At 51.7% G+C, this 105,877-nt stretch overlaps 2 protein-coding genes across 2 annotated transcripts; both read left to right on the top strand.

The window, feature by feature from the left end:
• The first annotated feature begins 26,911 nt into the window (after nt 1-26,911).
• LOC122386344 lies at nt 26,912-56,308 on the top strand. Its single transcript, XM_043375458.1, has 13 exons — nt 26,912-27,012; nt 28,611-28,728; nt 31,816-31,915; nt 32,256-32,384; nt 36,011-36,293; nt 36,704-36,845; nt 37,347-37,520; nt 39,247-39,347; nt 43,197-43,262; nt 49,689-49,828; nt 50,271-50,393; nt 53,336-53,477; nt 54,049-56,308. Exons 2-13 carry the CDS (start codon nt 28,626-28,628, stop codon nt 54,403-54,405), a joined length of 1,860 nt encoding a protein of 619 aa, XP_043231393.1. The 5' UTR covers nt 26,912-27,012; nt 28,611-28,625; the 3' UTR covers nt 54,406-56,308.
• A 22,731-nt stretch (nt 56,309-79,039) lies between these two features.
• Nucleotides 79,040-86,441, top strand: LOC122386345 (toll-like receptor 6). The gene is made up of 2 exons (XM_043375459.1): nt 79,040-81,116; nt 83,873-86,441. Exons 1-2 carry the CDS (start codon nt 79,104-79,106, stop codon nt 85,970-85,972), a joined length of 4,113 nt encoding a protein of 1,370 aa, XP_043231394.1. The 5' UTR covers nt 79,040-79,103; the 3' UTR covers nt 85,973-86,441.
• Nucleotides 86,442-105,877: the final 19,436 nt, after the last annotated feature.

A 105,877-nucleotide genomic window follows, 5' to 3' on the forward strand; every position in this document is an offset into this window, starting at 1 on the left:
TCCATGCACTGTCTATAGGCGTAATGTTAAAATTTTGCCGATTGGGAAGGGCAAATGCCCTATTTGTCCTCTCCTGGATCCGCCACTTCACTGAGTGCACGGGCCCGTGCCGGTCGTGCCCCCCCCCCCCCCCCAGGCCACCACCACCATCTCAATGGGCCCCTAATATTTAGATCGCCGAGGACCGTCTAATGAGCTGAAATGATGATTGAAAAAGGCTTAAAATAGCCCTCATCTGGCGTCAAAGGCCCTCGGATGGCCTCAAAGAGTCCTCAGTTGACGTCAAGCGGACCCCAAAAGGCCTTAGGTATAGGGCGTTAAAGAGCCCTGAGCTGACGTCAAGCGGTCCTCCGAAGGTCTCAAGACTCAAAGGGCCCTTAGCTGGCGTCAGAGGGCCCTCAGCTGGTCTCAGAGGGCCCTCAGCTGGCGTCAAACGGCCATCAGGACTCAAAAGGCCTCAGACGGTCCTCAGCTGGCGTCAAATTGCCATCAAAAGACCTCAAAGGGCCCACGGCTGGCGTCAAAGGGCCCTTAGAAGGGGCCCTTGAAGGGCTCTCAACTGACGTTAAACGGTCTCCAGAATGCCAGTGAAAGGGCCCTCAGCTGGTGTCAAAGGGCTCTCACCCGAGGTAAATAAAGGCCCTTAGAGACCTTGCCGGCCCATGGTTATCTGAGGGGCCCCGGTTACTGAGGGGCCCCTGGTTATCTGAGGGTTCCCTAGTTACCTGAGGGATGAGGGGCCCCTGGTTATTAGAGGGTCCCCTGGTTACCTGGTGGGCTCCTGGTCAGTTGAAAGCCCCTGGTCACCTGAGAAGCCCCTGCTTACCTGAAGGGCCCCTGATCACTTCAATTCAGTGGCATAGCCAGGGGCGAGGGCCGAGGGGGTACGTGCCCGTTCAGCTTCCCTCGAACCCGAGGGGCCCTGCGGCGCCAAGGGTTTAAACCGGTTTAAACCAGACCCTGGCTGAAATAGGCCTACCCTGCTCCTAGGCCGAGCCGATGGTGCTGTTCAGCGCACGGAGGCGAGAGCCTTAGATATCAGGAACTCAAGCAACACGTGCGACCAGGCGCGCACACATAATTTTTGGATGAGTCGGCAAGGTCCGAGAGACCTTGCCGGCCTCTGAGGGCCCTTGGCGGCCAATGAGAATCATCTGCACGCCGGCCCCACACCCGTCTGTGATGTTCCTGCACGGCCACGACCCACACGTGTGTTTCGAGGGCCCCACAACGACGCCGGCGAGGCCCCTCGTGGCCACCTCGAAGGGCCCCACACCAGCACCTTTTAAAGTGACCAATGTACATTTTTTCAACTTGACAACAATCGGACACTGTACCAGGTACCTACCTAGGTTTGACGACTTTTTTGTCCAACCAACTTCCCCGGAAATTGGAAAAGCTCCATGGTCTCCACCCATCCGGACTTGTGCCTATGCCTTATCACGAGCATGTTTGCAAGTACAAACAACAAACCTTCCGTTCATTCTGTCATTCTACCTTTTTTTTAAGACCTACCTCGTCGCTCAAAAATAAATTTGTGGCGAGCAAAAACCATTTAAAATATCTCTGATTTTATTTGTAAAATGGATAACACTAAATTCAATTTAATATATGAAATTTAGGCATTATTGATAACACTGCGCTTCTTATCGATTTCGGCTTCGATGCTAGGGTCAGTTAAGTCAGCCTTAAGTCAAGAATAGGTAGATACGTGCGATGGACAAGATGCTGTCATCCTACTTTGATGCATGAAATAAAAGCATTTGTCCGTTCTTCACAGTAGGTAATGCATCCCATTTCGGTGTTCAATCTTTGTATTAGTTGGCTATGGAATATCAAGCTTTCTCATTCATCGATGTGCGACACAGTTATAACTTATAGGCATTATCTCAAAACCATCTGGGTTTCAACTTATAAATAAAACTCATCTGGCGTATTTCACGGTAATAATGATTCATCACCGGTCCCATACCACCGCGCTGTCACACTCTGTGGCGTGAAACATTAATAAATGTTGATCGGTAAATCCAGCCGCAGGGGTCTCCTAAGGGAGGGGACTGCGAGACGTCGTTTTGAGCGGCGCTGCAGTGCGTTGGTTGCGTCTGCCTGTGGCCGCCGCCGGCGTCACCTCCCCCCCCCCCCCCCCCGTGCCGCTTTGTGCCTCGGTCATAGCCGCGAGATGACTCACTGCAGGGGAACGGTTCCAACCGAGAGGGTTAGACAAAGTTCGGGGCGGGACGGAGGCCGTCACTTTAGTCACCACAGCACGCCTTGCCGGGAAGGCTGCGCTGGAGGCACCTCACTCGTGTGAGCCCGGCCAGAGTAATAACGAGCACGGGCCGGTCGACTCGGAGGGACGACGGCGGCGGGTCGGACGGCTCACCACCCGGGCTGGTTAGCGAGGATGGTGGACCGGATGGCGGCGGGGTCGGACGGCTCACCACCCGGGCTGGTTAGCGAGGATTGATGGTGGACCGGCTCAGGTAGCCGGCCAAACGGGAGCAGCAGCAAACAAATACACACATTCCCCAGTGAAATACGACCGGTCAGCGCTGGCCCGTGGTCTGTGCAGTCTGCATTGCAGTCAGTGGCTAACTGACGTGCAGGCTAACTGACTGATGCTGCCGAACTGAGGAGTGCTGATGACCGCGCAGCATGCCATTGACTTGGCTTGAGAATGAATTAAACATTCACTTTGTACGCGACCAACACAGATAAGTTGGCTAAGTTGCGAGGAGACCTGTCTAGCCTGCCTGCGTGGAATGGTCTCATACACCCTGACCCATACATTTGACGCCGTGCGCTTCATACTTCCCAAGAACGCTAGCTGGTTTATTCATGGAAATATCCGAAAATCGTTGTGGTGCTGCAGTGGTCTTAAACGGAACCGTTACGTGTCGAGTTTTATAATATAGCATAATACGATCATAACCGTACACGGGAACACGTATACATGGCGGTCGGCGTATGGCTCCAGTGAATGAAGTGGTGAAATCATACCTACACACCAGCCATCCAGCGTCACTGGTTAATGGCAGCCCCACACTCCCACCTCGAGTGGCAGCCCCCTGTTGTTTCTGCTACTGCTGCCCCATCCCACGCCGCAGACCGGGAGCTAATAGCCAGTTTGCCAGAAACATGATCAATGGTCTTCTGGGCGCCGGCTAACGCCACTTCCATAATCGAGTCCCTGTGCGCGCAAAACCGTAAAATATTCCGGCCGGCGAAACAATTTATCAAATTCGAAATGGTTTTGTCGATTTTCTCTGTTGTCTGGCTGCGCGTTTTAATTGAGAGAATAACCATTTCCCCACGCCACCCGGGATAACCGAGTATTTTCTATTCATGCAAGCGTTCGACCAGATGAGCCGATATCTCGCCACCGATGCGTTGTCTGGGTGATCCCTGCCCTCACGAAGCAGGCTACTCAGAAGCGCCGCCTCCGTCACCGGTTTATCAGATCGGACGGGTGTCGGCGCCGGCGGGTCGGCCTGTCGCCCTCAGAAGCCGATACCATCTCGAGGACAGGAGGGCACGTGTCATAGCTGGTCCCGGAGGACACTTCTGCGAGAGGGAAGTGCCACGTTGGTGCTAGCTTCAGCGAAAACGTGTAAAGAGACATGACTGTTCCGAAGTCCGAACTGCACCAGAGCTCAGAACGGGTTATTCAAGAATGGATGAGTGGGAAATGTGTGCCTTCTGTCAAAAACCGCGGTGCATTATGCTGGTGCCACGATCCCTGGGTCCATTATCTTACCAAATGACGTGCTTGCGCATTCACGGCATTTGGTAACATTCAGAACTACATATTCCACATTCACTTATTCATTCGTTCAGGCAAACTTTCTAATCATTCACGCCATCAAAATCATTAGACAAGATTAGCTGGATGTAAATAAAAAGGATATCTTTGAAATCAGTGCCGTTAACTCCGCCCAGGGCTGCCAAATTCTATTTACGGCATTGGTAAGATTGGGCCCAGGTCTGCTCCCGTTGAGCGGATCGGCTCGGACCGGCCGTCGGTCGGCCAGGTCGGTCGCCCAGGTCGGTCGGCCCACCTTGAACCTGTGAGTAACGATCCGCGGTCGCCAGCCGGCACAGATTTACACACCCCGGCAACAAGTCTCATTTACGCTGAAATACGACCGTTCGCCTCAGCAGCTCCTAAGTGACGTCTTTTTAATTAATATCGAGTCGTATTTCATCATTCGTAGGTGCTTACATTAAAATAACAACTACATCGCCGACCACTGCAGGAAGCACTAAAACTCGTTAAAAGTCAATGCTGTTATTTGTACTTAATGCTAGCATAAATATCATATATTTACTTTTATTTTATTTCAGCATACTGAAATTGCATTATCATAAGTTGCTGTCCCTTTTTTCATTTTTACCAGCTTCACATTTGCGATATAACATTTACGTTGATTTACGTTAATTATATTTACGTTAATTATAGGTAGGTACAGATCATAAGAAGCGTACACGATCGAAAAGTCCTACAATCACAAGAAATGAAGTTGGCGCACAATGGCCGTTTTCACGACGGAATAGCAGGCATCTATTTAATCCCCATTTGATCCTTTGGTTCCTCAGGAATTTTAGTAGTTCTTTTTAGTAGGTTCCCCAGCTTTCGAATGAATGGTGCGTTAGTTTGCTATTTTTCTATTAAATATCACATCGATTTACTTTATCTAAGGATTTATCACTAATATCAACATAAAGCGTAAGCACAATTATAAAATTATGAAATTATTAAATACTAGTACAATAGTTAAAAAAAATATACTGAGTTGCCAGGCTACAAAGAATATATTCATTTATGGCGCACGACAGACATTTAGAAAGCAGCGCCCTGTTTTATTGCACGCTGCTAGCCGCTTCCATTGGGTTTTGCAGGCCGACGTCATTGGTCGTTACACGTATGATATCACGCGACTTGTGGCCTGTCACGGCTCTTTAATGATCTCCACTAAATGAATGCAACAATGGCCTTTTAAGTTGATCTCTGTGGCCATCTGTCTATGGAGCGACCAATATGAAAGTTGGGTGAATTTACCGGGGTTACATGACTATGAGCAAGCAAATGTGTATCAGGAATGGATTTAGGTGGAGAATTGCGCTGGACCATGAGTGCTCGAACGCTCCCAATTCCACGCCGGTTTGGCTTTGGAGCCGAGACAGACGATGCGGGTCAAGGTCACCGCTGGGGTAACGGTGGATTGGCTGCGCCCGAGCACCCGTAACGCGGCACAATTCTCCATCTATGGATTTTCCTATTCGCTCAGCATTGTGATAGGCGTTCGTAATAGCATTTACTCTGCTCATGTACCTATCCCCGGTTATTTAAAAGAAGTTTTTGTGGGGGAATATCACGGCTTTAGGTACTCGGTGGCCCTATTCACGACTTTCAAAGAATGCTCCGATAACTAAACACCGCACAGACCTACTGCATTAGTGAATCTGACAGAAGGTCTGTGGAATTACATCCCCCCTCACCACACCCCTAAAAACTCATCCAGTGTCCAAAACCACTTTTATCGACTCGCCAAAAAAAAAAAAAAAACACACACACACACACACACACACACACACAAAGCATGGGGCATGTCAGCTCTCAGTTCATTTATCATTGTCTTTACCATGGTTCAATTGCATTGCGCGATTTAAAGCACGTGAGTGCCTATATAGTATATATGTAGAAAATAATATCTACAGCAAAACATCCAAAATTACAAAGGCTACAATGCTTAAAAAGTAGGTTCATCAAGGAAGCCCATTTTTACTTGCGTTGTGTTCCCAACCATGCGATTCCAACGCGGGCTATTCGCAACGTCTGTTAAGGCACGTTAACAACTGACAAGCCGCCACCGCTGCCACTTATTCATAGATGGTTGATATCGCAGCTTGGGCGTCAGCAGCGCGGCCCACAACGCGTCGGCGCCAGCGCACGCAGCTGTTGGCACTCGGCAGCCGGTGTTGCGACTTAAAGGAAATAGTTCACTTTCCTGAAATTAGTATTTTGCTATGGATTTGTGTTTTTTTATGCTCAAAATGATCAGAAAATAAAACAAAACGTTTTTGTAAAAAGGATTATTTTCTATATTTTAGTATAAGAAGAACTATATTCTATATAAAATAATGTTTGACGCGGAAGCTTATTACGCGTTGACCAATCATATTGCGTAGGACAAACCCATCGGCTGTAAGCAGCATTCTGATTGGCTGACGATGACGTGACTGCATTCCTCAGCAAGGCACGCATTCCTCTGCAAGGCACTGTTTTCGGAACGAAAAATGGAATATCTTCGTCTAGGAAGATCGTTGGGCCGTAAAAGCTTCTGATTTGTGCTAGTCTCAGCGCAAGCAACAAAACTGCTATTCCAGTTCCAAACCCCATGTTAAAAGTGAACTATTTCCTTTAACGGCCGGCCGGCCCCATGAAGGAGAAGCTCTTGGTGAAGCTTTGTGATCGCCTCATAGCCGCCTTGGATGTCATCTTTCTTGGCAGATCCATCCGTTCAGATGGTACGGTGCAGTCTGGATAAAGGACGAAGTCCAACGCCGCTAACCCCGCGACCGCCACCCCACAACGTGGCCGCAGACCGAACGGGCGTGAGGGCCGTAAGGGCCACCCCGCCATCCGGTAGGTGGCTGAGCAGCCGGGCGCAGCGGCGCCTGGGCGGCGGCCGCGCTGAGATGAAGTCCCAAACCGCCATGTCGCCATCACCGCCATCACCATTGCTGCAGCTGTCCCCAACCGCCTCAATCGCCGCCGTTTTGCCAGCAGTCGCGCCGCGGAATGGCAGAAGCTCCAGAGTAGCCTCCAGCGCCCCTCTCCGCACGTGTGCAGGTGTACTGCGGCCGCCGGGTCCGACGTCCAGGCAGAACATGATATTTCCATGCTGCTCCGACGGTGGGCTGGTCTTGTTTGGGCGTTCCTCCACTGTGACGTCGGTCACGCCTGCCCCGGCCATGGCGCAGAGGCCGACGTGTCACCATCCGGTTGCAGTCCTCAGTCGGGTCGCAACGTGTACCTCTTCCGCAGCGTGGAGCGCGCTCCCGCTGGGCAGCGATACAGCCAAAAGTAGCATAGCATGCGGGCGGCCAGCGCTGCGCCGGACAGCGGACCCATGCCGGGGGTATGCCGGTCTCGGCCATTAGCGGGGTCGTCGGGGCCGAGGCTGTACATACAGCTGGTGACCGCGTGAGCCGCCAATCGAAGCTCACGGCTTATAAGCTCGACGCGGGCATCACACGCCGTCCCGATGGGAGCTCCACGACGCCGCCGCGAACTCCAGCACGGCTCGCAGCGCGAAGACCAGTACGGACGGCCCACTGTAGGCCGGCAGCCCGAAAAAGCGCTAGAAATTCCCCCAAACTGACTGTCCGCAATATGAACAAAATAGGTATCATTTAATCCCAAATTGATCGAAGAATACGATTCCGATGCCAGTTTTTCCCTAAGGTCAAAATTGAGGTCGTCAGTTGTCACCAAACACAAGACAATTTAGGCTCTCTAGTGGCCACCACATTTACCGATTTTCATGATGATCTTTAGTGGTAATTTATTAGCTGACCAATCGTCGTTTTGAACGAAATTTCCTGTCAGACTAGTTCAGGGCACTGTTGTTCACTGTGCCAACATCATTCTTACATATTGCATCGCTTTTCTGCAAGATAAGCTAGCTTTTTGCAAGCAGCTGCAAGACGTAAAAAAAAAATCATATCTAATTTTTTAATTAGACTTTTATAAAAATGTGATTTCGAGCAGCTAAAAATGAACGTTTTATACTAGCCTCTGATTACTCATCTTTCGTTCCATATAGGTGCTTTGCTGCTTTTCCCTGCTACTTTTCGAGATATGCGCCAGTAAACCACGCGATGTAGGGGCAATTGTCACCTCGCCGCTCTACTGAAGGCCCGGCGCTCTTTAAAGCGCTGGAAGTTGTGAAAAACAAACGCGTATAATCTGAATAAAATATATGTCCCTGAGCTCAGAATTGAGCAACGCACAGAATGCTGTCAAAATTTTTGGGCCAAACTAAAAAATTCAGTCATTATTAACCCCCAAACACAAGTCAGTGATAATCAACAACAACTTGCTCTTTAGTTAGACTTCTTGAGAAATGTTATTTCGAGCCGCTAAAAATGACCATGCCATACAAACCACTAATCATCTTTCTGTCATGCCTTACTCGCAATTTTTCCTAATGCCTGCTACTCTTCGAGGTCACGTGACCTCACCATTAAAAGTAAATGGGGAAATAATGAAACTGTTGTTTTTGCACATGGAATGATCTCAAACTATCTCAAGCACACGGAATCGTGATTTCATGCACTCCTTGCAAGATCCGATGCTTTACTTTTGTATTTTTGACCTTCCGTGACGTCATTTATGACGTCACTAAGGTCATAGGAGTTTCTCGTCAATAACTCATGATCAAATTGAGCCAGCGACTCGGGAAAGCCACCAATGGACTCAGAAAGACCTCCCGAATCGAATGATATGCAATACGACTTCCTTCGATTAAGTTCGTGGCCTGATGGGCTCTGAACTGACCTTGACTCGAGGTCAACACCTTAAGTTGACCTCAACCGGACAAAAAGTATACCATTCGACGCGCCTGAGCCAGGCGAACACGATGGTGCCAAAATCGCTGCTCTGCGGCCATTTTTTGCGAAATTATTTACCAAAAACCAAACCCTACCTTGGGCTTTTTGACTTCACCTCAGAGGTAATCGGTTGACCTGGGACCTTAAAATCGGGTATCAATCGTTCCGTCTTGAAACGGCGCACACGCTTGTTTTTTCCGCGAGGCTCTAGCTCCATTAGAGGCGAAACGAAGAAAAGGGGTCGTACCAACCCTCCCCCCTCGGCCGGCCGAGGGGGTGGGGTGGGGGTCCGACAATAGGTCCGGCGAGGGTTAAGCAGTCCCACTTCGTTTTTAGTATGTTTGCTTGTCACTGAGATCAACAACTCAATCACAGATAATTTCTAGCACTTTTCCGGGCCCCCGGCCCAGTGTGCGGCCGGGGCAAACGGCGTGCGGGAGTCGCAGGCGACGTTCTGCGGACAGAAAGGGTTGGGCATAAGCTGGTCGGCAGGACACTCTTGAGCCGAGCCTTTGATGTAATTACAGATGATCCAGAAGCATGCACAAAAATTCATGACACACTATTCTCATTTATGTATTTGCTACATATGATATGATATACCAGCTCATGATCAGTGACGCATTCTGGGCAATATGTTCTAAAGTGAAGTAACTGAAGTTACAGCTTAAAAGCTTAAAAAAACAGCTTAAAAAACACACACACATTCGATAGCTTATGAGAATAACATGCCTTGTGTGCTTAATGCAGGAAAATATTTTTCACTTTTTTAGAAACAGCAAAAGAGTTGTCAACAAGCCATGTCAACTATCTAAACAATTTTTATGGAAACTGCTCTAGCTAGCTTAAAGTTCCACAACGTTTCCGGAGCACCGTACCCAAACTCAGTTCATGTTACAAGAAAAAACAGTAATAATGCCTCCTAATTTTGAATGAAATATAGGTATGAGTAATTTGATTTGGAAAGCAACAAATTTCCGCACATCATTTTAGCAAAATTACTATTTTCTTCAGCAATCAGGTTACACAAAACTATAGTAAACTTTATGATCTAGTTTACACAAAACCAAAGCCCCGATTTTAACAAATGTAGATAAAATTTAAACAATTTTAAAAAATGTATCGTGGAGAAAATGAAAAGTGTAGATTTGTAAAGCCGGGATATTTCAATTTCACGGATTAGGCACTTAAAGAAATATCTTCACCTTTCTTTGAGCCACCAGCCTTCACCCAAGTTTTACACGAATGTAGTGAAGCAGACAATGTGGCAACTCAAAATTGTGATGGTTTGAGATAATTATGACGGTAAAAGAAAAAGCAACACAACAGGGCATATTTTAACATACTGACTGCGTCCCATTTTGGGACGCAGCCCCCTGCCTTTGGGACGTAGCCCTCGCGAAATTTGGACCACTGCGTCCCACACTGAAATGTCACGGTTTCAGCGGAAAAGTGCAAGCAAAAATATTTAGCATGCCTCGGTCTTTTACTATGCAACAGATGTTGCCTTTCCAGGCACGTACCCAGGATTTCGCCCAGGAGGGGGCCACCTGCTTTCGAAGGGGCCCCCCACAGTGTATAGGGCCCCCAGGTTCCCCGGGAGCCCCCGGGAGTCATGAAGAACCTTTCGATGGTGGGGGGGGGGGGCATAGTGGGTCCGGTCTCTCCTGCAGACGTAGGTGAGAAAACGCCACGTGTGTGGGAAAACGCAATTCAGTTCTTTACAACCTAATGTAGCATTTGGTTGTGATTTCTCGCGTTCAACTTCATCAAAGTCAATTAAAACGGTCTCTCTAACGGTCTAAGCCTTGAGAAAATGTGGAAAATTGGAAAGTAAAAATATTTTTGCTTGAGGAGTGTGCATGAAACGCATAGCATTTTATGAGCGAGCGCCTCAATTACTGAACATCCTCCAATTCCGGATATGTAGGTATATAATATAATAGTGGGGAATAAATGTCTCGTTATCGGAATTCCACTATCTGGCAACTAGCCCTATGTAAACGCGGCTATTATATGTTTCACTAGAAATCGAGCGCAATTGTACTTTAAGCCAGAAAATAAATGTTTGTGTATTTCTGGGACACTCTGTATTAATTGGAGGAATAGGACTTAGGAGGAAATGCGATTGCAAATCGACCCACATCCCTGTGTTAGCCAATGACGCCTTTGTGGCCAAGGTTGGGGGCCGGGGGGTATTCAGTTTAGCCTTTTTGTTTTTCTGTGATATCTCCGGCACCGTGAAAGATTTTGGCTCCTTCAGATGAGTGCCTACTCCAGTCACTACTTATATCCAGTAGCCAGTAGCCACTCAGATGATTTGGGATCAAGCAGGTGATAAGCGTACTTTCAGACCACCAGGGGCCCCCAGTTGACCAGGGGTTCCCAGGCGACCAGGTCCTCCAGATGACTAGGGGCCCCACTGCCCCAGGCGACCAGGGCCCTCCAGGCGACCAAGGGCCAATGCGATCAGGTCCCCAAAGCGATCAGGGGCCCCCAGGCGACCAGGGGGCCCCCAGGCGACCAGGGGCCCTCTAGGTGACCAGCGGCCCTCAGGCGATCAGGGACCCCCAGGCGACCAGGGGATCCCAGGCTACCAGGGGCCCAAGGCGACCAGGGTCCCCCAGGCGACTAGGGGCGACCGGGGGCCCCAGGCAACCAGGGGCCCCCATGCGACCAGGCCCCCCGGCTACCAGGGGCCCCCTGGGCGACTAGGTACCCCCAGGCGATCAGGGGCCTCAATATCATGCAACCAGAGGCCCCCCATGCGACTAGGGCCCCCTAGGCCACTAGGGGCCACAGACTATCAGGGGCCCATACGACCAGGCCCCGGGCTATCAGGGCCCCCTAGGCAACTAGGGGCCCCCAGTCGATCAGGGGCCTCATGCGACCAGAGGCCCCCCATGCGACCAGGGCCCCCTAGGCGACTAGGGGCCACAGGCTATCACGGGCCCCCATGAGACCAGGCCCCCGGCTACCAGAGGCCCCCTAGGCGACCAGGGGCCCAGGAAACTGGGGGCCCTTGGATGACTGCAGGGGCCCCTTGGGTACCCAGGGCACATAAATGAAACTTTTTAATATCAATTTTTCTTCCGAGTAAAAGACGTTTTATCCAGTGTTTAAAAAATATCCTGGGGCCTGAGGGGCCCCCTGAGCGCCTTCGGCGCTCAGGGGGGGGGGCCTTGGCCCCCGTGGCCCCCCCATTGGGTACGTCACTGTGCCTTTCTGATTGCTTTGTGCCCTGATTTACTATGCACCTAAGTACATACATGCGCTCTCCAGTCCTTGTGCCCTGCCCTATCCTAGGGTCGTACACCTTGTTATGTCCTGCCCTACTATACCCCTAGGATATGTGACCTGCCCAGTGCCCTGTCCTAAGGTCTTGTACCTTGCCCTGCCCTTCCTTCAGGCCCTGCGCCCTGCTCTGCATTCAGGCCCTGTGACCCTCTCTGCCCTGCCCAGTTCCCTCAAACCCGATACCTTGTTGTCTTCCCGTCTTAAGGACCCGTTCGGTGCTGCTGCCGGTTCGGTGCTGGGCCCGGATTTCGGGAAAATTGTGCATGTCTAGTCCTGTTCCTTGCCCTGCCCTCAGATCCAATAATACTTATATTGATTTAAAAAATCAAATATAAGACTTTAGCTAAAGCTGGAGAAGATTATCCCTGGACCTGGGCGGAACCCAGGGAGGCGAGGCGAGTTATCACAAGCAGCATAAGTGTCACCTTTAATCCCCTACGCTCCCCCTCCCGTGTGGCACCATCCGCCGCCCACCACCCATTCATGATTCACATTCGCGTAGTCGCCGTGCTGGACCTGTCGGAGCCGAGGCGGACATGCGAGCCTGGATAGGCTGACCCGGGCGGAAAATCGGCGCCCGCCCTTCCGGTGATTCCCGGCCATTGAAACCAAGGCCGTATAAGAGAGGTGGAATCATCCTGCGATTTCCAATGGACCGGTCGCTAAGCATTAGCGTGACGTCACTGGTGGAGACCGGGCGGCGCCCGGCTCCAAGCTGTACGTCGGGTACATTTGGCACCGTATAGTTGTTATTACTGAACGACGAACGTAACGACAACTAATGACTCTTAATAACTTTTTTACTCACCTAAAGCCGATTTCCTTGCCGGTACATTGCCGACCCGAGCCCCAGGTTGACAATCATGGGATATGGGTCGGATGGGCGACCTGTTGTTGTTGTCAGTTGTAGTCCCTCCGCTCAGTCGAGCGTAGCCGAGCGGCTCTGGAGGGACCTGGCAGCGGCCGCCAGGGCCGCCACCAAGTCGTCGTCCCACAGGTCCCTCAGATGTGGGTGTATAGTCCCCAGTACGCGCATGCGGGTTCCCATCAGGGCCGGGCAGCGCGCCAGGACATGTCTCGGTGTGTCCGCCTCTTCTTTGCAGATGGGGCATCGCGCCGCCGGGCACCTGTGGCTACTGCATTGTTCGCAGCGCCCGCCAGGGTTTCTTCCAATCCTGTGTAGGTATTGTGCCGACGCCGACCAGTGACCGGCTCGTAACTGGTGGACATCGGCCGCCCTCGTTCGGTTCAGGCCGGCCACCGGCGGAGGGGGGCGCGAACCCATGAGGTCCCGGTACCATCCCTCGGGCCACCTCGCCGTCGCTCGCGCCCGCGCCGATCTTGCCGCTGCTCGGTGGACCGTTTGAACGTCCAGTGGGGCTGACTCCTGCGGCAGCTGTGCCGCCTCCTTAGCCAGGATGTCCGCGCGTTCGTTTCCCTCCAGCCCGCAGTGGGAGGGAACCCACTGCAGATGGGCCCGGCGGCCCCGCTCCGCCACCGTAAGTAGGGCCTGCCATATTGTGGCACCAGCCGTGATTGCTGGGCCGCCGGTCCCGCGCGTAGGGCCGACAAAGCCGACTGGCTGTCAGTGCACAGCATCACCGGGTCGCCCGGGTCCTCCTCTGGGTGGTCCATCAGCCAGCTCAGCGCCGTGGCCAGAGCCACCATCTCGGCCCGGTAGCTGGAACACAGCCGGCCCGCCGGAGCTCGCAGTTCCTGCTCCTCTCCTCCCGGGCGAACCACCAGCGCGCCAGCACCTCCATTGTCCACTCCGCCCTCTGCCGAGCCATCCGTCCAAATCCAGGTCGCGCACTGTGTTAGGCCTCCCAGGCACCTCTCCGCCGCCTGTCTTCTGTCCGCTGCCGACGCGCCCAGCGGCAGTTCGCCGACATCTAGGGCCAGCGAGACACCAGCCGCGCCCATCCACGGCGGGGGGCGGCGGGAGATCATCTGCTCGATGGGGCCCGCAACACCGGCCGCCGTCCAGACTTCCCGGCCCAGAGAGCGCCATCCCCGCCATCCCATATCGCCTGAAGAGTACCGGGGGATCATGATGATGATGATGATGATCCCCCGGTACTCTTCAGGCGATGGGCGACCTCGCAACGGGAGGAGGAACGATTGCAATTGTTGTGTTCCGCACCGCCGATTGCATTCTCTATCTGCACCCGGGGGAGGGGAAGCAGGGGGCACGTGCCCCCATCGGATCACGGGGCCTCTCGGGCCAGAGGGGCCTTGCGACGCCAATTGGCGGCTGAGGGTCCACGCTGGCATCTTTCGACTCAGAAGGGCCCCACAGGGCTCGGCAGAACACCTTATGTGCTCCGAAGAGCCACACTTCTCTCCATAAGAGCCCCACACCGGCTTTTTAACTTAGTTAGTGTCCCTTGTCGGCCTTTGAGGGGCCCTTGCCGGCTTCTCAGGGCCTATTGGTGACCTCTGAGAGCTACTTGCCGGCCTCTGAGGGTCCTTACCGGCCTATCAGGGACCAGCAGCTCTAAGGGTTCCACACACGCCTGCGATGACCCCGGCCTAAACCAATGGTTGAAGGCCCCCACAACGGCGCCTGCGAGGGCCCTCACCGGCGGCTGTGAATGCCCCACACCGGTGCCTAGCTGAGGGCCCAACACTGCCACCTCTGAGTGCAACCGGCACCCCTGAATGAGGTCCCGAAACCAGTGCTTCTTAAGGCCATATATCGGCGGCTCTGGGGGCTCAACGCCGGAGCCGCATCCGACGGCCAGTCACCGGTGACTTTTGAGGGCCCCACTAGAGATGTCAATCGGATACCAACTTTTTGGTATACCGATACCAAACCGATACCAACTCGGTATTTGGTATTTCAATCCTAATGTATTTGGCATTTTGTTGGTATCATGAACCCTCGCTAATGTTTAAGAGGCTAAGAAATCGGTAAAAAGTTGGTATTTTCCTCATGTTCCCAAGTTGGTTTGGTTTCGGTATTTCTCCACGGTTTTGGTTGGTATTTGGTTTGGTATCGGTATTCGGGGTATTCCGATTTTCCGTAATTGACATCACTAGGCCCCACACCGACGACTCTGAGGGCCCCACTGGCGTCTGAGTGTACCTTGCTGGTCTCTAAGGACTCCACAGGGCTCCCGAAGGCACCGCAGACCTCTTAAGAGCCCCTTGTCGGTCTCTGAGAGCCCCTGTCGAGTGTCGACCTGTAAAGGGTTCGAGCCAGCAGCTTTAAGGTTCCCACACCCAACTGTGACAACCCGACAGCGACAGCGAGCTGTCGTACGAAAATCCCGCCGGTACGACAGCGAGCTGTCGTACCGGCGGGATTTTTCAGCCGGAGCTGGCTACAAAGAGATGACGCTGTTAAATTTTTGTGCCGTGGTCCTTAGTGGCCCTCTGTGGGAAGACAGCTCTGATTTTAGCGGAAACGGCCTAGTTATCTATTTTAAGTGCATCATCTGATATGCTCGAATTTGTCTCTTTATTCCTATGGCTGTCACCTACGCAACCACATTTCGCTTGCAATGTGGTATGTGCCCTTTCCGATCGAAGCATGTGCCCTATGCCACCTTTGGGACGCAGTAAAAAATCCTTAAAATATGCCCTGCAACACAAGGTTCCTTACCCTCGTTTTTTTCACATGGGTTCAGATGAGGCTTCAACTGTTGCCGACCTGAGGATCTATAGGGACTTGAGCTTTCCAAAACTCAATTTCTAAGGGCACTGAGCAGTGTTTGGCTTTCACACGAATGCGATAGTAAGTTATATGAAGTTGACAAAGCAAGCAAAACAAAGCATGATGCCCCGCGCGTCCGCCCGCGACCACGCCCCGCGTCCGACTCCCGACCGCCGCGTGACCCGAGGCGCCCGGCGGTCACGTGACCTACCGGCCGGGACTGCAAACGGCCTTCACCACCATTCTTGTATGACGTCATATCCTACTGAGGTGCTGATTGGTCGGAATTAGATACCTGAAGGTAATTATCTGCCGTAGTTATTTTTGTTTCATTGTTTTGCGTGTTTTCTTATATGAAATGTAATTAAAAAAAATTGCCATATTTTAATCACCATTAAAACATAACTGAATAGGTATAAAAGAGAACTCGATATATACTTTCCTTGTTTTTAAGAATTCCGGAATTAGATACCCGAGGGAGCAAAGAGGGAGCAAGTTGCCACGCTGATTTAATACCTCATAGTCGAAAGGTGGGCTACTAGAACCAAAAATTGCTGTGTTTGTAAATAAATAAGTGATTTGAGGGCAAAAAATGCCCGGATTTAAACTTCTAAAATTATTTTGAACATAAAATATTTCAGTTTGAGGGATGTTAAGGCCTCTAAGGGTAGGTACTTTTTAGGTATCAAATAAGTTCCTCTGCGAAAGTTCCGTCGTGAAAACGGCCAATGTGTATCTTTTATGTTTTACAAGTGGAACAGCCAAAACAAATTCAGTAATTGTAATTCGTAGCATTTCCATAAGTCCCGCTTCAAATGGCTCGTGCTCTTCTCTGGACCAAAAGTGTCAGCTATTTGAGCTGCATATCGCTCGCATTTTTAGCGTGCACGTGATGGAATCCGTAACTTGTGACATATAAAGTGTGATCTCATATCCGGGCAACATAATAGACACCATCGGAATCCGTCGTGTGGGGTGGGCGCACGTGGCGAGCCATCCTCCAGATTGATATCACCCGACTGGAGTGGCGTAAACAAAGGGAAGCCGGCACACCCCGGTCTAAATCACACATCAAATCCGGATGCGGCCTCCCAATTTCGCAGCTCGCGATAACGCATCACAAGTAAAGTAATAAGGCCGCTGATCTGGCCCGCTCTCTGGCCCTCACCCTGTCAGATATTGCCCATATATCTCAGACGAGGGGAGGCCGGCAATGATGCCCCTATTTGCATGCCCCGGGGCCTTAAATTTTCAAATGGCACGGCCGGAGAGCGGTCGGGCGGTCCCGGGGAGGGGCTGCGGGAGGCGCGATATGGGGAGCGGCTCCGCCTGCGAACGGCGGCTGGCTTCAGCTCCCCCACAGTCGACTTTAGTCAGGGTAACGGTGGCAGCTCTACATATAGGAGTCAATGGACGGCGGTGTGGAGAGGGAGCGGCGGCCCGGCTAACGAACGGGAGAGACGCGAGCCGCCCGCCTGGCACCCGGGACCTACCGCCGCCGACAGCGGCACTGGACATGTCACCGGGTGTAAGGACACTAAGAAACATGGGTGAACGAACACCGGGCCAGTAGCCAAACTCATTGGGTTGGATGATCCGTATCCCCAAATGTTTCTGATCCGTTAGATGCCTCGCTTAATAAACTTATAAGGGCTTACAAAACATTGAGTGATTTTTTAATACCTAAAATCGTCAAATCAACAAATAAACGTGGAAAGGATATATTTTGATATCAATAAATTCATTGCTACCTATATTACATTATTTCGACGAAGGGCTTGCATCACTCGCATAAACCAGCCGGATAACAGGCGGATAACAGGGAACAGAATACATGCATATCGCTTGGAGCTCCAAGCCAATCAGTGCACACTGCACAATCACCACACCAGCTCAGTGGGTGCAGTCTAGCCCCGTGCATTAGCCCCCTGTTGTCGCCGTAACTGGCCCCGACTGAGCTCGGTTATAAAACGGTAGTGCAAATGGACATAAAAAGCTCCCCATATGATAACCCCGCCCACACATAATAGAATCGCCGCGTGCGCACCAACGTTCGGCAGCCTTTGAAATGGTATTTTAGCTCACGGCGTCGCAAATGCATGTTTTGAAACTCTGCGTACCGGTAAGGCGATGAGACGTGCCGTGAAAACGCCAATTTTAATGTTACAATGACGGGCTATGTAGGAATTAACATGAATATTTCATATGGCACAACGACAGCGACAATGCGCCTTCCTTTCAGAGGAAGTTCTCCCAGCAAGGAGTCGAGATCCGAGTCGCCGGAGGTCGGCCGTACTCATGTACCGAGAGCCTAACAACAGCAGTCAGCACGAGCCGACCCAGCCGTCACCGCACGCCTTGAGCAGCCCGGCAGCGCTGATCACCAGCACAGAAGGCTGATACTAATCTGGGCCCGTATTCACGTCGGAATTTTTCGTAAGATTTATCTTACGATCGCTCTTTGTCGTACGATAATTTGGTATTCACGTTGGCATCGCAAACAGTTAAGATTTATCTTACGATCAAAATTTTGTTCGTAGACATTTGTCGTACGATCGATCGTAAGTGCGATTCACGTCGGGACATCTTACGTCGAATCTTAAGATGATCGTAAGATCTTAATGATGAAGGTATTGGGAAGATACGACTACTCACTGAGCTGTCGTAAGACGTCACCTATGCTTATGAATTGTATATTTAGGTATTGAAATTGTTGTTTATGATTTTTTTGTTCTTGCGAGCGAGCGCGAAAAAGAGTTTTCAATGTAATGGGAAAATATCAGTATGAGCGGTACAGCTCGGAACAGCCTACAACGCTTATATAGCGTACAGCCTATAAGCCTATAAGCGCACAGCCTATAACGCTTTGAGAAGCTTTTATCTCGGCCACCGCTGGGCCGACTGAACCGCGGTCTTTTTTGTTTGGTAGCCCCATCCCTCCTACCTCGTAATTGACTACTCTTGATGCACCTGGGTGATCGCCGTGTCATGTGGCTCTTGCAAAGCCAAGGGTGTCAACTCAGAACCCAAAGTCGTTCTGCTGAATTTACGTTTTTGAGAGGATTATGTCTGAGTAAGCACAGGATCGATTTACTAGGAAATATGTTTGTAGGGTATATTCATCCATTCTGCCAAGGACACGACTTTTCTCGATGCATGTGGGTGACCATGGCTGCACGTGCCACGTGCATAATAAGGAGATGTCATGTTTGTAGCAATTACAATAACTATGTAATTATCGTGCCCATTGCGCTGAAACTTAGCATGTGGGTAGGCACTCATCGGGCAATGCATTTCTATGTGTCACGTTAGGGGTAGGTACTACCTACTGCACGTGCGCACGTGCAGTGGTCGCTCCTAGATCTCGGGAACGGCTGGACCAATTGCGCTCAAAATTGGCACATCGGTAGGGACCGCTTAGTAGCGTGCCGAGCAAAAGTCGTTTGGGACCCCTTTGCACGTGCGCACGTGCAGGAGGCCGCTTCCATATATAGAGAACGGCGAGGCCGATTGCGCCCAAATTTGGTACACCTTTAGGAACCGCTTAAGAGGGTGCCGAGCAAATGACATTTGTGACTCCGGTAACCGGTTGCACGTGCGCGCGCGCAGCAGGCCGCTTCCGGATCTCGAGGACGGCTAGGCCGATTGCGCTTAAATTTGGTACGCCTTTAGGAATCGCTCAGGAGGTTGTCGAGCAAAAGTCAATTGTGACCCTGTTCGCACTTCGCACGTGCGAACGCGCAAGAGGCCGCTTCCGGATCTCGAGAACGGCTGGGCCGATTGCGCTTAAATTTGGTACACCTTTAGGAATCGCTTAGGAGGGTGCCGAGTGAAAATGGTGAAAATAATTCTGAAAAAAATTAGCCGGCTGTGAGAAACAGCACAGATGAAAGGGGGGCCAAAAGATATGTTGGCCCCCTTTCAGAGCCAAAGGGGGGCCATATGGTCCCCCTGGATCCGCCCTTGAATCCAAAGTGCTGCAACTTTGAAATTAAATATCTCTGAGTTAAAACTTTTCTCAATGTTGTGAGTGCCCAGACCGGTAAGTGCAGGCCAGGGACCCCATTTTGGCAATCTCAACTCAAAACTAATGTTAACCCTCGCCCGTATTAAGTTTTGCCAGCCGCGAACGTATAAGAGGGGTCCGTTGGACCACCCCCTTTGCCGTTTCGCCCCTGATCGAGCTAGAGCTTCGCGGAAAAAACGAGCGTGTTGCCCGTGACAAGAGGAAGCCGATGATACCCAATTTTAAGGTCCTAGGTCATTGGTTGACCTTGCAGGTCATGTCAATGACCCAAAAGTCGGGAAAATCGGGACCTGTTAGAACGTCGTAAAGTGTGGCTGCTATGAGGGTTTTCAGGGTGCTGATCACGAATGTCTTGTTAGTTTTGTTCACAGATGATGTCTTTAAGCATTTAGACCAGGTCGGGTCAGGTCAGGTCAACCGGTAGGGGTCGTGACGGGTATTAGTAGTACCTGTCATCCGCCTCTGACAGCTTCGTAACATATTACGAAGGCACCAAAACTACTTCGTATATGTTCACATGGCTGCTAAATTCGAATTCAGCTCCAAAAACTAGCCTAGAGATATGTAAAACTCGAACAAGTGAACCGAGGTCACCAAAGGACAATGACCTGACCTGACCTTCAGGTGACCTTAACACCCACCCTAATGCATGGGAGCAACATCAAATCACATGTTTGAACGTTTGAAACCACGAAAAGCTTGCAAACGCGCGGCTAATGCGAGCCGACATACGCCGAATCGCGGTTCTGGCCAAACATGGTCTCGGAAAAGAAGTCACAGGTCAAAGGTCATTTGGGTCAGGGTCATGAAATTTTCAGGGTAGGTGTAAAATTGATCAATGCGGGGGTACTGAAAGTTTCGTCGCGATCCGCCGCTTTTTACGCGAGTTAACCGCGAAAAACCTTAGGGGGGTTGCATCAACCTCCCCCCTGTGCCGGCGAGGGTTAAAATGCATGTTTTATCGATTTATTCTCCATATGATGATTTGTAATATAATAATATAGTTTCCATAATACCTAATGGTAAAATAATATCCATAATAACTTTGAAGCATACTAAATCTGTGGTACTTTTATAATGTTAAGAATAGCTCACTGTTTGAATCTATTTCGTTTGCTGTATCATTTGACGGAGGATCCATTTTCTATGTCGTCCCGGAATATGCTGCTAAAAATCAAATCTTCGGAACTGCTACGACATCTTAAGTTGGGTCGTAGGATAAATCCTAGGACTTTTGACATGAATACCAAATTATCTTAAGATTGTCAACGTGAATTAAAAGTATCCTAAATATCCAGACTGATCGTACGATAAAAAGGTAAGATGGTCATATACAATACTGAACGAGGCCGGTGTTAATAAATTTTATAATTATTTAACACCGGCCTCAATAATTATTTAACACAATTTTATAATTATTTATAAAATTTAACATTAAATTTTATAAATAATAATAATTATTTATAAAATTTATCACCGGCCGAGTTTGGTATGTATTTTACTGTATGCCAACGATAAAATAATTGTCTAGACCGAAGCTCTTAGCCATTTTTTGAACGAGGCCATCCCAAAATGTTGACTTGGTAATTCGTTTTTGACCGTGGTCACTTTGCTTACACCAGTTATTACCACACCCCTCAGGCTAATGTATTTGAATAGGCCAGGCATACAGTAAACATGAATACCAAATCGATCGTACGATGAAAACTGATCGTAAGATGTCGACGTGAATACGGGCCCTGGCTCAGCAGCTGCCGGGCCAAAACTCGTCAGCACCAAGCCCAATCTGCGATCAACATCTGCATCCTGTAAATTTTGCATCGGGAACTTTGTTTGGCAGTTGTTCATTATTTGTGCGTTATTTGTGCGTTAGAGCATCCTCACGATATTTTGAAATAAACTAACAAACTACGGTTCAGGCGACGCGTTTTCATGGCAGCCAAACACCTAACTCATATCCTACCCCGACCTTAGACCACCCCGTGCAGCTCTCAGCTGGTACCAACTACATGTCCGGATAATAGCTATATGTCCGGACAATAAATACATGTCCGGATAATAGCTATATGTCCGGACAATAAATACATGTCCGGATAATAGCTATATGTCCGGACAATAAATACATGTGCGGACAATAAATACACGCTCGGACACCTCCCTATAGTGCGGCGGTTGGCGGCCGTTCAGCTGTCGATACCCCGCGCCGCCGGGGCTCAGTCCCAAGGTCGGACGATCCGTTGGCCGGTCGGCAGTTTCAGTGACGGGAAGAGTCACCGGCTGGCTGTTGAAGGAGGCGTTTCGGGGCCGTCACTCAGCGCCGCTCGGCCCTGTATAGCCCGCCGAAGGTTGGCGGCGCAGCGCGATAAACATGCCGCCACTTGTGCCATCTCCGGCTCCTACAGAGCGGGCCCCGCCCCCGCCGCGCGCCTGCCGATCGCCGCCATCGGTCGCCGCTAAATGGCCGACATTATGACAGTTAGTGGCCGTTGTGAGGGCCTCTCGACGGGATAAATCCGCCGCCCTGCCTCCCGCCCCGCCGACTGCACGGCCGCGGCGCTGTCCGACGGCCCGGCACCCGGCCAGGCGGTGATAACTGACCGTGAATTATGGGGCAGACCGCTTCCAATCCCCGTCCAGCGGACACATTTAACGCTCTCTCGGTGATCGCCCATGCAATTATTGATATTATTGATACAATGCATGTTTCCTATACGGATATCTTTCGCTACCTAAGAATGGCTTACCCTGCAGCTACGCAAAAAGGAAGCTCTGGAAGTTCGAAGAATAAGGAGAAGGAAAATTAAAGAAGAAGAAGGAAAAGAGAAAGAGAAAGAAAGACAGAGAGAGGGGAAAAGACAGAGAGAGAGGTAGAGAGAGAGGTAGAGAGAGAAAAAAAGAGAAAGAGAAAGAGAAAGAGAAAGAGAAAGAGAAAGAGAGAGACAGAGAGAGAGAGAGAGAGAGAGAGAGAGAGAGAGAGAGAGAGACAGAGAGAGAGAGAGAGAGAGAGAGACAGAGAGAGAGAGAGAGAGAGAGAGAGAGAGAGAGAGAGAGAGAGAGAGAGAGAGAGAGAGAGAGAGAGAGAGAGAGAGAGAGAGACCAGAAGCAATACGCTGTTTGACCATTCATTGCACATACAGATACCTACAAGAGTCCCATCCTTCTACCATTTCGCTGAGTATAGGTACTTACCTATCGCAGCAAGCATCATCCGATATGCCATCAAATTATTATTCAAGGGCACTATCTATAGCCTGAATGGCTCTTATAGCAGAACATATCCTAAATTATACTATATGCCACATGAGACAACTTCGAACCGTGTCATTTCAATCTATGACATCTATCCATAGCAATCAGACGCGAGTTGAACAACAAAATGTGTCTCTAAATGGGCTGTGATGTCTATGTCGTGGATCGTTCTATAGGACATTAAATCAACGGAATTCGCAGCCATTGAATGGTGCGGGCAAACAAACATGATTTACATCCAAAGTTACGAGGGGTTCATGTAATTTGAAAAGCACACTTTGATTAACTTTAATGGCATTTCGAAATGCTACAATGATATATTGTGCCAGAAGACTGGTAAGTGGTATAGTTATTAGTTATGTACGGAATCAATGAGCACGGAAACGCTTTCGAACTAATCACACAAATGTCCAAGCAGAATGATAAAAGCAATGCTAAAAAACTATTTACCCCGAGCGATCTCAAGTCATTTTTCATTATTGCATTCAGATGTGCATTATTCTTCAGTACGACGTTGGATAAATCAAATCAAAAGTGGATTACTTGGTAACACTTTTTTTTTTTGCCTAAACTCGTGAATTCTTCCAAGTTTCCGAGCGCCGAGTGGTAAACCCGGTGATTGTAGGCCCATTCCTGTCTCAGTATGTGTGGCGTGTTTTACACTCGGAATAAGTAGTGACCGGCAGGGGACCTCTGCGGCCACAATTTGCCGCAGTGACGGCGCAAGAGTGGACAGTTTTGACCAAGACGGTCAGTCAAAACGGGCGGGCGGCGGACAGGGGACGGGCAGATAGTGGACGCGCGGACGGGAGAGGGGGAGTGACCTCGCCGCGGGACGGCTCGCTCGGACGGGCCCACCCAGTGTATGTAGTTATGTACAGTCTGTCTCAAAAGTACCGCGCAAAGTGACGGTGGATCCATCAAGCCTGACCGAGAAAGGGCCTGTTTTAATTTGAAAGTCACCGACCAATTGACCTAGGGAATGGACGAGGATGTCAATTGCTTCGGTGACCAAAATTTAGCAGGCCCTTCCTCAGTGAGGCTCGATGGATCCACCGTCACTTTGCGCGGTACTTTTAAGACAGACTGTACATAAATACGGCCACTGCACTCGTGCGGCAGCGCGCATGGCCCACGACCGCTCCGGGAGGCATGCGCTCCCTCCGCGCTGCCGCCGCCGCCGGTGGGTGTGGTGACGTCACACAGATATGAAAAAACGCCACAAGTCGTCCCCAGTGCTAGACGTCGACTACCTCTGCCAGGAGATCAATTGGCTATTGGTCCGCCTGCACGGTGTGAGATTATAGGACGTCGGACGGCAATAACCACCATGTCGGACCGTTTCACCGCAGACATAACTTTTAACACATGATCCCGCCGCCACAGAAACACTGCTGTTTTTCACTGCGGCGGATGGATACTGACGGCCCTCGGCCGACCTCACCTATCAGTTGTTATCACGACCACATTCAGCTCAAGCTGGCGACCTCTGTCCTGTTGTCAGACACCAGCGGAGGCCGGGCGCGCTCGTTCGGTGGTCACACTACTTAGTTGACTATAGTATCGTAGGTAGGTATGTCTAAAAATGTCCGTGGGAGAGTCAAACCAGGGGACATACTTATTAGACATACGGTACGCCGACACGGCTCATCCGTTCGTACTAAGCACAGTCAAATTAACCCTCGCCCTGGCAGGGGGGTCGATGCGACCCCCCTAAGGTTTTTCGACGCCGCCAAATTTGGCACAGCCTATGGGGCAACCTTGTTACATATGACCTGAAAATTTCAGGTCCGGGTGACCTTGGGTCAGGTCATCAGGTCAGAAAAACCAGTACAAGGTCATGGTCAAATTTCAATTTTCTTTTTCCACCTGTCCAACTCACAGTTTTTGACTGATTTCCTTCCAACTTTCAGGGTGTGCTAAGTTCACCGAGTTGTATAACATATAGTTCGTGTTTTTTGATGTCACTGACCTGAGGTCAGTTAGAGCCGAGGTCATTACGTCGTAATGTTAAGCCTACGGGAAAATACTAAATTCGGAAAATACTGGAGATATCCGCTTCGTTCTATCACTTCTGTGCTTTGAAACCACAGTACTTAAGAGCAGGTCACTTGGTGCTTCTTTGTTAGGTGCACTTATCCATGGGTCAGGTCAAATGAGGTCAACCGAGGTCAAATGACGTTTTTGCCAATAGCTTGGCACATAATGAAGCTAAAGCTTAAAAATGGTGTCATTGTGTTCCTTATGATCAGCCGAATCGAATGATATGCAATATGATGCAATTTAGTTAATTTGAACTTAATTAATTAATTAAAGTTTACTTAAAATTTAAGAAAAACTTGAAGTACACATAAGCAAGATAAAAAGTATACCATTCGACGCGCCTTGACGTGCTGAGTTCACTGGTGCTTTACTTTTTGCTCTATCTTTATTAGATCAAAAGTTATAAGCGAGAAACTTCTGACCTGTTTTAAGCGAAATTTTTACATTTATATTTTATAGGTACCCCAAACCAGGGGTGGATAATTGTGCCGAGTTGGGGTAGCACGAGCTTTCCCAATTCCACGCCGGCTTGGCTTTAGAGCCACAACAGATGGTGAAGGTCAAGGTCACCGCTAGTGCGGCGGCGGATTTGCTGCGCCCGTGCTACCCCAACTCAGCACATTTGTCCACCCCTGCCCCAAACCCCCCTAAATATTGACCTAGAGCAACAAAATTTGCACAGGGGCGAGAAATCCAGGGGGCCCACCTACCTACCAAATTTGGTGTTTCTAGGTGCCATAGAAGCCAATCGCGAGGGGGTCGCATTGACCCCCCCCTGCCAGGCCGTGTTATGAAAAATGCCCTGCCAGGGCGAGGGTTAAACGTGACGTTTGTGCACAAATAACGATGACTCGTTAGAGGTAAGAATATTTTAATTCATCATGAGCCATTAAAAAATGATGAAAAGTATAAAGAACTCTGTGGTGTGGCCGAAACCAATCATTGAAATAGGCAAGTTTTTAAACAGGTTTTTGCGCCAAATTAAAAGCAGAATATCGCATGTTTACGGCTATGCTGACTTGCGACAGGATAGCTGCGTGGCTGGCTTCCCAACACCATAGCCGTCCAAATCGGTTTGCGGTTCTAAACTAATTGGCGCTATGTGTCCCTAAAATATACTACTTTTTACCAGTTTTCAAAGCTGATGAACGGATATACCGATGTATCACCCCGCGGATAATGGTCCGGCCCTCCCATACGTATGAGGCGCCCTCCCCTAAATCATGAGGCGTAGCAGAGCAGCAACACGGGTGTTCCCCGGAGAAATTCAACACGAGGCGTACTGGAATCATCGCCAAAAGTTGTTTATTTTTACTGCGGTCAGCCCATGTCCACATGGCTCAGGCCCCGCTGCCCCTGCCGCGGGCAGACAGCCATCAGGGCCGCAGCCATGTGGCAGAAACCCGAGGGATGCATTTGTGACCTCAGTGTATATCTCGAGCCAAGCTGCAGATTTGGACCCATGACCCCATTGGATCCCACATGGAAATCTCACTCCGAGCCTAATGATGTCATTGGGATCTGAAGACAAACCAAGGACGGATCAATAATAGGTACGATGCTTGTCTTTACCTCGTGGCTGGTGAAACGTGTTCGGCGACTACCAAGTAGTTTTATGCAGGTAAGACTTACCACAGCTTATCCACAATCCCAATGAATCTCCGACAAAATGAGAGAGCTGCATGATGAATAGGATATACGACTCCATTGGATTCGAGATCAGGATCATGGAATCAGATCCCCGATCCCTTTTCTCAGATCCATGCACACAATATCTGGCTATGTGTGTGGCGATGAAACCGACAAACACGGCCTGTCGGGCCCGAGGGACGTGCCATGACTAAGCCGAGAGGGGCAGCTCAGCGCTCTGGGGACTACCCCTGCACTCCCGGGGCCATCTGCGCGACAGCCGCGGTCCATCCGGTGGGCGTATCACTGACACCACGTGACCCCGACTATAGGGAAGCTGTGTCTGGGACACGTGACTGCGGTCTCTGCACCCGCTGCTGCCCCAGCTGTGAGGCGTCCCGCCCAGGCCCGGGGCAGTGGTCAAGAGGAGCGGCTCTGCGCCGGTCCAGCCTGCAGGGTCTCGGGATATCCCGCCACACACTGCAGCTACCAGGTCAGTGGATGGTCTTATGAGGTGACTGGAAAAGAGGCAAATAGACGGCCACCTGAAACGGTAAATAGACATTTCAATGCAATGTTCCCTAAATTGGGTTCGACATGGCGACAACACTCAAAATTAGAAAGTGTCCAGTCGCGACACTTATTACCGGCTACCTCGCATTTCTCGAGATGTCAAGGGTTTCTGAATTGGTCCCACCAGAAGGCAGAAAGTGTAGGGGAGAGTGGAGTAAGATGCCAAGGGTGGGAAAGACCCCTCCCCTCTAGCGGCGAAACAAAGAATCGGACCTGGAAATTAATGTTCTTAGCGTAAAGCGGAAGCCTGCCTTGTTAACTGCACAAAAATCTGCGAAGCTCAGCTGGGCAACGGCTGGCTGATGATTGCATGTTTTTTATTTGCTGCTTTCAAAAAATATTTTGGTGTCAAAACATTGTAAATATCAAAGAAGGTAAATAATTGTTGTGTCCCTTGCTATAGTCGTGATACATTAGCATGCGTGTACTGTGTCCCAAACAGTTTGTTTCAGGGTGTAGTTTTATGGCTAACAAATTGTACTGATTTAATGCTACTTCGGTACCTTGGGGTAAGATGCCCCCTGTTCTGATGGGGAAAGACGCCCCCCTAAATCCTTAGGCTGTCCTTCAAACAGCCCGTCAAATCATTTATTACATACTTGTGATGTAGACAAAAGCCGATCTGGGACTATTGAGAGTCCAGTACGGTCGGGTGCTCCCCATGCCGGTCTCTCGGCCCACATAACGACTTTTTGGGCGGCATCTGACTCTGAGAGCCCTCACGACGGCCTATGTGGGCCCCATTATTGGCTCCAGGGCCCTCACGACATCTTTTGAGGGCTCCCACGTTGGCCCCACGGGTCGCGCTGGCATCGGAGGTCCCCACGATGGGCTAGAGGGCCCTCAAGCATCATGAAGACCTATAAGAGCCCCACAGTGGTCTCCGAACGCCACCACGGAGGCTTGTTTGGCCGCGCTGGACTATGATGGCCCTAACGATGACCTCTGAAGCCCTTTACGACTACTTTTGAGGACCCTTATGATGACGTTTGGTGTCTACTGCAGGCTCGAAGGGACTACTTATTCGTTCAGGCGATTCACGTGCCCATTTATGTCACTTATAGTGCAGGGGGCATCTTTCCCAACGTCAGGGGGCGTCTTTCCCACCCTGTGGGGTAAGATGCCCCCTTTCACTTCTTCAGGAAAATGCTTAATAGCAAAAAAAGTTATAATGTTTCGGGCACGAAAGTGTAATATTTTTGGAGAAAAATGATGTCGGCTTCCGTTGAAACTCAAAGTTTTTGCTTTCCCATCGTTATTTTCGAATAATATATGACATAGCAAAACCCTGGGCATCTTTCCCCACTCTCCCCTACCAACTACTAAGTGAAATGTTTCATAAAGACGACACCGGTCATAGGTTACAATGATCGATGGGCTGATTTCACCTTGATTGACTGGGTGGCAGGTGAAAATAACAATCCATTTCGGAAGGTGTTCGGTTCTTATGTTCATTGCGCACTGTCATGACAGGCTCCACTAGGTACTATTGTTTGTGATCATTTGCTGTTCGCCCAGAGTGTGCAGGCAGCAATGAAGTCGCGCGCCGTGCTGCTGCTGCTGGCGACCGCCGCCATCACACTGCCGGGGGCAGCCGACGGCAAAGTAGCCGCCGTCGCCAACGGTCTGAAAACAGGTATGTACGTATATACTACCATAGATCATCCATAGATAACATGAACTACCTGGATTGGACACTCGTTTTTGGCGCGAAAAATAAGAGGCCACTTTGGCCTCTTATTTTTAATGACGAATTTTTAATTAGTATTTTGAGAGGCTGATATCTCAGCAACCGCTGGGCCGATTCACCTGCGGTCTTTTTTGTTGGGTAGCTCCATCCTTTCTGCCCCGCAATTCACTTATCGTGATGCATTCAGGTGACCGTCGTGGCACGTGGCACGTGAAAAGTCGGGGTGTTCAAGTCGTTCTGCTGGAGTAACAATTTCGAGAGGCCTATATCTCAGTAACCACTGGGGCGATTGACTTGCGGTAACTTTTGTAGAGTGGCTGTATCCCTTCTAACAAACATTAGATACTCTTGGTGCACGTGAGTGACCTCCGCTGCACGTGCAAAGTGCAAAAAACAGAAGAGGTGTTAAATTTGTTCCTATTACATTATTTACAGTAACTCAGCAACTACTGGGGCGATTTCGCTGAGACTTGGCAATCATGTAGGCAGTAGGCACCCACCGGGCAATGCATATCCGTATGTCATGGCTGGGGTGCTATTGCACGTGCGCACGTGCAGGCCTGCAGGGTCGCTTCCAGATATCGAGAACGGCTGGACCGAATGCGCTTAAATTTGGTACACGATTAGAGACCGGCGAGAAGGGTGCCGTGCAAAAGTCAGCTGGGACCCATATTGCACGTGCGCACGTGCAGGGTGCCGCTTCCAGATCTCGAGAACGGCTGGGCCGATTGCGCTCAAATTTGGCACCTCGCAAGAGACCAGTAAGTAGAGTGCAGTGCACCGGGGAGGTTGTAGCTCTGCGCGTGCTCACGTGCTCACGTGCACACCCCTCTGTCATATCTCAGGAACGGAGTGACCGATTACAATGAAATTTTGTGTGTGATTGGATGCTGACCGTGTATGAGTTTTTCTAAGTCGATGAGGGTGAGGTAATGCACGTGCGCACGTGCACACCGCACACCCCATATTTACAGCTAAAAGCGGACAAGCCGATCTCAGTAAAAGCTGGTGTGCGATTCGGAAATAACAAAGTGCATTTATTGTGTGCTCCAGCACTGAATATGCATGTGCGCAAGTGCACACCCAACATTAACAGCTAAAAAACTGGAAGGCCGATTTCGATCAAATTTGCCGTGCGATTAAGGGATAAGATATTAAAGTGCATTGACTGTGTGCATCATAATGGGTGTGAGTATGCACATATGAAGGTGCACAACCCATTTTTAGAGCTAAAAAACGGGCAGAGGCTGGTGGTGGTGCATATTCACACTTATTCTGATGCACACAGTCAATGCAATTTGTTGTCTTATCCCCTAATCGCACGGAAAATTTGATCGAAATCGGCCTTCCAGTTTTTAAGCTGATAATGTTGCGTGTGCTCGTGCACGTGCGCACGTGCATTAGCACACCTTCGTCGACTTAAAAAAACTCATACACGGTCAGCATCCAATCACACACAAAATTTCAATGTAATCGGTCCGTCCGTTCCTGAGATATGACAGATGGGTGTGCACGTGCGCACGTGAGCACGCGCAGAGCTACAGGCTCCTCGGTGCACGGCACCCTACCTACTGGTCTCTTGCGATGTGCCAAATATGACTGCAATCGACACAGCCGTTCTTCAGATGTTGGAGCGGCACCTTGCACGTGCGCACGTGCAATATGGGTCCTAACTGACTTTCGCAAGGCACCCTTCTCGACGGTCTCTAATCGTGTGACATATTTGAGCGCAATCGGTCCAGCCGTTCTCGAGATCTAGAGGCGACGCCTGCACGTGCGCACGTGCATTACCTCACCCTCATCGACGTAGAAAAACTCATACACGGTCAGCATCCAATCACACACAAAATTTCATTGTAATCGGTCACTCCGTTCCTGAGATATGACAGAGGGGTGTGCACGTGAGCACGTGAGTACGCGCAGAGCTACAACCTCCCCGGTGCACTGCACTCTACTTACTGGTCTCTTGCGAGGTGCCAAATTTGAGCGTAATCGGCCCAGCCGTTCTCGAGATCTGGAAGCGGCACCCTGCACGTGCGCACGTGCAATATGGGTCCCAGCTGACTTTTGCACGGCACCCTTCTCGCCGGTCTCTAATCGTGTACCAAATTTAAGCGCATTCGGTCCAGCCGTTCTCGATATCTGGAAGCGACCCTGCAGGCCTGCACGTGCGCACGTGCAATAGCACCCCAGCCATGACATACGGATAGGTATGCATTGCCCGGTGGGTGCCTACTGCCTACATGATTGCCAAGTCTCAGCGAAATCGCCCCAGTAGTTGCTGAGTTACTGTAATAGGAACAAATTTAACACCTCTTCTGTTTTTTGCACTTTGCACGTGTAGCGGAGGTCACTCACGTGCACCAAGAGTATCTAATGCTTGTTAGAAGGGATACAGCTACTCTACAAAAGTTACCGCAAGTCAATCGCCCCAGTGGTTACTGAGATATAGGCCTCTCGAAATTGTTACTCCAGCAGAACGACTTGAACACCCCGACTTTTCACGTGCCACGTGCCACGACGGTCACCTGAATGCATCACGATAAGTGAATTGCGGGGCGGAAAGGATGGAGCTACCCAACAAAAAAGACCGCAGGTGAATCGGCCCAGCGGTTGCTGAGATATCAGCCTCTCAAAATACTGATTAAAAATCTGTCATTAAAAATAAGAGGCCAAAGTGGCCTCTTATTTTTCGCGCCAAAAACGAGTGTCCAATCCAGGTAGTTCATGTTATCTATGATACTACCTATATTGGTCGCAGGTGGCGCCGTGGACGGTGCAGCGCCGTCTCCCTGGTGTAAGTAGGACACCACACAAGCTCTCTAACGAGAAATAATACGAGGCTGTTTGTAGTAAACAAGGTAACATATACATGTAGGAATGATCATAGCTGCGGACCATGCCATATCAACCACTGAAGTTCTACTGATCTAACTATGTTTCGATTTGTACGAGACTGGCGCGGCTGCTCGACCTCTTCAGTTTCTTCCTTTCGTTATCTGCTATTAACCCTTTATAACCGCGTGCCGTCAGCGCTAGACATTATCGGAAAACTGGTGGGCATTGGGAGCACGCTATCCAGTCTGACCGACGGCAACAAGCATCAGGAGCTGCTACGACACTTCGACAACATGTGAGCCTACTTGTATTTATGTGGTCGAGTCGCGATAGTGTGGACCGTGATTCATATCAGCACAGTCGTTATGTGACCCGTATGATTGTATTGCATTTAATTGCTTCATATCGTGAGAAGCATATACATTCTACTATACTCGGATGTACGAGTATATGCTATTGAACAGAGTGCCGATGTGCAAGATGTCTGCGTTCGTTCTACTTTATAATGTAGATATTCACGTAAAAAAATGTCGAAAATCACACCAACCGCTTATATGCGAATATAGGTATCTCCTATTGCTCATCGATGATATATTTTCCGTTAAAATAGTCTTTTGTTCCACTGTGGCCATCAGCTCTCGGGACCTCAAGAACGATGTGAATTTGGTGATGACGGCGCTGCGAGACTTGGAGTCGGTCGGTCTCCGGGTCAGCTGGGAGCTCACCGTGGAGACGCTGGAAGAGCTGCTGATGGACGTCAACAGGTGAGGTGTCAGCCTGTCACCGACAGACTAACGTGTCAGCCTCACCGACAGACTAACGTGTCAGGTCACCGACAGACTAATGTGTCAGCCTATCACCGACAGACTAATGTGTCAGCCTATCACCGACAGACTAACGTGTCAGCCTCACCGACAGACTAATGTGTCAGCCTCACCGACAGACTAACGTGTCAGGTCACCGACAGACTAATGTGTCAGCCTCACCGACAGACTAACGTGTCAGGTCACCGACAGACTAACGTGTCAGGTCACCGACAGACTAACGTGTCAGCCTATCACCGACAGACTAACGTGCCAGGTCACCGACAGACTAACGTGTCAGCCTCACCGACAGACTAATGTGTCAGCCTCACCGACAGACTAACGTGTCAGGTCACCGACAGACTAATGTGTCAGCCTCACCGACAGACTAACGTGTCAGGTCACCGACAGACTAACGTGTCAGGTCACCGACAGACTAACGTGTCAGGTCACCGACAGACTAACGTGTCAGCCTCACCGACAGACTAATGTGTCAGCCTCACCGACAGACTAACGTGTCAGGTCACCGACAGACTAACGTGTCAGGTCACCGACAGACTAATGTGTCAGCCTCACCGACAGACTAATGTGTCAGCCTCACCGACAGACTAACGTGTCAGGTCACCGACAGACTAATGTGTCAGCCTCACCGACAGACTAACGTGTCAGGTCACCGACAGACTAACGTGTCAGGTCACCGACAGACTAACGTGTCAGCCTCACCGACAGACTAATGTGTCAGCCTCACCGACAGACTAACGTGTCAGCCTCACCGACAGACTAATGTGTCAGCCTCACCGACAGACTAACGTGTCAGGTCACCGACAGACTAATGTGTCAGCCTCACCGACAGACTAACGTGTCAGGTCACCGACAGACTAACGTGTCAGCCTATCACCGACAGACTAACGTGCCAGGTCACCGACAGACTAACGTGTCAGCCTCACCGACAGACTAACGTGTCAGCCTCACCGACAGACTAACGTGTCAGGTCACCGACAGACTAACGTGTCAGGTCACCGACAGACTAATGTGTCAGCCTATCACCGACAGACTAACGTGTCAGGTCACCGACATACTAACGTGTCAGGTCACCGACATACTAACGTGTCAGGTCACCGACAGGCTAACGTGTCAGGTCACCGACAGGCTAACGTGTCAGGTCACCGACAGACTAACGTGTCAGCCTCACCGACAGACTAACGTGTCAGGTCACCGACAGACTAACGTGTCAGCCTCACCGACAGACTAATGTGTCAGCCTCACCGACAGACTAACGTGTCAGGTCACCGACAGACTAATGTGTCAGCCTATCACCGACAGACTAACGTGCCAGGTCACCGACAGACTAACGTGTCAGCCTCACCGACAGACTAATGTGTCAGCCTCACCGACAGACTAACGTGTCAGGTCACCGACAGACTAACGTGTCAGGTCACCGACAGACTAACGTGTCAGCCTATCACCGACAGACTAACGTGCCAGGTCACCGACAGACTAACGTGTCAGCCTCACCGACAGACTAATGTGTCAGCCTCACCGACAGACTAACGTGTCAGGTCACCGACAGACTAACGTGTCAGGTCACCGACAGACTAACGTGTCAGCCTCACCGACAGACTAACGTGTCAGGTCACCGACAGACTAACGTGTCAGGTCACCGACAGACTAACGTGTCAGCCTATCACCGACAGACTAACGTGCCAGGTCACCGACAGACTAACGTGTCAGCCTCACCGACAGACTAATGTGTCAGCCTCACCGACAGACTAACGTGTCAGGTCACCGACAGACTAATGTGTCAGCCTCACCGACAGACTAACGTGTCAGGTCACCGACAGACTAACGTGTCAGGTCACCGACAGACTAACGTGCCAGGTCACCGACAGACTAACGTGTCAGCCTCACCGACAGACTAATGTGTCAGCCTCACCGACAGACTAACGTGTCAGGTCACCGACAGACTAATGTGTCAGCCTCACCGACAGACTAACGTGTCAGGTCACCGACAGACTAACGTGTCAGGTCACCGACAGACTAACGTGTCAGCCTCACCGACAGACTAACGTGTCAGGTCACCGACAGACTAATGTGTCAGCCTATCACCGACAGACTAATGTGTCAGCCTATCACCGACAGACTAACGTGTCAGCCTCACCGACAGACTAATGTGTCAGCCTCACCGACAGACTAACGTGTCAGGTCACCGACAGACTAATGTGTCAGCCTCACCGACAGACTAACGTGTCAGGTCACCGACAGACTAACGTGTCAGGTCACCGACAGACTAACGTGTCAGCCTATCACCGACAGACTAACGTGCCAGGTCACCGACAGACTAACGTGTCAGCCTCACCGACAGACTAATGTGTCAGCCTCACCGACAGACTAACGTGTCAGGTCACCGACAGACTAATGTGTCAGCCTCACCGACAGACTAACGTGTCAGGTCACCGACAGACTAACGTGTCAGGTCACCGACAGACTAACGTGTCAGGTCACCGACAGACTAACGTGTCAGGTCACCGACAGACTAACGTGTCAGCCTCACCGACAGACTAATGTGTCAGCCTCACCGACAGACTAACGTGTCAGGTCACCGACAGACTAACGTGTCAGGTCACCGACAGACTAATGTGTCAGCCTCACCGACAGACTAATGTGTCAGCCTCACCGACAGACTAACGTGTCAGGTCACCGACAGACTAATGTGTCAGCCTCACCGACAGACTAACGTGTCAGGTCACCGACAGACTAACGTGTCAGGTCACCGACAGACTAACGTGTCAGCCTATCACCGACAGACTAACGTGCCAGGTCACCGACAGACTAACGTGTCAGCCTCACCGACAGACTAATGTGTCAGCCTCACCGACAGACTAACGTGTCAGGTCACCGACAGACTAATGTGTCAGCCTCACCGACAGACTAACGTGTCAGGTCACCGACAGACTAACGTGTCAGGTCACCGACAGACTAACGTGTCAGCCTATCACCGACAGACTAACGTGCCAGGTCACCGACAGACTAACGTGTCAGCCTCACCGACAGACTAATGTGTCAGCCTCACCGACAGACTAACGTGTCAGGTCACCGACAGACTAATGTGTCAGCCTCACCGACAGACTAACGTGTCAGGTCACCGACAGACTAACGTGTCAGGTCACCGACAGACTAACGTGTCAGGTCACCGACAGACTAACGTGTCAGGTCACCGACAGACTAACGTGTCAGGTCACCGACAGACTAACGTGTCAGCCTATCACCGACAGACTAACGTGTCAGGTCATCAACATGATAAATGAAACAGGTCATCTGCATAAGGATGCAGATGCAGGTTTGGAGACAAAAGTACGCACCTATTGATACCGATTGATTCTGGTTTCGAGTCAATGTTTCACTCTCCCTCTCTCCCTCTCTCTCTCTCTCTCTCTCTCTCTCTCTCTCTCTCTCTCTCTCTCTCTCTCTCTCTCTCTCTCTCACTCTCTCCCTCTCTCTTTCTATCTCCCTCTCTCTCTCTTTCTATCTCCCTCTCTCCCTCTCTCTCTCTCTCTCTCTCTCTCTCTCTCCCCTCTCTCTCTCTCTAGCAACTACGACCGATTCCTGTTGTATCAGAGGAACGCCAGCACTGTGGAGAACTCGACGCTGCTGGATTTCGCCACCAACGCGGTGTCCCACGCTCCTCGATCGCTACAGACGACAATGTACAGGCTCCGGGACGTAGTACTGGAGACTCGTACACCCCTGTGGTCTAGCAGGGCAGCACCTTTCGTCACTAAAGGTGGCGGACGGACCACCATTAGAAATGGCCGACAAAGGCGATACACCATCAAGCAGAGCCTCTTCAGGCAATTCCAGTCTGTAGTAGAGGTGAGAGCGAAGGACTACCGGTAGGAAGGTAAGTTCATACTAGATAGGTGCATCGGTGAGCAAATCATAATTGGCTAGATATTCCGTTCTTAGGCCGGGCGGCAAACGAGCGAGTGAAATAGCGCTGGCACACTTGTGCACGTGCCAGATGAGTGCCCCGGCAGATTTGTGCGTGGCGCCCTTCGAACTGTTGGCTCCTAGCTCCGAGCTGTACCCTAGGCACCAGTTTCAGGGGCGATCGGCCCAACTGGTCCCCGAATGAAAACGTGCCCCCCCCCCCCCCGAATGGGAACAAGTGCAAGTGTCACTGATGCACCAATAGGTCATGAGTTGAAGAGCATATGTGGGTGCACGGCTTTTTATGTCTGCCATTGATATGGCTAACGCTTTAATGCCGGCCGCGTTTGCAGGCGTCTCGTGGCACGGTGTGCCGGCTGGGGACGTCCCCTCAGCAGATGGTCTACCACCTCTACCACATGGTGACCACCGTACTCGCCAGAGACTACGTGATGACCCAGTTTGCCTATATGCTGCTTCGACTCTTTGATAAAGGTACACACGGTGACACAAAAATAGTGGTAAGTTATTACGGTAAGGTGACGAAGTTTGTTTTGTTTTGTTTTGTTGGGTTAGGCTCCTTTCGGTCAAATGTGACTGTTGCACAGCCGGGAGGATGATAGAAATTAGGGGAGATATTGGTCTGGGCGGGCACCCTAGAGAGTCACCGGGACTGAGCCCGTCCGAATAAGGTTGGGATAAGGTTGCCCGTCCAGCCCGGATCAGGGGTTGCGGCGTGGAGGAAAAGGATGTGACTGTCCTGAGGTTTGAATCGACGGGACGGATGGTGACGAAGTGAAAATGTGATAAAGGGATGTAAGCACGCGAAACGTTAAGGTAGGAGCACTCGGTGGCTGCTGGCTGTTACATTAAACCTTGAAAAACGGGATTGGTGGCTAAAACTATGCTATCTCGGTAGCCATCCGCTCCGACCATATGTCGACCAACAGAACATAAGGAGCCCGCACTATATTGATAGGTATTGTTCTCTTGCAGGCTCGTTTCTGGTCGAGGCACAGCATTTCACCGACAACTACAAGGCCACCTCTGCCAAACTGGCAGAGGAGGTCAGCCTGGCGCTGCGGCACCTGGACTCGCTGTTCTGGCGCTGCGACCCTGCACCCCACCGGCGCGGCGCCACCTTCGAGGAGGTCACAGCGCTGCTGCAGGGTAGAGGTCTGCACCGGCCGGCTGCAGCCGCGGCTGGCTGCAGCCCCACGGCTGTGGGCCGGGGCGGCTGCAAATATCTCCAAGAACACGGCTACGGCTGTGGCCACGGCTGTGAGATTTCAAGCTCAATCTAAAGTACTCAAATATAAAATTTTAAATCCTTAATCTTACATTCTGATAAGCAGTCTAGCCTGTAAAAATCATGCAAAGGATGCCCAGCAACATTGAAAGTGGTGAAGCCTTTGAAAACCTGTAGTGGTTTTACCATTTGCTGTAGGGGAGTTTGCACTCTGGTACAGAATACTAATTATTGGTACCAATTGTTCCTTCATCATCAAGAGCTTGACAGTTTCAGAAAATGCAACATGTTGCACTGTCACATCCCTCTCAAATCAATCTCACCTGGTCATTAGGAGAGCACCTTACAGCTATTGAAGACGAGCGTTCAATAATTCTTTCAGGTAATAGAAAAAGAAATCACGCCTAGGTAAAGGCAGGTAAAGGCTTCATAAAATAGCTAAAATAACTCTTAGATGTATTTCTGGATTTTCGGCAAGTCCAATTACATAATATATAACTGGCGCTTTATGTTCTAACTGGTCTGTGGGTGACCGCTAACAGAAAATGCTGATCAACGAAGCCAATGGAATTAGATTATAAGTGAGCATGAACCTTACTTACGGTTAATTCACATGATGGTGAAAACCCTGAACACGTAATTCACATGACGGTGAAAACCCTGAACACATTATTTGTTACGCGAGCTGTTGACTTTACTTATAAAATGACGTCTTTTTCTAAAAATGTAAAAATTTGATAATTAATCTTTGTTAAAGAGCAAGTTTTGAACTGTATATCATTATTATTATTTATTAATTATAAATTTTATGGCTGTTTATATTGAAACAAAACAATGTATTGCCACTTCTTTGTTATTGACGTCATTAAAAACTCAAGCAAAATTTTTGATTGAAAGAGGCAATTGTGGCTCGGACGTCCTTGGGGATTTGAGCGAAGATCATTATTTGGAAAAATCAAAATAGATGAATATTTTTCTTTCTTGGATGCTCACTAGTGTAAAGTGTTTTGATGCCTTGCATATCAAATCAGTTTGAGACTTGCTCAGAAGGCTGCTTCAAGCCTGGCATATCACACCCCAGAAAATATGCAAGGTAAGAAAGAAGCAAGAGTTTTGACTAGACAATCACTGTTTGACAGTCCATCAACTTCAGTTTCATTTTCCATACCTAACATTGATAATGAAAAGCATCAGGGTTTGTTGTTCTGTCCCACAACCATGCTTCAGGATTTGGTATTAGATGTCTACACTGCTAGTGCTTCTATTCTGGTTCGTTGTTTATGTTTTCTGTTGATGTAGGTACCTACCTACCCATCTTTCTTAACCCCTTGCAAGGGCTTGTGTAGGCATGCGATGCGCATCAGGCTTCAGGCCTTCGGCCTAAATCCAGATACACAACCACTTAACCTATGATGCTTCATGAGCTTGAGAATCTATAGCCCATTGCAATGTGCTTTTGGCTATATGTTTCAACTAAAAATAACATATTATATACTATTTGGTTGCATTTCATTGAAAGTATCCACGGCCGGCTGACGGCTGGCTGCCCACAGTTTGCCACGGCTGTGGGCGGCTGTGGCTGTGGAGCCACGGCTGCGGGGCGGCTAGGCTGTGGAAAATTGCAGCCGTGCAGAACTCTACTGCAGGGCTACTTGGAGAACGAGTGGTATCTAAAGAGAAAGTCAGACTGGTCGCGGAGTTGGATCTGCAACACAGTGTGCTCCGACTTCGACATCACGAGTTCAAAGGTCAGTTGCGGAGAAACGAGGCACCTCAAACCGGTCAGCAAAGTACCGCCAAATCGTGGTGTGAGGCAGAAACCAGCACCCGTTCCCGAAAAGAAATCTCTCATGATATTTATCGAGCTAAAATGAAAATGTTACCTACCCAAATAATGCCGCTGCGGATCTCGAGAGTGCAAACGTATGCGGGTAACAAGGTGGCAAACGTAAACGAGCAGTTGTGAAAGGCGGTGACGGTCTGGGATTAGCCCTCGCATTTAAAATGGGAATCGAACGTACCCCCTCAGTTTTTCGCAAATACCTCGCGCAAAGAGCAGCCGATTGCGACGAAACTTTCAGTACTCTCAAGCTGGTCAATTTTACATCTGGTCACCTACTTTAAACATTTCATGACCCTGACCCAAATGACCTTTGACCTGTGAGTTGTGACCATCCAGACCGTGTTTGGCCGGAATCGCGACTCGGCGAATATCGGCTCACATTACCAACGTGTTTCCAGTCTAAGCGCTCAAACGTGTGAAATGATGTTGGTCCCATGCATTATGGTGAGTGTTAAGGTCACTTGAAGGTCAGGTCCAGGACATTGACCTTTAATGACCATGGTTCACTTTTTCGAGTTTTACATGTTACTAGGGTAGTTTTTGGAGCTGATTTCGAATTCCCATTTAAACAATTACGGAGAAGTTTTGGCGCCTTCGTAACATATTACGAAGCTGTCAGTGGCGGTTGACACCTCGTGTAGATAGCCGGCAGGACGCCTACTGGTTGACCTGACCTGACCTGACCTGACTTGGCCGAAATGCATGAAATATTATTTGATCAAAACTCAATGAAATTCAAGATCAGAAGCCTGAAAAAACCTTTCGGCCTCACTTTACGAGTTTCTAACAGGTCCAAATTTCTCCAGCTTCTGGGCCATTGACCTGACCTGGAAGGTCAACCAATCATGACCGAGAACCTAACTCGCGCCGTGCTGGAGTGGAGGAGGAGGTCTTTTTTACCCCCCCCCCCCCAGTTTTTTGCAAATATTTATCATAATATTTTCGAAATATGTTGTAAAAAAATCAGAACAGTGTCATTTAACCCGCGCCCCGCTGGGGGGGGGGGGGGGGGAGGGGCAGAATCTGCCCCCTCCCGTTTTTCGCCAATAACTTCTAAGCGGGTTACGCCAGCGACGTCAAACTTTCAGTACCTTATCATACATCAATTTAAGACGTTTTCTGAAAATTTGAGCGAAATCCGTCGGAAATTTTTGAGAAAATTACTTTTTAGTGACGTCATGTTCGCCATTTTCGCCTCAAAAACGGCAAAATTTCAAACGCCGCTTACATCCCCAGTAAACATGACGACGTCGGCCCGACGTCGGGCCGAGGCTCGGCCCGACGTCGGCCCAGCGTCGGTTCAACCTCGGCCCGACATCGGCTGGACGTCGGATATGCCCGCATGTTCCGACGTCCAGCCGAAGTCCAGCCGACGTCGAGCCGACGTCGGGCCGAGATCGTTTGCCGAGGTTGACGAGATCGTTTGTCGTTGGGCCGACGGGGCCGACGTCGGCATGTTAATGGGGACAACGCGCCAAAAATATCAACCGGCGGCGGGATTCGAGCCCCCCAGTCGCCGACGTCGGCATGTTTACTGGGACAACACGTCAAAAGCGTCAGCCGGCGATGGGATTCGAACCCCGTGTCATTCGAACGCGAGGTTAGCGCGCTAACCACTACACCACGCAGCCAGCTAACGAAATCGTTTTGTTTTGTTGCGTTATGCCCTTTCGGTCTGACAAGACCATTTCAGAGCCGGAATGATCATAGGATGGAGACATTGGTCTTCTTGGCGAGCACCCTGGGTCCAGTTCATATAGAGTCCATGGTCCCATTGCTGTTACGTGACACTTTTTGGAAAGGGCGACCCCACAATGGATTCATATAGCCACTCTTACACACCTGCACCAACGTTTCCCAAAGTGTCCCTTTGATAAGTGGCACTTTGGCAAAGTGACACTTGCCGACTGGCCTTTCTATATGAACTGGGCCCGGCCCTGGTGAGTTGCCGGGGCTGAGCCTGACCAAAGGATAGGCCGAGCAGCCCCCAAGCACTCACCGCACCCGGCTACGGGCGAGCTCGGCTTACGGGCAATCCCAAATGGGATAAAGTTTCCCGTCCAGTCCGGATCAGGGGGTTGCGGCGTGGAGGAAGATTTGAGTTTCCTGAGGATATTTTGAATACAGAAGCTCTTTATGAACCATGAAACATGTATTTTATATTATTTTAACGGTCAAAATAGCGGCCGATGTCGGTCCGACGTCGCCCCGACGTCGGCCCGACGTCGGCTGGACCTCAGCAATTTATCTCGGTCCGACGTCGGTCCGACGTCGGCTGGACCTCGGCTGGACGTCGGAACATGCGGGCATATCCGACATCCAGCCGACGTCGTGCCGAGGTTGGACCGACGTCGGGCCGACGTCGGCATGCTGATGCCGAGTTGCCGACGTCACCCCGACGTCGGCCGACGTCGGGCCGACGTCGGCATGTTTACTGGGTCTTCATTTTTAAAGGAATCAAGACGTAACAAAAAGGTTATACGTGATTCTACTTTATCTATCAAATGATTATCTTGGTTTTTTGAAAATTTTGGAAAATACGCCTCTTTTGGACGAATGCCACTATAAGCACTTATATCAAACATCATTTTACAGGTAAACATGACACACTAAATCGGAAAATTGTAACCGTGACCCCTCTTTTGTGCCCCGCAGGTTATCCCAGGTCATGAAAGGTCCCCAGCAGTTTTTTACACTAACTTTTGATAGAGAAATGCTAGAGCGATGAAAACACGTCAGATGTCTTCAGCTCAACGATATGGACCGACTGATATGCATCATGACATTTTTCGGTCAGGTCATGACCTTGACCTAGGGTCAATTTTTAATGACTCTTAACCAGACTTGTGCCAAGGTCCCAAAAAGATCCGAGATCCAGGGTTCGCAGAGTCCAAGGTCTGGGACCTTGATGGATCCTGGACCTTGCATTGTCATTTTTGTCGCGAGACCTTGGAAACCCAGGACCTTAAAACATCCATATGCCGCGAGACCTTGGAATCCCAGGACCTTAAAACATCCATATGCTGCGAGACCTTGGAATCCCAGGACCTCAACATTTGCATATGTCGCGAGACCTTGGAATCCCAGGACCTCAACATTTGCATATGCCGTGAGACCTTGGAATCCCAGGACATCAACATTTCATGTGACATGAGACCTTAGAAACCCAGGACCTCAACATTTCATATGCCGTAAAACCATGGAAACCCAGGGGTTAGGACCTCAAAATTTTGGTATGCTGCAAGACCCTGCAGAATGCAGACCTTCAGTACCAGTTTTATTATTTGTCATGGGATCTTAGGAGAACGGTCTGGACCTACACCACCATTTTGTTGAGGGACCTCAAGAATCCTGGAAGCTGGACCATCATGAGGTTTATGTTGCACTTGGGCCACTAAGGACCCTGCACTAGGTTTTGTCTGTAAGCACTTCAATAAATATCTATGGTTGAGCGACCAGCTGCAAGGGGCTAGATAGCTACACGAAGAGAAAACGAACCAGACTGTGTAGAGTCGTAGACATATATAGAGCAAAATCATTGCCATGGTTGTGAGGCAGAACTGGAACAAGAGACCTGGTAGCTTTTTACATTATCAATGTTATGGATTATGAAACTGTCAAACAGTGGACAGTGGTGGTTTGGAAAGTTCTTTTCTAATCTCACCTCACATATTTTCTGGGTCGCTATGTCATGTCGGCGGCCACGCTGTACAACGCTGACCCCAACACGGGCCGACGGTACAACTGGATCCAGGACTCGTACGGCCGTATCTACGGACGGAAGGACAGCGCACTGGGCAGCTGTATCGGCACCTCCGAGGTGAGCCACTCTGCACCGGAAACAAATTGACTTTTGTCTCGAAGACACACTGATTTTGTGTTTTACGACATGCTATGGCTGTGTTAGCACGCACCGAGCCGGGGGCTGTTCGGGCAACCCTGCGGGCTTCCAAGGATATCTCGAAAACGGCGGCGGCGGTTTTTGATACACCTGTTTATTCATCTTTTCCGTGCATGTTGTCAAAATGCCAGACCCACACTGTAAAAATGTTTACTAATTTCTTCCGGCCACTTTTCACTAGCAAAATGCGAGCAGACTTCACTTTACTAACAAAATGCGAGTAGGCTTCAAGTCAACTCGCATTTTGTTAGTGAAAAGTGGCCGGGTACGGGATAACAAGGAAATTAGTAAACATATTTTTGCAGTGCAGACAGCTCAAGGTGAGGTTATCTGTCTCCGGTCACCTCACCTCTGAAAAGTTAGAATGCTCGTTAGACGTTATAGCTATGTACAGTGGGTCTATTTAAGATCTCCAGTAGAGATGCCCCAAATTTGCAATTTCATTACCCGCCCCGCCCCGCAGCTACCCCTTGCCCAACCACAACTACCCGCAAGCTGATTTTGGCTGAGCCGAACCCGCAAAAAACCCGCAATCTTAAAAACATACTTTTGCAAGAAAAAAAATACAGCTGAGTCAATGCTAGAGCTATATAAACCTTACTTGCTTCATTGCTGTGCAGAAAAAGACAGCCAAACAAATAGTAAGGACTTGAAATTGCTATGCTAAGTCCTCAGGAAGTGCACACTGGATAGTGGAAAATGAATAATGCATCAATACATTTGAAATTCCTTTCTGAAGAGTTCAGTAAAATCTTTCTCTCACCTTACCCTTCAGCATTGGCTGAGGATCAAAATTTCACTCTGGCTCCCTCTCAATGTTAGGCCTCTCACTCTGGAATGATATTGTTATCAAAATGAATGTTGATATAAAAAGATATGCGATTTCCAGTTAAAAATAAATAGTGACACAGTGAATAATGAGTATCCAGTCGATCTACACATAAAACAAATCATGCAAAATCCCAGCAAAAACCAACTATAATAACATACATGGCCTTGCAACTAACCACCAATGAACCACGCATTTCTGGAAACATGCGTCAGAAGCGTCACCAACAGCTGATTGCAAGGAATGTTACAGCGACTAAATTATTGCGGCCGTAGTTAGTCGAACTTGTTGCGAAAACACTGTTGTATAATGCATATTCATGTGCCATTCTGATTAAATTATTTTACACAACAGCTAAAGTTTTACAATTCAGAGGTTAATCACCGGTTTAGAAATAAAGAGACAGTAAATGCTAAATTAAATGTAATGATTTTATAGATGGTCTTGGTAATGCTCTCCGGCTGGTCATCTGTCGGCATACAAATGATAAGGACGTAAACAGACAAAAGAAATAAATGCGACCAGCTACGTGGTTTTGTAACATGTATAACTGCTATTTTGAGGCATTCAAAAACCAAGACAGAAAAACTGATTGAAAATTATTGCGTCATCAATGACAGCTTTCCTTCGCCTCAGAGACCAAAATTGACGCAGTCAAATGCCAATCCTTGTCCGAATGTCGGAAGTGCGCCAGTATTGTATTGCGTTATGTTTGGGCCGGCCAGTCTATGTTTTGATTTTTTGTAAGGGTAATTGGTGTGTTATTTTCGTAATATAGGGTGGAACAGAACATAGAGTAGGATAGGTAATCAATGAATTTGCATCAAATTTTGTTTAGCTGATAGCTCTTTTTTATGCCGACCAGACGCAAATAAAGTAACATGTGGCATTTGCTCTGATTTTCAACATCTCATTTAAGTCTGGGTTCTTCCATAATGTATATCTAGTGCACACTGCACAGTGCACATAGACTTCAGTCCAGCTTCCTATAAGTTTGCTTTCAGGGTCTTTTATGTTTTATGGAATGCTTTCATCAGCATTTATTTATGCTTATTAGTGGTTTATTGCTTGTACCCTGGTTTGGTCATTGCCAGACTGTGGATGCTATTGCTGGTTGTTTTCAGTTTTGCATTTGAAATGTGCTTCCTTGATATATTTTTATATTTGGTTCTGTTTTAAAAGTTGTTTTGATGAATATTGTATTGTTAACCTGAGCAAATGCACTTGGCATTGTGTTTTGCATCTAAAAAAAAATAAAAAAATTATAGGTTCTTAAGTCTGACCGCCAAATACCCGCCACACGACAAGTTTTGCTTCTCGAACCCGCCAAAAACCCTGCGGGTTTTGAAAACCCGCAGAAAGCGGGTTCGCGGGTTCAAAAAGGGCATCTCTACTCCAGAGCCACCACGTGGCGCTACGGTCGGGGTAGGGCGAGTCCAAATCCCGAGGGAAGTGAGGTCACCGGTCATTGTGGGGGAAGGAGGGAGGGGGAGTGACGCGGTATCACGACGCATGGGGTGTGCGTAGCGCCGGGAGTGGCCGCCCAGGGCCGCCCGCCACTGCGCCGAGGCTGAGGGGAGGGGATGATGGTTGCGGGTGCGTTCACTCCGGTATGGTGCAGTATCCTGTTCATGTGGAACCGGCAAGAACGCGACTGAAGGGAATCATTATCTCAAACAAACGGGCAAGCCAGAGGTAGCGTCAGTTCCAGCCAAAATGTTGAACAATGATAATTGAAATCTAGGACGTATTCATAGCATGCAACTTTTCAGTCGATAGTTGCATGATGCTTTTCATGATGCATGATGAGGCTTTTCTAAACTGTTATTTGAGTTCGATATTTTTCATTTGGCACGTTCAGTTTTGGTGGGTTTTATCGGGTCGAAAAGAATCAGAAAAGAAAAAAGAGTTGAAATGGCTCCAGACAAATGACCAAAAATATTTTCCTAAAAATGAAATTTAGCTAAACGTTTATAAGCGATAATTTTGACTTTTGGGGAGGATATTGGGGAAAGATGTCATCGTGCTTAGCTGTGTTGCAGTAGAAGGAAAGGGTTTGGTAGTGTCTAGATAAAACCAGACCCGGGAGTGGGGCTCGAACTCACGACATCGCGTTCAGCTCACAGGTTACCCAACCTCAACGCTACGAGCACCTATCGCCCTGCGCAGCTTGCTCAGTATTTCGGCTAAAGTTCGGCCAAAGTGTCTGACGTCTGTCAATGTCACGAGGCGAAACCCCGAGGTAAATGTCCGTCCCGGTAGCTTGGTCGGTAGAGCGTTAGACTCCATGTGCCATGTGGTGAATGCGCACGTCCCGGTTGCAAAAGTCCGGGTTCGAAACACGACGTGTGCTTGAGTTTTTTTAGCCTCCTGACGGGTATGGTTGTGGTTGGTGGCAGCCCGCTGCCAGGCGAAGTCAGTGAGGGGACCGGCCGTGCGCGGCTATGTGCGCACGTTAAAATTTGGACTCTAAACCATAGACCATTTTGCCATAGACTAAACCTCAAAACCATAGTCTGCAATGGACCAGGAATTGCTTGATCGGAGGGTAGATGGCAGGGTCAACACTTGACAAGCTCAGCTTAGCGGGGACTCTGTCCTTGTGATTCCTTCCATTCAAAAGGTTCGGGCCAAATTTATATAAAAAAAAGAGGGAGCCGAACCAGGTTGGGCCGAGTTGAACCAGGCAGGACTGGGGTCATACATGCAATCATGGTAAGACAAAACAGAAGTTAATTTCGGGTCAAATATTTTTATTAACTGATCTTATTGTTTTTTTAGCTTACACGTATAATAACTTTTAGCTTTTTATAACTCGAGACTTCATGCACAGAATTGTGGCGTTCGTCCACTTTTCCTCATCATCTCTTAGCGACTTTATTTCAGTGGTGGCGGAACGGGGGGGGGGGCATCGGGGCACCGTGCCCCCGCTTGATTTTTGGCATTTTAACATTAGCCCTATGGGCGTTGCATGGAAAGAATGGGACCAAAAGTCGGCAGTGCCCCCACTTCATTAAAGGTGTTCCGCCGCCACTGCTTGATTTGACCCTAAAGGCGTCTTACCAGCAAAAAAAAAAATCACCTGCGTTATACCTAAATATTTGCCCAAGGGCGCTCTACGCAAGAAACGCCAGCCGGTCAAAAAACTGGGGAACGAATACGATCTTTCTAGTGCTTGAATTATATTCAATGAAAATTTCAGGAGACATAGATAATATTAATCCTTATAGCTAGGCGCTCGGAGCATTCGCTAGCATTCCATTGCCAGCTGCATTATCAACGCGACATTTGCATTACTCTGGGTGCATCATAAGTAACAGTAGGTGAACCGGCCACAGCAAAACCATGCCTCATTATCCTTTCCTTCCAAGCTGCCAAGCTAACCGGCCGCCCGGCCCACTACCGCGATATGGAACAACACTGGAGTGGGCCATTTGCCTGCGGCAGTGCCCCACCGCGCCGGGGCTGTTTGACAGGTCACCCGCACAGTGACCTCGCCACCCGCCCCCCCCCCCTCCCCGCCCACCTCCCCAACGGGCCCAGCTCGGTAGTGACCTCTCCTTGAATTTGACATGGACTCGACTAAGGCTCAACGCCATCTAGTTACGTCTGGAGATCCTAATAAGATCCACTGTACACCCAATGAACCATCGCCTTTAAACTTTCTGTGAAAGGTTGTCTTCTCCAAGTCAATCTGTATTCATCGAACGACCTTAGTGCAGTCACATGGCTACGACCCGACTCCCCTCCGTGCCGTCCGACGCGCTGGCATGGCCCCAGAACTGGGACAAACGGCCGCCGGGGACGCTCGTATCCCAGACGTGGGTCTCCGTCCACCCCGGAGAGGACAGGGCAGTCGGCGGCCGGCCGATGCTGCCCGCGGCGCTGATGCGACAGCCTCCCACACTCAATGCTCCCACTACGCTTTCAACAATTGATAAGGGTAACAGTGTGTATGAGATGTATGTTTCGGAAGCTTGATATCGGTGACTTAACCCGCGCCCCGCTGGGCTATTCAGCCATACGCGCCCTGCTGGGGGGCAGATTCTCCCCCCTGTCTAACTTCCGAACCGATGGTCGTAGAAAGACGGGGAAAACGGCAATCGAAAGCTCTCAACAAGGCGGATCTTAAGAGCCCAAATTTTTTTGCTTAAGTAGGTCAGAGGTCAGGTCAAGGTCAGGTCAAGGGTACAAAATGCAAATTTCTACAGTATCGGTCTTGCACCGTAGTTGCCGAAGAATGGACTGAGACTGATTGCCCAAAACGTGTTCTTAGATTACCAAGACAATATCCGTTGCATACAATGTCATTCAAAGGTCAATGTCAAGGTCAGGTCAGGTCAGGTCAGGTCACCAAAAGCAAATTATAGAAAAGGGCATGTGCGACACATGTTTTATGGGTCATTTTACTCATAGAATTCAATAGGCACACTCAATAAGTGATATGGACCACCTCTGGATGAATTTCAGGTCGAGGTCAGGTCAAGGTCAGGTCAAGTAAGGTCAAATTTTGAAGTTGCTTGTTAAGGCCTAAAAAGGTGGCTATCTGATGCAGTTTTTCACGGCGAATCGAATGGTGCTATTTTTGTTTCCGTACGAGGTCTAGAACTTCCAAAAAAAATATTTTTTCAAAAATTTTGTGTGTCGTGACGTCATAAAATTTTGAAAAACTCCCACATTTTTTAACCGATTCTTCTAAAAATTGGTATGTAGGTGCACATAGACCTCTTCTCTGACATATATTCCGGTTTTTTCGATACACTCAAAATTTTGGATTTTATAATTATTTTCCCAAAAACGTCAGTTTTTTGAAAAATTTTGGGCCAAAATCCAAAATTTTCAAAAAACCGAGATAGCCATTTGATAGACAAAGTAGAATCACGTATAACCTTTTTTGTTACGTCTTGATTCCTTTAAAAATGAAGATGTTAGCGGCGTTTGAAATTTTGCCGTTTTTTGAGGCGAAAATGGCGAACATGACGTCACTAAAACGTCAATTTCTCAAAAATTTCCGACGGATTTCGCTCAAATTTTCAGGAAACGTGTCAAATTGATGTATGATAAGCTACCGAAAGTTTGACGTCGCTGGCGTAACGCGTTTAGAAGTTATTGGCGAAAAACGGGAGGGGGGGCAGATTCTGCCCCCCCCCCCCCAGCGGGGCGCGGGTTAAGGTCAGGTCAGTTTTGCGCCCTATTCATTAATAAGTCAAAGCCAATGGGAAAAATTCAAAGGCGCCTGATTTGGACGAACGTCTCCTCAAACATGCCGCTTCGAATTGCGCTTACCACGTGTCGCTACATGGCCCAGGAGCAGATTTGAAGGGGGCGGGAGTGCTCAGATACCCCCCCCCCCCCCAGGCCCGGCCGCCCGGTGCGGTTGGCGTCGAGCACCGACCTGGCGTGGGTTAAATCATTTGTATATTGAGTCATTGACCCGTTGGCAACGGGCAAAAATGTATGATGCAGGTTACGCATTGGGTGCGGAGGTAATAAAGCGACCTACATCCGTACTGCAGGTGTGGGGCTTTCAGCACGAGTTCGTGCACTGTTCAACATGTTTCTGCCTGTGCGATGAAGACACGGACTCGGCTCGCTACTTCAGCCTGCTGCCCGCAACGGCCGACGTCGCCCAGAACAAGATCGTCACAGGGGTCAGGTGAGGTCACGCTGGGGTCAGCTGCGATGCCGCAAGTCACCGGTATGTCAAATAGGGTCACTTAAAACTATCTGATGATAACGACGGTGGCTCGCGCATTCTTTGGCACATGCCATTAACAGCTATTTAACCGTTAACGTATTCCACCATAATAGGTAACACACAAATTAACATATCAACTAATAGCAGCGTATTCGAGCAAGCATGACAGACATACAGACAGAGACATACAGACAGACAACAGACAGAGATTGTTCGGCTTTTTAAAAATACCGGAAATGGTAATTGATGGTATTTTTATATCAGCAGCTCTCTGTTCGCCTGATAACAGAGTATTCATGACATTAGCGGGTTTTGCTGAAATAAGACCATAACCTCCCACACGGTGAGACCGGAGACGAAAGACCCGCCTACAACGAGCGGGTCAATCTGCTTGTTTCAGGCTCGTCAAGCTGGACAACGTGTTCTACATCCAGCTGGAGCAGGCTGAGGCCGCTGCGGATGGGTACGTCAACTCGTCCACCACCCAGTGGCAGCCGATCGAGCGGCGCATCGACACCAACCGGTGAGCGCGCCACTCTCACAACAATCACCTCACCCGACTCGGCTCGACGAGATGGCGACACCTTTTCCTAGCAGTCACGGTTCAACAGACGATTGACATATTTTCCGTCCAGGGCCATCAAATGTCGTTTTTTCCGTCCATCCATCAAATGCCGTTTGAATTTTGACAATCGGCTCAATAGTTTCAGAGATAACTAAATAAGTTGACTGTGTAGATTGTAGAGCCCCCCCCCCCCCCGTCACCTGTATTGTGGAAAACACCCCAGTCATGCGCGGGTTAAAGTAAAGTTTTCCGAATGAAAGATGGCGAGTTTTCATTTTCATGCGAAGAAAACGATTACATCTATCTATATTACTATTTGAGGAAGGCGTAGTTTCTGTCTATTACGAAGGTCGCGACATGGTGCTACGTAGCGCGGGTTACAGGTCACACCGTTGCACCTACCGCGCTGAAATTTGCGCAACTCATAGAACAAGGATGGACAACGTGCCTTTGAGCGGTCTCGGCTCGATCGGATCGATAGCGAGCGCGTGGCGCGTGCCCAAAAAGTGCAAATTCGCGTCATAGACTTTACATGTATAAATCGGCTGGCAAAAACGGGCGAAAATGGCTAAATTTGCCCGACACGGGTCTGGTTCCCGTGCAATATCTCGGTAGCCGTGCGCCCGATCGGCACGGGGAAAACAGCATCGTGTAGAGAATCGAACGGGCAATCGAATAGTGTGCGGTGCAGGGGTGGCACGCGCCACGTGCAAGTGTGAGGGCAATTTCATTTCAAAAAGTGCCATTTCAAACGTATTTTGGATTTTATTTTATTTTTCCCGTGACCATCAGACTGAGAGAGTTGAAACAACGTCAATTGCCAAGAGAAATGTACCGCCTCTCATGGAAAAATTGTGGACAGCTAATTGATCAAAAACAATGTGGAAAAATCGCTGAATTAAAATGGTATTTGTCCAAAATGTGCCACTAAAAAGTTACACGGGATTTGCTGCTTAACCTGATACGCTTGACAATTGAAAATGCTATCATTAGAAAGAGCATTCAATTCTCTCCAAGATCCAATCATCACGTTTGCATGACAAGCAACAGTATTCTTAAAAATATAAATGTTTTAAACCTCTGCAAAGTGATTTTTAGCGAAAAATATCTACGCCTTTGAATAACGACAACTCAAGAAACTCAAAATAAAAATAAATATCGGTTGGTAATCTTGAGTTTCTTGAGTTGTCGTTATTCAACTGTCATGGATACTTTACATCTACGCCTTTCATTTGTCTGAAAACTACGCACCTCAATTATAAAGCACATTTGGCAGATTCTGAAGTGGAAAGCATGCTTATCAGACACGGGCACCTCGATGCGGTGGATATTTTTTCCACAAACCAAAACGTTTAGCCGTCAAAAAGCAATCGACCGAAATGGATAGATAACCCAACCGACACAAGGACAACCGAACACCCGCCGATCGAAAATATCCCTTTTCGCGTTGCGGAGCACGCGGGTCACCCTAGTCTATATTACTATTTGAGGAGGGTGCGTCTGTCCGTTACCGAGGTCCAGACTTGGTGGTGCTTTGCGTGGACTACAGGCCAGACCGTTGCACCTAGCCCGGTGAAATTTGCACAACTTGTAGATCAAAGATGCGCGACGTGCCTTTGAGGGGTCTCAGCTCGATCGGGTCGTTAGTGAGCGCGTGGCGCGTGCCCAAAAAGTGCAAATTCGCGTCATAGACTTTACATGTATAAATCGGCGTGCGAAATCGGGCGAAAACGGCTAATTTTGGCCGACACGGGTCCAGTCCCCGTGCAATATCTTGGTGACCAGGGATCCGACCGGCACGGGGAAAACAGCATCGTGTACAGAATTGAACGGGCTATTGAATGGTGTGCAATGCAGAGGATAGCACGCGCCACGTGCACCGGAGAGGGCACTTTTATTTGAAAAATTGCGGTTTTTGACGGATTTTGGAATTGATTTTATTTTTAGGTGACCGTTAAACGGAGCGAGTTGGAACAACGCCTGTTGGCAAGAGAAATGTACCGCCTCTCATGAGAAAATTGTGAAAAGCTGATTAATCCAAATCAAGGTCGTACAAATCACGGGCGAAAATGATGTTTGTCAATTTTTTGCCACTTTATTAATCACACGGGTTTTGCTCAATGATCTGGTATCTCTGGCAATTAAAAATGGCACCGTTGGAAAGAGCATTCAATTCTGTCCAAGGTTCAGTCTTTATTTTTGCATGATGAGCAACAGTATTCTTAAAAATATAAATGTTGCAAACCATTACATTGTCATTTTAAGCGAAATTCATCGATGGCCCTCAAAAGACTTCACGCCAGTTTTCGAATCATTGTTAAGTAGAACGCATGATAATGCGACACGGGCACCTCGATGCGATGTATCGTTTATGTTTTATTACAAAATGCTCGGCCGTCAAAAAAAAAGCAATCAAACGAAATGGATACCAACCAAATCGACACAGACCAACCCAATACCCACGGGTCAAAAATAACCCTTCTTCGCGTTGCGGAGCACGCGGGTAACCCTAGTTTCTTCTATTTCGTTCCTTGCGGAAGGGTCAAGCTCTAAGTGACCTCCCTGCCTCTGCTTCACCAATTTCTTCATCAAACTACTTTACCACGTATATTTAATGAGCAATCCACAGCATGGCGTGGTCATTGCTGCTCCATGGACGCCTCTCAGGCAATGAATTTCAATAGCTCATGGTTTGGGTGCTACTGCACGTCCACAAGTGCTGGGACTGGTTCTATCATCGCAGCAACGGCTGGGACAATCGCACTAGACTTTGGTGCATCGTTGGGGATCGATTAGAAGGGGAGATCCCGCACCGTACTTTCACACGTGCAGGGCTCTGTCGCGCCCGCTCGTCTGTCGCGCTAAAAGGCGTCTTACCGGTGACTTGTGCCGTCCTACAGGGACGAGGAAGGTCGCGACTACGTGCGGCTCTCCTACTCCCAGCGCAGTGTGCTGCTGCAGGAGCTGCGAGGACAGGAGAACCAGGTGCTTACCGGCGCGGCCTTCCACATGGTCGGCGGCCATCTGACCGTCCGCGCTCAGGTGGGATGTGCCATTGTGTCCGATGGGTCGCCGGGTGATCAGACGAGCGAGATTTGCCACTCTGACTTACTTACTTGCTTACTTTTGTTACCACCACCAATGACAGGTGAAGTCGACCCCAGTGCTGGTCATGGCCCTGTCACTGTAACCCTGTCGCTGTGACCCTGTCGCTGTAACCCTGTCGCTGTGACCCTGTCGCTGTGACCCTGTCGCTGTGACCCTGTCGCTGTGACCCTGTCGCTGTAACCCTGTCGCTGTGACCCCGGCGATGTGACCCTATCGCTGTGACCCTGTCGCTGTGACCCCGGCGATGTGACCCCGGCGATGTGACCCTGTCGCTGTGACCCCGGCGATGTGACCCCGGCGATGTAACCCTGTCGCTGTGACCCCGGCGATGTGACCCTGTCGCTGTGACCCTGTCGCTGTGACCCCGGCGATGTGACCCTGTCGCTGTGACCCTGTCGCTGTGACCCCGGCGATGTGACCCTGTCGCTGAGACCCTGTCGCTGTGACCATGTCGCTGTGACCCCGGCGATGTGACCCTGCTCTGACTCGCCGGCCGCGCCCCCAGGTGACCAACATCTCCGAGACGGGCGCGCTCGTGGCCTCCTCCAGCGGCTGGCTGGAGGGCCGCCGGCCGGCCGCCGGCGTGCCCCGGCTCAAACTGCGCTCAGGACCCGTGCCGTCCACCCACTCGGCGGCGCCCAGCTGGCCCGACAGCCGGCCCGGCATGCACACTGTCCAATTCGAGGCCAGCAACCTGGACGCGGACGCGGCGCAGTCGACGCTGCCGTTCCTGGACACTCAGCCGGTGGCGCCGCGGCCGGCCGGCTGGCTCTCGGGACTCGGACTGTACCACAAGGGCAACACGGCCGGCGGCTACGGCGGCTACCTGGGCCTCAGCGTCCGAGGGCCGACATTCGGGTGATCGGTCCGGGAAGCGAACAACTGGGACTGTGTGACCGGCCGGCAGACTGGGTGCCATCGGCGGGTCCGAATACAGAGATAGGCACAGAGACAGAGACAGAGACATACAGAGTTAGACAGATGGAGACGATGAAGACAGAGACAGATACAGAGTAAGAGACAGAGTTAGAGACAAAAGGAGACAGAGACGAAGACAGAGACAGACAGAGACAGAGACAGAGACAGACAGAGACAGAGACAGAGACAGAGTTAGAGATAGAGACGAAGACAGAGACATAGTTAGAGACGGAGACGGTGACCACTCGCGCTAGTCCCCAAACCCAGTGAATTATAGCCAATATGCATGTATCCGTCGCGAACAATTAGACTTTTCGGGTCTTCTTGGAACCTCCCCAGCCATTTCTCCGGTCTGTCACGTGCGCTACTGAAAGTAACCGCTTTTTCCTGTCGCTCTAATATCCTCAAGACAGCCAAATGCTCTACACCTCACAGCCATTGGTCTGGACGATCACATTCATTCGACGTGGGTAGCTCACCAGGAGCAGGACCACGTGCGATGGGGTAACCGTTAGCGGGGCTGGGTGGCATGTCCAAGTGACAGGCTCAGCCCCAGCGGTGCACCAGGGTGCCCGCCGAGACCAATGTCTCCAATCCCAATTCCTCCTATCATCCTTCCGATACTGGAATGTCTCATTTGACCGAATGTGCCTAGCCCTTCAAAGAAAAATAACAGACGGTTTTAACCCTCTTCAGCCTAGGTTAACCTGCATTTAGCCGATATCAATTGACGTTAACCGATGTTAACCACGATGTTTGCCGATATTAGTCGATATCAATCGATGCTATCCCCATTTTTAAGATGATAGCTGAACCATTGTTAAAACCCTCGCCGGCACAGGCTATTTTGCGTCCATCGACGGCACAAGGGGGATTGGTACGACCCCTCCTCTTGCGTTTGGCCCCTGATCGAGCTAGAGCTTCGCGAAAAAAACGAGCGTGTTGCCCGTGACGAGAGGAAGCCGATGATACCCGATTTTAAGGTCCTAGGTCATCGGTCGACCTTCTAGGTCAGGTCAATGACCCAAAAGTCTGGAAAATCGGGGCCTATTAGAACGTAAAGTGTGGCTGCTACGTGCTTTCTGGGTAATGATCACGAATATCATTTAGTTTTAATTACAGATGATGTCTTTATGCATTTAGGCCAGGTCGGGTCAGGTCAGGTCAGGTCAACCAGTAGGGGTCCTGCCGGCTATACATAGTAGGTGTCAACTACCACTGACGGCGACGTAACATGTTAAGAAGGCACAAAAACTACTTCGTAAATGTTCAAATGGTTGCTAAATTCGAATTCAGCTCCAAAAACTGGCCTAGAAACATGTAAAACTCGAAAAGTGGACCGAGGTCACCAAAGGTCAATGACCTGACCTGACCTTCAGGACTCAGGTGACCTTGACATCCACCCTCATGCATGGGAGCAGCATCAAATCACATATTTGAACGCTTGAAACCACGAAAAGACTGCAAATGCGCGGATGCGAGCCGATATACGCCGAATCGCGATTCCGGCAAAACATGGTCTCGGAAAATAGGTCACAGGTCAAAGGTCATTTGGGTCAGGGTCATGAAATTTTTATGGTTGGTGTAAAATTGATCAACGCGAGGGTGTTAATAGTTTTGTCGCGATCAGTCGCTTTTTACGCGAGTTATTTGCGAAAAACCTTAGGGGATTGCACTAATCCTCCCCCCCCCCCCCCCCTGTGCCGGCGATGTTTACTGACAGCCGATTTGAAGCGATATTTGCCCATGTTAGCCAATATTAACCGATGCTTACCGATGCTTGCTAATATTGAATGGTGGTAACCGATGTTTGAGGAGGTGCATGGAAATATACCTATCATTTTTAACACAGAGTTTTGAACTGGTGTACTAAGTACTAACTACCTACATATTGAATAATGACTGGTATAGGCTATGGCACTGGACAGCACAAGGACATGGGTTGAGCTGATCGGCTTCTCCAGCCCAGTATGTAAGTGTCGTCTTCTTGAGACCCTGAAGTTATCCCGACATAATAACGGCTTGCATAAGTAAATCGGGCATGTAGGCACTCGTGCTGCGACGCACAGTGAGCTTTTCCTCGTCCTTATAAGGATAAGGGAAGCATACCGCCTTTAAACACCACGTCGTCATCGAACTTGTACTACGCCCTGTCGCCTTTGGGATTGATGAAAACGACATATTGTTGCCGCCGCGGCTGTCCCACAGTGCACCAACACAGCGACTCAGTGTAATCAGCCGGTATGTTCTCCGGCGTCCGAAGAAATGGGTTCAGTCGCAGGACGTGTGGAAACAACGTTCAGTTTCAATACAACTCGAAAAAGAATAGGGGAAATCCTCAAATTTGCGTGGCGTATTGCTGGCCGTGAAACACAACAATAGGCATGGCATGGTGATTGGTGATGTTGGTGCCGTACATATATGGCTGTGCTGAAAATTATTCGGCAAAGTCTTCTACTTCCAGAATATACGCCAAATGCTATTTCATCTCTGTTAAAATTGAAGCAAGCTGGGTGAATGAGGAGGCAATGTGGTAAGTTTGAGCTTGCCATCCCTAAAACCGAATGCAAAAAAGCATGGTTGTCGTATCACGGATATAAGGTATGGAATGGGTTGCCTTCTCATTTACGCCACTGAGAAGGCAACCCATTGCCGAGTAGGTATAGCAAATACCTCAAAAAATAAAGCGGATGCTGGTCAATTAAGTGATAAGGAATGTAGCACTGCGATGTGTCTTCTTGGAATGTGCATTTTGAATTTTGTGAAAATCATGGGTAAGTGCGAACTGCAAATGTTAACGAGGTTGTTGTATTAAATGTCGGATGATTTGCAGCTTTGCTTTTATCTGTGTTTCTTTCTATCAGTTCCCGTCGTAATGCCCACTTGTTTGTCAGGTGAAACGAAATATTAATGAATAAATAAATAAATAAATAAATAAATAAATGAATAAATAAAGATATAAATAAATAAATAAATAGATAAATAATTAAATAAATAGATAAATAATTAAATAAATAGATAAATAAATAAATAAATAAATAAGCTCAAATCGAGCATTGAGCTTAACGATGCTGCCCTTTATCGGGTTCTTAAAACCGCAACCGATGGAGGGAACACGGGCGGAAACATCTGGAAGGTTGCGCCCTTCGTGGCCCCCTGAAGGCCGTGCTCGCCAGCAGTATACATATTCTCACCACCCAAGGTCTGCGGCTTCACGTACTCCGTTAAAGTTTCGTAAATGTTCCTGTCGGGGTGCTGCCGCGCTGCCATCGCGCTGAGATGTGTACCGAGGGCGTGCCCTTCCCGCCGGGCATCGGCAGGTATATACCTAGTACCTACCGACCATCAGACGAGATGGCTTAATTGGCGACCTCAGCGCCCAGTGAATACAGGCCAGCAGGACGGCCAGTACGGCACCTGTCAGAGGCGGCCGTAATCTCACGCAATTTATCTGTCACGGAGCCGGCGCCGGCGCTGCTTCTTGTGACGCAACGATGGCTATTTCGTTAGCCATTCGAGGCTATCCTAAATCCACCGACTAACTAAATAAGTGCCCGTATGGATGCCATCTCAAATAGCTGTAGGCAGCGGCTGCGAAAACAAATTAATTTGTTTTTGTAGGAAGAACCGCAGGTGCAGCCGCCTCTTCTTAAGTTGATATCCGCGGGGAATTTAGACTAATGGCCGTACAGGTGTTTCTCTGTCGCTGCTAATTGGCTCTACGTGCCCCAACACGATCCTCGGCTCCACTGACGCGGCTTATAAGGGCTGAAGTATCCACTTTAGGCCTGAGTAGCCGGCCATGGGACAGGGCCGCCGAGATTCCTCGGCCACAGGCCGGCCCAGATTAGGGTTTACCTGACCAAGAACAAACGAGGCGGATGCACAATGGCTGCGGGAATTGATGAGCGACTTCCAGTGGTTTCACACAAAGCACCGACCGCCCGGGTACCGCAACAGAGTGGCGTCCGAAACCCCTCCCTGCCGCGGTCCCAGCGCGCCAGCCGCCTCGTCCCCACCCGGCCTGGAATGCGTGCCCATTCATTCTCGGGGCTGACCCCTGCTTCTTTCTGCCTCATCTGAAATTCTAAGCGAGTACAAGTGGCTGTTTTCTCGTCGATCCGTCTGCCAGCCAGGAAACAAAGAAATGCGTGGTGGCTCGTATCTGGATAATGGGTGCGCAGTGCGCACTTACCTCAGCTGTAGCTCAAACACGTGATCACACCCGACTGGATGCAGACTACCGACTGAAATATTTCTAGCATTACCTTTCCATTCAAAACATTCTGATTCCGTTATTTATCTTAAATAATCAGACCTTTGTTTTTTAATTAGGTTAGTGAGTTAGTGTTAGTTTTTGAGTTAGAAGTTAGCTAGTGGGTTTGACCTATTGATACAAACGCACCCAACCGCAACTCAAGTTGAGGCTCAGCGAAGTCGGAAGTAATGTTACGTCATTAAAGTTATTATGCATCATTAGACCCGTTTCAATTAGAAACCTCGTCTATGTAGCTATTTACTTTCGTCATCCACACGAATGAAGATAATCCACCCCCTAAATAGACACTGATCCACCTTCACGGCACAGCTCCGAGCCCATTCATGTATCCAGCTAGAGCTACCGTTGCATCGCTTCTAAACGGCCGCTCACAGACGTTCTCAGCGCGTCCGCAGTCAGCGTCGCGTGTCCCAGTGCCATTGTTACGCGACGCTAAACACATGCACATTGCACCCCAGCGACCACCGACCACTTATGTGGAGAGACGACAGATGGGACGGTGGACGGTGGACAGTGGACGGCGGACGGTGGACAGTGGGTGGTGGACGGTGGACGGTGGGCGGTGGGTGGTGGACGGATGGTGGATGATAAAAAAAAATCATAGAAACGAGTAAAAACGAGCCGTGGAGACCCATATTAGCGCATACCTGTGTGATGTGCATTGCATACCTGATTCTAACGAGGAACAGTCAGATGGACTGATGGCTGGGTCTGACCGCTGCTAGCTGACAGCTGTCGCCACCATATTATATCGTCACGCAGTGTGTTCAATGCTCACCACCTGTCTCTTGGACGCGGCTTTGGGAACAGTTTACCGTGCGCCAATTACATTAGCTGAATTCAGCCACCTCACTTGTCATGGGGACGGTCATGATTTGACGGTTATTGATCGCGATTTTACATCACGACCACGTGAAGCTATCAGAGGGGCCATTTGGGTACCTAATGGGCATTTCATTATATTATCCTCACAATTTGTTCTTATATTTGATGATAAAGGCTAGGCGGTAATAGACATCTTTGATCAATACATACATAGGTACTGCATTTACAACAATGGTCAACTACTGCATGTATCAAAGTTCGTTGGGTTTAACAGACCCGAAAAGAATGGATGCATAATCGCATGGCTAATGATTGATTGTTTAAAGAAGGCAAAGAATAAACTTCACTTGCTTGACAGCCATGTCTTCAATCCGCTAGATATGGTGCAATGATATAATAAAGTTTGGTACAAAAATGTAGCATGGGTGTATGATAACATCCCTTACTAAGGACTTAGGTTATAAGCGTCCATTTCATAAGGGTTATGGGGTCATATCATTACGCTGCCTGATATTGCAGGGTCACGGGCAGCGCCCCTCCTACAAGCCCGTCTTCTGCGGAGTTACGGCCGGACGTCTCGGCGCCTCTGTCGGGTCAAGGTCAGGTCACAGCGGGGGGGGGGGGGGGGGGGGGGCAGGACCGCCGGGACGCCACGGGGGACAGCTGGCCAGCTGTGGGAAATCGGTGCTGACACCGCCCCCGGGTCTGACCTGACCAGGGACCCCGCTGTCAGGGCGTCAGCTGCCGACCGGCACCGCAGAGACGCCAGCAGTTTATGTTGTATATAGGCTTACACAACCCAGTGGGACGGCAGAACGTTCACTTTCCACTTACCGGCTCACTCTCACTCACTCACTCACTCACTCATTCAATCACTCACTCACTCATTCACTCACTCATTCACTAATTCACTAACTCACTTACTAACCCACTAACTCACTCACTCACTCATTCACTCACTCACTAACCCACTAACCCACTAACTCACTCACTCATTCACTCACTCACTCACTCATTCACTCACTCACTTACTCATTCACTCACTCACTCACTCACTCACTCACTAATGAACTAACTCACTCACTAATCCACTAACTCACTCACTCACTCGCTCGCTTACTTTTGCTCGCTTTGGTCTTCCCTTTCTATACCATCGCTTACAATCGCACTTGATTATCAACAAAACTAAATAAACCCGAGCCCGTTCTTAACAATCTCACGTAAAGCAGCCTTAGCGTGGAGAATGACCGGCGGTCGCGCCTTTGGTCGATGATTGAGAAGTTTGAGCTGCGTCTTTAGTGTCGGGCGCTGCTCTAAAGGAGAGCTGCGGCTTACTTTGATCGCCGCGGGAAGTGCGGCGTTGGCGCCGCGGCTGTGACGAATTTGACGCTGATGTTTGACGAGGTCGCATTGATTCCATCGTACGGCGGCGCGGTCAAGGATGGGACCTCGATGGCGCAGTGAATGGGCGGCCAGTGAGCCAGATTGAGAAACAACATTGCTCTGCGACTTTGACAATGGAATGGTCAGTCGTTTGATCGGTTTATGTGATCGCATTACTGGCCCGACGCAGTTCAAAGGCACTGAGGGGAAGCCATACGTGCATCTCAGCCCTCTCGTAGACTCGGCACTCGTGACTTGATCTGAATGCACTGGAATAGAAAGATGTACCCACATGATAAAACTGAACGTATAAGGAGACATTTTTTTAAAGCTAAGCTTTTAAAAAACTATTTAACCTTCCAGGCGGTGGGGGGCATTTTTTTGCCACCCTTTTAGCTTTTTTTTCGATATATCTCCAGAACCGCTGCGCCGATCGTCACCAAACTTTCAGTCCCCTCCCGTGAACAGCTATTGCACATTGTGACCAAAATTCTTCCAAAGGCTATGATAGGTTGGCCGCTAATGACGTCAGAGTGATGTCATTTCTGCCATTTTCGATCCAAAAAAAGGTTTCGCGGGAAGAGCTGTCAGGCCTACAGCTTTAGAGATACAGAAAAATAATTCAGACATAAAGTGTGTAGAATTCAAAGGGCTACAAAACCGCCATCTCGGATTTTTGAAATTTTTAGATTTTGACCCTAAAAATCAAAAAATAGATTTTTGAATATAATAGCCGAACAACCTTTAAATAAAATTGAATTTCGAAAAGAACCGGAATAACTGTGATAGTGCCTACCGCCTTCTATCTACATACCAAATTTGAGATCGATACCTCTTTTTTTTGGCCAAGTTATAGCGAAAAAATGTTCAAAATTGATGACGTCAAATTTTCGAACTCAATTTTTAGCAATTATAGACCTCCTGGCACAAAACAAAGACCACCATTAGACTCCCCGTGACGAGCTGCATCGAATTATTACCCAATTTATGCAAAACTATCAACTTTGAAATTTGACCTTTTTTGACCTGACCTTGACCTGACCTCCACCAGAAAGTGACCCTAACTGTACCTGATTGTCTTATAACCAACACCATTGAATTGAAATGTAAAATTGGCCATAAAACATGCATCGCACAACCTTAGTAAAGTTGGGTTTATGTGGTGACCCTTGGTGACCTGACCTGTGACCTGACCTGGTATGACCAGTGACCTCTAATAGCAACATATGTACTAGACAAGTGACAACTGACGCCCTATCGCTGATTTTCGACAAAATGCGTTTCCCTCGGTGTTATAGCGCTTTCCCTAGAAGACCCGTGAACGGTAAAACATTTTATCTTTGACCTGACCTGTGACGTCATCGGTGACCCCGAGGTCAATGAAATTTGGTTTCCCCTAACAAATTTGACAGGGCTATCGAACGCCGTTTGAAATTTTCCGGATCCGTCCAGTAGTTTCGGAGATACGGGGGGGGGGCAAAAAATGCCCCCCCCCCCCCACCGCGCGGAAGGTGGCCGGGAGGCCCACCGCCTGCCGGGTTAAAGCTGGCTGATTATTTTACAAAAAGTCGTTATTTATTTTGCATGGCTATACGTCCAATCCGAAAAAAATGCGCACTGACAAAAACATGTCTAAATGTGTCATAACTTCACCAGTAGATACAGTCCTGTCATTAGTCATTTTACAACCACAAAAAGTGAGTTGTGCTAGCATGATAAATTTTCATGTAGCCAGTGCCTATCGAACTGCGAAGGCATGAACCATTACAGGCAGCATATATGTATTCAAGGTCAACAAGCCCAGGCGCATGCACGTTGATAGCGTGACATTAGCTTACGCACGGCCTGATTATGAGAAAACTGTTCCAGCCTTCAGGCACTCGGCTGATCACGTTCTTCCACTCACGTCGGACGTTTGATGATGGTGTATGGCCTGCACAGGAAGTACAGAGCGGCCGTCTCGGAGCAGCGGGAGCGGCGGAGAGAGGGCGGGAGGAGCGCTGCGCGGCAGCTCCCACCCGTCATCTCCCGAAGGCCGATCGGGGCGCGATGCTCCGTACACCTGCCTGCCAGACTTTTTATCGGCGAGTTAGAGCTCGTTTAGGGCTGCATTAGATCCATTCAGCTCTGCTTTGCATATCACCGCTGTCTGGCCGGCCGGCCGCGGAGGGGAAGCTGGGCCGGCCGGAGGAGGCGCGGGCGGCCGCCGGCACAGGGCGGGCATTGTTACCCGGCCAGTATCAATCTCCGCGGGCCCGCCCGGCCGCTGATACCCTGCAGAATCATGATCGGCCGCCGAGTTCACGACCGGCCCGCCGACAGCCCCGGCGCCGCCCCCGGCATGATTTAGGACGGCGTGCAATGCGTTTCTTTCCTGACAGAATTCAATCTAGCAGGAATGTACGTCATGTATATTGGCCGACAACTAGCGAGCGGCCGGCCAAAGCGCCTGTGTTCAGCCGCCGGCTGAGGTAATGATCCACAGCGCTGAACGACGTCCCCTTGGCATGAACGGCGGCTCGTGTGAGCGGCGAACACAACTCGTGTCGAACACGGAACGCGTGGAACGGTGATCAGTGATCGGATGCCGCACCCACCGAATGGAATGGGGTACGGTGGGATCCGTGAATGGCATTTGGTTTTTGATATTTGATCGTTTCATGTTTCCTGCGTAAAATTTGGCATCGCATGACCTTTAGCACATGCGCTTCAAGACAGTATGACCTTCGTCCTTCATAGCTTCTCTCCGACGATCACACCGATTTTAGCTGAGTGGGGTCAACTGATCAGCTGTGTGAGGTCAACTCAGCTATAGCTGCTCCGTGAGGTCAGCTCAGTAGCTCATAGGACTGAGCTCAGAGGCTCGGCAGGCTCGCTCAGCTCAGCGGCTCGTTGCGCTCAACTCAGCAGCGGCTCCACGCGGCGGCTCTGCGCGCTGTGGCGGCCGGCCTGTCGGCGGCCGCCTGTTATTGGTGTAATTTATAGCCGTTTCGGCGGCGCCGTGCTCGTACTACCAACACGACTGGACCGCCTCTCGGCTCTCAGACCCCGGAGGTCGGTCCGCGCGCTCCGCTCGCCCGGCGCGCCAAAATCGCAGCGCGGGAGCCCGCCGGAAGTGGGAGGCAGCCTTCCAAATAAATTCAGTCTGTGGGGTGGCAAAGGCACGGTGCAACGCCAGTCAAAGGAGGTGCACCTTGTATGGGTCTGATTGGCGACCCGGTGTCACGGTACGTGAAAATTAGAGCGTTAGTTATGAGTTCGTGCCCCGATAACACTGTCAGTGTGCTACATGGACAGCAGTAATGACGGAAGAAAAAGGTCTTCAAAGCGACATGCCGCCTTAAATATTGCTCGAAAGTAAAGTCATGAGCGCAATGGTCCAGACGTGAGTTGCATTTATATCTACAAATATGGCACTGAATGTAGCAAAGTGGGCAGTTAATTTAGAGTAATACGCGTCACAATGATTGCGATTTTCACTTACGTAGGGAGACCCGGGAGGTATGGGCCCCCGGGCCATCGCAGGTTTGAAGAAGTGTTGCGTATTTTTACACATTTGACCGCGAAAACTGGTAGCAGCCATTTCGTTATATAACCCAAGTGATTTCCAAAATCTTCCTCAGTCTTCTTTGGCAATAAGCGGTGATAATGCGTTTTTGCCCTCTTCGAGTAAAATACGGTACAGTACATACAGAAAATTCATGATAAATTTGAACCAGGCTCCTTATATTGTCCGCCCATCGCCAACATAAAGTTTAAAGCATGCAAAGTAAGACTGGATAAACAATTTGAAGCTTTCTTACAAGATTATGAGCTGAGATGCTTTCGCGCATTCTGGCGTCCTATCCGGGAGGTTCGGGCCACCCGCCCCTGGAGATCCTAAATCAATGAATGATGCTTTCATTGAATGTCCTCTTCCATAAATTTTTGTTTTTGTCGCACAAGTTCGAAAATCTAAGTACAAATTACATTCGAAAAGAAAAAATATTATTTGTCTTATTTCATGGAACATGACTAGACTTTACCAAAATACATATGTCCCCAAGTGACCTCCATGAAGTAAGCTGTTGGCCGCTAATGCGGTACCTGGGCTCCAAGAGAGCTCAAGGTGGAACCCAGCTACGAGTATTGTTCTCATTGTCGAGAAAAGAATATGAAACATGGCACCGGCCCATACCTCCCGGCAGGACTGTGGAGTCGGAGTCGGAGTCGGAGTCGGAGTCGGAGTCGCCAAAATCTTACCGACTCCGACTCCGGAGTCGCAGTTAACGCTGCATGGCTCAACGTCATGCACTGCACCTGTTTGATTGACGACACTGCACTTGAAATTAGATTTTGTCGAAAAAAAACATTTTTTCTGTTTTGGACGAACGTTTTCAGAGAAAGAAGCAGAAGAGCGTGAATGCCTCAGAACCTGCTTTTAGAATCTGCATGTTATTTGTAATGTATAGTTGCAACGCAAAGCCTTTAGAACGCACAAGGGATCGTTTCAGGCAAGATAAAAACATTTATCTCCAGTTTGAAGCTCAATATCATGATATGATCATATGGGTATTAATAGAACCGTCCGCAGTCGGAGTCGGAGTTGGAGTCGGAGTCGGAGTCGATTTTTGAAGCCAGAGTCGGAGTCAGAGTCGGAGTCACCCTAATATCCATCAATTCGGCAGCCCTGCGGCTCCCGGGCCATGGCCCACATACCGCCCGGTATATTTTGATGGATCGAAAATGCGCATGATTTTTAAAAGTTATCTCGAGACAAAGTAGCTGATCCCAGATGCCTAATATCAGGCACACTTTACAGGCGAAAGGCAATTTCATGTACACAGAGTGAAAAACCAGGTCTAGCCACTGCCCACTGGAAGAAAATTGCCTTTTCACTAAACCGGCCCATACCTCCCGGGTCTCCCCTACTCTTGCCTTATGCGTTGCTAGGGCTGCAGATAATTCTTTGGTTCCTTTTGTAAGAGCATTTTTGATGAGAAGTACCGACGTTTTTGAATGACAGATTAACCATATTTCCAATATAATATTGATTATTGATACCAGTCTCGCGAGACAGTTTCAGTCAATAAGCGTGATTGCTGACGGTGACATAGGCATACACAGCACGTCTTCCTATTCATGGACTATCGAGTCGCCCAGTCAACTTTTTACGTCTCGTTCCAAGCTTACGATCGATAATGATAATAAAAATGGAGGTTGACAGGGCACTCCATCCCATCCCAACTGCACACCGCTTCCAGATGTGGACTGAAATTCACTCACAGTGCAAGGCCATCTATAGAAGGTACAGTCACTCTCCCGCCGACCAATCAGAGACAGATCCTGAGTGACGTCACCCCTGATGCTCGATAGGGGTACTCCATTCCTTTACAACGTAAAAATGACTTACTTCATTTGAAGATTGTTGGTGACACTTTACACATATCGCTCAATTATTGATGTCATTGGAAAGTCCAACTAATTTTCTAGCGATAAAAAAGAGCAGCAATATGCTAAGAAATGGCCGGTTTTGAAGATATAGACGATTTAAAAACCCTCTGCAGTTGAAGAAAAGCAACGTAAAAACGCATCGAGCTTATATATTTACTATGAATAAATCATTTTTCAGTAAGTTTTTAGATATGGTATCGATTTATTCAACAACTTTATTACAATATTTTTATTACTTGGAACTTTATTTAAAAATAATATTTTCAAAAAATGGCAACTGTTGGCAAGTAGCTTTGAAGCGATTGTGGCGCGCCGCGCCATTATTGTCCTGAGGCCCCCATATGATGTCATCAAAAGTGGAGTGACATGGGCCTGTCACAGTGTGGGACGAGCGCACGGACAGCTGCCACCAGACCACTGCACTTCGGCCCAGGCCCGGGACAGGCGACAGCCGCGTGCACCGCTGCAATTAGTGCACGCGCGCGCCTGCACGACGGAAGTGCAGGGGCGGGGCTATCACACGGCCGTCACATCAAAGGCCGAGCGGCGCCCGGCCGGTCCTCCCCGAGCAGTTTATTGCACTGCCCCGGTCACTGCTAACTGCAGAGAGGTCAGTGACTATAGGGGGTGAACACGTGGGAAGTGAGAGTGAACTAACGCGTACCGGGTGGTCAAGCAGTCTTACAGTGATATTTACAGCTTACAAGACAGTTCCCTTACCAAGACCAGAAACGATATGCGTTTTCGCTCTGGCGCACATGACAGCAATAGCTTCAACCAATCACTCATGCGTCGCAAACGTAGTAGTAAAAGGCCAATAAAAGAGTTTATGGGATTCTCCCAGAGTAATTTAGGCTACGAGGCATTCGACGAAACCCCTACAGCTGGTCAGTTTGCAGCGCCAGTGAACTTTAAACTGCGGAAAAAGTCGCGCTGGTCCCACGCACGGGGCACGGCCGGCACCATGGCTATAACTGCCGAGTACAGCGAACGAACTGATCTTGGACAAAGAACGCATTACTGAACTATACTGAAGGATAATACTCTTGCTAATGCAGTATGATTTCGATTTATTGTCTCTATGCAATGTTCAGCAAGATGAATCAACGAAAAGATCAGTTTTACGGCAAGGAAGTAATCTGTCGACCTTCCATATTACATCTCATGCGCTCATGCGTTTTAGTTAATTTCTACCATGCAATGTGCTTTAAGTGTTTTCAGCTCTCGGTGTTTGTATGTACATAGGTAATGGCCAATGTGCTCGTTACCACGTCCACGCCAAAGTAATGACCGCTTATTGCATTTATTTTAATTGCCGCGGACGCTAAGTGCCTCAATGTCGGTCGTGTGGCGCGTGCTCTGCCCGGGCTCGTTACCGCTGCACTCCATCAGCACACACATTTTACGAGCCCACCTAGCAGGCTCGTCGGCTCGACATCCGCCATCGATTCCCGAAAGTCGCCACGGCCGCCACTACGTCCAGTACCGATCGGCGTGGTGCCGGCCGGCCGGTCCTGTCCCACAGTGGCCCTACCCCGCCGGTCCTGTCCCACAGTGGCCCTTCCCGCCGGTCCTGTCCCACAGTGGCCCTTCCCGCCGGCCCTGTCCCACAGTGGCTCAACCTGCCCGGCCCCCTCCCACAGTGGCCCTTCCCGCCGGCCCTGTCCCACAGTGGCCCTTCCCGCCGGTCCTGTCCCACAGTGGCCCTATCCGCCGGCCCTGTCCCACAGTGGCCCTTCCCGCCGGTCCTGTCCCACAGTGGCCCTTCCCGCCGGCCCTGTCCCACAGTGGCCCTTCCCGCCGGTCCTGTCCCACAGTGGCCCTATCCGCCGGCCCTGTCCCACAGTGGCTCAACCTGCCCGGCCCCCTCCCACAGTGGCCCTTCCCCGCCGGCCCTGTCCCACAGTGGCCCTCCCCGCCGGTCCTGTCCCACGTAAGCCCTCCCCCGCCCGTCCATTCCCGCCCCACAGTGGCGCTTCATGTGGTGTCGGTGACCCCTCTGCAGTGTCAGCTGCCCCCCCCCCCTCCCCCCGGGCGGTGCGGAGTGCCAATTGAGGGGACCCGGCTGGCGGCGCGTGGCCGCCCCTGTGTCGAGTGTCTGTCCTCGGCGCGACAGCGGCGCGGGGGCGGGTGTCGCCGACAGTCCCCAGCAGCCCTGTGCCGACCCCGTTCGACCCCACAGAGAGCTGATGACGGCCAGTGGGGATGACGGCGGTGCTGATGGGGCCGGGACGGTCCCCGCGGACTCGGCGGCGGGAGGGCAGGAGGCAGGAGCGGTCAGCCACCCGGTGCTAATGGCATGGACGGGAATATTAGTGGCCGGACGGCGAGCTGTGCAGAAAACAAGATATGATGCGGGCCGACTCGGTACGTACACGACATTTGCTAACACGAGGCTGAGAAAATACGGAGTCGGAACGTATAACCTTTTCACAGTAAATACATACGACATATGTGACCCATTAATAACACTCGCAAAGTTACTGAAAGAAATATGAAACTGCTCTGTCGACAACAGGCACATACAATGAACTACATGACATCTAAAAGCAGCTGGAAACATGGCAACATATTTCATAAGTCACATTTGGCCATGTGCAGCAGAGGCCAACTTGAATTCACTATGCCATGAAAGCTCTTTTCAACGGCCAATTCGCAACGTTTACACGACTTACAATCAATTAACTCCATAGTGCTATTTCACGCACCGTTGGGCTTTTAACGGAGCGCTGGAATCATTTGGAGCAACATACAAATGCATGGAACACACGCCACTGTCGTGTCTTACGCAGCACCACTTTATCAAAACATACATGTGCCATTTGGCAACGTACTCGGTGTCACACGCACACGCAGCCATTAAAGAGAACACTAAATGCTTCTTTGTGTGCTTTAGCCCATGTCCCTGTTCACCAATTAATATTGACAGCGGTCTTCTCAGCGTCAGTTGAACTGTTCTCAAGCTTCCTCTTCGGCACTTTCTGTCCTTTTCAGACCGACTTAACGTTTTCCTAAGACTACGAGTAACTATACAGTCGATTCGTTACGATTATTTTCTTATTTTTGTTGCATCGACACTCCCAGCCCCAACCCTCTACACTGGTCGGCGCGCGTGCTGGGTCTACCCCGTGCCGCCGCTGTTTACCATACAATACCCGGCTCGGCAGCCGGCCGGGCCGCCGCACAAAGGGCTTCCTGTGAGGTCCGCAGCGGCCCGCGCATAAGACCGCCCCGGGGCGCCGCCGAACACCCGACCGGAACCAGAGGAGGGGGACGGGTGGCGGAACAGCGCGGGGTGTGGGGCACGGCACGAGCCGTGACCGGCCCACCGGCAGGTGATGTCACGGAAATGGCACGGAAGTGTGACGTCACTGTCCAGGGGGATGGTGCAGGGTGGGACGGGAACACTTTGATGTGGCTGAAGCATGAGATGATCGTAGGACTGACATCGTGTGCTCCCATGGTTAAGTGCGTGATTTATTGAATTTGGATGCATACCTATCTGTATTCAAATGGTGACTCGGCATTTCCAGCATAGGAAATCGTTGTAAAATTGCAAAAGAAAAATGTTTACCGTCAGGCGTTACGAACATCCCCGATGGCAAGTGGACAATGACGTGCGTGCGGAATGGGGTTGGGAACTTGACACCATGTTTTGCGGCAAGAGCGTGAGAAAACCAGCAGCCGCCCGTCTGCCACTGGCTCCCTTCTCTCCCCCTCTCCCTCTCCTCTTCTCCCTTTCTCTCTAATGACCGCTGGTGTCGAGCCGTTGTCAACTGAAGTGACAGGCGGATGACAGGCGAGTGGCATCTGTGCAGGACAGCCGGGTGACAGGTGTGGTGACTGGGTGTGACCGAGGGATGACAGTCGGTTCCGTCTGCTGAAGGACACGGACCAACACGGGCGTGAATCATGCCAGCGATCGGGTTTGAGTCATTGGCTGTCTGTAGGTATAAAGTACGAGTACATATATCAAATATAAGTTTGAATCAATGCAGAATGTGCGTAATAATGAGGTGGGTTTTCGCCCGTCAGCATGTCGGCTCTAACGGCAGCAGTGGGAACACGTGGGCTCCAGACTATACTGACAGAGTACACTTTGCAATTGCAAAGGCATAACATACAGCTCCCTCGTATCCATTTCGTCGGCTCGTCGGGGCACATTACGAAATGCTCAGGTGGTCAGGTGCAAACACAAAGATGAAGTTAGAAGCCAACGAACAGACTATAACTGAATTTTCGTCGGATTTGGACGCTGCTCCTCACATGGTGAAACAATTCAATTTCAGCTGTTCGAGGAAGCCGAAATGGAAAATCTATGGGATGTCTGCATTATGTTTTAAGCAAATTATGTTACCGAGAAGAGCGGAATGCCCAGGCGAGCGAGAACAGAAGCTCTGATTGCAGCCTGGAGACAAAACTGGCACAGCGGCGGCGCAGTTGTGCAATAACGATTCACTAATTGTAAGAGACCATGCATTCAAATAAGAACGTGTAATTGAGCTAAGACAATGGTAAAAAGGAACATCAGGAGGACGGAAAAGGCAATTCAAACATGGACGGCGCGGGCGGATCACCGCAATTATGCAATTCTTGTTAGCAATACTTTGAATCGCGAATGCAAATGGCTCTTGGTTTGTTCCGCTGACGACGTTGTAAATCGTAATACCATGGTCTTATCGATAGTTTTGGCCAGCTGCGAGACGAGAGTGCGCGCGCGCGCAGCAATTGTCCCAATCTGAGCGGCTAGCTCCTGGTGTAAACGATCCACTTGGAACGCCGCACTGCAATTTATACACCAAATGGGGCATAGTTTTATCTGAATTGGTCAGGCAATTTCCTCCGATAGCCACGGGCATGAACATGATCCAGTTACTTAAAATTTAAGCAATCAAACTGTCGGCGAATAAAAATGTTGAAATTGAGGGAGCGGACCGCTATAGCTCTGATCAATTACGGCCATCGCCGGGCTACTTAGCCGTCTTTATGGTGATGTCCGGATATGTAAGTGTCCTGTGGATCCGCCTGCTCCAAGTGATCAACTCCACTGACTAGTACCCGCATCAGTCATGGATTTCCGCCTGTGTGTGACGCCATCGCCCGAGGTGCCGTCAAAGCGGCGATATAGCGGCGCAGGTACCGTCAAAGCGGCGATAGCGGCGCAGGTACCGTCAAAGCGGCGATATAGCGGCGCAGGTGCCGTCAAAGCGGCGATAGCGGCGCAGGTACCGTCAAAGCGGCGATAGCGGCGCAGGTACCGTCAAAGCGGTGATATATCGGCGCAGGTACCGTCAAAGCGGCGATAGCGGCGCAGGGGCCGTCAAAGCGGCGATAGCGGCGCAGGCGCGCCGATAGCGGCGCACCGGAGCGGCGCCGCCGACCTGCACTGGCAGCGGCGGTGACCGCCGATAATTGCAATCGTCTGTGATGACGGCCAGGGCCGCGGCGGCCGGTTATAATGTCCGGCCGATGAGGGATCGATGGCTGTGGGATCCACGCCGGCCCCGACCGAACGGGGGCGCCGTGTCAGCGGGCTGCGAGGGGTGGCGTCGGGGGCACTGCAGCAGTACAGGGGATGGCGCACATGCAGATGTGGGGCTAGATGTGCTCAGTGCTATACTCTACAGGCGTAGGATATCCCACAGATCCTACAGGCGACACCTGCTCAGTAGTGTCAGTCTCAGTACCTTCGGGGTACTTTTGTGACTGAGGTACTTCTTTGGTCTTGTGACTTTTTATTTTTGTGAACTAGTAAACGCGACATTTTTACACAATTATTGAGTTGATTTGTCCAATCATTTTGAGCTCCTTTCTCCCATAGCTCTCTCTTTCTCTCTCTCTCTCTCTCTCTCTCTCTCTCTCTCTCTCTCTCTCTCTCTCTCTCTCTCTCTCTCTCTCTCTCTCTCTCTCTCTCTCTCTCTCTCTCTCTCTCTCCTCTCTCCTCTCCATCCCTCTGCCCCGAATACCGTGGGCCTTGTCTCACGTGATTCTCCCCGGAATGGAATGACCTCTGGACCGATGGTTTCGATAGATCACTGACGAGGTGTTTCGTCATTGGCTGATGTTGTCACCCACGACCAGCGGGGTACCTGGCCCACTACCCCCCGACAGCCAATCACATCAATAACGGACAGTTGTTGGCTGTATTTGTCCCGAGAGGTGGTCTAACATTCAGGGCAATTTTCGCAAGGGACCAGCCTGATCGGTTTGATGATGTAACTTCCAGACTCGGACACCTTTTACTGTGAATGAAAAGATTTGATACAATGGAGAATTGCTAAAGCTACATCGATTCAATTAGCGACATTTGACCGCAGTTCAAACTCCTGGACAAAGTTTATCAGTTCAAAAGCCAGCATACCACACTCACTCCATCATTAGACTTTGCGTACCACTCACCTATTTATATTTTACGCAGTGGGCGATGCAACTAAACGATATATGACGCTCAGACGACACTGAGCTTACAAACCGACTCAAACGATTGCAGTAAAAATCTCACACGAGGCAGCGTTGTTTGCGCCAGGGATGACCTATCTGGCATGTGTCTCTGCAGGTCACGGACGGGTCACCATGGCCCAAACAAGTCCCTGGGGGGGGGGGGGGGGTAATGTGGCTCATCTACCTACCTCATCCACTGGGTTTTTGTCCGCGTACGGCAGCGCTGTGATTTCCGGCCGCTACTCAGTTTCTCGGGACGACCCGAAAGCAGCTGACTGTGCCCTGTGAACGGCGACAAAAACGGTAATGCTCAGAGTTGCAGCGGTGAAAACCGACCGGTCTGCATTCAGAGAGCGGCTATCATGGCGCACATTAGTGAGAGCGGCATTCACGGCGCAGGGTGATCAGGGAGCGGCATTCATGGCGCACGGTAGTGAGAGGGGTCGGCATGCATACCGAGACTCTGCCGGTGAGAGTGATATTCAGAGCGACTGTGGCATCGAATGAGAAGGTCGCCAGGTTGCGATGCTTGAAAAAGGGACACCAGCCCCAAGCAATGTACCCCCGTGTATTTGTAAATCGCGAGCACTGATGAAATGTCAAGATCCAGCCGACTATACCTGACATCACTATAGAGTGAGCGCTCTGAATAGATAATGCAATGTTAGCATTGAAGAAAAACTGGCACGGAATGATGAGCTGAACGTCTGATGTTTGTCTGCACCATAAAACGGGACGGCACGTCAGCCGACATCTCAGATGTCTCTGTTTGCGGTGCCGTATTGAGTTGTTCATAGTTCATGTCATCCGTCACTCACTCTGTTTACGATGGCCCATTATGACGTGCAGAAAACGTATTGACCGTTCCTTTCTTTGGAAGTAAACAGCCGGCCGCGTTCGTTCGACGGACCGAGGCGTTGAAGTGCGCCTTATCGACCTGACCTGGATCGGCGCCCTGCGGCTGCCGACCGCCGGCCTAAAACAAGGAATAACCGATTGTCGCCGTGCACCTGGCCGCGGCGCTGTCTTCCAATCTACCAAATGGTGTCGGGCCGTCGGTTTTTGTCGCCGGCTGTGCTGGGCCAGCGGCGCCCGGCCGTTTCATTTCGTTGGCTGTGAAGCACCGGTGGCTGTCGGTGCGGCGACGCCCCGTGTTTGTCTTGGTGGTGTGGTTCTCACACACGAGTGGCGCGGTGCTCTCCCATTAGTGGGTCATCAGTGGCTCGAGGACCGGTCGCCGTCTGTCAGCGCCAGCACTGCGGCAGCCATTAGCGCATATAGCCTGTGCCGAGCTCTCTGTGTGTGCGTGTGCGTGGGTGGGGTGCAGGGGCATATCGGGTTTTTGTTGGCGACTCAGGTCACATCAGCATGGGAGAGTTACAGACGCAATGTGCTGATCATTCACAGCCCATCAATAAATACGAGTACACTCGCAGGCCAAAGGAGCTTTTCTAGGCTGCAGGCAGGGAAGGATGCACAGCAATGTATAAAATACAATTAAAAAGAAATGTCCAAGGAATCACAGGCTGTAACTATAAACACCTTCAATTTGCAAAATAGCTATGTTTCCATCTTTTATGCAGGCATATGCAAGTTCGTTTCATATCTTAAAAAAGGTCCACAAAAGTTTGCATATTTTAAGTCCTATTCAGCATTCAGCAACTATTCATTTACACGTGTCACCCGGAAAATGCAATCTGCACTCATTTCTGTTCATCTCCTCTGCAGCGGCTGTAGACGGTGCCGTCGGGACCGGCATTCAGGCCAGCTCGCTCCCTATGCCTCCTCGCTAATTGATTTAGCAGCCTCGGGCAACAAACCCCGACCGACGTCACTCGAGCTCGCCCGGCCGGCCGACTCAAAGGCTGAGCTTTAAATCACGTGCCGGCTGCAGACTGAATGCCCGAACAGGCCGGCCGGCGATCCGCCGCCGAGAAATTGGCCCCCGCGTGGCGTCGATCAGAGGGGAATTGACCCGCGACGGGGCGACCCGACAGCTCGGCGAGCGGCCCGCTCCGCTCCTCTCCGCTGCGGGTGCGGCGCCCGTGCGGCGTCGCAGTCGCTGAACTGCACGCGGAGGTCGCTACACTGACGCAGCGCTGAGTTATCCGCGCCGCCTGAGAGCCTCCGACACGATATTGTGCAAAATCGGGCCGACGCGCCGCCCTGTGAGCCGGTAAATTTAGTGCGCACGGATGAGGACGGGCGCGTGGCAGCGGCAGTGAGCTCCGATTGAGATGGTGGGGCAGGTGTGGATACACAGGACAGGACGGGAACAGCGGCGTGCTGAGCGAGATACAAGCGCTCTGTCTATTAGACTGTCATCGAATGGACGGGGAACGACGATCTTTCTGATGCGGCCTCACGGGAAAACAAGTGGTGAATCGGCTGCCGTCGGCGCCAGTGAAGGTTATGAGCCATTCACTGGGTGGCTGCACCTTTGTTTCAAAATGAAGCATATTCAGGCGACACGTCTAAATGATTTCTCCTGCATGATGTTTTGCAATGACTGGTCGATCTCGGCCTATGAAGCTGCTCCCAGTGCCACTGGTTACTGATCTTTGCAAAGATATTCCCTCTTCATGCACCAATAATCCTATGTGTGAATACCAGACATGTGCATGGATCCGAGAAATTGAATCTGGGATCTGATCCCACGGATCCTGATCTCGGATCCGTCGGGATCATAGATCCAGTTCTTTAACCCTCGCCCGCACATGCCATTTTCCCATCCTAGAACGCACATGGGGGGGGGGGTGGTTGCCACCCCCCCCCGCGCCGTTTCGTTCCTGTTGGAGATAGAGCTTAGCGGTAAAGACCAAAAAGATTCTTTGGGAAGAGACGAATCCAATGATACCCGATTTTACCTTCTCAGGTCAGTCATTGACCTTCCAGGTCAGGTCAAACTAAAAAATGTTGCTGTTTTGGGTCACCGTTGGATATCAAGTGCGCTGCTTATCATATACCGATGACGATGCCGTTTTCTGGTGCCAAGCCAGCTAGAACCTCTTTGTCACACTACCCGACCAGATTTTTGCTGCTGAGGTCATTTCAGGTCAAGTTAGGTCAAGGTCAGTTATATGTGTTTGTATGTCTGTGTGTGTCTGTGTGTATACTGATGTGTGCACCGATTGTTTTTGTGTCCATATTACATGAAATCATGATCTGAGAAGCTTTTACCAAAAAGGCAGTCAAAAAAACTTCACAAAAAGTAAATTCAGCTTGCCTAAAACGCAATTATCTTAGATGACCTAGGTTGACCTTGACCCTGACCTTGACCCCTGTACATCGTCGAACGACATGTTCCATGATAGGTGGGAGGTAAGACTGGCAAAAAAGGCCGAAATCAAGGTGTCAAAAGCTCACAAGGCCCATGGCAAACGCAAGATGTTGAGAATTGGCCATTTGGGTCATGACATGACCTGACAAACAAGGTCATATCTCCGAAACCAAAAATCACAGAAACTTAAAATTTTCAGTGGACATCAAGAAAGGATAGAGGAGCAGCTATACCAAAAATCAGCCTTCTAGCTTTAAAAATGTTGAGTGCAGAGCAGAAAGACTACCTGGGGGGGGGGGGGTGGCAACCACCCCCCCCCATGTGCGGGCGAGGGTTAATTTATCGAGAGATCCGTAGGGATCATAGATCCGCGTCTAGTATTTTTGCTTGAGATCCAGTGGGATCATAGATCCTCATTTATTTTTGGTCAACACAGAAATCCCAAAAGATCACTCGTTGCAACTCACAAACGTTCTTATTTAGTGATTTTATGTGATAAACCGTCATAATCCATAGTTTTTTGGCACTTATTGACATAGAAACACTTGAAAACCTGGTTTCAAATGTTGTGCATGGCGGGATCCACTCAGATCATAGATCCATGTTCTTGGTTTATCGTCAGATCCTGTGAGATCATAGATCCAGGATAAATTTTTCACACCGGATTCGGTGGGATCATAGATCCGAGTCTACAATTTGCCTCGAGATCCACTGAGATCATAGATCCATCACTCGGATCCATGCACGCACATGTCTGGTGAATACACAGGACACTGTTAAATCTCGCATATCAACTGCTGTGATAACTGACAACATTTAAATGCGTTGTTCTACTGTCACAGAACATGAGCTGCTGGTCGGAACAGTGTCATCGTTACTCATCCATCCGTAAGATCTCCCCCCCCCCCCCCCCCCAGCCTCTCCACGCTCATACACACAGACACAATCGGTCGGCGACACTAAACCGGGACATGACCACAGTAAAACGGGACGCGACCACAGTAAACCGGGACATCACGCTCGGCCGCCGGCCTGATTGGTCGTCGGCAACGACAGTTCCGACCGACCGCGGCTGGGCCCGACTGTCGGCGGCGGCGGGGCGGGGGCGGGGGCGGGGGCGGGGGCGGGGGCGGCGGTCACTGGGGCGCGGCTAATCCCCGGCCGCTGGCGCAGACAGGATGCGGCTCGCTGGTCGCGCGTCCGCTTCCTCCGGCCGAGCAGCTGTGTGCGGACACGCAGTCCGATCGCTAACGTAGCGCACTCACACACACGGTTGGCCGGCACACACCGGTGACACAGCGCTCGAGCGTCACGGCTGGGTGGGGTGCGGAGAGCCGCGGTCCCACGTCCCACCGGCCACCCAGGCTGCACCGGCCGCGTGGGCGGACCGAACCACGCGGACCGAGCAAGGTTCACCGCTAACATTCTCACAGACAGCTCACCGACTACGATGCCGTGAACGTCACGTACCAGCCAGCGGTCAGCGGACATGATCGGTGCACCAACCTTGCAGGCTAATCCTAACCAACAGTGTCATAAGACGGTTCAGTACCTACCTACCTATCCCATAGCTCACACAGAAGTACAAAACCTAGCCGTTCCACCCGACACACCAGCCTTAGACACAGCCCAGCGCCGCCGGTCCGCGGCTGGCAGGCGACCCGGCTCGCTTCCCGCGCCATGTATCCCAACAGAGCCGTGAAGGCACGCGCCGCGAGCTCTCAGGAATCTGACTGGTGAGTGGGGCTTTAACGCGTGATGGATGGGAGGGCTGTGCGCCGCCCAGCCGGCTGGACAGGAGGTGAGAGGGGTTTAAATTTCCCCGCGGACTCGGACCGAGCGGCACAGATGCACACCTGGAAAATGGGCCATTGAGAGATGGATACAAGTCCTCGGAGGACCTGGTGATTGCTCTGACCGGAATTATAATTTTTATCCATTATAAACAGGAGGAATTGTGATATATGTTCATGCATAATGAAAGACGTTGCTGATATTGAAACGATGCATGGGCCAGAAGACGATGGCGAGACCTAAAACTGAGTAGGGAACGTTTTAATCGCGCATTTGCTCCAAATACATCCATTCTGCAAGACAATAGTGGATCATTTCTAAGTCAACCCCGTCACAAGTCACACAATTAAAACGGCGTGATTAAACCTTATCTTGATTCTTTCTTTGCGTATACGAAAACTAATGCCTAAAGCGATCGTCTGGAATAAGAGGCGTTCTTTCCCGGAATTTCGAGCACAAAACGGAAGTAATGCTGTAAATACACTCAGCCCTCGGTCTCACTGAGCAGTGAGCATGCCAACGAGGTGTGGTCAGCGCCAGTGGCCGTGGTACCGCCAGTAGTGAGATCGCCGACACCGCGCCGCGTCTGCCCCTTTTAATGACGTCACCTCGGCGGCCGGCCGGCGACCAAAGTACCTCCACCGGCGCCCGGGGCGACAGCAGCCATTGTCTGGAACTGGCTGCCAGCTCGTAGCGCCGCTCGTAAGGCGGCTCTCAGCGCCGCTGCGATGGCCCTCTGAAGCGGCGAATGGGCTGACCGCTGGCCGCCAACGACTGCGAGGAGTCGGGGCCGCACCCTCCCGGACGGACGGACGGACGGTGGCTGCACCCGCCGCTCGCCGGTCGGTCAGTCGGCCGGTCAGACTCGGCGGGAGGCGGCGGGGAGTGTCAGGGTGTCGTGTTCTCTGTCTCGTGTTCCTCCCTGTCCGCTCTGGGTCACCGCTCGGGTCGGCGGTGGCGGAGTAAACAAGCCGTCGAGAGGGGTGTATCTCGGGTCGCCCTCCTGCAGCGGAGCGGAGCGGCGGCTCGGTCGGAGCGTCGCTAACGACGGCCGCTGCGCTGAGCGCCGGCCGGAGGCACCGCTGCGCTGATTACCGGCGCGCAGGTGCCCGCTGGAAGCGGCGCCCGCCGGCCGGCAGTTAAGTGTCGGCTGTCAGAGGGTGGTGTGCGTCTACTCGGTGATGAGACGGCCGCGGCGACGGACACGATGCGCGGCGTCCGGACAGTGATCTGCGCGCTGCTGCTGGCCACAGCGACCGCCGGCGAGCGGTGCGAGCCGCTGCCCGGGCCGGCCGCGCGCTGTCACCTCACCACGCTCGACGCCGGGCCGCTGAACGTGACACGGCCCGGGTCGCTGCGCCGACTCGAGCTCGTCTGCTCAGACACCACACACGTGAGCAGGGACTTCTCGGTGGCTCTGGGCAGCGCGTTCACAGAGCTCCGGGAGCTGAGTGTGACACAATGTGCTCTGGGACTGCTCCGGCGAGGTGTGTTCCACCGTTTGCGACGGCTGCAGACTCTCCGTCTGAGAACATTCAGTCGCGACTGGACTGCGGCCGAGATGCGGCTCGAGCGGGGCTGTTTCGACGGCCTCGTGCACCTGGAGACGCTCGACCTCAGTGAGAACAACATGTGGTCGCTGGAGCGGGGTGTGTTCGAGGACCTCACCTCGCTGAAGGTGCTGAACCTCAGCGGCAACAGTTTCCAGGACCTGACGGAGCTCCGGGAGACCGGGGTCAACGACGGACTCCATATGCTGGACGTGTCTCACAACAGTCTGATGGAGCTGTCGGCCGCCGGGCTGCGGGCGTTCCCCGGCCTTCGGGAGCTGCGGGCGGGCCACAACCAGCTGGCGGTGATCCGGGACGGCGCGCTCAGGGACCTCCGCCGTCTGCAGAAACTGGACGTGTCAGACAACAGGCTGGTCGCCCTGCCCGCCATGATGCTGAACGAGACGCGACTTCTTCGCGAGCTGCATGTCCAGAATAACAGCATCCGTGTGCTGCCGCCAAGTCTGCTGTCGGACCTGCCACAGCTACAGACGGTAAACATGTCGGCTAACAACCTCAGCTCGGAGTGGATTCGGAAGGACACCTTCGCCGGCCTGCTGCGGCTGATCGTGCTGGACCTGTCCTCCAATCACTTAGACGCGCTCAGCGTGGACGTGTTCCAGGACCTGACCAGCCTCCAGTCGCTGGACCTCAGTGAGAACCTGCTGGAGACGCTGCCGGACGGCGTGTTCGGCTCCCTCAGCAACCTGCACACGCTGAGACTCTCCGACAACCTGCTGCGACACCTCGGGCGCCGCACGCTGGTGGGGCTGCACGTCCTCAGCGCCCTGCGGTTGGACGGCAACCGGCTGGCGCAGCTGGACGAGCTGACCTTCGCAAATGTCACCGGCGTGCAGAGCGTGCGTTTGGACAGGAACGAGCTCCTGACGGTGCCGGCAGCGCTGTCCCGTCTCACGTTCCTCGCGCGCCTGGACCTGGGCGACAACTTCATCTCAGAACTACCTGCTGGAGCTTTCAGCACCCTCCGTCAGCTGAGCGCGCTTCGTCTGGCTGGAAACCAGCTGGTGAATGTGTCAGCGCGCGCTCTGTCCGGCCCTGTGGCGCTCAGCGTGCTGGATCTATCGCGGAACCGGCTCACCCTCATGGAGAGCGGCGCTCTGGATGAGCTCAGGGAGCTCAGGGTGGTGCGGATCGACGCCAACCGTCTGACGAGCATCAACGGCCTCTTCGCCAAGCTGCCGCAGCTGCTGTGGCTGAACGCCAGCGATAACCGGGTCGAGTTCTTCGACTACGCGCTGGTCCCGACCGGGCTGCGCTGGCTCGACCTGCACCGCAACCAGATCCGCGAGATCGGCAACTTCTACCGGCTGGAGAGCAAGATGGAGCTGCGCACGATCGACCTCAGCCACAACCAGGTGTCGCACCTCGGCCGCTCGGCAGTGCCGGACGCCATCGAGTACTTCATCCTCGCCGGCAACCGGCTGGAGACGGTGGAGCCGGGCACATTCGAGGCCAAGCGGCGCCTGGTGCGGGTCGATCTGTCGGCCAACCAGCTGAGCCAGCTGGACGCCCAGGCAGTCCGTCTGCCGGACGACCACGGGGACCGGCCTGCCGACCTCCTGCTGGGAGGGAACCCGCTGCTGTGCGACTGCAGCATGGACTGGGTGCTGACGATGGCGACGGCCACCTCCGCCGGACACCAGTACCGGGTGAGTCCCGCTGGCCTCTGCTGTGTGTGACAGGGAGAACAGGGACGCGAGACCCTGGCGTTGGTGTAGTAGCAGTTTTAATTGCTCATTGGTCCATGTGGCCACGTTTCCATCAAACCCAGTAGTCAAATACCGTCAGTTCGTCTTTCTATGTACCATGCACTGTTCTGTTGCATAGCTCTGTTCTATAAAGGGAAAGATTTCAGGCTGTTGCTTCTTCAACAACCACGATGTCTCCGCATAAAACTTCAGCGCCTACCATTATCAATTAGATAATCTTATTATCCCGCCAGTTTCTACCGTAAAAGAACATAGGTAATGTATCACCCATTGCATGCATACTGCCCACCCTACACGTCTTGTTCCGTCAACTGCAATCCGTGAAATGCCACCCGCATTTTCTAATCTCCATTGCCCTTGTGAGTCATTCTGCTGGTATCACTCCGCCCAGACCCGACATTATGTCGTGGTCCCTGCAGTGCACGGCCGGTTCTAGCCCTTGCCCGAGACTGATTACCCGGCTTAGCACCTGAATTATTTACTGAGCCTGCAGCGGTAATGGACATGGGGCTTATTTACGATTCTTTGATGGGTCATCTCATAAGCTGGCTACAACTCAGACCATTTCTGGAAATGGCAACTGGCTCGGACTCTCAGCTGTCATTATGGAGTAACGTACACATGACATTTCCCGAAATTCGAAGAGCTGGTCAAAGTGATATTAAACTTGAAAGGGCATCTCCCGTTTGAAACGTGGCAGTTGGTCACGTAACGCCTTTCAGGTCAAATAAGATCCGCTTCAGCATAGGAGGACGTGCATATATGCATGTAGGGCTAGGTGTTGGCCCCTGCTTTCAAATGCGTCTTGAAAGATGCTTTGTAAGATTACACTTTCGTGAGCCTTCAAAGCAACATATTTATCCACACCAATAACGTGAACCACTTTACGAGCTGCCAGGTCCTGTTTCTGGTCTGTATTTGGGTGGGCTCCCTCACTATACGCCCTGTAGATGAAGGGATAACGTGTAGCGCTGTAGGCGACATTTACCATATCGGCTGCGTTTCTCACGGCCTACTGCGGGTCACCCGTGAGGCGATTAGAAACTTTTACCGTCGCCGCTCACGCTCGATCGATCCGGCTGATACAAAGAAATTCGCAACGATACTGCGGCTGAATGGAACGTACCAAAGTGCGGCCAAAGTGGACCGAACAGCCAGCCTGATTATCGGCTCGTAAAATCGGCCCGATCGTGGCTCGACAGCCGCCGCGGAACAAATAGGACACGCTTCCCGGGCGAGTACCGCTAAATGCTAACGAGCCATCTGCGAGCGCTCGCGTGCCGCTGCCTCCTCAGTGTTCGGTGAACCGGAGCAGCGCGCGGCGCGGTGGGCGGCTACACGCGAGACTGGGCCCCCTATTTGTAGTTGGACGTGGGCCGCGACCCCGCGACTCCGAGACAACACTCGGGTCCGACAGAGCGGCGGAAAGTCTGCCACCGACACCTTCGCGGAAACCCTCAAAGGCTGAACATGATTGCATGTGGTATGTTGGTCCGATCCGATGACGGCGTGTGATGACACCTGTTGTTATATGGAGTTTGTAACGTCACCGGCTTCATGTGAACGGTGTTTATCGACTAAAGTGTCACGCTCTAAACTAGGCAGCGCGGCTTCAAACAAACTGATTTTAGAGTCGATTTCGCGGTCGCAAGTGCAATGGCTCATTTAGGGATAGGAATGATACGAATGCTCAAGTAATATGGCACGCATTGCGCGCTGATGCGTTTCCGCAAATGTCTCACAACTGACGACTGCAAACTTATCAATGGTAATGCAATAAGGAAAGTGGCCAACAAATCGAGAGCGATATCGTATCTACCTACCCAAGGGCCACTTAAGAGTAATTGTAAAATGCCTGGGCAGAAAGACATTCCGCTCCCACGGCAGCCTCCAATGTCCGTTTAGATAATGGAACCAATACACAGGCCGTATTCTTGATTGGGGGCCGGCCTGAAAGCCTCCCAGGTTGCACGGTCCGAGTATATGGCTGTCGATAACGTTATGAGAGCCTGCTTTATGTCGACGCAATGATGTAATGGCTGCAGCGAGCCGTACCTACGCCGCAACAGGCGCTCCGGACATTATCGGTTGGCCAGCGAGGTATTTATGGTATAGGAAGGCAGACGGTTTTGACGAGAGACTGCACATGCACAGCGACGCTGCTCCGACTCGGGAAATTCACTACCGCTCCAAATGCCTCGATGGTCTTATGCTGCTGGTTGAGATAGCTTGCATTGCAGAGGGATTGGAATGACGTGCAGTGCAGAGACAATGGATCCAATCAAATACTTCCCGCGGAAAGACCATGGATGCGGCACGCAGGGATGATAGCTATGCTACAGAGCTATACTGTACAGCGACGCTGATATGTTCAACTCGCATGCTAACGTCAAAGCATGCCAACATATGATCAATGATCAGACATGATAACGTCTGGCTGAGATGTCTGTTATGTTTGTATGAAGATTGACGTTTAAACGTATGCATCTGAAATTCAAACAAACTTACACATTTTAAGATGATGTGAGACACTTCATCCCAAGTTAAATATGGAAAAAGTAACGAACTCCTGAAGCAATTTAAAGATGGAAAGACGAAACAATCGAACGGCGAATCACCACCGTCTGTCGTTGACCTTTGACCTGTCTTCCCCGTGCGGCCGTGCCTGGCCTGACGGTCGCCTTCTGTTCTCGCAGGTGCTGGACGCCGACCGGATCATGTGCCGCCTGCTGCACTCGCCGGTCGGCCTGGTGCCCCTGCTGGAGACCAAGCCGACCGACTTCCTCTGCACCTACGAGCGCCACTGCTTCGCCCTCTGCCACTGCTGCAACTACGTCGCCTGCGACTGCGAGATGAAGTGTCCCGACGGCTGCACGTGCTACCACGACCACACGTGGAACACCAACATGGTGGAGTGCAGTGGTCGAGAGCAGCTGGCCATCTCGCGCGAGATTCCCATGGACGCCACTGCCGTGTTCGCCGCCGGAAATAACATCCACAGCCTTGAGAGCCACACCTTCATCGGCAGAAAACGCATCCGACAACTGTACGTCAACAACTCCAACGTCGAGGAGATCCGTAACCGCAGTCTGAACGGCCTCTCGGCGCTGCAGGTCCTCCGACTCGAGGACAACCTTCTCCCGGAGCTGCAGGGCTACGAGTTCGACAGTCTCGTCGCGCTCCGTGAGCTGTACCTGCACAACAACCGTCTCCGTCGTATCCACCCGGCCACGTTTTCGCGACTGCGTGCGCTGGAGGTACTCACGCTCCACGGGAACCTGCTGGTCAGTTTCCCGGCGTGGCGACTCTCCAGCCCCTACCTGGTGGAGCTCACGCTCGCCTCGAACCCGTGGTCGTGCGAGTGCGAGGTGGCCGAGCCGCTGGCCGCGTACGTGCGCGACCACCGCGCCAAGATCGTCGACGCCGACGACATTCAGTGCGAGTACGTGTCGTCGTGGCCGCGCTGCGCCCGCGGCGGACTGGCGGCCGCGCCGGCGGGCGCCGACTCCCCGGTGCGGCGGGGCGGTTCAGAGCGCGGCGTGCCGCTCCTGGCCGTGCTGGGAGGCACCGCGCTCGTGGTGGCCGCTGTGGTGGCAGCGCTGGTGTTCCGGTTCCGTGGCCGGCTCTGCGGTGCCGGAGGGGGTGGGGCCGGCACCGAGCCGCCCGCCAAAGCGTCCCTCGCAGCGGCGACCACCACCGTGACCAGTGACGCCGAGAAAGAGTACGACGTGTTTGTGACGTACAGCGCACAGGACTCGCGATTCGTCAACGAGGTGCTGGCGCCCGAGCTGGAGCACTCGACGCCCTCGTGCCGTCTGTGTCTGCTGCGCCGCGACGCGCCCAGCACCGGGTACCTGGGCGACGCCGTGCATCACTGCGTGCGCTCCTCGCGGCGCACACTTCTGCTGGTGTCGCGCGGCTTCCTCGACCACGAGTGGTGCCGCTTCGACTTCAAGACGCCGCACGTTGAGGCGCTGCACGGCTCGCGCGCCGTAGTCGGCGTTCTAGTGGGCGTCGAGCGCCACCACATGGACGCCGACCTGCGCAGCCTGCTGCGGCCCTCCGACTGCGTCCGGTACGGGGGACCCGACTTCTGGCGCCGCCTGCGGGCGCTGCTGCCCACCGGCCACGGCCTGAAGGCGCTCTACGGTCTGGGGCCGCCGCCGGCGTCACCCCAGCCGCCACCGCCACCGCCGCCGCCGGCGCCGGGCGAGTCGCCCTCGCCGACGTGCTCGACGGTGGTCTCCGAGGACCGGTCGGTGGGCCCGCTGCACGGCCGCTCCGACTCCAGCCACGCACTCGTCTACAGCGCGCAGGCGCCGCACAACACGAGCTACAGCAGCCTGCGGCCCAGCGAGCACACCTACATGACCATCGACCACTACCACTCGCTGCGACGGCCGTCGGCGCCCACCGAGTCGGAGCTCTACTGCACCCTGGAGCCGGAGCTGCAGCCGCAGATGCCGTCCGACCCGCACCATCCGGCCAACCAGGGTCAGTTGACCTCCCCGGGGCACCTGACCCACCCAGGTCACCCGACTGACCCGCGTCAGACGCTGTACTCGGCGCGGACCGGTCAGCTGTACCACCGGGGATCGCAGGGTCACCCCTCACAGCAGGGATATCAGGCACACCCCTCACAGCAGGGCTACCAGGGGCTGCAGGCCCACCCTTCGCAGCAGGGCTACCCGGGACACAGGGGCCACGTGACCCTGCAGGCCGACCACACGGGTCACCAGAGTCAGCTGTCCAGTCAGCAACACCGCAGCACACCGACTCACTCGCTCTGGGTGTAACACTTTAGAAACAATAGCCCCCGTACCGGTAACACTACACGGCCGTCTGACGGGGGCGGGCCGGACAGAGGGACCCACTTTCGGGGCTCGGTGCCCGCGCCCCATGACGTGTCGGCGCGGCGGCGGCCGGCCGGCACCGTTCGGGCCACTCTCATCGGTATGCGGGCCGGCCGCTGCCGGCGAAGGTCACTGGCCCTGTGACCCAGCGGGCATCCCTTTCAGAGGCTGCAGCCGCCGCTGCGGCTCCTTCAGCCGTCTCTCTCCTCACTCTCGGTCGTCCGTCTGTCTCCGAACGCTCCTCGGCGAGCGATGGTCCTGTCCGACCGGGCCCAGTGATTCTGCGCGCGTCTGTCTGTGTCAGCGCACGCGCGCTGTGTGTGTGGGAATGATTGTACATACGAGATAAAATCGCTTATTTTGTTATTCTAGTCATATCGTCCGACTGTAATACATTGTCGATGCTACGCTTGACTTATTGTTAATGAGCAATCAGCGACAGAGAGGCGGCTGGTTTGGTCTGATGAGTAATGAAGCGGCGATCAGAGATACATCGGATCGGCAGCACCGGGTCCGGGCCGGAGCCGGGCGCGCCGGGAAGTAACTGGTCCTCTGCTTGATATTCCATCAGAGCACGCCGCGCCTGACCGCCACTCGGCCGTCCAACAGTGGACTCATTAGGGCGATAGTGGCGAGGCGGCCCTCCCGCCCCGCCGCCGCCCCGGATCGAGCTGGGAGCACCCCGCGTCTCCACACGTGTCCGCTGGCCCGACCCGGGTCAGGCGCCGACCCCTCACCTCCGGAGCGGCGCGGCGGGCCGGCCGGAGCGGTCACGGGCCGGAGCCGGCGGCCGTGACAGCGCCGTGACCCTAATTGGAGCCGCTCAGAGCCGCGAGCCGGAGTCCGGGTCTGGTCACCCACTACAGGTGTGTGACGGTACCGGACGGGCGGCCGCGGCGGCCGGCAGAGTGGCCCCAGTCCGCGTAATACCCGTGTTTATACGGCGTGATGAATCAGCCACGAGCATAAAACCCAGTTAGCGGTGGTATATCGGGCCGAACGCCGCCGCCGATTGGCCGCAGGTTTGGTATCGACTGGGCTGGCAGGGCAATGAGTCAGTGTTGTTACCTCGGGCGTATCACGGCCCTGATTGGGTGGCCAGTCATCGACAGAGGCAATCGCTGCTCCAGATACACGTTTTTGTCGTATGGTGGTCATACGATGACTGTATAATTGATAACAGAACTGCCGGTGTCCGGTATGAAAGGCAAACCAATTAATTTAGGAATGTAATTTTATGTGAACGACATTGCAAAACCATAAAGTTAATGCCAGTGTTCTTGGTTGGTTTTTAAACTTTCACGTTGTTTAGGTAAACTGATCCTAAAACCTTTTTAATTAACAGTGAATGCTTCGCCTTCGATTATAGTATTCAAATTAAAAAACACTGAATACTAGGCACGAAAAAGAGCTGCGGATATAGTTTCGAAAGAATAACATTTTTATTTGCTTGGGAAAATAAGTCGCTAAATAAACTAAATAACTAAAAATGAATACATTTTTAATTAACAGAGGCAAGCTTACGACCAAATCATCAACCCACTCATAACAAATACCTATACCTGAGTAAATCACATCATTTGTCCTCCGTTTGTAGTTTTATCTAAGCATGCTGTACAGGGTGTCCCGAAATTGATGTCCTCTCCCGTTCGTTACGTTTCCTCAGAGCAATACCGGTATACCAATGGCGCTTTACCGGGACCCGACCCTGGGGCACGGTCACGTGTTTGTTGGTCACGTGACCTAGCCAGGTGAGCCGACCCAGGACCCGGCGGGGCGGCAGAGGTCATTTACCGAGAGGGTCGCGAGGCGCGCGGACTGCATATCAGCCATGGCGAAGGAGTACCCTTTGTCGACTCGCTATCGCGGCCCAGGGGCGGATCCAAGGGGGGGGGGTCACATGGGTCATGGTCCCCCCCTTGAGGCCCGGGGGCCCAAAGACCTGCCAGGGGCACCACCGGCCTATCAGGGGTATCACAGTCCTGACAGGGGCACCACAGGACCGCCAGGGGCACCACAGGCCTAGCAGGGACACCACGGGCCTGGTGCCTGGGCCCTGACAGGACTGTAACGCCCCTGACAAGCCTGAAGTGTCCCCGGCAGGCACGTGGTGCCCCTGACAGGCCTGAGGCGCCCCTGCAAGGCCGGTGGTGCCCCTGGCAGGCCTGTGGTGTCCATGGCAGGCCTGTGGTGCCCTTGCTAGGTCTCTGGTGCCCCTGACAGGCTTGTAATGCCCCTGGAAGGACTGTGGTGCCCCTGGGCCCTGACAAGCCTGAGGTGCCCCTGACAGGCCAGTGGTGCCCTTGCTAGGCCTGTGGTGCCCCTGGCAGGCCTCTGGTGCCCCTGACAGGCCAGTGGTGCCCTTGCTAGGCCTGTGGTGCCCCTGGCAGGCCTCTGGTGCCCCTGACAGGCTTGCGGTACCCTTGGAAGGACTGTGGTGTCCCTGGGCCCTGACAAGCCTGAGGTGCCCCTGACAGACCTCTGGTGCCCTTGCTAGGCCGCTGGTACCCCTGCGCCCGGAGAGGACTGGTGCCCCTGAAAAGTCTGAAGTGCCCCTCGGCAGGCCCGTGGTGCCCCTGACAGGCCCAAGGTGCCCCTGCGAGGCCGGTGGTGCCCCTGGCAGACCTCTGGTGCCCCTGGCAGGTCTGTGGCGCCCCTGGCAGACCTGTGTTGACTGGTGCCCCTGCTAGGTCGCTGGTGCCCCTCACAGACCTGTGGTGCCCCTGGGCCTTGACAAGCCTGAGATGCCTGGCTATGACAGGCTCGTGGTGCCCCTGATAGACCAGTGGTGCCCTTGCTAGGCCTGTAGTGCCCCTGGCAGGCCTCTGGTGCCCCTGCTACCCCTGCGCCCGGAGAGGACTATGGTGCCCCTGAAAAACCTGAAGTGCCTCTCGACAGGCCCGTGGTGCCCCTGGGCCTTACCCCTGCGAGGTCGGTGGTGCTCCTGGCAGGCCTCTGGTGCCCCTGGCAGGTCTGTGGTGCCCCTGGCAGGCCTGTGTTGACTGGTGCCCCTGCTAGGCCGCTGGTGCCCCTCACAGGCCTGCGGTGCCCCTGGAAGGACTGTGGTGCCCCTGCCCCTAGGGGTGCTCATGGGCCCAACAGGCCCGTTGTGCCCCTGACAGGCCTGTCGTGTATACTTGCTAGACCTGTGGTGCCCCTGCTTCCTGGCAGGCCTGTGGTGCCCCTGGCAGGCCTGTGGCGCCCCTACAAGGCCGTAGGTGCCCCTGACAGGTTTGTGGTGTCCCTGGAAGGACTTTGGTGCCCCTGACAAGCCTGAAGTGTCAAGGAGAGACCCTTTAGACGCCAGGGTCAAGTTCGTCGGACTGACAACGATTTGCTTACCTGATAACGTTCCTGGTAAGTACTCACTACTCAGCGTCCACAACATATATATGTTACAGGGAGTTTGAGAAATCCGTGAGTTTGCAAACTCCCTAGTGAGTTTGCAAACTCCCTGACCCATCAGTGACTTTGCAAACTCACTAGGGAGTTTGCAAATTCACTAGGGAGTTTGCAAACTCACTGACCGGTCAGGGAGTTTGAGAAATTCCAGAGCGATTGGGTCAAATAAAATCAAATGTGTAAGATGAGGGTGGCATACGTGCCGTCCGTGATGTTAAAACAAAAGCGACTAGTGGTACGGCCTATATAACCGTCGCACGCTGATATAAACCTTACAGATCCTTCATTGTTTTACCCAAAAAAAAAAAAAAAATGCTTCTCGCGGCTATGTAAAGGGGAAGTTCGGAGCAACGTGCTCCTCCGTTCCGTCGTTTCCATCCTCAGGAATCAGGATACTGAAATCCTTCTCGTCCACGCCGAAACCCCCACTCCCGGGCTGGACAGGCACCTTTATCTCATGCGGGCTGCCCTGCCGAGGGAGCGCACCCCGTAGCCGGGTGCAAAGAGTGCTTGGGGGCTGGTCGATCTGTCAATTCGGACGGGCTCAGCCCCGGCGACTCTGCATATAGGGTGTCTGCCCAGACCAATGTCTCCCCCTATAATTCCTATCATTCGTCCGACTCTGAAATGGTCTTGTCAGACCGAAAGGGCCTAACCCAACAAAACAAAAACAAACAAGCAGCGTGCGCCATTCGCAGCTGGGCTGGCTGCCAGTAGCGCCGGCTCTCGATGATACGTCTATGGCGGAGTGGGAATGGGCGTGAATTGATGCGGGTGCCTATACTTTAGCATAAGTGACCAACAGTCAGCTGTTTCTACTTTGATGTATTTAGCCTGGCTCTGGAATAGCCACACTTGAGTGGAACGGGTCTAATTGGGACGTGAACTAAATAAATGTATAACTAAATAAAGCGGCGGTACATGCATGGGTAAATCACTGAACAGTTTCAAATAAAAAAGGTATTTATGGTGTGCATATGATCTATAAGCTTTTTGTCAGCGTGCGAGGCCTTAGAGCTAGCCTCCTTTGTTTTAACATCACGGACGGCACGTATGCCACCCACATGCTGCACACTTGTTTTTATTTGGCCCAATCGCTCTGAAATTTCTCAAACTCCCTGACCGGTCAGTGAGTTTGCAAACTCCCTAGTGAATTTGTAAACTCCCTAGTGAGTTTGCAAACTCACTGATGGGTCAGGGAGTTTGCAAACTCACTAGGGAGTTTGCAAACTCACGGATTTCTCAAACTCCCTGTAACATATACACATAGCACATTCATATATACTTGCTTACAATTGGTAAATGTGGTTGTGGCTAAGAGTTAAGATACTGACTAAAAATAAAAAATAAAAAGAAAAAAAACTGAAAATGGGGGCACCACCAAAATGAAGTGGACGAAATCCGTTGAGTTTTTAATTTTGGGTATAGGTAGGGGCACCACTTCGATTCATGACCCTCCCCTTGGAGTTTTCCTGGATCCGCCCCTATCGCGCTGTCGGCATGGTCAACGGCGGCACGCCCCAGGTACAGGTAGCCAAGGAGCTAAGGATAGAGCCCAGGACCCTCAGACGCTGGATGGCCCTCGACCGCAAGGGAGATGCACTGGAGAACCACGGGGGAAGAGGGAGGAAGACAGCGATGAGCCGGGTGGCCAAAATCGTGGTGGCGAAATCCGTTACGAAACGGCACCAGTCGACACGGAAACTGGCGCGGAAACTCAGTGCAAAAAATCATCCGGCCTCCAAGTCCGCTGTCCACCGGTATCTGCGGCAGTGCCTCCGTCTGAAGCCGCTGAAACCGCGTGTGGAGCCCAAGCTGACGGCAGCACAGCGACGAAAACGGCTGGACTTCGCTAAAAGTCGGATCAACTGGTCCATACAGGACTGGAGGCGGGTCCTGTTCAGCGACGAGTCTCCTTTTGAGCTGTTTCATCCCCCCAACCGCCAGAACGACCATGTTTGGGCTCAGAACAGCTCAGAAGTGCCTGTCATCGAGACCGTCAAGCAGCCGGGCAAGGTCCTGGTGTGGGGCATGATGAGTTTCCGTGGCCTGTCAGACCTTCACATCGTGCCCCGCGGCCAAACCGTGACAGGGGACTTCTACGTAGAGGAGGTGATGAAGGGAACGACGGCATCAGCAATGAGACGACGGAAGGAGAACGGACCACCAACGGCCATCAAACTTCTGCCGGACATGTCACAGGCCATTTTCCAACAGGACGGTGCCCCGGCTCACAACGCCACCAAGACCCAGGAGTGGTGCCGGGCCAACTTCCCTGGCTTCTGGGCTAAAGGAGAATGGCCAGGTAGCAGCCCGGACCTGTCGCCAATCGAGAACCTGTGGTCAATCGTCCAGGACAGGATGGACAAGATGGCACCAGCGTCGTCCGAAACTGCCCTCATCAGGAACCTCCGATCGGCCTGGAGCAGCATTTCTGGAGAAACTCTCGACAACCTGATGTGTGGCATGCCGGAGCGCATGCGGGCATGTGTGCGGAAGCGTGGTGGATACATCAACAAATAAATCATGAACCGGTCATTTTTTGTTTTGATGTTATTGCACGCAATGGGAGAGGACATCAATTTCGGGACACCCTGTATGTCACGGGTCTGTTTGAACTATGACAGCCAATTTATCACTCACGCTCGCGCGAACTGTCGGCGATCAGTCATGTCGTCCAACCATGGCTTCCGGCGGCAGTGTACAGAAACGACCAAAAACGAGACGGAATCAGCTCTTTTCAGATGGCTTCATTTCTTCAATGAAATGCATTGAATGCGCTTGCTGCATGCATAATGCATTTATTGCCATAATGCATTTATATATTATTTATTGCATTTATTGCCACTGCATCGAGTGCAATAGCAATCATTATTCTGAAGAAGTTGCCCTTCAATTTCAGGGATATTTTGTTAGGCGCCAATTTTTTTTTCTTTATTTTTATCTACAATGTTAGGCCGTGCATCATTGGGTATCCCATTTCTACTTTTTGCACTGTCGGCCACTCTTTTGGTCACCGTCGTGGGACCTGCTTTAGCACATTCTATCGCCGAGCTCCGGGCCGGCATAGATCTGGGATCTGGATTAGGCTGGATTAGGATCTGGATTCCTCTGCCGACCTCTGGCCGTTGTGGATCGTTCAATCTTTTGCCGAGCCATCGGTGCATCGCCGGCTGATTGGCGGACGCTGTTGGGCGGCCGGGTCGAATGTCGACCCGTGTCGGCGCACCACTCAGGCCGGGTCAACACGGGAACGGCGCCGCAGCTGTTTGCTCGTCCGCGACCGTCCGTTTCCGCCCGACCGACCGGACAGCCGCGCCGAGCGACGGGGCTGCGAGCGGCGAGCGACGAGCGGCGAGCGGCGAGCGACGAGCGGCGAGCGGCGGTCGGGCGGTCGGAGCTCAGATCCCGAGCAGTGTTCCGAGCGGGAGGTGGTCGGACAGTCTGTGGCTGCGTTCCGATCGAATCTTGAGCGGCCCGAGCGAGCCAGACGTCTAGTCCCGAGCACCGTGCGTCGCCGGCACGCGGCCGCCGACAGCGTCAATATTGCCCGTGCATTCAGCTGAACTCTGACGGCCAATGGGCCCGCCAGCGATGCTCGTTGTCTTCGATGGAACGACCGACGGCCGCCACATGAGGCCGCTCCCGATTTCACGACTTGTCGAATCGGTGTAATTTGCCGGAATCGCGTGGCAACAGCCGGCCTAATGATGACGCATCGGCCGCTAAAACTGCCTTTGGAGTTGTTAATGTTCCAAATCATCGAGTTTCAGGGTCGGTCATCAGTTATTTCAGATGCATATCTATAGTAGAGCAGGTGGGCCGCGCTCGAGCTACAAACTATTCCTCAATCGATCAGCTCGCCAATGGCGGCGCACGGGGCGGAGATCGGCAGTCGCCGGGTACCAGGCCGGACCGGCGCCCCGCCCTGCCGGCCGCGCTGCTCCCCGGCCGGCCGGCCGTGGTCCTCATGCGTTCGGCCGGCAAACTGACGAGCTCCGCGGTCCCACGCCAGCGGCGTGCCGACCACAAAAACCCGGCTACAAAGCATCGGCGCACCGGCCGCCGGCGCCCCCCGCGGCCGTCCCGACGCGGCGCGCCACTCCTCGCCGCACGCGACAAAAACGCGCCGCGCCGCGTCCGTCTCCGGCGCGCCGCCGATCGTCGCACGGCGCTGTTTATTTGCCCGGTTGCATGCCGCCGTGATGGGCGTTTTTGCACAGTGCGCGCCTGTGCTATCACTGATCTTCTCTCCAGAGATACAGGGGGGGGGCACGGAGTGCGCCAGTTTGTCCTCAACGGCGCCACTTCCGCCGCGCCATGACATGTGCACGGTGCTGCTGCCAGCAGCTGCCACTATGTTTTGGAACTTATCCGGAGACGAGATGTCTACATAAACAGATGTGTTTACACCTGAGGGGCCGCCACGAGGATTTGTCGACGTGTCATTTAGACGCCAGCAGCAAGTATGCAGTATGCAGCAGAATAACACATGTTTAACGAAAACGATCCATATAGGTATGTAGGCATGCGTGCCTGCCTGCATTTCACACATTCCTCGAGGGCATTGGAAGTAAAAATTTGATCAAAACAAACAAATAGTTATTAATTTGTGACCTCCTTTGTGACTAGGCGGGGCTTCATTTGCTTTAACCCTCGCCGGCACAGGGGGGTGGGGGGTGATGCAACCCCCCCTAAGGTTTTTCGCGAATAACTCGCGTAAAAAGCGGCCGATCGCGACGACACTTTCAGTACCCTCGCATTGATCAATTTTACACGTTCCCTGAAAATTTCATGACCCTGACCCCAATGATCTTTGACCTGTGACATCTTTTCCGTGACCATTTTTGGCCGAAATCGCGATTCGGCGTATGTCGGCTCGCATTAGCCGCGCGTTTGCAAGCTTTTCGTGGTTTCAAACGTTCAAACATGTGATTTGATGTTGCTCCCATACATAAGGGTGGGTGTCAAAGTCACCTGAAGGTCAGGTCAGGTCATTGACCTTTGGTGACCTCGGGTGACCTCGGTTCACTTTTTCGAGTTTTACATGTTTCTAGGCTAGCTTTTGGAGCTGAATTCGAATTTAGCAACCATTTCAACATTTACGAAGTAGTTTTGGTGCCTTCGTAACATGTTACGAAGCTGTTAGAGGCGGTTGACACGTATTACGAATACCCGTCACAACCCCTACCGGTTGACCTGACCTGACCTGACCAGACCTGGTCTAAATGCTTAAAAACATCATCTCTGATCAAAACTAACACGATATTCGTGATCAGCACCCCGGAAAACCACATAGCAGCCACACTTTACGACTTTCTAACAGGTCCCGATTTTCCCGGTTTTCGGGTCATTGACCTGACCTGGAAGGTCACCCGATGACCTAGGACCTTAAAATTGGGTATCATCGGCTTCCTCTCGTGACGGGCAATACGCTCGTTTTTTTCCGCGAAGCTCTAGCTCGATCAGGGGCCAAACGCGAGGGGGGTCGTACCAACCCCCCCCCCCCCTTGTGCCGTCGAAGGACGCAAAATGGCCTGTGCCGGCGAGGGTTAACCCTCGCCGGCCGAGGGGGGGGCGGGTGCCCCCCCCATAGGTTTTTTCGCGATAGCTCCGAACACGCTGGCGATAGAGAGCTGAAACTTGGCATACCTGACCTTTGATCCAAGCCGGATCTTTTGACACCAACCGCATTTTTGAGTCAGGTCAGGTCACTGACCTATGACGTCATAAGTGAACCTCTGCACGGTCTTCAGATGTCGCAACTTCGCAATGCCCTCACTGCCAGAGGAGATGTCACAGGGAAATGAAACTTGCAGGATCTAGTATCCATTATGATTCCCACAACTTGTATATCTCGGATTTTTCCTAAAGGTCATATGAGGTCAGGTCATTTTCGTGACCTCACCATTATAAGTCAATGGAAAAATGAAAACTGCTATTCTGGCGCCGGGAACGATCTCCAACTATCTCAAGCACACAGAATCGTGATTTGATGCACTCCTTGCAAGGTTAGATGCGTCACTTTTGCAATGTTGACCTTGCGTGACGTCATTTATGACGTCATCAAGGTCATATTAGTTTTTCGTCAATAACTCTTGATCAAATTGAGCTAGCGAGTCGGGAAAGCCACCAATGGACTCAGGAAGACCTGCCGAATCGAATGATATGCGACATGACCTCTTTCGACCAACTTCGTGACCTGGGGGTGCTGACCTGACCTTGACCTGAGGTCAACACCCCAAGTTGACCTGACCCGGACAAAAAGTATATCATTCGACGCGCCTGAGCGAGACGAACACGATGCTGCCTAAATCGGCGCTCTGCGGCCGTTTTTTGCGAAGTTATTCACCAAAACCTGAACCGTACCTTGGGGCACTTGACCTGACCTCAGAGGTCACCGGTTGACCTAGGACCTTAAAATTGGGAACCAATCTCTGCGTCTCGTAACGGCGCACACGCTCGTTTTTTCCGCGACGCGCTAGCTCCACCAGGGGCGAAACGGCGAGGGGGGGGTCGTACCCGCCCCCCCCCCCCCCTCGGCCGGCGCGTATGTAGAAAACCAATAGGTCCGGCGAGGGATAATGCCGTTCATCTATAAATCGACAATCTAATGCCTATACGAAACAATAAATGATTATCGCAGGAGTAGCGGAACGGTGAAATATAGGTAGATAAGTCAATTCGATAAGTGTTTTATTCGATCGGACCTCCATGAGATAACAATAGTGCTGGGAGAATATGTCAACAGGATATCATGCGCGAAAAACATCCATCATATCGAGCCATGTGAAACGGCACTTCCATCTAATCAAATATGTTCTCCCGGAGTAATTGATAGTAATTGACTAGATGGTAGATAGTGTTCAGCGAATCATTTACGAGCTGCCCATGAATGCTCGGGCGCATGAATTTAAGCCCTTATGAGCTACGCATACGTAAGTAAGCATACAACGATGATCTATGTTTCATTTGGCTATGCACATAACACCAATAAAAAACTCGCATAACCATGTAGCTAGGCCTGTAGGCTAAACCTTGCCTATATCGGTGTCAAGTGCAAGCCTTCCTTACCAAGCCTTCATGCCTAGTAGCATATTTTGGTCAGAGATGATAACGCAACAAAAATATCGCTACCTATATTTGCTACCAACTGTCGCGTAAATGCAACAAACCCGTTCATACAGGCGCTATACAGGTATATGCTCATAGTTGGACAAAAGGGACAGCTAAACTGCAGCTGTCAACCTACTCCAGTACATTAGCAGACACATGATATATCGTCGATAAATATAAGACTCAGCAAAACAGAAGACTCCTAGTGATTAGGTATAGGTAGGTAAGTACATACTACATACGTCTAGAGCGACCGAATTTTAAAAGTTAATGTCTCGCCTCTGCCTTCAATGGTACAAGCCTTTTACAAATATGTCACCACCCAGCCAGCAATCCCACTCCGTTCCCGATCGGGTTTTTCGGACTCAGCCCGCACCACCCCGATCGGGACCGGAGTGGGACAGGATTGGGAAATGAGACACTTTGTACGGGCTGGAACGGTCCGGATATCCCAACCTACCCCGCACGGTCGGTTGGGAGATCCCGCACGTATCCGGACCGCCTTATGACGTTTTAACAAGCGCTTAACTCCGATCCCGATCGGGATTCCCCAAATCGCCCCGCACAACCGCTTTGGAAATCCCGCACGCATCCGAACCGCCTTATGGCATTTTAACAAGCGATGAACTCCGATCCCGATCGGGATGTCCCAACTCGGCCCGCACGGCCGGTTCGGGAATACCGCAGGTATCTGGCATATTAACCGCAGTCTTATAACCGCAGATTGCTGTTATGCAGATGCGACCACTTTGCTTGCGCCACCGCAACCCCTCGCCTCTTCATTATTCTCCAATTCAACCTTTATAATGCCTGCACGACAAAATGAATTACATTGGACACTGAAATATATTCACAAATTTACTGGTTGCACACAGGTCAAATTTTTACAAATTCACGGCCTGGCCAGCACATTCGTGGCGTCGGCCATCACCTTAGCGCCGCTGCAAGGCGCTGGCACAGCGGACTCACTTCCGGTGTTCAGTCATTATAGCAGGCCTGCGCCTTGTTCGTGTCGGCTCCTCTGCGGACAGTGTGTCCGTGTGCCGTCACGGGCTTCAGAGAGCCACCGCGAAACTATGTAGACGGCTGGCATCTGGTCGGGCGGTTCACCACTGTGCGAAGAGAGCATCTGAAAATGACCAAGAGGTAATTAATCAAAGTCTGGGACACACTAAAAATCACTAAGAAATAACCCACATCTGACATTTCACATGGTATGCCTGGTAATTCAGGTTTCAAGCCTTCAATGCAACCAACGACGCTGGACAATGAGACCAAACATCTTCTGTCCATGATAACTGATCAAACATGCGACAGCACGAGTGTAATTCACATGCCGTACAACCACAACGAACATAAAAATTTATATTACCTATAGCTTTCCCGCTCCCTACATCACGGATGAAGCGTGCACTATACTCACCCTGTTCTCAAAGACGGACTGATTTCCCTGCAACGACAACAGTTGAACCGACCGCTTGCTAGAGCCAGTTCAAAAGCAATATCCTAAGGCAGCAGCTCAAAGGAGGGATCGACACTTGACCAACGCGGCAGCTAGACTGGCCGCTGCGCTCAGAGGACGCGTCTGCCTGCACGCGGCCCATCTGATTGTTTTTCCAGGCTTTCTGGGCCACCGGATATGGTGCCCGAAGCGCCTTCTCAGATCGGTTGGGATAACAACGTAAATCACAAGCCTGTCTAAACATGGGATTCGATTGGGCTATCCGTACCGCGTCCCAACCGATTAAGCATGCGGTCCGGAAATCCCGAGTCGCCCCTACCGCCGGCCATCGAGGTCCGGTATCGATTGGGACAACCCAAGCCTACCCAACCCGGTAGGGACAAGTCGGGACATCCGGAGCCTATCCCGACCGTCCCCAACCGCATCCCGGACGAATTGCTGGCTGGGCATAGATTCTGCAACAATCGTTCCACTTCTTTACCCAACACTTTCTATTCTTCACACACAGATGACAAACACCAAGTCTAATGCATTAACCACAATTCACTGTTCCGGTAAGAGGCGGTGTCCGGGCCCAAATTTTGCCGGCCGCGCGCTTTGTGCCACCTGATGGATGGCGGCTGCGTTACCGACAAAGCACGGATGAGTTATGGTCGGCGTAAAGTCACCTATTCACGGCGCCCGGCGGGTATCCTACCTGACACCGACTCACAAACAGCGGCGAGCGGCGGCGCGGCGGCGGAGGCGCTCGACGATGATGGAGCGGCAGCGGTCCCTCTGCGGCGCTCAGTAGTCCATCTGTCTCCGCAGCCCAGCCCGCGGACCGCCGCCGCCGCCTTCTGAGCCGCCGCGATCTCGGCTCATCCGTCATCGCTGTTTTGCCGTGACCTGTCACATGGCACCTTTGTGGCGGGCGCCCGGTGCGAGCCGGTCGTAGATCGATGTTGCGCGCCGCAGTCACCGTTCAGAGGGGGGGGGGGTTCGGGTGGACCCTCCCAGGGCGGTGGCGGGGCACAATCGGCCCGCCGCGCAGCCGGCGGTCGCCGCCCGCCCGGCTGGCTGGCTGATCCGCCCGCCGGGACCGCCCGGCCGGCTGGCTCCGTACAAAGGACCGCGCCGGAGATGGGACGGGACAGGTGTCGGGTCGAGACGGCGCCCGGTGTCCTCGCCACAACACTGCGGCGACAGATAGGCCGGCGAGTCGCGCCGACCAGCTGTCTGCCGGCGCCCAGCGCCCCTTACACGCACACACCGCACCGTGAATGCAGTGAAATGCGCGCGCGGCCGACTGGAGGGCGACTCTCCGCCGCTCCAAAATGGGTCTGTCGGTGGCTGAAAGGGTGCCTCTTTGGAGAACGCCAGGCACGTGTGGCCCCACACGACAGCCGGAATGTGGACAAAGGCGCGTGTTTCACTGCGCTCGAGTGCGTTCCATCGGGAAATGTGGAGGGATACAATGGTAGTGACCCGACGAGTGGGTGAATACGCGCGGACCAAATGGAAGCCACTTTAGCGGTGGAAAATCGAAAAGGAGTCGAATAATGCCGGCATTAAATACCGCGGTTGACTTGAAGCATTAATCCTGCTGTCAAATGGGCTCTAGTCGATCCGGTCATACAGCACATTCAGGCTGGCGCTACAGTGAGAAAATACACCCACCCGGAACCACCCACAGTCCACACACTGGGTAAAGTGAGTTCAATTCCACAGCCAGCCATGATATGGAACTGAACTTAAAGCTACGCAAAGCTTAGAAGTCGTCCTTTTTAACGCAGCGGACACCTATCAAAAATAGAAATTGCGGAACTTCACACAGCAATTCCGGTAAATTGGCAAAAAAAAAAGTTTCGCTTTCGGCATTCTCGTGGCAATGTCACTCAATATTGTGACATCGCATCGAGTAAGCATGACGTTTATTTCTGTACTATCAGACCTTGTTGTGCCCCAGCTGCCCCATGTCCATGACCCATGTGTGTAAGCGCGGAACATAGTACACTATCGGAGTGCGTCGTACCCACATACAGTCGGGCCTGCGATACCAGCTTACGGCTGTGTATCGCCTTCAAAGCACGCCGATCACAGGCGGTATCACTGATGTTTGTGTGATCAAAAGGCCGCAGACGGAGATCCGGGTTCTCTTGGAGGCGTGGGTAGAGCATTTATTGTCTTGTGACCCCGACAAACGCTCATTTACAATGCTCGAAATAATTTCGGGCAATGGTTGAGTAATCTTTGAACCCAAATTGATATACTCATCTCAACAGTAGAGTGGAGTGTTGAATTTTATATTAGCATTAGCATTATCTGCTCATTTTTACTTTCCATTTGTTTCTGTAGCGGCTAGCGCTGCTCGATTGATGACGAGATGCATAGATGACCGGGGATTCTACGGCGCAGTGGGCGGGCGCCGTTACGTATACTGTGCCGCAATACACAAGTTAGACTGCACCGCACTACACGCTCTCGCCGCGTCACTACATACTTACATAGGACAGCGCACACTGCCCGCGACGCTGGACTCTGCTGCACGCGCGGTGAGCACCACGCGTGCGTTGCCGGCCCGTTTCTTCGCCCCACGGGGCCTAAGCAGCGCCCGAGGCGACCGAAGGACACTGGCCGTCCGCTGCGGCCGGCCGCAAAGGAGAACATTGTCACGATTTACCGCCCGGCCGCGCTCCACCGGTGCCTCCGAACGGGCAGTGGGCAGGGCGGGGAGCTCATTTCCGGTGAATTAGTGTCGTGCGCCGCGCCGCCGGGCTCTGTCCCCGCCGCCGCCGTTCGGGGCAGCACGCCGGAGAGGTGGAGAGAGACACTCGGAGAATATTAGCATAACGGCCTCGAGCGCTTTCGCCGTCTGCCTCCCGCGCCATATCTGCTGTTCACTCATATTCTCCCTCCTCCTCTTCCTCCTCCTCCTCCTCCTCTCTCTCTCTCTCTCTCTCTCTCTCTCTCTCTCTCTCTCTCTCTCTCTCTCTCTCTCTCTCTCTCTCTCTCTCTCTCTCTCTCTCTCTCTTCTAGTTCTGTCCCCCCACTCTTCCCTTCTTATAGGAACATAACAACAATGTTTAGCGCACGACATAACTTGCTCTAACTTAACCTACCAGGAAGGTCCCTTCTTCTGTCCACTTCGTGTAAACATGCCTCACACCCCTTGAAATTCAGAGGGAACCGGAGCCGTCCCGCAGAAGTTCGACTCAGCACGTTACATCCTGTTCTGACGGGATCACTAAACTTCCACACTGCGTCCCCGCGAGAGCGTGTGGGAGCGGACAGCTGGGGGCACCTCAGCGTCACCTCCGGGCCAACTGAGGTGAGAGACGACGGCTAGGGCCCGGTTATCGCTGTTTGCCGACGCTCAGTCACATGGATCGACTACGGAACGCGGCTGTTGGCTTAGGTGAGAGTGGCGCTGTCAATTTCAGCTGCCGCTCCACCCCCCCCCCCCCCCCACCGTCCGCCGCCCCCGCCCCCACCTGCGTCCACAGCCCCCGCCCCCGCCCCCGCCCGTCAGGCGCAGCGTATGTCCGTCCGCCGTCCGCCGTCTGCCGCCCTCGCCCCCACTCACTGCCCAATCTGCTCCGCTGACTGACCTCTGACATCACAGACACCAACCGAGTGTCTTCCCATGTGTTTGGACATCCCGGCCGTACCTGATATCCCCCGCGGCGTCAACGGGATGATAAATAATGCGCCGTACGTCAACAGACAATACAAGACGCTTACTAGGGGTTTGCACAACACGGAAGTCGGTTTGTAGGGCCGTGTGATATTGGGACAATGACAGGAGTGAGTCATCCGTTGTGTATTTAGCTACCCCTCAACTAGCCTCTACGAAGGTTAACCCTCGCACGACCAGGCCATTTCTCATAACACGAACGACCAGGGGGGGGGGGGGGTTGTTACGACCCCCCTGGCGTTTCGAAACGGAAGGTCGTAGAGCTTAGCGGAAAAAACCAACGGATTGCTCTCAACGAGATCTCGCGATTGGTGGTATATTTTTTGGTCCTAGGTCAACATTTGACCTACTTTTGACCGGTCAAAGGTCAAATTTTCGGAAAAATAGACTTTTTTCAACTTTCGGCGGCGATTGCGGCAAAACGGTGGGAGATATCGACTTGAAACCTTCACTATCGTGTTCCTTGATCAATTCTCTATCGTTTGGTATGTATTTCGTTTCCCTACCTCTAAAAATGGCGCGTTGGGAGCGCCGGAAGTCGGCAAGGTCACAGTTGGCGGCAGAAATTCGAAAAATCAAAATTTAAATTTTTTGAAATCTGATTGTATTTTTAGATTTGGGAGGTCCATTTGCTCCCTATAGAAGCTAATATTGCTGCATATTCCCATTGAGGTGACAAGAATTAGCAAACTAGTGGTTCGGGCGCTTTTCAAAAATAGTACCGGACGCTGTTCCTCTTGTGACGTCATAGCTCCGTGACCTGACCTGACCCGGTCAAATTTCTTATACCATATGATAGCCAATACTTGCCCCAACATGCATGGGAAGTTTCATCACGATCCATCAACCGATGTCCGTACCACCGGCAGGAAACCTCGGGCGTTGGCACTCAGTTTGTGAAAATCCGGCCGGAGGCTGTACCTCTTATGACGTCATAACTCCGTGACCTGACATGACCCGATCAATTTTTTTCGGCAAAAGATGCGCAAAGGTTGCCCCAGAGGGTATTGAAAATTTCAGCCCGCTACGACAAGCCGTTTAGCGTGCACTTCGAAAAAACCTCAGGGGGGGGGGGTTGATACAACCCCCCCCCCCCTAGGCGTTCTAGGGTTAAAGATCGATGACGGCGCACGTATACGTTAGGTATGCACTATGTCTATGCATCATGCTGTAATTTGTCCTTCATGTTGACGCGCCATCAAGCTCGGGTAAGTACCGCTTTACTTTACGACTGTATTTTACCGGGATTTGTCGAAACACTAGGTGTAAATCAGCACACGTTTCATGGTAGGGATAATAATACAGCACACAACTCGCTGTGCAAACGACATCACATGTCATAGTCACCGGCTGCTAATTCAGACCAACATTCCTGAACCGAGCACAAGCGTGACCGCCGACCAAAAACGCATTTCGGTGCTCTCCAAATGTGGACGCCGCTCGTCCGAAAACATTTGCGTTTCCCGATATACTGGGCTGTGCGGCGGGCCGAGTGTTTGTCCGCAGATAGCGGCTCGTTTGGAGAGCTCTGTTTGCCTCTGAGAGCAGGCGGGAAGCAGGCCGGACCGCCGGCTCACGGCTCGGCGCTGTGAACCGCCAGCTGGCCAGCGGAACAGCAGGACGAACAGGCTGCCACCGTGACGTGTCATTTGAGACGTGACGGTGTTAGAACGTAGCGGCATTCCCATGGATATTAGAGGAGGCGGAAGTTGATGTTTGTATTAGACCGGTGGAAATTTATCGTGCGGCGGTGTATTATGGCGTTCCGAACATAAATTACGGTGAAGTGGGAATAATATTTTGTGTTGGCTGGAAACAGCGTCACCCAAACATCGTTTTTTTCTGCAAGGCGTAGCATAAGCAGACTGCTAAAAAAATCATCAGCATCAATTGAGGAAATCATTACTGAATCAACCATTTGGCCCGATAAAACAAACGGTACTCTGCACTCAGCATTTTCTTGCCAATGTAAGCCGAGAAAGAAAAATGCTCCAGGGCTCCCATTAAGCCCACACTGCGGGGCAGCGAGTCGCTTTGGTACCGGAATGACCGGAGCACTCCGTTAGTCTGTCAATTCGGACTCTGCAGCGTTTTCACTGGTAATGCTCGCTCGCTCATGTGTCGCCGGTGGGTCGGAGGGGCCGCCGGTAATTAATCGTCACCGCCAGGTGACCGTGTTTCTGTCGTCCAACAAAAACAGCGCGTCCCAGTCCGTCCTCGGCGTCTCCAATCATCACAAGTGCGGCCGTCCTCCCTGGCTGCCGGCTGCAGAGGCGGCCAAACGGTCACCGACCGCGCGCCGCCGCGGGTGTTAAACCGTAACGTGACGGAACTGACGTGACGGGAGGTGACGTGACGTGCGGGAAGTCGGACAGCCGTGCAGGCTAAGTAAACTTTGTCGTAAACTGCGGGACCGAGCGTTTGATGGGCGCCCATGGCGTGTCCAAAGTGCATGGTCGCCGGTCTCCGGATTCCTAGGATTCCAGTGAAAACGTAACATTTTAAGGTTAACTTCTTTTTTAAACAAAATGCATAGTTCCATGCATAGTTCCACGGATGCAATACACAATAAAGTAAAACGATTTGTCAGTATTACGGCAGCAGCACTGGGCAATATTTTTTTCATTAACCTTTCGCTTATGAATTATGATGCCCTGATCTGAGGTGGGCATAGCAGCAAGAGTTCAATCAGAGTTATTCTGTTTACCTTGTTCTCGACCGTGTCCCCTTGTTCAATCAACCTTCCATCGTCTCGCGTCCCTCCCCTTCGTCCTGCATCACATTATTCTCGTCTCTCCGCTCATTTGTCTCTCTTCCCTCTCGTTTATCAGTCTCACCACCTCGCCTTATCTCGTGCGTCTCGTCTGTCGCATCATCTCCCGTTATCTCGTCTGTCGCGACATCTCGCGTCTCATCTCTCCTGTCTCGTCAGTCTCGTCATCTCACTGTCAGTCGCGCGCCGTCGCACGTGTCGGTGACGACGCTCCTACGGCGGGTGCGGGACGAAAATACCTGCGGGAGGGCTCGGAGACCGGCCGCCTGCCTTCCTCTCACCACCGTGTCACAGGGAGTGAGGTCACCGCAGACTCGGCAGGAGACTGAATCAGACAGCATCGGATAGCAGTGAACTATGTCAGGTGTGAATGAGTCAACGCACAGATCATATCGCAGAACAATGGAGAGGTGTATCGCCGTCTTCACGTATGTGAGAGTGTCCGCCATAGCTGGATCTGTAATTTGGCTGACAAACTGATGCAGACCAATGCCGTAGCATTAGCATATACCTAATTGGCTAACCTTTACATTAACTGATGATTATTGCAGTGGCGGCGGATTTCGGCGACTTTAACGGTCGCCGAATGGCGCGGCGATGCAAATTTTCCACAACACTGCACCGCTGCGGTAAAATTAGATCATTAATTATGAACGGTAACGAGTCTCGTCGCGCGCCGCGCCGCAGACCGCCGCGGTCGGGCCGAATGTCGTCAGCCCCCAGGGTCCGAGCCGCGAGCCGACTGTACCTACTGTCGGCAGCCCGGTGACACAATCCGGATCATCACGCGCGCCCGACGGCAGTCTGTCGGGTTTGAGCGGCAGCAAACCTCCGTCAGGCACGTCCAACATGTCTGAGGCGGCTGTACAAACGGCTGGCGGCGTTGGTTCACCACGCCCCGGTGCTGAGTCGGACGGGAGCACGCCCTGCGTGAGGCTGAGCCGTGGATGGGTCTGTCGTCCGGCCGGAGTGCTCAGCTGGGGAGCTGGCAGAACAGACACGGCGGGGTGACGTCAGCACCTTCCTGGCGGTCCACATCGGCCACCGCGGCGACCTTGATCAACTGCACGGGAGGCGTCGCGTCCGGTAGGGGCAATACAATCCGACAAATAGACAGATCCACCAGCCATCCACCAGTCGAATCGGAGGACTGCAAAAGTATACCACCGAAATGAAGATGTACCCTATACTGAATTGAACATTTTCGACTGAACTGGTCGATATAACGCCTGAACTGAAGATCAACTCCGACATTTTTAACGATGGCTGACTTCAGCATCAATCTTACAAAGTCGGTGTTCTTGCGAATGGTTAACCTATCGACTCATCTAGTGCACGTACGCACGTGCGTAATGGGTACATTGCCCCGGTTCTGTCATCCCCAAACGAGGCTGTACTGCTGCCACTTGGTCGGCTGTC

The sequence above is a fragment of the Amphibalanus amphitrite genome, unplaced genomic scaffold (assembly GCF_019059575.1).
Source record: "Amphibalanus amphitrite isolate SeventyFive unplaced genomic scaffold, NRLGWU_Aamphi_draft 000247F_arrow, whole genome shotgun sequence".
Classification (NCBI taxonomy): Eukaryota; Metazoa; Arthropoda; class Thecostraca; order Balanomorpha; family Balanidae; genus Amphibalanus; species Amphibalanus amphitrite.

Excerpts from the sequence above, each read along its gene's own strand:
- LOC122386344 (XM_043375458.1), top strand. The coding sequence starts at position 28,626 with ATGAAGTCGCGCGCCGTGCTGCTGCTGCTGGCGACCGCCGCCATCACA. Across the intron at positions 28,729-31,815 it reads CGCCAACGGTCTGAAAACAG|CGCTAGACATTATCGGAAAA; the intron begins GTATGTACGTAT and ends GCGTGCCGTCAG. Across the intron at positions 43,263-49,688 it reads GCTGTATCGGCACCTCCGAG|GTGTGGGGCTTTCAGCACGA; the intron begins GTGAGCCACTCT and ends TCCGTACTGCAG.
- LOC122386345 (XM_043375459.1), top strand. The coding sequence starts at position 79,104 with ATGCGCGGCGTCCGGACAGTGATCTGCGCGCTGCTGCTGGCCACAGCG. Across the intron at positions 81,117-83,872 it reads CCGCCGGACACCAGTACCGG|GTGCTGGACGCCGACCGGAT; the intron begins GTGAGTCCCGCT and ends CTGTTCTCGCAG.